Source organism: Centroberyx affinis, unplaced genomic scaffold (assembly GCF_046629955.1).
Source record: "Centroberyx affinis isolate AG114_WGS23_722 - 3 ecotype Tasmania unplaced genomic scaffold, CSIRO-AGI_Caff_v1 ptg004734l_1, whole genome shotgun sequence".
Classification (NCBI taxonomy): Eukaryota; Metazoa; Chordata; class Actinopteri; order Beryciformes; family Berycidae; genus Centroberyx; species Centroberyx affinis.
The window spans coordinates 421,163-565,341 of record NW_027282291.1 but is presented as its reverse complement, the minus strand read 5'-3'; the positions used below and the strand labels follow the sequence as shown (position 1 = coordinate 565,341).

Below are 144,179 nucleotides of genomic sequence, written 5' to 3'. Positions count from 1 at the left end.
CCCTAAAGTGCCGGGACAGAGGGCGGCCGTGTGTTTCAAGCGGTGCTAATAGGACCGGTGCAATAGAGGACGCTTCCCACTGAGGTATTGGCAGAGAGCTCCCAGCAGGGCGGCCCGTAGCTGCTGACAGGACAGCAGGGGAGAGGACAGACTGGGAGGACAGGAATGGATGTGCTGAAAGAGACAGGAGAGAGAAAGGGGAAAGCGATGAGGTAGTTAGTCCTGAACGTAAGAGGTGTGGAAGAGGGCAACTACAGGAGGAAAGAGTGACAGAGAAGTACGTTTGAAGTTTAAATTTTAAATCTCGCTTCCTTAATGTAATGTATTTCCTGTTGAAACAGGATATTGGGGCGGGACATAACGCAAGGAGGGATCATTTCAAAGTTTGTTCAAAAATCCGGTGATGGTTTTATTGGTTTAAATTTTTTATGTATTTTTATGTACTTTTTAGGTACAAAACTAGGTCACCACTAGATATTTTCTATTTTCCAGGAAGTAAAAGTAATGAAATTTGGATATAGAAATACAACAAAATACATTTTTTGGCATAAATTGTCAAATAGGTGTATGGTATGATTAAGTTAGAATGAGCTAAAAAGGTGAAAGAGTCATTTTTAGTAGGAAAGTGTCCCATCCAGGGATTCATCTGGGGCCAGTGTGCCCAATGTAAAACATTGTTAGTTTCAGGTAAACATGAGAATCTGCAGTTTGCCAGAGGAGTGAAGCATCACCGAGAGGAGAGACAAGGTAATGAGTTTGATAACGGAGGAAAAGAAAATCTACTTTTCATATCAGGCCGGCTATGGTCTGGTGGCTCCGCTGTGAAGTTCATCCACTTCTTATCTTGTGTCTGTCTAGGTGCCTGTGTGGGTTCACCTTCCTCCATTCACGGACTAGTGCAGTGTCCGTTCAAAATAGGCGTAGGCTATCAGTCGCCAAGTGTGAAGTACATCAGACGAACGGTTCTCGAGATATGCGAAGGACATACAGACAGATTCCTTGCTTTATAGTATGATGATAACAGATAGGCCTATAAGCTAGACCTCATTCTGGAGGAAGCTGAAAAGCTGAGGGAATTTGAAGCACTCGGCTTTAGAGGGGAAAACTTGAGATAATCTGCTTTTTCCTACAGTACACATGTCCAAGCCCTCTCTCTCTCTCTCTCTCTCTCTCTCTCAGTTCTGTGTTATATACAGTATTCATTGTGTCAACCTCTCAGCTAGTGAGTAGGTCCAGTGGAGCTTTTAGAGAAACTCTTTTATACAGAGTGTCCTTTCAGGCTGTGTAACTGATCAAATAGTGATTGGATGCATTTTGTATATCACTGGATGAACAGTCTCTTTCTAGGCAATGTTTGTGTATGTGTGTAGGGTGACTTTGTTTCACAGCATCTCACTTGCCGGTGTATTTCTTTGCTTTTGCCAAATGAGTCATTCTGAGATGAGATGTGTATTCCTGTTATTCCAAACGACCCGTTTCTTTCAATGAGCTTTAGATGTTGCCTTGTTGTTCCATGTCATTTCACAATGCTCCACACAAGTTGATGAGATGTTAGATATTCAGTCAGGTCTGGTGTTTTACAATTCAGTTTCATTTGTTCAATGGCCCACAGTAGACAGTGTTCTGCAAAGGATGGTGTTTTCTTCATTAGATGTGCTCATTTACGCTGCAACATAATTTAATTTAAGGTGTGTGTGTGTGAGTGAGTTCACACAGCCACATGTCTGTCAGAACAGAAAGCAGGTGTGCAGCACAGGGGAATAAATTAGTTATCAGGTTTACTTAGAAATGCATTGAGTGATGCAGTAATGTTCCATGAAATAGTTCAGAGTTTTGCCTTGTGGGAGGATTTGGAGAAGAGGGAAAGTCATGGGCACTTTATCTCTCTCTAGATAATGGAACCATAGATAATATAGCTCTTCTCAGGCCATTCTGGCCATTCACTTAAATAGACCTCACATCATCATCATCAAATTCAGCTTAATGATTTCTAATTAGCATATAATGATAGGATGACCAGCCTCCTCTAGTGGCTCTGAATCTGAATGAGATGTTTTTTTCACTTCCACTCAGGCTGTGAATGTGATGGGGCAGTGAATAATGTTGGCTGTGGTAATGTATTGTTCTATTACATCAATTCATCACCATCTAGTAAATGTCTGATCTATCGTGGATCCACAGATTCGATGATTAAACGCAGGACATTTCGCCAGGGGTTTTCTGGTGGAGGTTACAGCGAGGAGACCAGGGTGTGACTTGTTTAGATCCAACTAAGATCATCAAAAAATGAAGAACACTGGCTTACGTAAATCCACCATAACCACATTCAGTACTTTACTTCCAGAGAGTGATTTGTTTTTTGGATTGTGAAAGTTTTTTTTTGTTTTCATTTTGTCTGCATCCTTATGTGGTGACAAGATTACCCAGAGTTACGGTTTCCTGTAACATGGAGGTGTGTGAGCGACGCAGACAGGCCAAAAGAACATAGCCACTGCAGAGTTAAAGCTCACCGCATGCGCTCAGGAGTACGAACACTATGAAGACGGCAGGAAACTGTTGCAACCGCTTCCTTTACAGGAATGGAGAAGTGTCTTGCCTCACCAAAGAATGCAAAAAGTTTCAGCATTTGCATGAGTATATCTGTGTGTGGGCGTTGTTGCAGTTATGTTGGCTGAAAGCAGCTTGATATCACACGTCCTGTCTATATTATATGTGCCATTTGGTGGATACTTTTATCCAAAGCATCTTGTGGTACCATGTGGGTTTTTTTTTTTACCATGGGTGGTCTCAGTGGGAAATGTACTCGTAACCCTGGTATTGTTAGAGCCATGCTCCGCCGACTGAACTACACTGGTCCAGTGTTTCCTGAGTAGCACTAATTTGATGTGTTGCTACCAACTGGTCGCAAACAAGATGACAATGAATAGAGATACAGAAGATAGAAGATAGGAGAGGAGAGGAGAGGAGAGGAGAGGAGCAGAGAAGAGAAGAGAGGAGAGGACAGGAGAGGAAAGGAGAGGAGAGGAGCAGAGAAGAGAAGAGAAGAGAGGAGAGGAAAGGAGAGGAGAGGAGAGGAGAGGAGAGGAGAGGAGAGGAGAGGAGAGGAGAGGAGAGGAGAGGAGAGGAGAGGAAAGGAGAGGAGAGGAGAGGAGAGGAGAGGAGAGGAGAGGAGAGGAGAGGAGCAGAGAGAAGAGGAGTACAGAGGAGATAAAAAGAGGAGAGGAGAGAAGAGATCAGAGAGGGATGTTAGTGTGAAAGGCAGGTGGTAATTTGCTTTTTGCATCTTCCCCAAATAGGTAGGTCAGCAGGGGTGTGTATTTGGGAGTTGGGGAAAGCAAAATGCAAATGAATGTTCCTGGGCCACACAGACGCAGATGCACACACACACACTCACACACACAGCTGGTAAGAGGCTTACGCTCCAGTGGCATATGACAGCTTTCCCATTAAAACCATTCTCCTCAGCTGTTGTGGGAGAAGAACAAGCCTCACAGAATCCTGGCCACAACCTGAAAACCTAAATAAATATTATCTTCATTTGAATATTTCCCTTGCTTTGCCTCACCTACAACTCTTTTCTATTACGTTTCTGGCAATAATAATGTCTCCGTTCAGCCCACCGTGCCTTTTGTGTTCATTCTGAGAGGTCTCTGCCCTTGATGAATAGAGCTATTAAGGCAAGCCTTGAGGCCTCTGATAGAGGGCAATCCAGCACATGCTACAGTCCCACTGCAACCTTGGTGGAGTCAGCTGTGCACAGGCACACTCACACACGCCCAAACACACACACAGACAGACATAAACACACACACACACACACACACACACACACAACTGGAGCATAGGAAACAAGAGAGAAGGGTGTGAGACAGAGGAGCATGAACCTCTAGAGATGCGTCGTTTAACAAGAAAATATGTTCTCACACACAATTAGGAAAAAGCAAAGCGGCTCCCTGCCACGTACTTTGGGTTGTCAGCCTGCTGATGCTCCAATTCTATTGCTGACAAAAAGACTGCTCAAAACCTGCCTTTACAAAAAAAAGAGAAAGAAGCAGTCAAAGCTGAGCTTAGCTGAAAAAAAAACACCCAACAACAGAGAGAGAGAGAGTTTTCTAGGAGAGGACTCTGGAGAGATGATGAGAGCTTATCTCAGCATGGTCTCTGTCCTGCAGTAGACACAATACCCACCCTGTTCCTCTCTGTTCTAGATGTACAGTATGTAAAACTATGACAGGAGGAAGCAGTCAGCAGTTTGCTCTCTGTCTCTGCACCACAGCTCTCAGCTCTACAGACGCCAGCCTTCTAATTCATCATTTTGACACTTACTGTTGAATTGCTAAATAAAAAAGTTATGGTTCACAACACCTATCAATAGCTGTCCTCTATCAGATTTTTTATTTTTTTTGCAAATGCACATCAATAAGTATATGCCCACCTACGCTAAACACAAGAACTGCAAAGTGTGATGTAAGTTGAGACAAAACAGAGAGAGGGAGGATAAGGATGAATTGAGTCAAGATGTAGGAAATGGGGCCTGGGGCAGCTGCAACAGTGTTCCTACACCCATACCACGCCTCATTCTGTTATATACACATATCTGAGAGTTGAAATCAGCTGCAGTTGAAGTCTCCAACCCTTACAGTAAGTCTCCCACATGCTCATTTGCACAAGTCGAAGTGCAAGATATGCAAATCATTGAATCAAGACCTCACACGCTCGCACACACACAAACACACATATAAACACACATGGAAACAGATCACCAGCGTAACCCAAAGCCTGAGACCAAAAATCATGATCAGTATTGTCATTTTGAATGGCAAAGTTCTTGCTATGAACATGATCACTTTGTGGTGCAGATAAGCAAAAAAACAAAAACAAAAGACATTGTATTCCTGTGGCTCTGGGATGATTATCTTCTGAGTCCTGATTGAGACGTCAGTAATGAGACTGTCATTAAGCGCTATGCCTCTATTACTTTCCATGTTGAGAAGCTTATATTAAGTCCGGGGAGTTGCTGTTGCTGTTCTCATGGTGACAGCTGACTATATTGCATCTGAGAGCAGGCGATACAGTGTGTGCACTTTGAAGAGGCGCGCTGTGCTTTGACTTCGTGTCAATACAGGCTTTTCTCTCCCCACAGTTATTATGGATCTTTCTCGTTCGGCATTTTATAAATCCAGTATCAAAACAGTCATGCTCCAACATGCAGATGCTCAAGGCCAAAGTTATCACAGTTAACAAGATCTAAGCATGAAAAAAATTCTAAACTAATAAAAACAGCAAAGTTGAAAAACCTAAAACTAAACTGAAACTATAATGTATGCCTCTAAAAGGATAATAGAATAAAATCAGCATTATTTATTTTCAGTTTTTGCTCATTGCCATTCTAAGTGCAAAGTGGAGAGAGAACCTCAAAAATTCACTATCATAATACTGATATACTATACCGATCCTAAAGCCATTTTCTGTCACTGTGTATATGTGTATTGAGCAAAATTACAACAGAAACCTAAAACTAAATTGAAATTTATTAGATTTGAAAATGAAAAACAAGGAGTGGAAATCAATAAAACTATAATAACCCTGGAACAAGACACATACACAAACCTAGAAACACACACACACACACAAAATGGCCCATAATCCTCTTGCGTCCCATCAAGATATTAAATCAAATATCTGCTGGCATTTCATATGCTATTTGGTGCATGATATCAATAGAAGATCAGTGACTGCAGTGGATGAACATCAGTTTATATCTCTCAGTGAGAGGAGTGTGTGTGGATTGGTCTTTCAATTACACTGGAGCAAGCAGAACATCTGCAGTCTGTGTGTGTGTGTGTACGTGTGTGTGTTTTTTTATGAAAGTATCAGAATGACAGCCACAGAGCGAGACGGAGAGAGAGAGAGAGAGGGAGGGAGAGAGAGAGAGATATTTGCAAACAGAAACTCTCATGACAACGGAGTATCTTCTTAGACGGTGTGGCACTGAATGAGCCACATGTCTATTTATTGATGATATGCTTGACTGCTTTTCCACTGTGCACAATCCAGGTTAAAACACGCAATACTGACTCTGCTCACTTACAGTACGACAAGAATGAATTTTGGAGCGCAAAAAAGGGAAGAAGGGAGAAGGTCTTGGCAAGGTTTCAGAGCACGGTACATAAATATGAGTGAGTTTACATGCACACAGAGATCCGATGATGAGTTTGCTACTTTGCTTATAAGGCGGTGCTGATGGGAGCGGGGGTACAGGGGGGCAAGGCAGAATAAACAGTTCTACAGTACAGTACTTGGTTTTCCGTCACATCACCAAAGGGAATGAAGCAGGTGAATAGTTGATATGCTGCAAGAGTGGGAGAGAGAACTGAGCAAGCTACGTGGAAGGGATTTATTAAGCATGTGTACAAGTGGAGATATTGAGGGACCGAACCTGCAGCACAGGGTCAGACCTGAGGCCACGCAATCCCATTCTGGCTGTGTACTCTAGTCAAAATAACAAGAAAGAGAATAGGGATGGAAATTTGGCAGATCGGACCACTGGCCGACTCGGATCAGAGGTCCCGAACACAACAATGGGGGGGAATCATTACCAGCGTATGTGATATAGGAGAGGGGGGTCGGGGAGCGGTTCTGTAGGATGGGAGCTGATAGTGGGAGCATCAGGTGGCCAGCCACAAGCGTACATGTCTCTGTGTCTTTTTAAGTTAAAATGTCTTTTTTCTTCTTTGTTTCCTTACAACACACTATAGTATACATACTGTACAATACCCACTGAACTGCCACTGTGTCCCAAGCAGGGATGGAGAGAGTAGAGAGGCGGCGCAGGGTTTTTACACTAACATTCAATACTGAATAAACACAGGGGAAGGGGGGGCTCCCATTCAAACATACACACACACACACACACTCACGCACACACACACACACCCACACACACACACACACACACACACACACACACACAAATGGAAAGACAGACACACAGGAGTTAATGCTTCACAACACAGTCGCATAATGTACAAGGAACTTCATATCTTAAAAAAAATCATACAGGAACCATCTTAAAATGCCTTCTTCAGCTATATTACAAATAAAACATGAGAGTCTTTCATTGCTCCTCCTTGGAAAAAAACACTGAGAGAAATGAAATACCCTAATAAAATGTAACCACACATACAATGGCGGTGGTGGCTTGGTGGCACAGTTCTTCTTATTTATGTGTGAATGTGTTGAAAAGAGGGATATAGAGAGAGAGACAGATGAAGGGGGGAAGACAGAGGGAGATGGAGAGAGAGATAGAGAGAGATAGCGAGAGAGAGAAGTTGCTGTGTGGTCGTGAGGACAGTCGTGAAGTGGCATAGGAAGGAATGAGTGGTCCTTTCAAAAGGAAAAAAACAAAAAGTGCCAAGGTAAAGTGAATTCAAGTAATGTGTGCTCTATACACAGGAGAGGGAGGGAGGGGGAGAGAGTCCGCTGGCCTCAACATGGCCGCTCTATTGGCTCTTCCTGTGCTCAGTCAGGCTGGTCGGTGCGTCTGTGGCCGTTTCTCCGCGGGCGGCTTTGGAGAGGAGCTCCACCCACTTGGCCTGCAGTTCCGCATCTTGGGCGGCGAAGAGCAAAGCTTGCTGGGCGTGGCTGAGCCGGAACGCGTGTTTGACCTCGGCCTTTTCGATCGCCGAAGACGACGACACAGCGGTCACCTCGAACCCTGACAGAGGCACCGCCCGCGCCCCCTTTGAGTCCTAGAAAGACGAGGAAAGAGAAACGTAAAAAAAAAAACGGAACTAGGGAAGTCTAATCAGCAGTTCAGTGTTGGGTCTGCTTCACCAAATTCATGTTATGTTACAATGCATGATGTAATACTCTTGACTAAGCATTCTTTCGAGGAGTTTAATTTTTTTAATGGCTAACTGTATCGGTGGCAGTTCCTCTCATCACATGCAGGAGAGAATATATCCCGCTAGACATGTGTAGTAAACCCTGTCCTCCCCTCTCCCTCCCCCCTCTTCCCCCCTTGCTTTCTGTGTAATCAGGAAATGCTCATCCAACTCCCATTAATCCTAATCTTTGGAATGGCAGCTTTCTGCAGTGGGATTGGGATATTAGTCTTGGAAATGACACGGATAGAGGCTTTAACAGACTGCCTTCCCTCTGTGTGCCATCCACTATGAATGGCTGACACAGAATTACAGTGCAGTCCCTAATGAAAAGCTTTCCAAACATGATTGCTTTGGGAATCTTTTTAAGCAATCATGTCAATCACTATTTATATGCATCTCTGAGTTGCTGCGCAGATTTATTGCAGCGTACAGAGCCAAGATTTCAAGGAACTAAATCCAAACGGTTGCCTCGTCTGGTCGGCGCATACTAAAACCCTGTCAGACGGCTGAGCGGCATCACCGACAGCAGCTATACCTGAGGTCAGATTCAGGACAGGCAAATCCTCCTGGCCCAAATCTACAGAGCACAGACAGTACAGAGACAACCTGGCACACGCAGGATTGGATAGATTTGACGTATACATACTCGTCGATGCACCCAGAGACTATACTGTGCAGACGTGCTATTCACAAAAGGAGGACGCTGACAAGGCATACAGAATGGCCAGACGGGTATAGTAAGTGGATTGACAGATATATACGTAGACGTTGACTCAAACACACAGGCTAAGTGGCCATGTGCAAATAAATCCCCATGTTCATTTATTCATTCATGCAATCCTTATTTAAACCGGGAAAACATACAAGGAGCAAGATATCATTATATAAACTACCAGTCAAAAGTTTGGACATACCTGATCGATTGTACTATGTTTTTCATTATCTTAAGGCCATTTTAATCTAAAGTCTTATGCTTAAATGCTTGGAATTTTTAGACAAATATAAATAGTGAAGTTGCTGCCTATGTATACATTTCTTTCCAAAGCCTTTGCCTTTCCATCAAGGCAAGGGGCGGCTACTTTAAAGACTCTAAAATATATAAGATAGTTTTGATTTGTTTAACACTTTTTAGGTCACTGCATAATTCCATTTGTGTTATTTCACAGTTTTTATGTCAATACTATTATTCTAAAATGTGGAAACAAAAATGTGGTGTGGCCAAACTTTTGTTCTGTAGGTGACGTGTATTGAGGGTAAACAGAAAAAGAAAGGAAGGGTAGATTATGTAAGTGCATGAAAGACATAATCCTAAAAACAGCTGGAAGGGCAGTATATTTTTGTAACGAACAGCAGGATCATTACACAAACACGCGCATAGACACACACACACACCCATCTTTAGAGTGTGCTTGTGTTTAACCCTTACCTGTCCGCTGCTCTGTAAGTAGAGCACCAGTGGCTCAGCCTTGGTGACGGCCACCCACATTTTGGTCCAGCTCTTCCCCTTCTCCTGCAGTTGGAGGTGACCACACAGCAGGCAGTTCTCCCCCGTCAGGGACGTCTGTCTCTAAAGACATTATAACACATACAGTATATACTGTCAGTACAACCACCCATAACCAGACCACATATAATATATCAGTGTACAGCTAAGATAGCAAATGTATACCTATACACTGTAGGAATACCTAGGATACCAATGCTCAGTGATTTGTTTAAGCTACTGACTGCATGAGAACTGACAGCATTAAATCTCCTGTACTGACAACCGACCCCGTCACTAAGAGGCCTCCAACAGCAGTTTGAAGTTGATTTAAATTAGTTTGTTATGCAAATCCAGCCGTATCACTTTTTTGGGGGATTTAAATTTGATGACCAAATGACAGCAGGGATCTTCCACTGTACTCCGTTATGTAACAGCCTTTGACGTGGAGAATGTAGGACACAGTGAGATTTGTGCATGGACAGGTGTTCATGCTCCTGCTGCCCCCTTGTGTGTCAGTCCCCGTTATGGGCTACTGCTCCCCCATGTGGTGACTAATCTTACTGCGGGCAGGTATTTAACTGTGATCCTGTTGAGCCGTAAGAGAGACAGAAAGAATACTGGACCGAATGAAACAGAATCCTCAGAATCATGCGACAGTGTCACCAAAGTACAAATTAAATGAAGACAGTAGACAACATGGCCGTCAGCTTTTCAGTATAACAAGAGTAGACGGCACATCTCCAGCATCCTCGACGGACACAGACACAGACAGCTGAAGCGCCCAGACTGTGGAGTCAGCGGAGACGGCTGGTCCTCCCTAAGCCCCTATCTAAGATCTCATTATCATATTTGTCATCAAATAGGGATTACTTGATCTTTCAATGTGACTGTGTGTGTATTCAGGCACACACGTGTACTGTTCATATGCATGTGTATGGTGTGTGTGTGTGTATGCCATGCAATTACAGAGGACCATACCGTTGAATTTGGACAGTATAGTGACTTTTGGATTCAATACAGATACTGTTCTGGACTTAATCAGATACAATAATGTGCTTCTTCCAGGTTGCTGTGTACTGCAGTCTGTCTGCAGTACAGTGTGGCTGCTTGAACACTGGTTGACATTGACTGCTGGTACACTGGGAGACATGGATCCCATTGGACTGGCATGAATCAAGGCAGAAAACTGAGCTATTATGTGCATGCTTGCTCTGTCTTACTCAGTGTGTGTGTCTGTTCATGTTTTTGTTTTGTGTCAGAGTGTGTGCCACACCTCAGGGGCAGCTTTCCTCTTCTGTTCAGAAACACCTATTAGACTCTCCAGGCTGAGGCTGGCTTCGAAACACTCTGGGCACACTCGACTCGTCTTGTTGTCCAACGTCTTTGAACACTTTGCACAGATGGCCTGCAGAGGGACAGAGAGAAAGACAGACGCCGTTGAAAAACCTCACGGTTGTTCATAGTTAATTGTCCAAAAGAATTTTTCCACTCCTGCCCTGACTTCTCTCCATCCCCTCATTTCTACATCCAACCAGCAGCCCACCCCCCACCCCCAATCCTCCTCCATCTGTGCTCACCGCTCCACAGGACTTGCAGTGGTGTTTGCGCTTAGTGAAGTTGAAGCTTTCGTTACAGCCTTTACACGTCTGCTTCTCTTTCTCCTTTTTCCTGGAACTCTTCTGGAAAAGAAAGACAGGAGTCATGTGTCAAGGGCCTCAGCCTGCTCAATTCCAGCACAACCTAACCGAAAGGGAATGTCTGGGGGCTTGTCTTGCTTGTTTGCCTGGCTGCCTCTCTTCCCTTTCTTCTTTCGATTAACTTATTAACTCTCCACACACACACACACACACACACACACACACACACACATACACACACACACACACACACACACTATCCTCTTCTAAAAACAACTAAAATGGAAATCAGATGGAGGTGTCAATAGCAGTGCAGACTGCCAGATTGCTATTGCAGATGCATTGTGGGAGGAAGTGAGAAATTCATCTCCTGATTGTGCCATGTTTCCACAGACAGACACAGACAGAGCTGGCTGTGCCAGCTACAGATAACCAGAGAGCGTTTCTGTCTTTACAGAGCAGGCTGTTCAATGAGGACAAACTATTCTTCCTTTTTACAGACCAGTGGGGAGTATGGATCCATTGCTTTTGTCACAGCAGCCTCATTACCACAAACACAGCCAGCCAGCTTGAGATCAATGTACCTTTCCTAATGAACAAAGTCAACTACACAGCCTAGTTCCCACTGAATGATCAATGCTATAATACCTGGTGATACCAAATTGTTTGAATCATAACCACAGGCACCAACACCAAAGTAGACTTCAGACAAGACTTGCCCAGAGACTGTTAATATATTTATAATAATCTAAGACACTGTCTACACCAGCTTGCCAGGAGGTGAAAAGGTGTTATACGGCATTTCCATATTATAGTATCAATATTAATGATCGATACAAGCTTTTTCCAACGGTGCCACTTACCCTCTCATGCAGTCTTTCGCCATCTGAGTCGATGGATGTGCTACTCCAGGGACCCTGAGGAGAAGAACCAACACATTGAACACCAGCAGCTTCTACCTGCAGTGTGATATCTCTACCACTGGGTGTCAGTCAGGACCCACTGAATCTGAATCCTCTGGTCTCTCATGTCAGGTTTGGCCGGGGTCCAGCTCCAGCCAGCCCAAAGTGGGTCAGAGGAGATCCATAAGAGTTTTGTATACACTGTGTGTTGGGCTTCCCCTATTAGGTCATGAGAGAGTTCTGGGGAGCTCAAGACTTGCAGGCGCTATGTGTGTGACTGTCAGGGACAGAAAGAAAGAGCTTCTTTATGTGTGTGTTTTGTGTGTATTATACTACCACATCCATAGATGGTGAGTTGTTCGGGCAGACAAAGACCAGACTATGACACACGCTTTTGGTGTACCACTAGCCTCCCATGATTAACATTCATTGCGAGGGATGACCCATTGATTGACTGATCAATGAATTGATGGATTGAGGGACAGGGTGACTGACCGGTGAGTCGGGCTGGTGGTCATCCTCCCGGGAGAAGGAGCTGTTGAAAGCTTTATTGAACGTTTCACTGTTCTGTTTGTGCCTCTCAATAGTGGCCAGGATCACCTGAGAGGGAGAAGAGGTTTAGACAACAGAGGAGGGGGGAGGAAGAGAGGAAGGAGACGGGAAACAAAATAGAAGAGAGATATCAGCATTTGAACAGAATTATTATTTTCATGCTTGTAATGAGACCAAAGACAGAGTAAGTCTAAATCTCAGGCTTTAGAAACACAGGAAATCAGCTGATTAAGTGGCTCTGATTAATAGCTTGAGGTATCAGTGTGTGATCTTACAATGTGAGCTTTTAGGCAGTCTATCGAGTACTTAGCTTGAAAGGTTTAAAGTGAATAAAGTGACAAAGAAAAGAGAAAGGCAGGGAGAAAGCAGCCTTTCCTCTCCCTGTCTGAATGGGGAACAAAGGGAGCGTCTGTGGCATGCTGTCGTCTGGCCTGACCATGCTACAAAGGAATGACAACAGCAATGACATCACAGCTCCAAAAGCATCATGGTCCTCGTGCCACAGCCTCGAGGCCTGTGTCAGAGTTTAGGGACCAGCCCAGCTAGTAGTGCGTAGAAAGCTTTCTTCTCTATGAAATGTTTTGAGGCTACATTCCACTGTCCTTCAGTTTTCTGAATGCTCCCTCTATCCACTTCAGACCATTTGCCAAATAAAACTATTTCAGCCCCTCTCTCTCCCATGCACACTACATACACACTAAAAATACAAACAAAAAACCTCCCAACCCCTTTCTGCGATATGCCCACCCTTCTTCCAGTCTGTGAAGAGTTTTAATCAGCTTTACTCAGCTGTAATGGGCTAAATGAGCAATAATGAGAGGCTTTCTGGGAGAATATAATTCCCAAACACACTGAATGAGAGTGGGGAAGAAAGCCTCTCTAATACCATTCTCTAATAGAGCAGAACAGTGGAGGCACAGAGAGAGAGAGAGAGAGAGAGAGAGGGAGAGGGAGAAGGAGAGAGAGAGAGAGAGAGAGAGAGAGAGAGAGAGAGAGAGAGAGAGAGAGAGAGAGAGAGAGAGAGAGAGTGAGTGAGTGAGTGAGTGACTGAGTGAGTGAGTGAGAGAGAGAGAGAGAGTCTGTGTCTGTGCATACATATGCATGTGCATGTATATATGCAAGCATTTGTGTGATCCTTGCCTGAATCCAATCTTCCTTCTCCTCTGCTGTCCTGTAAAGCAAATAAAAGATCAGATTGTTTTATCTTACCATACAATACACATCCAACACCATCATAACGAATCGGCTGGGACTATTCAAATAATCACACATCTAAGGTAATGTAATTAGAAAAGTAACGACATTTGAATTGTGATGAACCGATTTGCATTTTACACATTTTTATATTCCACCTCACAGAGTGCACAGAGTGTTTGCTGTGAGGCTGATTCAAAAGGTCTCTACCTGGCTTGCAGCTCCAGTGAGCGCTGCTTTCCGATGATGGCGAACGTGTGAGGAAGGTTCTGCTTGACATTTTCCTGCACCTGAAAGTCAAGAACCAGAACAAATTTAATCCGCGCCCACTAGAACAAAAAGCACCCAGGCTAGAAACAGGGTGAAAAGCATATCTGCACCTCCATGCCAGCGATGTCGATCCTCTCTCTGACGCTGAACTTCTGTCCCATCAGTCTGAGTTTAGGCACGCAGTATAGCACCATGTTGTTGAACTAGAGCAGAGATGCCACAGAGAGGCCACAGATGAATATCAGTGCGTGAGGCGCACTGCATTTAGTGAAACGCTAATGTAAAAACATCTTCCAGCATTCTTTCATTTCTATCACTTATAATAGATGGCCCCTTCTTAGCCCTCTCACCAAGTAGAGGTATCGGTCTTGTGCTGTCCCGTTTTTGGCCGACATCTTCTTGATGTGTCCCTCTTTGATGAGCTCGTTGGCTGGGTTTACGATGTCCTCTTCTCCCCCTAGCCTCTCATAAACCTCCAGCAGCTTGTGCATCTTCTCCTGAAAGCATTAAGCGACAGAAACAATGGAGTGAACGCAGCCAAGACAGGAAAAAGCAAACTAAAATACAAGTGAGAAGACAGATGAAGCCACATTAAGCCAAACTCCACCAGAGGGGGTTATTGTGTTATCAGCTAAGATTATCTAACCTGAAAAACTCATTCATGGAGTTGCTGGCAAGGGTAGAAAACAGGTATTATATTTCTTTATTGATTGCTACAAACTTTTACATGCCCTAGAGTTTCAAAATTATCTTTAGGATGTAAGAAATAAGAGCAGAGGGGCCAGACAGAGGAAGGATGAGTGCTAGAGAGACAGCAGTCAGTCGGGCTTCCGCAGGCTGTGAAACCCGAGGCAGGAAACAGCAACATCCTGTCTGTACTAATTCAACAGGTTCCCTCCCTCAGAATAACACTTGTAACACTGCTGACTGACAGTGCGGCATCAACAATTCTGAGCAACAGATGGTCGGTTGTTATAATATTGATCAATGAGACAGTAAAACATTGTTAGAAAGAGTTGAAGTGAGAGAGAGAGGGGGCAGTAAAGAGTGAAACGGGCACAGAGTGTGGTGTTGAGCTAATTCTCACCATTTTCCTGATTGCTGCATTCGAGTGATTAGCTGCAGTAGAGATTAGCTCCAGTGCCTCTGTAATACAAACACACACACGCATATGCATAAACAACAAAACACACACACACACACACACACACACACACACACAGGGGTTAGCATGTTAGCATTAAATCCAGTGTTAACAGAAGATCAGATGTTTCAATTAAGCTGGCCTGCAGATTCTCAGACTCAGACTTCGCAGCACTGCACATTACCATACACCACACACACACACACACACACACACACACACACACACACACAATGACCAGACATCCCTCTGTCTCTCTCTATACACTCTCTCTCTCTTTCTGTAATATGTGTATATGCACACTGGGAAGGAGGTTTAAGTGTCACGGCCGTCACATCAGTCATGTCAAGATAATTTTACATGATCAAACACTGCAGACGCACACTCGTAACATTAAACACACTCTGTGCATTAACCCAGCTTTCAGGCAGTAGAGAGCCTAACACTAATGTGTCTGTGCACCTGAGTCAGCCATCTTAATCATGGCCTACATAAACAGAAGAGACACACAGCCGGGGGGAAATGAGGCCAAATCACTGTGATAAACTGCTGTTCAACAGGAGTGGGTGAGAGAAGCCCTTCCCTAGAGTCCAGACAACTGAACTGGGTTGGTGAGGTTTATGTTCAGGTTAGGGGACATGGGGTTTGTGGGATGACATCAGGTATGTAAAGTGTTGTTTTTGGCATGCAGAGTAAGGCCCTCACATGTAATATAATCTGTCTCTTCCATACAGTAGATGAAACTCACACAGTGCAGTAAGACCTACACATGCCAATGGGCATCATAGTAGCAACTATAGAACAAAAGGGACTTAAGCTGGCCGATGTTATGTATTAAACATAGCCAGTTATGCTAATGAGGTTATTAATGAACCTAATTACTGCATTAATTAGCACATATTTCTAGGTCAACATACTTCTTCATACGTCTTCACATGTGGGTGCTATTATGAACTCTGTATCTTAAAGCAGTGGTTCTCAACGTGGGGTCCGGGGACCGCAGGGGTCCTTGAGGGGGTTCCAGGGGGTCCGTAGCAAATTGATGAATTGTTAAACTTCACCATTATTTAATTTACAAGAAGTTAACACAATTAGAGAATGTAGAAATGTGACTGTTTTGATCATAGTTTCACTGTTATCTCTCTACCTACAACACAGGTAGTCTTGGAATTCTTCAAAATCATATCCAACAATAAAAATATTCTCAGATTTGGGTCAGAGAGACAAAATCTCATCAAATGGGGGTCCGTGGCCCTAATGTGGACTAAATTAGGCGTCCTTGATATGAAAAAGGTTGAGAATCACTGTCTTAAAGCATTAAGGAGTTACAGTATAGTAGTTTCAAGAACATTTTTTCCTCATTAATATGCAAATTTATGCAGCAAGGTGCCACAAAACCTAATCAGATCATCTACTCTATATAGCGGGGAACCTGTGGTGTGAGTATGAAGTTTATAATCATGTATTATTCATGTTTACAAGAATGCGTCGACACAAAGACAGACAGACACCACCACAAGAGATAGTGTCTCGCATACTATGTGCCACGGTGACAGGACATGATAACTATTACAGGTGACATTTCAAAATAAATTACATATTCTACTGGCACAGGGGAAGCAGAGTCACGGGTGCAAGTGGAGGAACGAGAGTGAAAGAGGGATGTTATCTGGCACAGAAGAAGTAAAACAGGCCGACGGGAAGACGGGAAATGGTAATTAGACAGATTTCTCGGCAGCCCGTGGTTGATTGGGTTGAGAGTTAAGCTAAAACAAACTGTCCTGATTAAGCAGTGTGTTCAGATCTGAGTGGGTAATAGCTCACTCTCTGTGTCTTTCCGGTCGAGCGCGTCATCAGGCAGTTTCTTCAGGTAGTCTTTGAGCAACAGTTCGTAGCGAGGGATCCTCTGGACTGGCTCCAGCATGTGGTGCTGCAACGTCAGGTTCCCACACACATCCTGTTTCTGTTGGGGCAAACACACAGCTTTATAGACAGATTTATAGCAAAAACACAGTTGTCTTCTGTGGAGTAATGTAGTACGTAAATAATTAAGGGCCAAAATACACACACACACACACACACACACCTACCTGTATATTCTGGACCACGCTCTTGAACTGCGAGGAGCGCTGAGCCCAGGTGTTCACCAAGTCCATGGCTCGATCGAAATTCTTCACATATTCTCCATACATCTTCATGAACGGAGCCAGTTTCTGGAGGATGTCTCCAATACGAGGGTTGGAGTCCCTACAGAAACACAACAGACAAATGGATAAGAATTTGGGGCCGGATTCACAAGTCTGTTGGGGGAAAGAAATCTTTGCAAATGCTTTTTTCTGGGACTTTTGTTGATGAAAGTTGATATTCATCAAAATAGTTCTTAAGAACTTCTCAACTTCACACAGGTGTTTCTCAACTTTCTTCTTATTTTCCTTCCTAAGAAAAAACATAGGTATAAATGGGATTCTTGAAGGTGAAAAGTTAAGCCTCTGTATTCATTTGTTTAAACCACATGCATTTGAGACAAGTATTAATAGTTTTACTTACTGTATCTTCCATTTTAGGCGTAACATTGTATTGTTATGCTTAGCGTGTCACTATTTCCATTTAGTGTATTTCTCATGTGTCATGAAAATAGCACATTAGACAGTTACACTTAACAGGCCTTTAGCCAAAAGGCAGTAACCAATGTCTGAGCCTTTTCCTATATTTAATGTTACTTGTTTAAGTAAACCATAAATACAGCCACCCTAAATAATTGTTCCAAATTGTTTTCTAGATGGAAATACTATGGGTTGCAACTAAGGAGGAAAATCCCCCAAGAATGGCTCTCCTTACTCTTCAATCATTCAAACACCCAATCATATTTTACTCAGACAGGTTGGTTATTACAGGTTTGCACTAGCTGATACCAATTATACCGTTAACATTCTTCTTAAAGGTCATGCGAGTGGATTTACATTTTCAAACCAAAGGTTATATTGCTATAGCTAGCAGACAGGGTGCATTAATGTCGTCCTTTTATGTGTGTTTGCATTGCGGTTGCTAGGTTGGTCCTATGAGACTAATCTTAAAAAAATATTGTGGGATTGCACTTCTTAACTCCCTTAAATTTATTCGTAGGTAACGTCTATCTTAAGAGCACTTTTATGAATCTAGCCTCTGGAACATACCAGCATGCTTTTTAAGTGTGTCTGTGTGTGCATGTCTGTGTGTGTGTGTGGCGGTGTGCAACAGTTTTAATATGTGAACCAATAAATTTTAATGAATTCAAGAATGCGGTGCGAGGGCACCATTATGTGACAGGTGATTTCCCCCAACACAGCTCTCTAGAGGAGTCATTATCTGCCAAGGGTGGCTGACGTTGGCACAATAACACACACCAGTGGTAAATTTCCTGCTCACAGTGAAAAAAGACAGATAATGCCCCCATTCTGCAAGTCTGGCAGACACACACAGACACACACACACACACACCCCAAACCTAGCCAGCCAACACAACACCACCAAAAGCCGGACAATAATGCCCCCCACTGCCACCCAGCTGTCCGAGTTTTACAGCCAACGGACTAACTGACCACTACTGAATCGGACCTCTACTGCAACCACGTCACTCTGGTGCTATTTGACCAACGGAAAGCCTTTGGTCCGACACAAAGGTCACTACAATAGAGGCTGTAAGTGGAAGTCGTCATTTGTGTCATCTTGTATGGCATAGATTTGGTGTGTAGTCCAAAATCCCTATGGAACATATGAAAAAGCTTTTTAAAAAAAAAATTAGTTACACTACATTTTGTTCCAGGGGTTAAAATACATCCACTAGCATAACCTCTGTGAGTTTTGATTTTTAAACGTTTAATATTGATTTATGCTAACCAAATGCTAATCATCGGGGAAAGCAGACTACAATATGCACAAAGGAATTCATGAGCGACTTCTTTTACCTTGTTCTGGCTGAGAAGATTTTCATAGTGTTGCATTGAATAGGTATTATAGTTATTGTTCATATATAGTTAAAGTTGCCTTGTTGTTAGCTGTTCTGTTCCAACTATTATGTTTTCCAGTTGTTGCTAGCTACAGGCAACTGCGGTAGTCCCTTTTCCCAAACAATTAGCATTTTGCTGCCAACAATTGACATTAAAAGTAATTGTATGATAAAAATTCACAAAGGTGATGTTAGTAAAATGTATTTTATTTCATGGAACATAGCTATAGCATAGCATTACTAGCATAGCATAGTTAGTAACCCTCTGTGTAGCAAATACTTTATTTTTTTATATTTCCCCATAGGGATTTTGAACTACACACCAAATGGCGGAAATGCTAACTTAACAGCCTACAAAATGACGTCAGACTTTGCCTCTCTGTTGCAGAGTGAATTCCTCACCATTCTCCTGTGATGCGCGTCTTGAGCTCGGGGAGCAGGAACTTGTCATGGAAGCAGTAGATGGAGGAGATGTTGGAGAAGATCCCTGTAATGACATCCTGAGGGATTCCAGCCTCTGTAAGCTTAGTGCAAAATACCTGCAGAGAGCATAGCAGGATCAGTACAGCAAACACTGCAGAACTAATGCAACTGTTTCCAAAAACCCAAACTCTGGCTCCTATACAAAGGATATGCAGGTTTACGCAGAAAGTGAAAGTTTCATATTGTTATCTTTGTATCTTCACCTTTGTCTCTAAAAACATTTCATGACCATGAGACCAAGGCAAACCATTGATACTACATCAGTGTTGATACGAAAATCAAACCCTTTTTTCAATTCCTAAAACTTTTTGCAGGACATGGTCTGATTCGTAATTCTAGTCATATTTTTCAGCTTTGTAATCATCAGTGTGATGTGTTGTAACTCATATGATACATTGCTCCATCATCTCCATAACCTTTCACCTCAACCTTTCAACAGACGGGCATGACTATTTCTATGGAAACACGAGTCGTGTGAGGGCGGTGTGACAAAAACAGGAAGTAGCTGTGAGGTTTTTGTGCCCTCAATAGCGACTAAAACCATAGCTACTCTGTGATAGGGCAGTTGTATATATGCTCTACCACATGTACAGAATAAAGAGGAATACGATTCAACCACAGGTAGTAAGTTCTCATTATAAAGTTTAGTGAACAGAAATACATAATAGGTTAATCTGTTGGAAACACTATAGCCTGAGGACAAAAAAGAGAAAAGAACAAATGGAAATGCAGAAAAAGTAGAGACACTTGGGAGAGCAACAGAGCAGAGTGTGTAGTTAACAGAGCAGAGTACAAGATAAGGTCATGGCTTCTAAACAAGAGTGGGATAGTAGAGGAGTAGGAGCTCAGGGTCTGGAGCATGACCAAGGGGGTATTGCAGGAAGTGGGATTTAGGAGATAAGAAACTGAGCCAGCATGGAAGTGAAGTCTGAATTTCTCTTTCCCAATTCCCGCTCAAGGCTGAGCAGGCTTAGTAGCTCTTGCAGAATATCCACCATGGCTTACCTGCTCCAGCCACCTTTAGTCTGAATTAATTGGAGGCTATACCAACCAATTAAACTGGCTTGAATGGCTCTCACTAAAATTTGATCATATCCTTGTGGCAATATGGATTATATAAAAAAGTAATTTGAAATAAAGTATATAAATGAACAAATACCATTGAATCCTTTCCCATTTTCTTTACTATATACACAAATAAATGAGTTGCATATCTACTGTTAAAGTGTTGCTAATAAAGCATCAATAACCTACTGTGCACAAATAAAAGTTGAATATCAAATTAAAGCTTTATTTGTTGTTTATTAATATTAGTTTAATGATTTTGGTTGAAATGAGAAAAGTTGCACTGCTTTGACTCAAAGCTCAGACATCTAAAGAATCAAAGCTGGGCAACACCATCAGACCCAAACTTCTGAAATACCTTTCTGATTATCAGCCCAGCTAAGAATCAGTTAGATTCTGTCTTTAATCCAGACTTTACACATAACTGTTTAGGGCACAATGTGGGGGCATGAGACTGCAAAGACCCAGGTTCAGGTTTGTGGTGACAAAGCTGTATATACAGTATATTGCATAATATTAAACACACGCACACACACACACACACACACACACACACACAGACAGACAGACAGACAGACAGAGACACAGACACAGACATACTCTCAGTTCCTCACATGATGATGCTTACACTACACTGAGTAATCCAGTCAACAGAGGAAGGGTTGTTGTCCAGTGGATCACAGTGCCAGTATTAATCCAGCTCAGCCCAGATCACAATCATTAAGACTACTGGCACACTTGTGGGACAAAGTTACCTGGTCGAGGAGGTTGAGTCTCTTGACGTAGGCCTCTTCAGTGTGGAGAAGCTCTCTGGCGATGTTCAGCAGCTTCTGAGCCTCTGAGCACTGAGGGAAACCGACAGACAACAAAGATTATGTAGAGACTGAGGCATGAAAACAATAACAATAAACATGGGAAAGAGAAAACTAAGGAAAGCGTGCATTTCCAGTGAGCTGACTTTTCAGGATTTGAGACAAGGTGGTAGGTTTTGCCTTTGTTTCCCAGGGTCTTTTGACATTTTACATATAGTATTAATATTGTCAGCTTGGCCCAAACTCATGAAACATTTTTTATATGTGTCTATACATACAACATCAGGTATTGATTATGTTAAATGTTGTGGAAAACAACAAAGGGCTCCCAAATTGGGCAAAATACTAAGCAAAATAAGGAGGAGGTGGGCAACCACTTGTAATGCAGAAAGAAAGGAAACTTAACATCACAAAAAAGACGAGACAAATTTGCAGCCTGAGGAAGAGTACTGACTCGAAAAGTGTTGCCAAGTGTGCATTAAGCCAGTGATAAGTGTTCCAGCTTTCTAACACAATTCTTTTTTTATTTTTTGTTAAGCTTGAATACATTTTATTACTCTCTCCATTACAAGTAGTTTCCCTCCTCCCATTATACTGATTGTTAAAAAAATAAAAGTAGAGATGCAAGGTTTTGTGAATGAAAACAATGTCAAATCAAAACAAGCACTACACCAAAGACAGGAGCAATGGTTGATTCAGTAGTAGCAAAACATACAGTAACATTAGGTGAACTAAACAGTCTTTCATGTGGATGCCCATTATTTACAGATCAAACTTGGCCAAGCCTATATAATGTTATTGCAGTGCATGTGGCAAAAGCAATAACCGGCAGCCACAGCGGCAGACTAAACTGACATTTGCAGCGTTCTATATCGGTCACTGGCTGAGTATGAAACTGAGGTGAGGGGTTGCAAACTGATGTAGTGAAACTGTAGATGTGCTAGTTATATCTTCATGACAGGTGAAAGTTGAGTCGTCTTTCTTCCAGAACTACAGTAGTATTAACATTAGGGATGCTGTTACTGCAAAGTGCATTCCTTATCTGACAGTGACACTAAACAGACGTCAGGGACAAAGGATATTTGGCCTGTTGCGACAGCGTGGGTTTCACAACAGCTGTCTGGTTCATGCACATACACACACACACACGCTTGCACATACACATATGCATACATACTTACATAGAGAGGAGATGGGAAGGTGAAACTTACTCTATAAAATATGTCTGAATCTAGAAAAAACAACTATGGCTATGCTAATACATGTGGGAAAATGGCACTGAGGTCCGTGTTTTCAACTATCTGTGAAGATGCTACACAAAGTCAGCAAAACTTTTTCAGTGTCTTATCTTCTTGCAATGTGCGTCGCCAAAAAACCCACATCCTCTGTGACAACAACGCTGTCATTATATAGCTATCAACATGTCAACTGGAGTGTCATGCCTCACACCACCACACAGACATATGGACAGACACATACCCCAAAAACAGACACAGACACACGCCCCCGCACACACAAAACAACACACCCTTCCTCTGGGCAGCAGTGTCGGGATCAGGAAACATTGGGAAGCGGAGATACCTTTCCCAAAAGACTATGGGTGTGGGGAGTCAGCAGAGGGTGTGCATTTGTGTATTTGTGTGGGTTTTGGCACAGGGTGTGTTTTACCTCATTATAACAATGCTGAGGGGAAGAAAACGTCTGCTGACAATCATGATGATCATTCTATGCAAATCCACGTGACTGCTGGATAACCAAAACTCTGCCCGGAGTTTCAGTTGTCTCACACAGTCTCTGTCTGTGTTTGTCTCGTATATCTCCACCTTTAAAATCCTCACTCTCTTCTCATTCGGCATTGTTTTGTCTTTCTCTCTCTCATCACTTACAGAATCTTTCTTTCTAGTATATTTTTAGACCTTACCCTGACGCTTTTGCATCAGTAACTGTGGGTCTCTAATAAAAGAGAGGGTGACAGCTCATGTAGGCCAGGAGGAACAGTATGCTCACTGTTTGAGGTAGAAGTGTTGTTTACAATCGATGGTCAAACTCAAGGACAAGAGAAAGCTGAAACTTTAGCTTAGCTGTGGGAAGATTTCTGTCTCTGGGCCCTTTCATCTAGCAGCCATCACAAGCTCTTGTTACAGCTCTGGGCAGGTATTCATTCTTTTATATAACGGCGTAACTGCTTTTAGACACAAGTCAGTCGCTTGTGACCACCAAACTGAGGCTGTAACAGTGTCTGACACTTCATGCAAAGTATTCTTTGAAAATGTTCACCCAGACTGCGATAATAATAGACCCATGCTACTTTTTCCACTACATGAAAGGCAGTCTGACTGTCTGAGATGAATCTTTTGAAAGTTCCAGCCTGTGCTCACTTTACACAGACTTGCAAATTTCTGAAAATTACAACTGAACATGAAAAATAAAAAATTAAAGTGAAGGTTGTGACAAAGGGGGAAGTGGGAGGTGTGTAGAGATCTGAGAGACACTAATGACCACCCCAGAGGTGTGGGGGTTTCATACAGCAGTGTTATGAGAGAATAAGAAACAAGGAAACATCCACAAACTTGAACTTATGGTCATTATGGTTTATGGTTATGACTTGACAAGGCAGTAGCGTGCGAGGTACTCACTCTGTGCGCCTCTGAGTTTGTGTCTGTCTTGTCTGCTCCCTCGATCTCTCCACTGCTCCCCTCATCTAAGTCACTGTCCTCGTCCTGCGTTGAGTCTCGCTTGTTGCCCAGGGTAACGCAGCAGGACACGCTCTCCGTTTCAGTGATGCTGTCATAACGATCCTCCTCATCGATGGCGTCCTCATTAGGGAACACCTCTCCTTCCACGGTGCATGACGGACTGTCGATGCCACTGTCCCGGTTAGGAATCTTCCCGTTCCCGTTCTGCTCCGAGGAGTCCGGATTGTCCTGGAGCTCATGGGAAGAGCCCTCCTCCCGCTCCATGTCGCCAAGGCAACCGACGCTGTGCGTGATGTCGTCCTCCGGACAGTCGTCCAGCGGAGCGTCGTCCGAGCCGTCGATGTGCACCGAGTCCAGACGGGACAGTTCCATCACCTCATCAGTCCGCTCAGAGGTGCCGAGTGCAAGTTTGTCCACAGGGGAAGATTCTCCAGCGACCTTTGCTGCTGTGGAGCCTGTGGGGTCCTGGCCGCAGGAGGGAGTGGTGTCAGACGTGGAATCCATTCTCAGACACAGGTGCAGCTGGGACCTCGGGACCACCCCCAGGATAGGAACCCTGGGAACGATAAAAACACGGTCACACCTAATGCAAGACAGAGAACTGCATGAGAGGCTACTGATTGCTGATGAAATGTGTATTATCAGTCATGGCCAAATAAATAATCGACACACATACTGCACATTGGAAAAAACAATATGCAGAAATGTGATATGAGAAAAAACAAAATGAGGTTTTCGGGGTTTTTTTAGGTTGCATCCTTAAACCACAAAACACAACCAGACCCGCACACTCCCACAATTGAGGGGAAGGGGGATTGACAACCAGCAAGTTGTCAGTGCAGCACAAGCTTGTAAACTGAATAACGTTGTGAATCTTTACTCCAAATCTTCACTCCGAATAATGAGTAAATGAAGCACACCTACACCCAAAGGACCACAATGGAAATAAGCTCTTGGGCTTTATTGTGTTTTATCCTTTTGACAAATATTGTACAAAGATATGATGCCTCCTGGTGAGGCTGTGCATATATTATTTATGTATATATGTCATATATTTTTTATAATGTCAATAAGAAATTTCAATTCAATTCAATTCAGCATGTGCACCTATCATACCTACGCTTATCAAACAGTTACACACACACACACACACAAAAAAGAGCCAGATGTTTGGTGAAATTTCGTCCTGATGCCTTACCTTGAGTTTTCAAACCTCTCGATGAGCAGCCCCACCTTCTGGGCCTCTCTCTGAGGCTGTGTGCCCAGGCCAGGAGGGGTTTGACTGGGCTTTGGTTTAGGCGGAGGAGGGGGCGCTGGCAGTGGCCTGGAGGGTGCCGGGGGGATCCTCTTAGGTTTCTTGTCTTGTCCAAGGGCCAACAGATGCTGAGGTTTAGGGGGCACTGGAGATGCAGGAGCCCAGATGAAGCAAGAGAAAGAGAGCAAGAGGGAGAGATGAGGCCGAAGACATAACAACAGCAACAGTCAAGTAACAGGTATTAGTCCGAGTGAGAAAGCCTCCATTTCTGTGTCCAAGTGTGACGCCTGCCTTTATCCTCAAAAAAACACAAGAAAATCTCCAAAGGTAAAACGATTCAGTCCAGGATTGAAACATATAGTAAAGCGGTGCAGAGCAGAACTAATTCTGAGCTTCAGTTGCCTGCCAACTTCCTTGTTTCAGAACAGGATGCTAAGATGAGTGTGTGCGTAAGCCATTGTGGTTACAAAGTTAGATGAAAAAGAAAAAAAATCACCCAGACACAGAAATGACAGAGCTTTCTCAAAACACACTCGGCACTCATGCATGCCTGCACACTAAGAGGTAAGATTTCACCCAATTCTGTATGATGTTTCTTTAACATAGAAGTCTGAAATCCGGAAGGAGGTAGATATGTTACAGTTGTTAAGTTGAGCACTTCCTCTGTGTTTGTGTGTGTGTGTGTGTGTGTGTGTGTGTGTGTGTGTGTGTGTGTATGTGTGGCATCAGCCCCACTGATGGTTTAAAAAGTAGTTTAGTAGTAGTGGAATAGTTTTCCGTATCAGGTCCCCTCTGAAGTCCTAAGGCTTCAGCCTCCAGGGCCAGATAGACAAAGAAAAAAATGTGTGTGTGTGTGTGTGTGTGTGTGTGTGTGTCTGTCTGTATGTTTGCATTTGAGATGAATCATAAGATTTATAGAGTGTAATTCCTAATCATCATAAGCTTTATGATCTTCCTGAAACCTGCAGGAAACCTGATGCCAGTATCACCACCAGGTAGAGCTGCATGATTAATTGTAGATATTGTACATGTTACCATGATTAATAATTGTGTAATTCGGCAATATTTAAGTGTTTGTTATATTTTCAATTCCTCTGAAAGTCCCTGTGTGGTATATCAAGCGCTTCCACTAGGTATGACCACTCACAACCTTCTGAATAGCAATGTGCAAACATGTGACCAAAACGAAAGTTACGATGGAGAACCTGCAGCTCAGGTGGGAAAGAGAGAGAAACCTTATCAACTGTGGAAAAACGTAGTCATGAGCAAAGTGAAAGAGAATGGATTGGCCCATGTTAGATAGGAAAATCCTGAACATGAAAATGTTGTTTTAGTTCCTTAAAGTGGGTCATCGGTCTGTCATTTGCAGATATTTTGGTTTTAAACTAGATGACGACAAACAAGTACAGATTATGTGCAAAGTTTGCCTGAGGGTTGGAGCTGTGCCTTTTAATTAAATTTTATTATTATTTTATCTATTTTACACATTTGTTTTATTTATTAAGTAAAATACAGTGGCACAGTACATGCTATACATGTCTATATTTATTTATCATTTAAATTTTGTAAATAAGGACCAAGACAGTAAGAGTGAAAACAAGATTTTCTATTTGCTGCTACTTTGAGAAATACTGTGTGAAAGTGAAAATGTATGTTAAGATGTAAACGTGCAATAAAATAATTTTGTTTCCTTAAACTAACACAAATAGTCGTGATTAATAATCGTGATCACAATGTATAGCAAAATAGTCAGGATTATCATTTTTGCCATAATCGCGCAGCCACACTACCAGGTGGTCCAACCCATCACCAACCTCGGCTAGTTATGGGCCACTCAAGTATCAGGGCCAGGTCTGTGGTGTAATGCTCGAATGCTCGTTTCTTAGAAAGTCCCTAAATATAACACATGTTGGTCATATCCAGGATCCCTGAAACGATGCCCAAACATCAGCACTTGGGAGCCACTGGCCTGCTTCACAGCATCAGTCCTTGCTGAGGTGACCTACTGAGCTGGGTGAGTGACAGAGTGAGGCCAGCGAACTGACACTTGCCATGTAATAAGAGAGTGCTTGTCAGAGCAGAATAAATGACAGCATGACAGCGGGGGTTTGATCTTGCTGCACCTTGCAATTATAATCATAGCGCCAATGTCAGCACCGGCGATATCACCGGCGAAGGGGCCAGATTGCATCATGGTATTTTACCTTGAGGTTTCTGTGCAGTCGTCAGTCTGGGTGAGGTGGAGGGCTGGGGCCGGGGTTTGATGGCGGGCCTGTCGTGACATGGTCTGGGGGTCGGACCTTTCTTCACCAGCCTTGGGGAACACAGGTAGTCCACTGATCCACACTGGTACTGCAGAGAGGAGGGAGGGAGGTCTGGAGAGAGGAGAAATAAAGAAAGACAATATCAGGCATTGATCGAGATACAGAGCTAGTTTGCACAATCGGAAACATTTATCGAGTTTTGATGAGCCGGAACGAGTCAAAAGAATCATCTTAACATCACAACCATCGCCCAACCTGATCCCACCTGAGTGGTGCAGTTGGTGAATGACCTTGGCCTCAGTGTGTGTTTCAGGATGCTGCCCTCAGACAGAGAGCAGAGGAACCAGAGAGGGGAACAGAGGCACAGTAGCATCGATCCTGACACCAGGCCAAGATGGCCTCAGGCAGCAGAGAGAGAGGCTTCTGCTGCAGAGAGTGCATATTGGTTTGTGTCATACTCTAGCTTTCTGATAGGCCTGTATCTGATACATTTAATCATCGTTAGACACTGTCTGTTGATGATAAGGGGTGTGTGTGTATGTGTGTGTGTGTGTGTGTGTATGAGAAAATGTGTTTCTGGCTTAATAAGGTGGGAGTTTTGTCGATTTGGCTTCGTTGGTCTGGCCTTCAGTGTCTATGGAAAGTATTGGACTGTATTTAGTCTGAGGTCCATACACACAGCAGCACTGCAGCCCACTTGACAGAACTCCAGACCGATAAAATGTAGGAGAGTAAGGCCCCCTGACTGTTACATTATGAATGTGTCAGTGGCTTTACAGTCAGCTGTGGATAAAAGATACTGGAAATCCAGTCAAGGGAAAAGAAATCCAGTGTTTGCAACAATAACAATGCTGTGTGTATGTGTGTGTGTGTGTGTGTGTGTGTCTGTTTCTGTGTATTCCCGAGTGTTTTATATGTGCATGAGAACCTCTCCGTTTCCGTCCAGGCTGCCATGGCGGCCCGTGTTTAGCATTGCTGTTATCTGATGTGCTTGTCCATTAGAGCAGAGTGATAGTCCTCAGTAGATTATGATAATAGCTGTGTAAACTACAGCCACACAGCTCTGTTCCTGCCGGCTCACGGACTGGATCTATTCACTCCAACCTTATCTCAACTGGATTACAGCCCAAAATTGCACGGAGCCCCCACAGGAGCCCTAGCACATCTAATTTGGTGTTTTTCAGCTGTGCTCCAGGCAGTGGAAGGAGAGAATTCTGTCAGTAATGAGTCCTGTTACGCTGTCTGCCCCATGTGGCACCACCGCAGGCTTTCCCACCATTTCTCCACCATAGAGGGATGATAGCAGGGAAAAGGAAAAGGATGAGACTTGCTAACAATAAACTCTAAAATACTGAGATGAAAAAACTGTGAAATAGTTTGTTTTTTTTCCACAGTGGTTCGCAAATCCTCCAATTCATAAAGGCATTAGAGTTTATGTCATTTTGTGTTCATTTAGACTATTCCTGCATTCAGTCCCCAGCAACAGACATACTGTGAGCATAACCTTCTCCTCCTGTGGTTTCTACTAATACCATCTGTAAATCAGAGATGACTGCAGAGTTGAGTCACAGGAAAAGCTTAGCCTATGAAGAAGTGAAGTGGCACGTCCTCCAGCCAAACGACCGACTAGCGAAGAACTCTCTGACCCAAGACTGGGGTCACTCTTGGGAAAAACAAACAAAAGTCTGTACCAGTGGTGGAAGACAGAGGCATAGGGGCCCGGTACCTATGGAAACTCGGTGTAGCCATGGTTACTCGAGAGCAAAACCTGGCCTACAGATCAAACAGCCTGACAGTAAAGAGGAACTTGACGACACAGCAGAGAGAGAGAGGGGAGCGGCACTCGCTCTTTCCCTCTATTAAAATCGCACAATCTGATGACTTAAGGTTAAACTGGCTACACATAATGCTTCACCACTCCCAGAGCAATACACAGTAAGACACAAACAATACATCTATAAAAAGAAGCTCTTATTCATTATTCGTATCACAGCATTTTCTGAAAATTTCCTGGTCAAAGTCCGTGGGTACAAAGGTTATTCTTAGGCTTGTTTTCGCCAAAATGTTCAGAATAGACAAAGGAATAAATGGCATACCACTATGCTTTATATTTAGCTAGATGTATAGATATAATAGTCTGAGAAAGAGTTGGTTAAGCAACATTACCTTCTCACCGGCTGTTCTGTGTTTCACATATCCAAAGTCCAGGGAACGAATGAATGGAAAAATCCAACACAACACCGTCAATATCAAAACAAATCCTACCCTCCCAGTTTGCCAATGTGTGCGTGTGCTTGTGAGACTGGTCTTTGCGCCAGATCCCTACACACACACACATACACACACACACACACACACACACCCTGGAAAGTTCTTTAAAGCTCAGTCCTGCATAATACCCATACGCACACTCACCTATCTTTCACCAGGTGTGTTCGAATAACTGCCCCTGTCTGTGCACCTGCCAAACCTGATCCACGTTCCTGCCCCCAGGGCCAAGGTGACGTGCGCGTGAGCCTGTGTGTGTGTGTGTGTGTGTGTGTCACTGTGTCTGCAGCCCAGCAATCGCACCACACTCTTACAATTGTAGCACAGTTCCCAGATTATCCCATAATAGCAAAAGAGAAGAGCTTTATCCACAGCAAACAACACAGAAGACTTCAAAAACAACAGAAAGAACAATATGAAAAAACAAGTTTGACATATGAGTCAGTCACCTAATTGATTTGGTCTCAGAGGGATCAGAGAGATGAGATTAATATTGTGTAATTATAAGAGGGCTTTTATGAAAACACACAGGAGAACACTGATCTGGCTTCATTAATTTCCTCTCCTCAGTTCCAATCACAATGAGGGACGGATGAATAGGACAATTACGTGGGAATTATATGTCCGAGGACATTATCACCGGCGCACCCTGAAAGCTGTGGGTTACCATGGCAACCTTTCTCGACTGAAATATTTCAGCTACTCTTAGTAATTACACAGAACCTAAATTGGGTGGCCCAAGTAACCTGTCATCTTACTTGTTCAATCATGGCTGTGATGTCAAACGCTGTTCAGACGGACCAGAGAGCACAGTGAATAATTTGGGCAGTTACCTGAGAGACTGCATTACTGTGTATCCGTCTAAGCACAGTGGGAGACTTTATGTGTGCCTGACTCGCTGAAATATTCAGACACTTTTAGGTATTTGACAGTGAGATATTGGAAACATAAAGGCACTCTCTACCTCTCTCTCTCTCTGTGTTTGTGTGTGTACGAGTGAAAAAGCACGTGGCCCCGCCAAATCTCCGGTGACACCGCGACATCGTCATGAGAGAAACAGCTATGGAATCTCGGTCTTATGTCACTACTTGGCAACAATGTGTATGTGTTTGTGTGTGAGTAGGCTACTCATCCCTCTCGCAGTGAGAGCCTTTCTCTGAACCCCGATTTTTAAGAGATGCCATAAAATCATCAATCATCATCAGTTAATCGAAAAAAAGGTTTCATCATACTCAAACTCAGTAAATTCTAAAAAAAATTATGATGATATGAATCGCGGTTTAAATCACAATTGCAATATTCTGTCAAATAATGGCAATTTGATTTTTTGTCAGTATCGTTCAGCCCTACTAAACAATCATCTGCACTCGCTCTCTTTTCCTTTCCACATCCACCAGCATCCAAACACAACACACACACACACGCACAAAAGCCAACTGTCAGTCACCGTCAGCCCTGAGGCGACCCCTCAGAGTCGTTTATTACCCATCATCCCTTGAGTACAGTCTTTCCGCCCCAGTACTGTCTGGGAGACAGATCACTCAGGCTCCCCCCCAACAACCCCTGGTGAGGCTGCGCTGACAACCGCACTCCCATCATTTCACCCCCCTCCCATCGCCCAACAGCACCCCACCTTCCCCCACCTTGACACAGTGGAATCCCAACGACACTCTTTCTGGGTGCAGCTGCAGCACCTCATCTTCATCCCCGCACCACTATCAAATTTCCCACTGTCTCTTTCCCTGCACTCTCTCCCTCTCACTCTGTCTGTGTCCATGTCTCTCTCTCTCTCTTTCCGCCCCGAACCATATTGATTTGGCTTCTCCTGTCTGTTGCCCTGAAAGACTCGAGTCAGACAGAAGCAGTCTCTCATCTAATGGCTCTTTGATTTATAATGGCCAGCGAGCTGCGGAGCCACTTTGGAGCCGCACAGGCATCAATTGTATCTCAGAGACTCATGATGGCGTCTAAACTGACAGACCTGCCAAAAGGCACGCACACACACAGCAAGGGCATGGCTCACCATGCTTTTTTATGATGAACACGAGGAAAAGTAGGGTGAAGTAGGACGAGAAGGAATCGAGAGAGCAATGGTGGTGGAGAAGAGGGAGAGAGAGGCAGACCGCTACCATTAGTTTACATCTTGTCATCTACACCTACACCTACATCCCTTCATCTCTCTCTTTATGTCTCCTCTCACCTCACCCTCTCTTTCCTCCCCGAGAAGCAGGAGACAGTAATGAGCGCACTGACCTTGATCTGCCTTTCATTTGTCACCCTGACGGTTAAAACCTCCGTAATCACACTGACACGAGAAAGGAGAGCGGGTTCACAAAAAAAAAAAAAATCCAGAGAGAAACACAGATACTGAATAAATAGAGACAGAAGTAAGAACATCTAGGTCTAATACCTAGGGACTTGAAACCACAGTGAAATGAAAAAGCGATATTGTTCAAAACAGCAAATATAGGAGCAGGCTCCATTATCACAGAAAGGACAATAAAATCTTTCCTTTAAAAGTCTGTACCCAAGATAATCTTTATCCCTGCATGTGATATGGTTGAAATATTGGGCTACTGGAGCACATCTTTCCACAGGAGGTTAGTTGTCATGTAGTAGCTCATCATTAAGAGGATCTATCTCCACACACACACACACACAAGCATAGGGCAGAGAGAGAGGAAATATTTAGTCTCTGTACAACAACAGCTGCTCTGGGATCTAGAACAGATCCCCAATCTCTGACAATCAGCAGATTTCTCTCACAGAGTAATAGGGCTCCCACTTTACCACAGGGCTTATCAGCACACACACACACACACACACACACACACACACACACAAACATATATATGCTCACCGACACACATACAGAGGGATCAACAGCTATCCAATCACGTACAGTAGCATCTGGCCCCAGATTACAATTCTACATTCATCCATTTCCCATCACGCTCCATCATCATAACCAGTCAAACTTCGTTCAAAAATGACGAAACCCCCCATACAAGTGGAGCCTCCTGTGGAGAATATTTGTTGTGTTGTCTAGGAATGAGCGGTGGCTGAAGTTTCACTGGTATCATGGCTTCCCAGGGACTGGGGGAGGAGGAGGGGGGGTAAGTCATCTTGTCAGGCCTGTCCTCTCCCCCTAAATCAGGTCACTGGGCACAGCAGGCACACTGACATGTCTCCCACACTAAGTGGGAGGATTTCACCAGCTCCCACAGATTAGGACCATGAGATTTTGGGGGATAAGACAGGACAGAGACTGAGAAGTTGGAAAGAGGATGAGAAGGAAGCAGAGGGTGGAAAAGTGATGAAGAAAGTCATGGCCTACTCTCATGGGAGCACAAAGTGAAATGAGCGAAGGAAAAAAAAAAGAGAATTCAGTTAGAATTCAGTTGAGCAGCTTTGCTAGGAAGTCTGAAGCATGAGTGAGGTGAGTGTGAAAGCACAAACTTACAGCAGCGATGTGCTGCATTAACAGTTGTCAGTACAAATACAGTGGTGTAATCCAGTGATTCTCAACCTTTTTCATACCAAGGACCGCATTAGGGCCACAGACCCCCATTTGATGAGATTTTGTCTCTCGGACCCAAATCTGAGACTATTTTTATTGTTAGATATGATTTTGTCCATAATTCCAAGACTATCTGTATTGTAGGTAGAGAGATAACAGTGAAACTATGATCAAAACAGTCATTCTTCTACATTCTATAACTGTGTTAACTTCTAGTAAATTAAATAATGGTGAAGTTTAACAATTCATCCATTTTCTGGGGACCCCCTGGAACCTCCTCAAGGACCCCTGGTGGTCGCCGGACCCCACGTTGAGAACCACTGGTGTAAGCTATGTGGGACACATGGGCAGTTAAAAATAGGCCCTTCTGGTTTCCATCCGTCTAATGATACACTGTCACTGTCACCAAGTGGAGCAAATGAAACACAAACAAGGCCTGACGAGTTAATATCAGAGTACCATCGACCCTGTGGAGTCCCAGCCTAAAACAAGCGATGCGAGAAAGAGATCTAGTTCTCTGTGCCCTGAGAAATCCAGAGAACAGGGCATTGCCATGGCAACAACGCTGATCTATATAGCTAATATAGTAGGTGGGTCATGGAGATAGACTATAAAGGAGTACTTTTGCTTTCACTAGAAGCACAACTCTGAGGGATGTGCACTTATAAATCATGTCTCCACGCTCAAATGGCCATCCTAGAGTGAATAAATCAGACAGCGTCCCCATCCCATACATGAGCTGCCTTGTCCTCTTCTCCTTCACACCTCCACATGGGAGCACAGGGGCGAGTAACAAACCACACACACGTGCACACTGCACACACATTCATGCATTTACACATATGCATGACTTCAAACACAGCACTCTTTTTGAGAGAGGGGTTAAGTCTATAAAACCCTCCTGAGTCCTTGTGTGCATGGTGGGTGGACAGGAGAGGAGCAGGGGGTCAGGTATGTAACAGCCACTGAACTGAGACCTTTTTCTTACAGTATCACAGAATGATAAAGGGATGATAAATAGATGATTCAAATTTCAGATTCATCATCAACCCAGTGACTGCACACTGGCCTCTCTAATTCACAGCTTCCCCCCACTACTGCTACCGGTACAAGGGGACTTTTATGAGGCACGGTGCAGTGAAGTATGGCTCTGCTTGTCTGGATGCAGTGCAGTACAGTAGCCCAGGGCCTTACTGTAAAGGAGGCAGCTACAGCTTGGCAATTAGGGCAACACACAGACAGGAAAACAAGGGGGTTTACAAACCTGCCTGTGGAAATGACTGCCCAACTGTCCTAGAAACTACTGAAGCCTGCCTAGCAGCCCTCAATGGAGGCTTTCACGGTGAAATGTTAAAACCCAACTGCCCATTTTGCACAACAATCAGTCCAAAGTTGAGGAAGAGAGCCCATCTTTTTCTCCCAGTCCATTTGAAATGAAAGGGCTGCAGCTAACAAACACTAACACACCTCCGGTACCAAGGGAGATTTCTAACTGTTGGTGTTGGAAAAAAGTACTCCAGCTCTTTCCATTCTCACTGGGGAAGGCCTTAACAAACATAAGTCTGCTCCATGAGTCATCAGCACTCACAGCCTGAAATAGCATGTCATTTTCAAAACCATTTCCAATCATTCCCCTGTCCTAAAAACTGCATAAAATAATGGGGATTATTCAGTTTAATCTTCTGGATTCAAGAGTGATCACTCTTTGAACTGACTAAGGGTCTCTGAAGTGTGAATGCATTGATTATTTTATCATATATTGATTGGTCGGATTAACCAATCATTATGATGGACAGGACCAGTGAAATAACTGGCCATGTGGTTGACAGCATGATTGATTAATTGCTGATTGATTGATGACTTACACTTCAAAGGATAATGAGCACTAAAGTCTACATAAGCTAACCACCAACTTCCACATGGACGCACACACACTAACGCATGCATACTCACACACACATGCAAACACAAGCATAAATTGTTCTGTTGCTAAGCCTGGTCACTTATGTGTTCAGTATTCCATCTGAAACAGGGACCGCAAAATGACTTTACTCATGTCAACGTTGTTTACATTACACTCTGACGCTAACATTTTACAGCAGCCTCTAAAGTGTTCCACTGCAACCACAGAATAACATTCAACTGCGACCAAAAACACGGCTGACCAAATCATGCCGTTTCCCAAATAAAACACTACCCCACACTTAGAAACATTTCACAGACAACCAAAAGGCACCTCTCACGGCCGCAGAATTACACCTCTGGATAAAGCCAAAGTCTCCCCCAACAGCACAACAGGAGGAAGTGGCAGATCTAGAGCAAGACCACTGTATCCAGCTGTACATAACACGTGTTTGTGGGATAGGGGGTGTTTTTACTATGAAGGGAAAATGGCATGATTGGAGGGTGGATGGAAGGTATACAGTGTGTGTGTGCATGTGCACCATTTGTTCAACTCAACTTTTTACATCCTAAGTACCTAAGCCTCTATCCCTGTTCTGTCTCCCCCTCCCCACTTGGACCATTGCTCTCCATTATCAGAGCAGAGTGGTGGTACTGGGTGTGGCGGGAGGGTCGTCCCTGTGCCCACCACACCACCCTGCATCTGTTCCAGGCAGGATGGACGTCAGCATGTGGAGGGGAGCGTCCCCCAGGCTGCTGACAGTCTAAGTGTCCCAGCGGGGGACAGCCCTGCCCTGTACGGGTCATGGCGATGCCCGTTCTAGTTCCAGTTCAGTCCAGTCTAGTCCAGAAAGGGGGTAGCTGTACAAGGGGTGGGGGTGGAGACGGGCGGGTTGATGGAAGACAGGGGTGAAGGGGCCGAGGGTGAGGAACAGGGGGTAACTGAGAATCTCCTCCCCTCCTGCTGATCTTCTGTGCTGATACATACTGGACTCTACCCAACATACACACAGCGACAGAAAGGTCACTGTACACTCGACACCGACGCATCTTTTTTGTTTAATTTGACGTCAGAATCATTTTCAAAATGTCACTTGGCTCCAAAAAGGCAGAGTCAGCAATGGGAGCTTTCCAGCAAGGACGATCTGAGGTAAGTCTTCTCCCGTTGGCCTGTCTAAATTTATGGACCAAGTGCTTGATGGTTCATGGTTGCAATTTCTTAGATGAGTCACTCAGCTTGAATGATAACTGAACATATCCCAGATGCCAATGAGGGAGAGTCATCTAAATTAACATTTTGTGTAGGAGGGACACTAAATGGAAACCGAATGGAAACTGGAAATGGAAATCACTGAAACCTTCTCTTCAAGCTGAGGTTTGTGGATGGCAGAATTAGATGAGAGCAAACAGCCAACCCACACCCAGCACACACACACACACACATACACACACACACAAACACACAATCACACACACACACACACACACACACACACACACACACACACACACACACAAAGTGAGAGGCCTGTTATAGAAGCCAGGTGTACAGTAGACAGACTAATAAAGGCTCCTATTTCCTCTCTAATGGCTCCAGTATTTCCCCCTATAGTGCCACACTGCAGTGCTCTGAGCCATGTTAGCATACCCACAGGAGACAGTGGGGCTGCTAGTGCCAGTCTCCTATACACTTAGTCAAATGCAGGAAGCTGGCCTAGCCACTGGGAACCAAAATGCGGAGTCTGACACATTGCTGCAGAGAAATAGTCTGCAGAGCCATCTATACTAAAGAGATTAGATCAAACAGTTTAACATGATTGTACTGTATTTCAGCTGACCCTTTCATCCTACAGCAATTTACAGATAACAGATATCCTTCATTTGGGAATGGAATCTATAGCTATCGCGTTCCATACCTCAAATAACTCATGCGGTACACATGAGACCTGCACAATGAGCCCTCCTGCAACCCTTTTTGTCTGGAAAATATGGCTCCAAGCATAGAGATAATACCATACCATGCATAGCCAGCCTGTCACCCCATAGATTCTGATTGTTTCACACGGGGTTGATCACTGTATATCATTAACAACCTGAAGAGTTGACATGACTACAATAAAACCACAGACCCAGATGGGGCTGTTCTAGCAACCACCTCGTTCATAACGGCTGTCATATCCTCTTTCGCGTAACCGTCGGCCAAATTACAGCCCCAGTCGAATTTCTATTGGAGGGAAAACTGCAGAGAGCTGCCATCACGCCGCTCTCCTCCGAGATCTCCTGGGATCGCCTTACCGATGCCTGCAGCGGGCAGCTCTGCCCACCTGTCATCTGTCACCTGTGTCACCTGCAGCAGCCTGCCTCCGGAGGGGGTCTGCAGGGCAAGGTAAGGGATTATGGAGCAGGGTCCAATTAGGGGGATGCTGCTGTTGCTGCTACTGGGTGTCTATTGGTCCGGGTGTCAAAGATCCACCAGTGGCACATAGGGTATTAGCCTTGGGCAAACCAGAGTGATGTGAGACGAATATTGCTGTATGGGAGGTTAAATGACACGCTATTCATACATTTTCTGGAGCGCTACACAGCCCCAGTCGGCTGGATCTCAGTAAGTGCCTGTACAAAAATGCTGCAAAGTAACCACATTTTTCCTTGTTGCTATTCCTCCCTATTTCTATTCTAACTGCACTATCTATCACGTTGCATGTTTTTATGGCCGAGAAACATCAATCAAGCTTCCTTTACACCGTTTTGTGTAATACAACACTGGAAGATCACTAAGAACAGCATATTGGACTGAAATTCACCATTTATGGTAGTTCTCTAGTTAGTGCAAGCAGCTCCATGTGTGCACAGGTACTGACTTTCCACTTTAAAAGGAGACATTAAAGTGCCCCCCTGATGTGAATACGGCAGGGCAGGATTCTCAAGTCAGACATCCTTAAGGGAAAGTGTATAGCCTATTCAAACCCACTGCTGTCTGTTAGCTCACACACACAAATGCAAATACACACAAACTCATGCACACACACACACATACAAACACACACACACAAAAAAAACACTTCGCCCTGCAGCAGAATTTCATTAAATATCTTGTTACTGGCCTCTGGAAGCCATCCCTCATCCTCTCCAGAGCAGTAGGACGCAGTAAGAGAGAACTACAAAGACACGGTCCCAGCATTAACACTGAAACCTTGTGTCTCCTGCAGGCTTTTGAAGTGAGCAGCGGTTTTAAAATGGGAGATGAGAATTAAGAGTCAAATGGCCTCTCCAGACTAAGAGATGTTAAATATTATGACTGACTCCAAGTTGGGGGGGGAGGGGGGGGGGGAGTGCCGTTTGTGAATGTGTGCGTTTGTGTGTGTTTTTTCCACTCCTCTTCTCTGATGCTGAAGTCTCTTACAAAGACAACAAGCATGCTTCACCGGAGACAAGAGAGCCCCTAACACTTTCCGACTGACTGCTCAGCCCTACTGGAGAAGTAAAGGACACGCACATACAGGCATACGCACGCAAGGACACACAATAATAGTAGACAACGAAACAAAACACTTGTCTTCCTCCTGCCTGAACTGCAGAATGTAAGGGAAAGTTCAGACTGGAACTGTAGTAAGATGGCCGCAAGATGACATTGAACACACATAATACACACTCTCCTGTTAAGAAAGAGGCAGCAGTGAAGGTGCACCACAACAACGCTGATCCATCATTATCTAATCACTTGACATTTCTTTTTCTGCTGATTTCTATAATTACAATGCCAACGCCACAGGAAATGCCATCGCCCGTTCTAAAAAGAGGAAGACCGACCCCAGGTGCCCTGGGTAAAGAGGAAGTGGTGGGTATAATTACCAGGGTGATAGAGTACACTAATCAGCGTGACTGTTTAACCTGGAATCTGGATGTGTGTGTGTGTGTGTGTTGATGTGGTTTAGCTGGTCAGCGTCACCAGAAATTTGTCTCCAGCATATCTGACCAATATGGAACAGTTAGGCTACTCCCTCCTGATTCAACCCAAGGAATGGAGAGCAAACCCACGAGGGAGTCTTTGATGAGTATTTATCGACAAAATAACAAAAACACCAATCAATATATGAATATCATGTACTGAGTAAGGGGTAGGGTCACACTTTGCCTTCAGAACAGCTTCAATCCTCCTTAAAGGTCCTGAACTGTGTGTAGTGGGATATTGGATGGCTCTTCAAGAAGGAAAGCTTCTATTTTTTTGAGGGATGAAGGAGGTGGAAATCTGCTTGGCACTTGGTGCTTCAGAGCTTCCCATAAATGTTCAATGATGTTTAGATGTGGTGACTGGGGAGGCCATGGAAGGCATTCGACTCCCGGTGTTCATGAAACCACTCTTGAATTTGTTTAGCAGTGTGCATGGGGGCATTATCCTCTTCTTGGAACGGGGGAACATCGTGAGGGAACAGGTCCTGTAAAATGTCCTCATATTCCTTGGCCCGCTATATACGACCATGCAGAGCAATCATCAGAACGAATGACTCCCACGAGGCGGCTGCCCTTACCGCTACAGATCCACCATTATATTAAAAAGTTGGCAAGAGACAGTGTGTGTTGAAGGCACCCTTTGGCTTTCTCCAAATGTAAACCTGTCCAGGCGTAGGAAAAAGGGTGAAATACGACTCATCGGGCCATTACTTTTTTCCATTTCACAGGGGTTCTGATTTTGGGCTCTTCACACCAGGTTATGCGTCTTTGTGTGTTGGCCTTGGATACAAGCGGTTTCTGAACGGCAGCCTGATAGCTCATGATATACTGCTTTTGTTGAGACTGTCACAGAGGTGTTGATTTATTTCTGTGATAACTTTGATGCCAAGGTTTTGTGGCATTTAGCAACTATTCAATAAAAGAGACTGGAGGCTTGTAATGCAGATCATCTTTCATTATTGTGTTTAGCAACTATTCTGTTAAGTGTCTGTTGATTCTTGTCGGGGAGCTTCGACTTGCGACCATCGTTCCTCTTAGCTGCTCTTAGCAGCTGTCTGTGTTTGGCATGCTGTATGTTCTCCTGATTTTACAGACTGTTCTTTTTACCACATTAAATAACCAGTTTCTGTGACTGAAGCACCTGCAATTTGTGTATTTGTGTATTTGGCCTCATTGGTACTCCCGATGTTGCTTTGAAAATGTTGAAAACCAAATTGGCATTCAACTTACTATGACTTGCCTGTGGAGCTTCTTTGTAATTGTGGTTTTGTTACTTCAAAGTTAAAGTCCTTTCTCATGTGGTGTTTTCATTATTTTGTCCACCTCCTGTATTTGTGAAATGATCCCACTTCAAGGACAGCAAGACTTGGACATAGTAACAGCAGACACGTGAAAACTCAGAGGTCATACTTTAATTGCACTAAAAAAATCCAACTAATGGACATGTTTATGTTGATATATGAGAAGCCTGTTTCTACACCAGTACTACTGCCATGCCAAGAGGATCAGACAGCTCTGAAGCCAGTGAAGCCTGTGAAGGACTAAGCATACAGTTTCATCGTACAGTATTTATGTCAGCCAGCCCCTGTGGCAGCTTGGCTCAGCACCATCCCATTGATCTGGGTCAAAAGGTCATTGATTAGACTCTCACACAGTCTCTCGGCAGTGCCACAGTGTCTGCCACACACTCAGCTTCAGCTCGGCTCACACAGCTGCTGCCGGTCGCCATGGAAACACTCAGACTCCCTGCTCCTTAAGACAACCCCCTAGTCAGCTAAATTATAGTGTGCCAAAAAGCCCAGAGAGACTGAATACAAACACTGACATACCGGTGGTGAATAACTGACAAAATAAACAAGTAGAGGCACAATCTGTCCACGTTCAGCTTTAAATTATTTTAGTTGTCGTCGTCATACGGTCATGTAATGACATCACCCAGCTAGTGGTGGTCATCGCCGTGTCACTATGATTCAATACGACCTCGACCCTCAGCCACTCCTTCAGTGGTTTTGGATTGACTCGAAGTAGTAAAATTGTCAAAAGAAAATGTTGTATGTACTTGCTGTTTTATTGGAAAGACAACACAGGGGCAATAAACTAATAAAAAATATCAGCAGAGTTCACTGCTCACTCTTCCATTAATCAAAAGACATGAGCAGGAATGTGTAGGACTGATGTAGTGCAAACAAGCAGTTCCCACACATCACTTGTTCAAGAAGCCAGAGGGCTCAGCTCTCTCTCCTAATTACCCACGATAGTATAAACGAAAAGAAAAAAACAAACTAGAGATAGAGTCGGAGAACCATACACATGCGTACGTTCTTCCACTCAGTAATTCCCTGAAATAACACTGCAGGGAAGAATCAAGGCAGCAGAAAATTGCCCCCAATGCATGTTGCTCAATAAAACATGCAGACTGGCATGTATATTTCAGAAGGCAGTGGGAATTAGCCCAGATTCAGCAGACAGATCCAACCCCACACACCCAAACATAACCCAGACAGAGGTTTGGAGAAAAACACAAACATATTACAGGCAGGCAGCACCTGCTAAATACACTCGTACACAAAAACTAAAATAAACACATATAAACCAAAGGCATAACTGCCCTACAAATGTTTATGCAAGGCTCAAGTATGCACATATTTCCACTCATGTCCACATGCTCATTCACACATACACATAAATCCTAGGCTACTGCAGAGAGACGGTTGGGAGCTGAACCGGCAGTAGTAACTCACCAGCTAAGCCCAGTCTGCCATCTGCCTTCGATGTTTTCTCTGTTTCCTCTCTCTGTCTGAAATCTCTGTAGTGTCCGTTGTCTCTTGCCGCGCGACGCAGACATAAACGCGAGAGTCCGGTCTAGTCCAAGAGCCACAAGGAGCCTGTCTGACAAACCTGGATGCTTTAGTAGAGCTCTTCAGGGAGACGGCATGAGTCTGCTACTGCTACTACTCCTGCTCTCTCTGCCGACTCACTCTGACCACCACGCTGCCTCTCTCTCTCTGTCTCTCTCTCTCTCTCTCTCTCTCGCTCTCCTCCTCCTCTTCCCTCTCCTCCTCCTCCTTCTCCTCCTCCTCCCCCCCTCTCTCTACAAACGCACTGTCCCAGCCCCAAAAATGTGCTCCTGTCCTGTGCTCTCCCCGTCCTGATCCCCGCACCATTCAGAGCAGCGGACTGAACAATGCCTCCGCCGCCGCCGCTCTGAAAGGAACCCAGGAGCAGTTCTCAGCCGGCAATAATGCCTCCCAACCGTCGCCATGGAAACTAATGACGGCCCGGGCAGGCAGAGGGAGGGAGGGAGGGAAAGGAAAAGGAGGGGAGATGGAGAGGGAGGGGAGAGTAAGTGAGAGAGAGAGAGAGAGGAGAAGAGTGGAGGAGGGAGAGAATGAGTAGGAAAGAAGTGGTTGAATGAAAGATGGGGGAAGTGTGTGTGTGTGAGTATGAGTGGGTGTGCATGTGTGGTTGTTGGCATGTGTGTATATGTGGGGGTGTGTGTGTTAGCGTGAGGATATGTGTGAATAGGAAGAGGGGGAAGGTTTTGGGATGAATGCTTTAGGTGTTAGTTGGTGACAGGGTGCGACAGAAAGGTGGATTTCAGTTTCAGGAGTGTTCTTTCACTAAAATAATTTGTATTTCTGATGTGTAAATAATGAATGTTGTTGTTGTATCCCCGGGGGAGCCACTTTACCACGAGTCTCTGGGGAGTACATCCGTGTTTCTGTGTGACTTCCCCCCCAGACGCAGGGATCACAAAAGCTGCTAGGATGACGCGCCCAAGCTGCTCCAGCCCTCTTCTTATGCACATACAATTATACCTCTCTCCCCCCCCCCCCTCTCTCTCTCTGTCATACACCCCCCCCCCCCCCCCCCCATTCCTCCCTCCTTCGCTCTCTCAATGGCCGGGGTGACATCGCCCTGAAAGACGGGGTGATATCGCCCGACACCCTCTCCGAACCAACAGATGAATGCCACTGATAACCATGGAAACACTGCTGGAATAATCCCAGTTCCTAAATCATAACAGGGCTCTAAAGCCGGGTGTGAGGAGAGGAGCGGAAGAGAGGGAGAATGGACGGGGGGGATGGGTGACCGTGTTCCATTTAGATTTAGGAAATGTAGGAGCTTTAAAATTGGAGGCTAGTTAAGAGTGGCTGAGAGTGGGTTAAAATGGGGCCTGATTGATCCTCTTGTCCTCATGTTGAAACTGTGACAGAGAGTATTTCCCCCTATATAAAAACCCTCCGCTCCAGCAGCTCCCATTCGAGGCTACATCTTCTCTGAACTGATTGAAATTCTCAACACAGTGAATTATGCATCACGCTGGACGGGGAACAGGTGCTGCTCTCCACGGCAATAAAGCTGGCTGCTCGACCTGACAGACCTGCTGAGGTAAAATAATCTCACACGAGGGAGAGACAAGATAGAGAATTTGCACTGCGGCCAGCCTGAAATAGAATCCAAATAAGGGGAAAAATCAATTTCGAATAAGGATCGAGCCTCGTCTTTGTGGGTTATCTAATGAGCCATGGTGCTCGTGCCCCCTCTTTTACACCGAGGAGAGGAATGTGAACTCTGTGGGTTAGTGAGGAATGCTGAACATCTCGCCGTCCTGCTACCTCCATTTCGCTTATGTAAGACAGAGATCGCAGCTCAAAGTAGAATTTGACTGGAGAGAGACAACTGGGCAACTTTGACTTCAATATACTGTAATATCCTGGAATAAGCCCATAGAGATAGAGGCAGACTGGCTGACAGAGAATAGGGGGTGGGGGAAATGTACCAAGCTGGCACAGTTCTTCTTACTAACATACTGCCCCTCTGTCACCCTTTACCACTCTCTCCACTAATTACAGCAATGATTTCCTTCCATCTGTTCAGAAAGGAACAACTAAGTGTGATTATTCTCCGTCTCTGTCACACACAAAGCCACTGGAATATTGAGGGCTACACTCGTCTAAATCTTCTGCACCCATCCGCTCCACTGACCTAAGGAGGGCATCTGTCTCACATCTGCCTGATGGGATCACCATGCGCACACACAGACAAACAACACACGCAACTACACACAGAATAATCTGGTAACAGCAGACATTAAACTCACATAGAGTAAATACTCACACAGAGAGACTGAAAGCACCACTCGCCGCTTCATTTTTAATGTGAGGAAGGATGCTTTTCCTTTTTCCTGCAATAACTGAGGTCAGCCAAAGTGACAGGGCCAACAAATGTTGGTGTCTGTGTGTGTGTCCGTCTGTCTATGGATACTACTCTCCAGAAATGGTCCCACAGTTCACCACCCCCCCCCCAAGTCTTCCAGACTCCATTCTCTTCCTCCTCTACAAACACAGCGACATACAGAACAGTCACATCCACCACATATGCAAAACACTGCAACAACGCTATTTGAAAGCCTGCCAAAGTTCTGTCAACTGGCCTTCGAAAGACTGTCTGTGTCTGAGTTTGATGTGCACCAGCACGCACACACAGACACACACACACACACAATTTTTCTTTCTCTATCTGGCCTAGTGATACTGCAGGCTCACAGAGGACTTAGCCCAGTTAGAGTCAGAGGGGACCTGATACAGAAATCTACATAGAAAAATAAGTAAATGGATTTTTAAATAGATCAAATCAATCAATTGCCTGACTCCATGGCACACTTGGTTTGGCTGGCTCGACACGCACCCTGCGGATGTGAGCCGGAAGGAGGACACTGGGCTGTTGTCATGGAGACAACTCACATTCCACAGCGTGTTGACCCAACTCCAGGATTTTTCCAAAAAGCCCTTGAACAGAAAGGCAACAGAGGCATGCACGCATAGGGATAAACCCACACACTGGCAGACAAGTTGACACACACCCACCACATACATACACAAAAGCTTTTGCTGGGAGAACGCATAATGTTTCCACTCACACATCTCTGAAGGCTCCGGAGTGCCAGCAAGACACAACATCCAGCCAAACCTCTGCAGGAGACAGAGGTCGAGGAAGGACACAGTTATCGCAACAGGAGGCTTCCACAACGCACAGCTACTGACACACATTCATGTTGACTCACTAAGGCTGTGCGGATCAGCTTCCTCCAAAGGGAATTCCACTCTCAAAGATTCAATACAGAGATCAATTAGAGCTTTCAGGGGGAAATAAGGTTACAGTTTGGTTATGAATGAAGACCGGTGATCTTATGAGTCAGCTTTGATTCGTGCGTCTCTTGTATCCTTGAATGAGAGTCTCTTTAATGGCCAGCCATTCAAATGTGTCTGTCTACTCGAATATTAACACTGACACTCACCTTTACTTAACTCCTCAAACATTCAGCAGCTAAAAATCACAAAGAGTTGTTTTAAATCACTTTAATATGCCCACTTCCATCCTCCCCCTCTTATGAGTCAAAGCCTCTCTTTTAAGAAGTCATTAATATTTCACCCAGAGGAGAATCCTTTAATTCATTATTAATATTAAAACCGATCTGCTGGAGCAGAGAGGTCTTATCTGAATAACAAAGAGGCTGGAGCCTAGCGTAATCCATGTATCCATGTGCCCCCTGACAGAAAAGGCGGTACTAGACCTGCTCTCCCACTCTGTTAATGAGGTGCTGGCTGGGGGTGGGGAGATCTGGAAAACGTATTTCTACGCTGGCCTCATGCTGTCTGAGGGTGCCTGGCCCTGGGGCAAGGTGGAGACAACGGTTGGGAAGGAGAAAGGAGAGAGTGAGAGATACTATGTCTACAAGATAACAGCAAAAAGAAGACAAGGGCAAGAGAAAGAGAGCTAAAAGAAAAGTAGGAAAAAGAAAAGAGAGGAGTGAGCAGTCACATGTTCTGTTTGTTTCCATCAAAGCGGAGTGCTTTAGGCTGTTGCATTGAAGTGAGAAATCCAACCTAAACCAGAATTCACATTGTTGTCGATGACATTATGTTTCCCCTATGAACTTGGACAGTTTGCTCCAGATTTGTAATTACAAAACAAGTCTTTTCCGCTGTTAGAATTAAGAGTGTCAAGACTCTAATCTGTGAGTTATTAAGAAACTCCTTCTGGAGTAGCTCCACTGCGTAATGGGAGAACAATGTAAGGATTTATGGGAAAATAACTTTGCGGACACTATGACTGTAAGTTGACTTGGGGTCAGGTCCAACGGGTCTGGTAATTGTCATAGTGTGAACCATGAAATAAAGATTAACCTAAGTAAAAAGCAGATAAAACCGTATTTGAATGTACAAAATCTATAAGTCTAAAAAAAACATTAAATGAGGTCTCGAATTCATTGTCAACAGAGTCTTAGTTCTTTGTTTTCGAGTATTGGAAGTTGTCCATGTTTGTAGATACTGACTGACGTCCAAAATCATCTGAATAACATATGCGGATTCTGTTTGAGGAAGCCCCCTACCCCCTGAGCATGCCCTTCTCCTCCTTAGAGCAGTCCAATGCTAGGCACAACTAGGCACCATGCATGGGACACACTGCATTTATATGAGACAGATAGCCTAGCTCTTGTCCCACCACTGTTTACAGAAAAACAGCTTTGGTACTATGGGCCCTGCTGGTGTTTATTATGGCATAATAGCTAAGACTTCTTCTTTGGTTTGATTCATTACGTCCTCACAGGGAGCCGCTTTGCTGGTGTGCTCCAACTCAAAGCCAAATGAAACTCAATGGAAAAAATTAGACAGGGAATCTCAAGCTTCTTACTTTATAATCTGTTTTTCACAACCTGCTTTTTTTCTGCATCTAGTAAACCAGTGGGGCAGGTTAGAGAATTGAGCAGCAGTCAGCATTTTGTTAATGTCCTCTATGCGCTCTTGTGCAGCCCATTGACCAAGATGAGCAGGGAATCTAGGAGCCAGTAATGTAACACTAGAAATAGCAGGCAATACAAGGGACATGTTATCCAAATCGGATGAAAGTCTGGGGTCAGAGTATTGTCCTCTGTGTAAAGCCAAGATTGCATTGCACAATGTCAAATGATAAACTACTCGCATTTCCATCCTTTTTGCGGTTTGGTGGACCCATTTTATCTCAACTGAGAAATGGTTTATATCAGCACTCAGATTGACTGGATAAAAAGTGCAGGTAACACTTTATTTTCCAATGTTGATACTCAACTATCAGGTGACAAACGTAGATGTTCAACAAAGTGATACTTGCCTATATGGTGCATCACCACAGACGATGCAATCCTAACCCTGACCCATTTTTAAACCTAAACCCAACCTGGCCCTAATTCTAACGACTTTTTAGTGACACATTATAGTCACTTGATAGGAAGTTGAGTATCAACATTGGACTGTTCAAATGAAGTGTGACCAAAGTGCAATATTCTACGGCGTTGAAAGAGGTGCAATTCTGTTTCAAGTGCTATATTGTTTATCTCTACTGAGGTGTGATATTATTTGTACTGACAGTGCTTTGTTTGGAAGGTGTTTATGTCCTTGAGTATGGTCCTGAAAGGTGTGATGGAGTAAACCATTTCTGTGGTGTTTTGTAACTATTAAAGGTGTGATTGCGTACGTGTATATATGTGTGTATGTGTGTCTGTGTCTGTGTCTGTGTGTGTGTGTGCGTGTGCGTGTGTGCGTGTGTGCGTGTGTGCGTGTGTGCGTGTGTGTGTGTGTGTGTGTGTGTCCACAGTGGGGCTTGGTCATCTGATGAGCTGCGGGCTCATCTCTCCCTACAGCGCCCAGATGGCCTGTGATTATACATGGCTCAGTAGAGATTACTGTGGAGTAGAGAGAGAGAGACAGAGAGAGAGAGAAAGAGAGAGAGAGTAAATAGGAAAAAGAAATAGTTTGAATGAAAGGAAAAAGTTGGAGTAAAATGATAAGAAAAATATGTGGTATGTGTAGAAGAGGGGAGGCAGAGAAGAGAGAGATGTTGCAGTACGGCTAGGTACAGGCACAGACAGCTACTAGGTTTACCCAGTCCAGCACCAACAGCAGGCAACACACACACACACAAATACACACACACATAAATAAATACACACACATCCTCCTCACAACTCCCCTTGCACAGAGACATAAAACCTTTCGACTGCATATAATTTCCAGCGTTTTGTTGAATTTGTAGTGGAGCTTGCAGAACACCTGCAGATCAGTATGGGCTTGGGGTTCATGTGTTGCATCGTGTTTAGGGGGAAAAGGCATGCAGGGAGCAGCAGGTGATGGATGGCGAAGGTCTGTGTGCATGTGTGTGCGTGTGTGTCTGATGGGACTGTCTCTAGCCAGGAATACACACAAGGGCATTTGTCACTGGCAGCTAGGTGACATGATTGATCACGCACTGGCAAGTAAAGCACACCCAATAGAGCTGTGTGAAAAATTATCAACGCTTCACTGAACCAATGCCATTTAACTTACAACGTGTACATTAGGGGATTCCTCTGGAGGGAAAAATCGAAAGAATCGGTTAACATGTTCTGTGGTATCAATATTAATGGTATATTTCAAGTGAATGCCTAGTTCTACCACAAAACAGAACTGATCTCATTTATATAAAAACAACTACATTATGCAGTATTCCAAGTATACTATCAATAGTAATATGTATACTACAGTTACTTCTACTCCATAACTGACAGGGCCTGTTGCAATGACATGCTCTTGATTTGAATAAATTACAACAATGGACAGTGAGAGAGGGAAGTGAGAAAGTAAAACATCCAATGCCTCTGCGTGTGAATCAGTCACATAAACTGAAACCATGAGTAGCATATTTCTGCCATTGGATAAGGCACAGCAATGACGCAATCGTTCATTCAGTGTCATTTAGAAAAGCAGGCCCACGAGCTACTTACTTAATAAGGTGGAGGCTTGTTGTGGTTATGAGTGGTATACCTATGAGTGTATTGCTGGCACGCTGTCCTGGCTGTCAGACAGATTAGAGGAGGAGAAGGATGTTTGTCTAGTCGTTTTGTTTTTGTTTACCACTTACCAGATGGAATCAGACATAGCAGCAAAGTCATGCTCCAGAAGACCAGCATATGTGTACGTGTGCACGCGTGTCTGTGTGTGTGTGTCCTACCTTAATGAGACCCATCGTTCAGCTATGAAGTGCAGAACAGTGATGGATGGCCGTTTAACCACGTACATGCGCTTCATATTTCAAACATATTTTTGGAGGAAATTAATTACAACAATTTACCTTCAGGCATGTAAAGCAGTGGATGGATAGCAAGCTTTTCAGGGAATCAGCTGACACGCATGCACACACACACATACACACACACACACACACACACACACACACACACACACACACACACACACACACACACACACACACACACACACACACACGCACGCACATTCACACACAGCTGCCAAGCTGCCTGAGGCGGTTTGTTGTTTTATTACATTTTGACCTTTCAGGATCGTTGTTAATCTAATGAAGTGCTTGTTAGTGAATTAGGGCCTCAAAAGAAAAAAATGCTGAAAGCCTGAAATAACTGTTAGAGGAAAAGAATCCACAGGGGCCGGAGGAACAGGATCCATCTGTGTGGATGTAGCTCTCATCTCCTCATTAGGCTCAGGGTGTTACGACTGCCCTGTGATGAGAGCTGCGGCTGCAGCAGGGGATGCTGGGACAGGGTGGCGTGGTGTGGTGGTCAGGGAAGCCTGCTGCCGAGCTCAGAGCCCCCGGTTCAAATCCCTGGGTGACACTTCCAAACAAAGGGAGGATCTAGGTGACGAGTCTTAGCGCCAGCTGCCGTCGGGGTGGAAACACTCGACCGTGCTCTAAAACGCAAGTCATCTTATAGTGTTGTTTTTCTCCCGTAGTCATTAAAGTGGTGAGGCAGAGACAGGATCTGACTCCCCTAAAAGGGTGCTATCTTGTTTCACAAAGTCATTACAGAGGCAGAGAGAGAGAGACAGAGCAGGATAGCATGATAAATGGCTGACGGGCAGCGCTGACTATAATAGGAGAAAGGAGAGGAGGCAGCGGAGAGTCGGCCTGCTGTTGCCAGGGTGACCTTCAGTGTGAAGCACCTCCATGACATCCAGAAGGAGAGGGGCTCGGCTGCTGCACTCTGGATCTGCTCAAATCCCAGAGGAGACCAGTCAGCGAGCACAGAGAGCGTTCTCTCTACCTCAGTGATGATGACCCGAGCCGGTTACAAAGTTCACAAAACAGCACTGAACATTCTTCAGTGGCTGTTTTCATATACCCTTCGTTGTAATATCCAGTATGCATTGAGTATCCATTGGGACTTGATAAGAAAAATCACACAAATAGGCCTACACTTCAAAGCTCCAACTGTAACTATTCATTAGTGATTATTTGTTAAAATTCTTACTAAAGATTGGTCAAGCCTCCTATTTCTTACTACAACAATTGCAGGGTGGGATAAGGAAGTTTGGTAGGCTAACATAATAGTGCCATCTAGTGGTACAATAACAGTTGTACACTCTGTGCAGCAGCACCAGTGCAGTATTCTGATTTTTTGTAAAACAGATGGCCAACAAGATCCCTGTCTGTGACATTTGCAAATCATATCTAAATAGCAATAGCAGGAGAAACAGGTTCATAGACAGAATTAAAAAACCTGTCTCTCCTGCATTGTTTCATGTGTGTGCATTAGTGAGTGTGTATTTTATGAGTGAGCGTAAAAAGAGCTGAGGTTTAGAGTGACAGGGTGGCTCTCAAAGCACCTGGGTTTATCCAGGGCAGATACACCTGCAGTCATAACTCATAATGTTAAGCAAAACAGAACCCTTCTGCTGACAGTTATATGTCACTTTATCAAGACACTCAATACCTGGAGCTAACTCAGGGTACAGGTTCAGTTTCAGCAAAAACACAGCAAACAGCAAAACCAGTGAAGCAGTGAAGAATGTTGAACAGCGACCATAAAGTGCATTTCTACAATACAGCCAGACACACCAGAGTCTGCAAAAAATAAAACTTTCATTCTCTGGCAGTGCCTTATAGTATTCTAAATGAAAGCCCTGTTCAAACAGTCAAGCCATTTAAGAGGGAGAGAATCGGTGACAGGCTAAGACTGGTGGTGGGGAAGACAGCGGAGGAGAATAGACCGAGGAAAAGTGTTGAGTTTCCTGCTGACTGACAGGGCCTGAAGCAGTGTGTGTAGCCCACCATGAAGTGTGAAGTGTTTAGCTTTAAAAAAAAATTTGAAAAATGTTAAGCGGGGCATAAAAGTGTTGGGTTTCAGTAGCAAATCTATTGCTCTGTCCACCCCATTCAGTAACAATAATATACAGTGTTAAAGGGAGGGAGGGAGAGAGGGAGAGAGAGAAAGAGAGAGACAAGGGTATAATGACAACAGACAACAGAAGTCAGGGCAGAGCGGAGTGGGGGGGGGGACCCAGGAGAGAGAGAGAGAGCATGGAGAATTCAACACAGACCGCCTTTGTTGGCTCCAATCAGCCAGACTGAGACTACATTTACAACATGGTTTATGGGCTACATCAGGTGAGCGAATGGTGGGGTGTGTGTGATTAGGAGGGAGAGAGAGGGACAGCGAGGGGAGAAGGGGAGAAAAAACCCTAAACTGTGCTGAAAGGTCCAGCACCAGGGCCTTTAGGCCTTGATGTGAAGCTAAGCTGCTAGATCCTATTGTTGCCAGGAAAGCTGTTATCCAGTAGTGTAGGATGTTGTTGTTCACCATCTAAAACTGAAAGGTCACCTCCACGGCATATCAACACAGGTGCTTCCTGGTTCTCTGTAGCACCCCTGGTCTATCTCTCTGTGTCTCCCTCCCTCCCCCCACCTCTCTCTCTCTCTCTCCCCTCCTCTCCTCGCTCGCTCCTCCTCCATTCCAGATCCCCTGCCTCACCCCAGTGTGTGCAGGAAGCCCCGATTCCAGAGAGCCTGCTCTTCTGATGATCAGAGAGGAAAAACACAATGCCTTCAGTGTGCTAGAAAGGAGCTCAACTCGTAAAATGCACACACACACACACACACACACACACACACACACACAAAGGGAGAGAAATAGAATGGAACATGCTTTTACTATTAAGGGTTTTTTTTTCTTTCCATATGACTTTCCCAGGAAAATCCCCCTCATCAGGGTAGGTCCAATCCAGACAGACAGCAGACTGGAGAAGAGACACAGACACAGACAGACACAGACAGAGGACCATGGAGAAACTGACCTCTTCCTTCCCATCCCACCACTGAGACACAGATGGAGATTTTAGGGTGTGAAAGGTTACTGAACCAGGCTCATTTTCAGCCCATAAGAGTCCTGGGCGCCTATTTATCAAATGTCTCAGAGCAGAACTGCTGATTTTAGATTTTTAGGTTTTTTTTCCCTTAGATAAATAATAATGAAAGGACTGACCACAGGGAGTTGGTTGATGATCCTCAATAAGCACTCTAACTCTCAGGAGCTTGTGAAGTACTACTCCACATCTACAGACACAACAGACTAGCATCTGGCTTAAATACAACATGATCTATGTAGACGACTAGTGCGAGATTAATTTAGTCTCTGGGGTAATAGTGAACATTCAGCATGTCAGCCCTTTATTGGGTGACACTGAGTAGGGTAATTCTGTCCATTTCTGGAAGGCCTCAACAGTTGGTACCGTTTAGGAAAACTAGGTCACTTCCGCCTTCTGTGTGTGTATGTGTGCCTGTGTGTCGGTGTGTGTGTGTGTGTGTGTCCCTGCCAGACCCTACTATAAGCCAGGAGACCTCCAGTATAAACATATTGTGCAGGGAGGACTGCTACTCTGAACAGAAACATCCTAATAGCAAACAGTTACTTGACTCACCACTAGCGCTATCTTTGCTGTCACACTCCAGCTCACTCTTATTCCTCTGTAATAAGACACTCTGGGCTCTAGAGTGACAATGGTCGTCCGATGCAGATCCAAGGTCATTCATATTTGATTTGTACCCATATTTAAAATATGAAATTTCATATTCCTGCATTGTTATTGTATACTTTGTGCAGCCTTCGGTCTCTTGGCAGCAAAACACGTGAGACTGCTTTGTTGCAGGTGCCAAAGCAGACTTCTGTTGAAAGATGAGGCACAGTTTACAACACATTTAAATACTAGCTTGTCTGCTGCATCATCGCAATGCATTCAAGCCCAGCTATTATTAGGGCTGCCCAACTATGGCTAAAATGATACTTGCTAGATACTGTGATCACGATTATTAATTATGATTATTAGAATTGATGATCTGAGAAACAAATATTTTATTGAACTTTTTTCGCCCCTTACATCAACTTAGCGGCTACAGTGGACAATTTAGCATAAGTGAGAGGCAAAGTTTCACTTTTGGCAATACGTCAATATTCTTTATCGATTACTAATTATGGACACTGAAATCGCATTATATGATTATAAATGACTAATTGTGCAGCCCTATAGCTAGTACTGCATTCTATCTCTTGAAGACTTACTTTGAAACTGTACATCACTGTTTAAAAGCCCTCCAGAATTAACACACACACACACACACAAACATTCACACCCCGTCCTAAGCAGTGTGCCTTTCAATCACATATGAACCAGTTAAACAGGAGTGTCAATATGACACGATCCTTCCACTCCACCTATGGGAGGAACTACATCAATGCAAACCAGTTTACTGTTTCCACTCCCTCCCATTAAGTTTTAATGCTTTAAATTCTGTGTACATTCATCATCCTAATAATCCTATCTGTGCTCATTAGGGCCAAAGCTGAACACAGCAGCTGGAACTCACATCAGTCAGAAGCTTAAACCACCAAATCTAATAAAGTAATACCTTATCTAGTGCAAAGGTAGAGTTGCAGTCATTTTAACACAAACATGTCCTACTCTAAATGTCACAGCTTGACATGATGTCATGTTAGCATTGGAGCAGAATAACAGTAAAAACAGTAAACAATACATGACACACACATGCGTGCACACACACACGTACACATGCGCACACATGCACACACACATATTTCCAGTCTGTTCAAACAGCAAGATCAGGCAAGGACTTCAGGAAGGGACTCACATTTCTTCCGGCCATGCAGCACAGAGAAAAAAAACACTTCTAAAAATGGCCTGTCACAAAAGGAGTCGATCAGATCAGAGGCCCCTTTCTATTCCAACCACACACACACACACACACACACACACACTGCAGAGCCTGCTTGGCTGATGCCCTTGCAACAGCAGGGCCCACACATGACCACCATTAGGGAAATCAATGTGACACTCAGGCAGGCAGGGAAGGAGCCTGGAGCTTCTATGCCCCTGGAACTGAGTCATGCTGTCTCAGAGAGAGAAAGAGAGAGAGGGAGGGAGAGAGAGAGAGAGAGAGAGAGAGAGGTGGTAAGAGAAAAGGAGGGGAGTTGGAGAGTGATGCTTAAAGGAATACACCGTTTTGGGAGATTGGCCCATTGGCCCCATTTCCTTGTTAAGCACTGACAACATCGACACCAAAATCATACATCTGCCCCCGGTAGACCGTTGGCTCTGGTGCTCCGTGCTTTACATAACTTTGACAACACTTTAACATACACTCTATTTATAGTAGCCAACTAGCATTATCCAAAGTAAGAAGAGTTTTAGTAATAAAAAGTTTTTTTATAGCTGATGTTGCCATGTTTATTTTTGGAACTATTTCAGGTGACTAACCACATTTTCATCCACTGCCCAGTGAGTTTTAGTTGTACACAGTCTCCCATCGCCCACCACATTCACTTTCTATGGAAACTGGGAAAGTAGTCTGCGGTAGTTCAAAACAGTACATTATTTGTAGGTCATATTTTGTGGTATTTTTACCTATCTTTTTTAACTAAACTACCAGACTTTGACACATATCATTGAATTACTCATCATTTAGCTTTAGACCTGCTACAAGTTCATTTTCTCACTTTTGAGATAGTGCTAGTCGCCTACTATCGCTCAACATAGTGCATGCTAAAGTAAACAATCTACCGGGGGCACATGGATGATTTTGGTGTCCATGTTCTCATCACTTAACAGGTAAGTTGATTTGACTGTCCAACTCTCTCACCAATCTCCCAAAAACTTGGTGAGAGAGTCAAATCAAGTCGCTGAAGGTGAGGCAGAGCATCAGCAGGGGCAGATAACAGGGACAACGTGTGAGCTGAAAGTGGGAACGAGGGGAGCGGGGCAGATAATATTCTCCCCCAGTCCTCCACCCCTCCTCCTCCTCCTCCTCTCTTCTCCTGTGCTCTGTGTTTATCTAACACGCAGGGGAGATGTTTACATAGGCTTGGTTAAACACAGACGGGCCCAATCGCTTTTGTTAATAATAAATAACCTAAACAGCCAGCCAGGACAAGGCATGCTGGAATATCTAGCTGCCGCGCTTGGACCACCATCGTCCTGCATCTGACCCTCTAATAGGCTGAGAGGAGACACGTTCACCCGCTTCTGACAGAGACAGAGAGAGTGTGTGTGTGTGTGTGTGTGAGGCACTGGCAGTGTGTGAGTGTAAAGTCGATGTGACAAGGACTCCAATATCAGCCGACGGCCTAAACTAAAACCCAGAAGAAGACCAAGGAGACATTGAGATAGTCAGACAAGATCACGTAATCAAAGAAACAGGAACATAATAGGGGATGGGGGAGGCAGTCGCACCCAGAGGTAAGCTAGCTATTCCACTGCGGGTTATTTGTAATGTGGTTTATTTTAATACATTCTCCGATGATTTGATTCAAGCAGCCTTCATCCCTTTTGACCTTCACATCGAAAGCACAAAAACAAGCACACCAGTGCACAGGCTGGTCGGCTCTGAAGGGCCCCGGGCTGCTTGGGTTCCCATGTGGAGGGAATAGGGTTGAGGGAAGCTAACTTCAGAAAAGGGGGAAAAAAACATTATATTTCATCTGACAGCTGTTCCAGTGAGCAACAGACCGGCCGAGCGGAGGAGAGAGAGAGGTTTGGGAGATGCAGAGAGAGGGAGAGAAAGAGGAGGGACGTGAGTGTGCTGGGGAGGAGGGGCAAAAGGCAGAGAGTGAGAGAGGGAGGGAGAGAGAGAGAGAGAGGGAGATGAGGGGGCAGAGATTGATCTGGGACAGTGTGGGAGAGGGAAAGAGAGAAAGACAGCAAAAAAAAAAAGAGCAAGTCCTTGGGAATGAGAGTGTGTGTGTGTGGGAGAGAAACGATAGGCTGCTGGACTGCCGGAAAAAGAAAGTCAGCCGAGAGGACGGGAGATCGATTCCTCCCCTGAGTCCTACAACAAACACATTCTCTCTCTCTCTCCCTGTCTCTCTCTCTCTGCATAGCTCACCTCTGCTGCAGCCTCTGATATCGTCCCATCAGCACTTCATCTCTCTCTATCACTCTCTCTCTTACCCTCCCCCTTCTTTGTCTGAAAACTGCCACTTATTCTCAATGTCTAAGGCCTATGCAAAGATTTTAAGATTTTCGTTTTTTCTACAGAGTTTAGGTTCTCACAGTAACTCATTGTGGTTAGTTGATGGGAACATTGTTAAGGGCCAATTGCCCCAGATCTGTCATCTAAAGACCATGCTAAATACAAGACATAATACACACACACAGCCCCATATTCTGGACACGGTGGACAATGAACAGTCCTAAAGTAGGCTTTCTTTTTGGTTACGGTGTAATAGAAATGCAAATAAGAGAAGTTCCCATTCATCTCATAATCAAGAATATGGTCTCTCTCTCTCTCTCTCTCTCTCTCTCTCTCTCTCTCTCTCTCTCACACACACACACACACACTGAGTCAGTGTTTCTTACACCACACCAAGTAGTCCTCCTACCGTCCTGCAAGACGGACACAGACAGACACAGACCGACCCACACACACTTTCTGCTCATTTCTAATCTTATCCTCAGTCATCCTCTCTGACCGCATCACACACTCTCCTCCACTCAAACCACATTCCACACAGGGACAAGTCCATCAAGAAAACTGTAGCTCTTATGGCCACACACACACACACACATTGATACAGTGGGGTATGATGAATGACTCCACTAATCATCATCATCATCATTATTAACACCTCATCAGTGGTTACTGTATTGATTTCCAGTCATACAATAGGGGGTGGGGGTGGGGGTGCAGTGACGCCTTAAATTCGTCAGATTGGGGCGATGCTGAGGTCAGAGCTACTTCTTTTGGGGTTTGGCACGGCATTGCTCCTATTCTTGCCATGTCAGCTCAGCTGCCCGATGGATTCCTGCTCCTCTGTGTGTGTTGGGAAGCAGCCTAACGAGCAAAACAACTCTTCTGTACGTTGTTTTGGAGTTGATACGGGCCCGGAGCTGCCCCGTTGACAGCTGGCTAAAGCATTTTGGAATTCAAATCCTGTGCGCAATATTAGCCATAACCTTTTGAAAAGAACTGGCGAAACTGGCCAAGAGTTTTCTATATCAGACAGACACGGAGAGAATTCTAGTTTATCGGAGCTTTTCACTCACCAGTAGCTGAAACCCCCTGCATCTTGCACAAAGTTGTTCTCCAGTCTTTCTCTGCTGAACCCGTCCTTTTTTCGCTGAAATTGGAAACAGTGGCCCGGCGAACGGCGTAATAAACTCGGAGGAGTGTCTCGACTTCACAGCCCCCTTCTCCCTTTCACAAAAAAATCACTGAAGGACACTTCATGGTTCCTTCGCGAACGCAAGAGAATTTACCCGGGTCATGTTTTTTTTGCAAAATGAAGAGCACTGTTAGTCCTCCATGTAGTCCTTTCTCCTCCCTCTCCAGAAACAGAACTCTCCCCTCTGTGCCGCTGGAAAAAAGAAAATGCGCGCTCCCTGTGCGAAGCGCGCGCACACTGCCCCATTCATTGAGCGTGAATGCTAGAATGAAAGCTTATTGGAATAACAAATAACCAATTTAATGCTACCCTGCAAGATACTGCTCAAGTTCAGAAGCTTCTCGCATGGCATGATTTAGCTTACTTTATTATTTTTTTTCTTTCAGATATTTTTATCTAACAATTTCCAGATGAAACAATAGTTTTACCCTGTTTTTGTAACTCACAAGAGCATTGCATTTTAAGCCATGATATGGCCATTTGCATAACAGCATGACTTGGGTAGTCACATTAAGTCATGAAAATGATCAGACCTACTTCAAGAGATAGCTCTCCCTTGAAAACTCCACAGTTGCCTATTAGTGTGGAAAAAGACCTAGAAACACAAATACCAACTGGCATTTCTATGTCACTGCTCATGCCTTCTCCTGCTCTTTTAATTGACTGCAGTTTATTTCTCTTGAGTTTCCAGCCCACTGAATGAACGCTGTCAGCTGCCTCTGTGGATCAACGTACAGAGTGGAATAAGGAACGGATAGAGGAAGAAAGTGAATTTCCAGATGACAGTATAAATTCTCATTTCTATATCTCTTGTATGGCCCATTTCAAAGTTCAAAGTCTGATGGTCTTCTTAGCTTATATAATGACTCTATGTCAGCAGTATTTCTTCACTGGCTGAAGCCACTGGGTTAAGGTCAGATGTGGTGATGTGTCTGGCATTAGTTCCTTCTTCAAAAGGATTGTCCTGTAAGATGCATGTCACTGATGGCTTTCTTTATTCATGTGACCATTTCAAACCAATCTTCAGGAGCATGATGGTGGGACCACTAACCCTGCTCACCCCTCACTGTGTCTTGCCTATCTACCCCCCCCCCCCCCTTCTTTTTGAAACACATGTCAACTCAGCTACGCATCATTAACCCCCTTTGTAGCTGGTTCTGTAGCTGCACGCTTTTCGTCTGCCCTGAATCAGCACACACAACAGAGGGGTCTGTAATGATATGCCCCCCTGTCTGGCTGCTTGCCAGGCAGTAGGCTACTTCACTGACTGATACTCCTCTCTAATAAGCTATATAGCCTATACACTAGCATTCAAAAGTTTGTAAACACCTGATTGAATGTAGGCTACTATGTTTTTCATCATCTTAAAGCCATTTCGATCTGAAGGTTTATGCTTAAATACTTGAAATTTGTTTTTTAGACAAATATAAATAGTGAAGTTCATGCGTATGAATTTCTTTCCAAAGCCTTTGGCAAAGGTTGGCTACTTTAAAGAATCTAAAATATAAGGTAGTTTTGATTTGTTTAACACTTTTTTGGTCACTGCATAATTCCATTTGTGTTATTTCATAGTTTTGATGTTTTTACTATTATTCTAAAATGTGAAAATAGTAAAAATAAAGAAAAATGCGTGTGTCTTTTGACTGGTAGTATATATCACTTCTTCCCACAATTATAGCAGCTCATTGACAGCACTCTGATCACATCATTTCAAACATGGCCTCCATTTTTGCAGACCCAGTCACTTGTAAGCATAGAAAAAATATGTTCCCCTCCCCTCTTGCTTTAGATCTTTCCTCTTGCTGTAGAGAATTATTCTGAACATGTCAGTGCAGAGTCTGAAAGGCCAAGTGTTTTGTGGATGACTGAACTCATGTCTTAAATAGGCCGGGAGCCTTGAGCCCCTGTTAGTGCCTCCGAGTGCACAGAGCTGCCTGACTGCCAGTCTGGGGCATGCTGGCCCGCAGAAAGCAGAGGCATAGAACAGCCCCCTGGGATACATCCTCTCCTCCGCTTCCCTGGGGCTCCTGCACTCACAACCACAGAGCAGAGCGAGACAACAGCATTCACTGAGAAGGAGGAACAAGGAGAGAGAGAGAGAGAGAGAGAGGAGAGGGAAGGGAGAGGGAAGGTAAGAGACAGAGGGAGAACGCTGGGGGAGAGACTGCCAAAAAAAGAAAGGGTTGGACTGGAAGAGAAATAAGAGTGACAGAGGAAGGGCGGCTGAGCTGAAGGATAGGTGTGAAAGTCGACAGAGATACGTGTGAGATGAGATACCTAGTTCTTTTTTTTTTCACACTTTTACCCTCTGTGTGTAAATGTCTCAATCAGATGACTAATCCCACACTGGGTGGGGGCTGCAGGCCTTTTATTTGTGGCAACACAATCACTCTTTTTCAGGTGCAAATGAAAGTGTCAGGCTAATCGAATCAACACTTCTTCGGGTGTTTGACGCAGATGATGCGGTGGCAAACACACAACGCCTGCCATTTTGAGCGCAAACACACCAACAGTTTTGTGGAGATCATTCGGATGGATCCATGACTCACAGCAGGGAGGACACTCACACCCCAGGTCCAGAGTCAAGACTGTGGAATGTTTTAATGTATCATGAGGTTGAGCTCATACTCCACAGGTCATCAATTTGTAAATCCTCCTCCTGTGGTATTACTTCTGGTCCAGTACAGCTGTACAGAACTGTGTGTATATATGTGTGTGTGTGTGTGTTTGAAGCAGACATGGTGCAGTCTGTCTGTGAGCAGTGTTGTGGACTGGTGCTGCTTCTCCAGACCACCTGATGTGCTCTCTGCTCCTTCAGGCTCCACATGGATTCAGACCGTCACATGACAGCGCCAGCTGATTCACATAAAGAAGCCTCTTTGTAAGAGCCTCTGGTTTGGTATCCCTATACAAGGGTGCAAACACACACACACACACACACACACACCTATTTTAAGGCCAGTGCTAGACCTTAAACTAATTAACGCTGCTTACCATGAACAAGGACTCATGCCGCTCAGGTCTTTGTCCCTAACATCTGTGCTACAGGGACCCCAAGTGGTGAAATCCAATAGTGCACCAGGCGGGAGTTGAGACAACTGAGGAACAGCACCGCCTGCTTTTAATCCCCTCATCATCCCAGGTATAATCATAGCACCTGATTTTGAACGGGGGAGGAATTACGTCACGGAATGAAACCCACTGACCCATATTTCCTCTGCCAGCCAAGCCGTGGGTGGACAGGATATAAGAGGAGACTGGCACCAACAAAGACTCTACTGTTGCTACAGTGATGTCATAGACTGTCAATGAATAGACCTCTTCCCTCTGTCCCTCATTAAAACTCTGCCATTCAAATTCAATCAGTGGGGCATATGGCAAATGGTTTCACTGTAGTCTTGCGCTATAACTGATGGCGGTATGCGTGACACTTCTGCTCATTACTTAAACGATTTCAGATTGTGGCACTGTTAACATTATACTGACAGTGATAGTTAATGTAACCCTTTGCTCATCATTGATGTGTTCATTTAGAAGTAAATCCCTTGGAGTTTCATATAGCAGGTTCGGAGTCCTTGTATTTACAGGTACTTGCAGGCAACACACACAGAAACCCACACCAGCATTGATCCAAAATTTAAAGAATGGAATAATCTGTTTGATCTGATATGGATTATGATAAATCACTTTTGTGCCGTGTGCAAAACTGTACAGTATTCAAGATGATAAACACAATGCATTTCATAAGCATCTGAATCTAAGTATGGGTTGTTTCTTGAAATGGAGCACATCAGCACATCTTTTCCAGTTTAAATAACTGCAAAGAAAGATGGGAGTCTTAATTGGGCAGAGAAATGGCCTCCAGAGCTCAAGCAGGAAGTGCCGGGTGTATGAAAGGTCAGAAGCAACTGGCTCCGATCTGAACGTGGGCGTGTCTAGAGAGGGCAGAGAGAGGGGAGGAAAGGAAAAAGAGACGGGAGAAAGACAAGGAGAAGGGAGAGCGAAGTTTTTAAGTGAGACAGCAGAGGAGAGAGGGCGAGAGAGAAGAGAGGAGAGGAGAAGGGAAAGGGGGGAGATGGTGGAAGTGTTTTGTGCATTGTGTGAAATGTGATCATGTCCTGGAGCCTCTCAGACAGCTGGGAAGTTCCCCTGCCCCTGGCTTCCAGCTGGGAACACTCTGAGGAGAGACCAAGGCTGCAGCATCGACTGCATACTTCACTTGTTAACCCTTCATACGCTGAAGCTGTGGAGGAGCTATAAATAACACCAATGGGACACCTTGGAACTTAGGTCACATTTATTGATTTTAGCCAGTATGACTACCTTTACACAGACAGACCGCCTCTCTACTGGAAAACAAACAACACTTTCATAGGATTAGTTCAGCAGTAATACATCAGACTAAACTCTTGTCTTCTGTTCATTTTTCCCCCCCGTTTTTTTTCCCACCCTGACAAAGCTTATACGTTTGTTTTCAATTCTGTGTAAAGGTCCCATGACTGAGGAACATGCATATGACATTTAGCTGTAATCAATATGCCACTAATCATAATGCACATTATTGATAAGGAATACAGTACTGCATGACAATTCAAATAAATACCAACATACAGGTGAAGTCGTTATTTCATATAAAGATATCAAACTCTCATTATGGATCAATACTGAAACACAATATGACAATATAAAGTTTGCACGGCTAATTTATTATCACAATGCTATCGCTTCCAGCAAACAGAAAACTTTGTTTCTTTGTAATGTAAAACAGTATCTGAATTGCACTTTTTCTTTTTAGCTTCTCATCCGTATTTTTTTTTTTCAGTTTAATGCCTCAACAAACAAGCATTGGCTATAATGGCACTATTCAAGCTTGTTGATGCAAATTTTGTTTTCTGTTTCCTGAAATCATAATGCTTAAAGATGATGTAAAAAAAAAAGATCCAAGAATAAAAAAAACAAAAAAACAAACAAAACTCAAAATGGACAAAAAGAAAGTTAAATGCGCTCTCTGCACATTTTTCAACAATACTATTGATATCACATTACCTTCACCAAACAAAGCTAGAGATGTGTTTCCAATAGTACACTGATCTACCCCAATACATTACAGATGATTGGAGCATTTTGTTCAATAATAGGAGGCCAAAGGGATTTCTTTTGGTTCCCAAAGTTTGATAAAAAACAACCTTTTTCTCAATACCCCTGAATTTCCTGTGTGGATCACTGACCTACAGAATTCAATACAATTTCAGTTTTATTGAGCTAATTTCAAAACTATCATCTCATTCATGTGAAAAGGGGTAAATTCCCTTTGCACTTATTGCTGCTCACAGTCATTTTGGACCCAAAGCCCTCACCTAAAAAAGAAACATAAAATACTAGTCTAAGATTCTCCCTTGAAACAATGAAAGGCACTACTGGTCAGAAACAAAGAACTAAACAAACCAAAAAACAAAACCCCGGCACACGCAGAGAGAGCCATGGCCCAAACTACACCTTTCTCAATGACGGCTTGTCTTCTTTCAGATTCTTGATTCTTTTCAACCTAAACGGTGTACCAAGATTTGGCACGATAAACAAAGAGAGAATGAAACAATTCCAATTTGGAATTTAATTGTTGCACTTGCAGAGAATTCTGAGAGCCAGTGATCCCTTTTCAGTGGAACGCCCTCGGTAAGAAGCTAGGAAAACTGTATCATGTCACTCAATTTTTCCCCAAACACAACTTACCTATCTGAGTCAGAGCGTTGTCAAGTTTCACCGCGTTATTTTGAACTATTCCTAGGAATAATAAATACATGAAAAACCCCAGAATTTGATCACCCTGGATTTTTGTATAGAACATGGCAGTAGAACAAACATAAAAGAAAACCGACAGCATAATAAATGATGGAACATAACAATTTCAGAATGATTATTTGATGGATAAAATCTCGAGGATGAAGTCAGATAGTAGGCCTGTGGTTTGTGGTGCCTTTATGAGAGTAAATCGTCTCCGTAATTTCAATCCAGAGACGATTCAGGAGGATGTATAATCCTATTGTTTTATACATATGTAGATACTGAATAACTCACAAACCATAGTACTACCACTCTTTCCTAGGTTAATAATAGTATGTTATAGTCCTATATAATGAAAGTGCACAGGTTAAGAAAACAATAAACTAAAACAAAAAAAGATAAAACCAGACAAAACAGCTTGTTGATTTACATTGAGAAACAACCCCATTTCCCCTGGCTTCTTATTGGAGGGTTACCTTAGCCAATCACAAACTCTGGTCCGAATTTCAATCAGCAGGCGAGTTCATTGTACTTGTGAGATATTGGCTTCCAGCAGCAGCACTTGAAAATGAGAGACCATGTGTCATTCCCATACACGTCACATTTAAGAGTTCAGAAGCAATAAAAAAGGAAGGAAATTTGATTTGACTTGAAATCAGTGTTTTCATTTAGCTTTTTCATTTAAGTTTTTTGCTGTTGTTTTATGTCTTCAAGTCCAAATAGCCTATAGTGCTAACTCTTTTCGGCGAGCTCAATCAGGAGTGAGAATGGACCTTGTGTTGGTACTTCCTCATCCGCGCAGAACTACTGTAATTACTGCAAAATGGAAAAACAAACAAATGATCACAATTAGCATTATTTGTCAATTTAGAGCGACTGTTAACATGGTCAGTAGCAGGTCAAAACAGACACAATAAACGGCGGCTCTAGTTAGTCATAGCAACAGAAAAGTTTGAAGCCATGTTAGGAGTCCGGAGGCAGCCGATGTTATGTCAGGAGCATTTCTGTCATATCGGCAGGTGCTGATGTGAAAGCGCATTCATGACACGTTACCCTTTCACATTAGAGAACCAGCAGGGTGCAGTTAGGAAGCCAATGACTCACAAGTACCATGACCTTTCACCTCTAGGACAGAGCGGAATCCACGCCACAACCACGTCAAAAGGAGATGGGTCTTTCCCGTGTGCCATGCAGGTTAATGGAAATGGGTTATGTTTTTTTGACATGCAGGCTTACAACCAATCAGAAATTAGATGCAATGTATGTAAGAGAACTCAAAGGTGAAGTGGGAGGAGCCTGCAGGCAGAGGTAGGAGGAGCTTTTTTTCTAGGTGGCAAGCTGTGATGACACCAGATTAACCAGACATTGATTTCAAACTAGACGAAGTGAAGCAGGGTTTAATCGGTCTGGGGGAAGAAGGGGGGGGGGGGGGGGGGGGGCGTTCTAATCACAATCACCTTCTGGGGTGTTAGGTCTATCTACTGCTCAGTGATTCCACAGAGCCTATACAAGGGGAAGGGTTAGAGGGTCAACTAATTTGAATCAATGTCCTCTGGTTAAGTAACCAGTCGATCAAACAACCAATCTTCTTTTTTTTCCTCAAAAAAAATCACCAAGGGTTTCTCCCTCAGGAAACCCCTGGACTCATTTCTCCACAGTATCAGAGTCAGCATTGAGCCAGACATGTAGCGTTCTTCGCCAGCATGTCTAGCTTCCTTATCTCTCCTCTCTCAGGAGCTGGTTCACAATAAGAGTAGTTCTCCTTCCTCTAGTCCCAAAACCCTTTTTTCTCTGTCAGCGCAAACTGATAGAAACTGAATATATCGCACTTTTAAGCTAAGTGGATCTCAAACAGAAGAGTGATTGACCTCTAAGGAGGGTTTTTTTTTTCTTTTACCCTAATGTGTACGATAGCCTTGTCTCCATGCTGTGTGCTACAGCTTATGGATGCACACTGAAGCAGGGTTGACCACTGAGGCTGTTCCACTTTCTGAGGAACGAATAAGCTCCCTCTCCATATCTGAGAGGGAGGAATACTGTTGGAGGATCCTGCAAGATCATCACCTGAACATGATCATATCAAGAATATAGAGTTTTATATATGGGTTATTGGTAGTAGAAAAAGCATAATTCAATTCATCTTGCAGGATTTCCTCACATCAACCCTGCTTTTAGCATCATAAAGCTAATGTGTTTATGATCCACAAGCAGTACATGGATTTATCTAACACAAGCCCCACTTATATTTTTTTTTTCCTATCTGCGTAATGCTAGCTTGCAAGGGGTTAAAGCTATTCTGGATACTAAAACAGTACATTGGTTTGTCCTCACACACCAAACAAAAAAAAGAAAAGAAATTAAAGACCCTCCATTTGCAAATATCATTAAAAACAACATACACACTCGAGGGCCCTTCAGGTCAATGCTGAATCTGAGATAAACACACAGGCAAGAATCAGGAAAAACACGTGCGTGAGGACGTTACCTGACAAAAATATTCAGAGGGCAATTTTCCCCACAATCCCTCATTCTAGTTTAAAGGGTGAGTGGCGATGCGGGGGGAGCAAGCTGCTGACAATCTAAAAGAGAGAAGGTCGTCGTGGCGACCGAGCGACAAGACACAGGTTAGAGACATGAGAACAGGGTTTTCAGCCACATAACCACACAGATTATTTGAGAGGTCTGAGCGATCCCCCAAAAATAGAGAAGGGTCAGAGAGAACGGGGGGAGAGAAGGAAAAGATCAGTGTTAGCTCAAGTTCAGACACAAGGACAGGGCTTTACATCAACAGATAGATAAATATATCAAGTGTTTGGGTCGACAGGCACTTTGCCGAGTAATGTCGGTTGGTTTAGTTTGCAGATTTATTATCCAGATGCGGGTGCCTTTTTGATTGGTGCTCTTTTAGGTTCTGCTCCGTTTAAAAAAAAACAAAATCATCTTTGATCAAAACTATATTGTATCTCTGTTCACAGTAATCATTATATCCATTTTAACAGAAGTAGGAACCTGAGGCACCTATGCTGAAGTGCACTTAATTTGGGTGTGGAGATCGATTTGTCTAACTTTCTTTCTCTCGTAATATGGCTCTGAAAGAATCCACTGTAACATAATGGGTCACATGGAATAGCCCTCCTGTATTTCAGCAGACACCAAATAACTCCTCTCTTTATAATGTAGAGCCCTGTAGTACATGAGTTTGTCTTGTACCACACACCTGGCAACAGAAAAAGCATTTCAGCTGCAAAGCCATGCGATTTTACTGACCCTACTATGTTGGTGTACTAGCATCACAGCTTTAAAATTATCCTGAAAATAAACACCTGTGGTCTCAGGTGCTCCTTTTCTGCCCACTTCCAACATAAAACCATCAGCCAACCCACTTGTGAGTTTTGAATTTCTGTTAAGAATACAGCGAATCACACTGTGCTCCCCTGGCGACGGCAGCGGGAGATTGCATATTTTTGTTTCTTTTTGTTCGTGTAAACATTTAAGAGTGACCTGATTGGACAGTGGGCTACTGGGCAGAGGTCAGTCCTGGGGGGCCAGGACAGACAGGCAGGCAGGAGGAGGAAGGGGCCGTTTGAAAGGAGCACCAACGCCAACAGACAAGCCAAAGAGCAGAAGACGTCAAATGTAGTCACATGACCATCAGAACGACGTCCTCTTCACATGTCTCCACCCCCAAACGTGTTATTGTTACCAGGCAACACACTCAGGGGGACAAACAAGCACAAAAGCTGCCACCTTTTACATCATACGTACAGCACCATGACAGCGGAAAGAATAGACACTCCATAATATCCACAAAAACCCCCAACATGATCGGGGGCCCTATAATCCACATGCCGTATATGTCTACTACAGTCCCAAACGTCTAGTGCACACTGTACATACATCTGCATTCCCCTAAGCGTTTACACTAGCAGGCATGAGCAGCCGTGGGCAAATGGAGGTTAGACACACAGCAGGCTGGCCAGGGAGCTAAGCGAGCGAGTGGGGCTCTTTAACACTAAGGCAGGGGAGGCTCGGCCGGTCGGCCCCCTCCCCTCTGTACACAGCAGTCCCTTGCGGACTTCTCGGCCGCCTCAGTCGCAGTAGATCTTGTACTTCTCGCTGCAGAAGACCACGGGGCCTCCCAGGATGCCGTTGGGCATGGCGTTGTTGAGCTCTGGGCGGCCAGAGCCAGAGCAGGTGAGACTCTGACTTACGTGGGGGTTGTGTGCGGCGCCGCTGGCGGCCTTGCTGCGGGCCTTAGCTCGGCCGCTGCCTCCACGGCGGGTCTGCTCGTGGTCGAACTCCAGGTCCTCCAGGCGCTGGGTCAGGGCCAGCTTCTGCTGGATGGCCATCCGCAGCAGAGAGTTCAGGGTCTTCTTCTCATCTTCTGCTGCAGCCAGCTGCCTCTGCATCTCATCCAGCTGGGTGACATACTCGTCACAGCTGCAAGAGAGAAGGAGAAAATTGTAGTGTCAGATGCACGCTATTCTTCACACTTCAACTTTAAATTGGACTTCAGGAATATCAGCTAGATGTTAGTTTACACCATTAATATTTTTCAATGGCCTTCCAGCAGAGGGCAGTGGCAGCCACAATATTGTCAAATGGTCCATCATGAGCAAAAAGCATGTGATGGTGTTCTGTAATGTCTGCATAAAGTCTGTCACTGAATCATTACACATCCTTATACCGCATGTTTGCGATAAAGAAACCAACAGTCATGGAGACTAAGACAGTTGATCTATCTTATAAAGCATTTTCACCATGACCTTTCCCCTAGTTACACAGTGTCTTTTGCCACCACCAGGTGGCGCCACAGCACCAAGCAGCACAGACCTGATGAGACCACCAGAGCTCCTGCATCATCACTTAAGGTTTCAGCCATTTCTGATGCTCTCTATCAGACACAGCCCCACTTGTTTCCAACAGCCTTTTGAGTCAGTTTCAGCAGATCTTATAGAAGACAGAACAATAGTTTGGTCTGCCCACAGCTACCATCACTTATTGGTAATGGTAATTGTAAATGGTACACTCTACATTTCATGACCGAGCAGCAACGCATGACTCACTTTGTACCTGTACTATCCAAACCTGTTATGCAAATATATGCAAAATTTTAATGCCTGAACATACAACCGACCCAAATGTGCAGCTTGTTGGGTTCATAGGGGCACTGCTACTGGGTATGATTAACATTCATGAACAGGAGAGACATTTGAATGTAGCTTACAGGCTCTCCGAATGACAATACGGGGAGTGTATGCTTGGTGGAAGTTAAGAATGGATCACATACACAAAGGATGAAAGCATTAACCTAGGGGTCACCGAGAAGATCCTTTCTGCGTCACCTGAGGACTAGGCTGAGGCAGAGAGGGGTGGAAAATGAAGATGGAGAAAAGAGGAATGCTGCTCATGGCTCCTAGCTGTGGCTGTTCACACCTGTTCTCCATTTTTCTAGCAGAAGTGAAACATACAGTATAACTTTCCCTCCCATCTCCTATATCTGTGTGAAATACCGGCAGATATGAACTCTCTCTATGTGCCCCTTCAATATCACTGGGTGCTGCACTGCGGCATTATCGACCGTCTCGCTCTGCCCTTGCAAGTAGGGGAGTGCGCCTGGCTGGCACGTGCGTGTCTGGGGCTGGACAGGTAGAAAAACTGGGTCATCCACAGGAACGTCGAGGCGGGGGTCCGTATCACCACTCTCCATCTGCTCTAGTTCTGCTCACCTATCATTTTTATCCTTCTCTCCTTTGCCAGCCCTCTTTTTTTTCTTTCCCTTTCCATTACCTCCATCTCTCATTCATCTGTTCTTCAATTGTATTCTCTCTCCTGGCTCCTATCTCCAGCCTTTTTTCTCCCTCTCTTCCTTGCTGTGCATCTGCCTGCAATCACTCACTCTTTCTCTCTCCCCATCTTGCTCATCCCTTCTTTCTTTGTTGCTGACAAAGCAATCTGAGTGACACCCTTCAGTAATGACTGACGCACCTCTGTGAAGGGAGCGGTCGGTTACTTTAGCCAAAAACACCCTATTCTCCAGCTTTGCCCCATCAAAACCATTCAGACATAATGTGACTGGTAGGCTAGCTCACACCACTCCTTCTCTGGCTGTAAACACTCCCTGAACTTGATGGTATTATAATAATATTGACTTTACCTGGAAACGCCCTAACCTGTACTAACAGAGAAGTCCTCAAATGCCCTTAGTCTGCAAAGCCACCGTACTGAAAGAATGCAGAAATCTATTGTATTTCATGCCATTCATCCATTGTATTCCAATGTCTGCGAGCTTTCACTGGCATTTTCCAATCTGATGTTTTTATTTGGTCGGCAGTGATTGGCTGCTTGAGCTGTTGTGGTGCCGCACGTGGTTGTGCACCATGTGAACTCTGCCCTCACCAGACCACCACACAAACATGAACCATACCCTCCCCTCTTGTGTATGCAGTTTGATTCCCAGTGGGACACACACCCAGACAATAGGGATCAGTGCTGCTTCATTAAACCCAGTGTGAGATAGGGGGGCTACCCGGGACGAGGCAGTGCCCCTTAAGACGGTTCAGCCACTCTTGGGGGGGGGGGGGGGGTGAGAGGGCGTGGGTTTTCCCGGGAAAAAAAGACAAGTCTATTCTAGGGAACGGAGGGATACAATGGGGGTCTTTTTGGCCTGCTGAAGGGGTGTGGTGGCACAATGGCTGAGGGGGGCGGCTGCTGGCCTTTTGAGGATGAACAGTTGCCACATTCACAGCATTGAGAAACAGGCGCTCTGCATCTCTCTAATGAGGATTTACAGTAGCCAGAGGTCGGGTTATATGCTTTTACACAGCCATAGACACACACTCCCACCACATGGTATTTATATGGAAGTATAAGGAGAAGCTACATCCAAAGGTGTCACCACATTCATGTAGGCATGGTTCAGAGTGAGCCCCCACCACACACACACACACACACACACACACAATCTCCTCAGCTGTTGTCTTGTTGTCTGGGGTCTCATTGGTCACGGTGGGTAGGATATCATAGAGAGTGGGGAGGAGGTGAGAAGAAAATGAAAGAAAGAATGATAAGAAGTGAATAAGACTAAGAGAAGAACAAAGGCTGACTGAGGGTGTTTGAGCAGAAGATTTGACTCGGGGTACGGTCTGTCTGACTGTTAATCAGGACGGGCTGCCGCTGAGAGCATGTTGAGGCATGTCTGAGGAATGTTAGAGGCAGGGGCTTACTGTTAACATGACACCAGAGACGGCAGCTGGAGAGGCACACACACGCCTACACACACACACACACACACACACACACACACACAGAAAAAGAGACAGAGCCACACACAGACACTTCGAATACGTGCAGCTCTGTGTCTCTCTCATGAAATTCTCAGTGAGAAATGATGAATATCTCAAGTAACGTTAATCCATGAGAGAGGCACAGGCCTACGCATTGACATAATACACACACACACACATATCAGGAATGTGGGATCAAACAAAGGGTCACACAAAAACTTACACATCCATTCAATCTCACTCCATTTCTCGTCCCCTTTTTATAGGGACCACACACTTGTATCTGAGAGTTTACCTCAGTTTGTCTCAGAAATCCAGAAATCCACCTTTACAGACTTTGTCAGAGTGGCGATTACCATGAGAAAGACTGTCAAATTAGGCTCCTGTAGAGGGCTTTAACTGAAAGCCTGCCCCTTTCCTCTCATTCTTTTCCTGACGACTAGAGAACTGGGTGTTTGGCTGTGAGGAAGGACGGAAGGGGGAGATGGGGGATAGAAGGGGGGAGGGGGAGTGTGGGAAACCTCGGTCAGGCGAGTCCCTCGGCCTCTCAAAGAGTCCCTGACCCAGCCCCGCTCCATATAGGACTGAATTTACATACCAATACTTGAGTCCCATAAACAGACATAACTAATGCATAGGCTGTATTCCACCAGAAGGGGTGTGAGCCTCAAGAGCATCATCAGGGGAGGCTCTCTGTGTGTGAGTAGGAAAATACATGCACTGACGCAGAAGTTTCCATCACCTTACATGGTAGAAACTGGGGTAGATGGTAAGTGCTGCTTTCCTGTGGCCCTCAGAGCAGGACAGGCTGTAGTGTGTTATCGACATCCCAGCCTCTCCAGCAAAGGAGGGCACTGGAGAGAGAGACTGGACAGCACTGCCGTTTCACTGTAAATCTAATCTCACACCCTCACTGCAATGCTGTAATGATAACAAACGATACGAATCATGGGCCCCAGGGGGAAAGGAGGGGAAGTCCCTAAAATGACAGAGTGCTGCTCTGCACAGTGTCTGTTATATTTAGTAAAAGCAAGAGCTGGTTTTCTATTATGTCCCCAGTCCGATCAGTTTAGCATTACACCCACATCCTCTAGCCATCTGGCTCTGCACTGCGCCAAATTGTCATGACAACACAAACTCTCATATTTGCCGACGGAGGAGTTTTCCTCCTGTTACTAATTGATTAGCTACTGCAGGTATATGGAGTTACTTCAGCGAATGCACTTCGGGCACAGGTATTGAATTACTGTATGGGTAAGACGAGGGCTGCTGAGTTGCCTACACATTCCCTGCAGCCTCTGTAACCCTCGCTCTATAATACCATCCCTCCCTGCCCTCCTCCTCCTCTCCTCCCTCCCTTTCCTCTGCACAGCTTGAGCTTTGCTGTGGATTGCAGAGGAGTCTTAAAGGCAGAAAGAAAGACTGCCTCAGCACAGCCATCTGGGCCAGAGATGATATGCTGGAGAAGCGGGTATTGACATCTTAAAAAAAACCCACAACAAACCACAAACATGGAGAGCAAACTCATCTCAAACATTCAATGTTATACATTCACACTGGAATCACTAAAATCACATGTACAAGCACACACAAGTGCACAAACACACACTTTCTCACCTTTCTCACACACATGCATGCACAAACACGCACACACACAAACAAGCAGTGTGTGACCACTGCCACTATGTGCAGAGGGGCGAATGTGTAATCCAGAGCAGGCTGAGGTAGGGATTACCCACAGAACCTTTGGCCCGCTTCTTATTGGAATCAGGAAGCTTAGCGAGTGTATCGGTAGGATGTGCAGCCCCCCATCTGATGCACACACACATACACATAAATACAGGAGGAGTCACTAGTCAAAAACGCTGCTTAAGCAGCATATTTACATGATACCCAGATTATAAACCTTCTCCACTCCACGGTCAGGACCAACACTAGTAGTATCCCTTCCTGGCCCAGATTCATAAAGACAAACAATATCCTTAAACCTGTCATATTAAAATAATGCCACAGACACAAAGCTACCATATGGTAGATATGGATTACATTATGGTAAACATATCTTTAGCTTACCTAGTTGTTTTTGTGTGTGGTCTAGGTATGCTGCATGTAGTTTTAAGAATAGCTTAACATGGCAGAAGTAGCTGATTGCATGATGGCATCAGGCCTGCAGTGTTATTGTTGTCTATTTAAGTTCATGTACAGTAACACAGCATGCCAGCACGCTTTGGGACGCATGCCAAACCATGTTGGCAAACAATAAACATTACTTGTGTGCTCTGGCAGTTTCCCCTGGATAAACTTAGTGGGCAAACAGTTTTTTGAGGTCTGAATAGCATGTCTTTGTTGGTAGAGTGATAAATGCTGATGTGTCTCTTGGAGGGCAGGATGGGTGGAACAATGTATTATGGTGATGTCCACCGAGCCGTCGATGGCATGTTCTTACCGTGTGGCAAACATGGCTCGGAGTGAGGAAAAGGTAGCGGCGTCTTCCTTCAGGGCTTTGAGCTCATTCCTCAGCTTCATCATGGTCTCAGTCACCATGGCCTTCTCGTTCTCATACTTACTCTTCAGATTGGCCAGCGCCACTTCAGCTGTCTGTGGGTGGATGATAGGAACAAAAGGGTTAGACCAGTAGGAGGGGGTTGGGGGGTGTATTTCCTATCACAAGACTAGGCCAAGTAGGCCTCTCCTAATATGAGCCATATGACCCATTTCTCTCTGGCAAATGTATGTTGTTAAGGTTGCCCAGTGATTTGTAGTAAACCCTCCCAAACCTTTTGGTTGCTATTGTTAGTTAACCATGTGTGTGGTTTATGAGGGGCTTTCATGTCTCAGTCTCCACGGTGCTCTGATGGCCAGGCACAGAGTAACCACACACATCTTTTAAAGGGCTAACAGAGCAACTGGACACACACTCTGCCTCTGGGTTATGGTTCTTTGTGCCTTGGAGGGATTTCATCCCACCCTAACTACACAGATACACTTGGCAGCTGACGCCACAGGGCTGCTGTCTAGTGTTTGTTATGGATCTTGGCTGCAGTATTTGCTGCAACAGCTGAATAGACCTGAAATAGCTGACTCCCTCTACTTCTGTTTCTATCTTTCAAGGAAAAGTGACAAATGTTTGGGAGTAACATCAAGTTGGTTAAATAGAGTGTATGAAAGACAGACAGATGGACCAACCTGCTTGTTGGCCTTGAGGACAGTCCTCAGAGTAGCGATCTGTTCCCTCTTGGTGCTGAGCAGGGATTTTAGTTTGAGGATCTCCTCCATGCAGGCCTCCTTGTCCTTGTCAGCCACGGTGCCCAGCTCCAGAGAGGCCACCCTCTGGCGTGAGAGCTCCGTGGTGCGGTCCACCGCCAGCTGCAGGTGCTTGATCTGGTCTCTGATGATGGCCACCAGGTTGTAGATGTTCATGGGCTCGCGGCGGGCGTCGGACACGGGAGAGGGCAGGGAGGAGACGGGTGACGGGGCTCCGTCGCTTAGGTCGGTCTTGCTGGGTTCGGGGAACAGGCCCTTGGTGAGAAGGATGGGAGAGCGGCGGCCACGGCCCTCTGGGCTGCTCCGGCCGCCCTTGCCCTCCTTGTAGAAGTCGAGCATGACGCGGTTGGGCGTCTCGTTGTTGCACATGCAGACGTGGTTGTAGAGGGTGGCCAGTTCTTCACTGAAGGTGACCAGCTCATCTTGCGCCACACTCAGACTGCCCTGGGACTCACCTGCCACATCGCTCACCTGAACACACACACAGAAAGAACCACATCAGTTAGCCTCTTTTTTGACTTGTCAAGAGACAAATGGGGAAAATGACAAAGTTTAAAAATTATATATTAGATGCAAAATACCCAATAAACCATTTTAGATGAAATAGGTCAATATCAACTCCTCACCTTGCGCAGCTCCTTCTCTAGCCTAGCCTTCTCTTCTCTCTCTGCATGACTGGTCTTCTCCAGAACTGCCAGCTTCCCTCCCAGCGTTGTGACATCGTTCTCCAGACGGGTGCGCTCATCGTCGTAGCGAGACTGACAGGCCTGGTACTCTGCCTTCAGGGTCTTCAGCTCCTCCTTCAGCTCACCTGCCTCAGACACTGCAACCTAGAAAAGCAAGGATTAACAGTTGAGGATATATCAAGGCTGAGTATACACCAAGACCTAATATTGACCATTAATTACTGTATGTTTATTTAATTTTAATTAATCAAGAGTCTTGCTCAAGGACAATTCAGTGTCTATCTACAGCTGAAGGAAGGAATTTAGTTATCTCACCTTGTACTTGCACTCCAGGATCTCAGGTCCGTTGATGTCCACCTCATAGTAGTCTCCGTCTTCGTGGCTATCACGCTCTTTCTCGTTGTCCAGGGCAGACTGCCGCTCCTTGCTGGCCTGGAGCTTGCGGATGGCGTTGAGGTTCTCGGTGAGGCGGTTGACCTTCTCCTGGTGCTCGGACAGAGCGCCGTTAGCCTGCTCCAGCTGCTTCTGGGAGTCCTGCAGGGTGGACAGCAGGTTCACCTTCTCACGCTCCATCTGAGTAGAGCGGGTGAGAGAGAACAAGAAATGAGACACGAGGACGTTATATGTTAGGGATAAAAATATTCAGTGATTGGCTTATTGCATGCATGTCATTTTACATATGTATTTCCTGGCGTGGGATTCAGGTAACTTGAGGATGTGAATGATTCCTACTTTTCAACTCTACAGATGGGATCAAATCACTGGATTATCTGTCATGTGGTAATCCTACCCACTATCAGGCTTGTGTTGCCAAAGTATGTGAGCCTCATTGCCCGCCAGGCCCAGCATCAGAGTCAGGGTGACCTTGAAAAGTGTCTGGACTCAGTGCCAGCTCAGTGCTGGCAGAGACCCTGGGCGGGTCTTCTTACACACACACACACACACACAGACACACACACACACACAGACACACACAGACACACAGACACACACACACACACACACACACACACACAGTTGTGCTGACTTAAGCACCCAGCTATTTCAAGCGCTGAGCTGTAAATAATATAAAAGTATCATGGTTGGGCTCATCTGCATAAATTATTTGTTAGTGCAGAATATATCTTGAAGACAAGATTCAAAAGTGACAGATGGTTTAATTAAGGTGAGTCATGACATGCTCAAGAGCAGGCTACTTTAACATTCCAGCATACCACGATCACAAGTGTTGAAATACAGGTAAGGATGTATGTAGGATGAAATTGTACTATGCTATGAAGCATTTCCCATGCCTCCAGTGCGCTCTACTAAAATTCTCATTCTGATAATTGACAGAAATGCTTGCACATGTCAGACTTAAGGAATGTCCAAATTTTAAGTAAGTCATTGCTGAGACTGACGCCTTCACATATTTATAACTGGGAATCCTCGATCATGAACTAATGCAGAGCGACATAACCTAAATGTAAGAGGGCCTGTGGGTAGTTTTAAAGGCCAGCCGTCACACATCACTATGCATCCTATTCCCACAGCATCCTTTTTGGATCTGGTGGCAGATTGCTGGTATAGATTGACTATGAGTGAAGAGTAGGGTGACACTTCAGCAGCGGATGTCTGGGATTGATCAGCGAGTCCCTAATCAATAGAATAAGATGAGGTAAGGAGGGCAACCGAGTGTGGCTGAGTAAGTGAAGGAGGCTTTTGTTTCCTCTGTCCTGATTGCTCTCTGGAATCTGTGGAATGACCTGGCAGGGGGATTGAGAGACCTACTTGACATGCTGGTGGGTTATAACAAACACTGGGCCTCACCACAGTGAGCCAGATTCACCACAAAAGGCTTGTTCCAGGTCAGGGCGAGTATCAGAACAGTGCTCATACCAGGGCAGCACTAAGGTAACCACAAGTTCACACATTAATCTGACAACAATGTTTATATTTGATGAAGGGAGAGGCAAAAATCCTTAATCCCTTAGTCCCCAAAACAATCACTATCCGCAGGTACCCGATCCATACTGGTAACCGTGGTGACCAACCAGGCGTGGCCTTGGCCTCATGGGGCGATGAACTAGCAGATGGCAGGTCCACCGGTGCCACCACCCGCTGCCTCGCAGCCGAACGGACTAGCGGAGCCAAGGTGGGGAGTGTGTCTCCCTGGATTAACTTTGCTCTAAGGGGATTTGCAGCAGCCTGGCCCGGGATCTAGCCGACACACTCCACTGACTCACTCACTCCTTCCAACACACCTTCCAAATCAAGGACATAGTTCCACTGCCTTGAGTTATTCTGTGGCTATCTAGTTTGGTTTGTCTCATAAAGCATATGTAAAGATAAGGAAATATTTAAACACAACTATGATAAAATGACTTGAAATTATGTTAAAAAGAACAAAGAAAACAATCAATAAGCACACTGTTCCCATGTATGAAAATCAAGAGGAATTGTCAAGGTGCTTTATTGCCGTTGGCTCTGTGACTGTCCTGCTATTGATTCTCTGTTGACTTGTCAGGGCCAATGAATCGTGCATCAGAATGAGATGGATTCAGCCTTTATAAACAGCTCCACTATTGAGCAAATACCCTGTCCACCTGCTGAATGACTGATGTATACTATTATCGGATCAACGATGCGTGAACTGAAATCCAAACACTGCTGCAACGAGTCATTTACACGTGATCTGCTATTGGTTTTTCCATTGTTAGAGACATCTGTTTACTTCTTCTGGAATCAATTTGTCTATTCCTATTTGTCTGTGGAATGAATACTTGTAAAATCTCAGAGGCCAGTGATATCCTTCACTGTACAAACAATGTCCACATACAGATACTGGGTGAATTTTCTGTGGTTGGTTAAACACCAACCTGCATCAGCTGCTGTTTGAGCTTCTGGATCTCCGAGATGTTCAGCTCGCTCAGCAGGTCGTCCACGAGGCTGGGCCCCGGACGGAACAGCTCATCCTTCTTGGGGGCGGAGACGCGGTTGTCCTCGGCGATGGCGTTGGCCAGCTTGCTGAAGCCACTCTCGTACCCGTGGAGAGCCTCGTCGTTGTTGGGCTCAGTGGCGGCATCGTCGCTGAACTTGAGACCGTCCAGAGAGATGCTGAGCGGGCTGAGGGAAAAAGAGGGGAGGGAACATGAGAGTAGTGTGTTATCTAGTGTTCTTTACAGCGTTATGTTGAGGCCTGTTGATACTGATATTATGTGTGTGTTGTTTACCTGTGGTACAGGGAATCTCCAATGCTCATGTAGTGGGACAGCTCCTTCCTCAGGGAGGCTTTCAGCTCGCGCTCGGTCTTGATGGTCTCCAGGGCCTCTCCTAGCTGACGCTCAGCAATCTCCTTCAGGCGGATGGCATCCTCCAGCTGGCTGTTAAGGAACTGGGTGTCCTCCTCTAGTCGACGGATCTCATGCTTCAGACCCTCAAACTCCACCTGGACGGGGGAGGGGAGGGAACCAGTTACACATTAGAATGAGTTGTGGATGGACAGAGAAATATATGCATCTAAAAATTCAGCTTCAAAGAAAATTAGATGTGCTGCTGGTTCATGAGTGCCAAACCAGAGGGGTGTGGCTACATTAGAGAGAACGTAATTATTCAAGATCATTTTAATCTACAATTTGTCGATTTCATTTCCCTTTCTAATTAGTTTAAGCTTAATTAGATTTGGGAATCCTTCTTTGTTAGTCAACTAAAAGATAGGAGCCACTTTTGTTTGTTTGTTGAATATAAAAAACGTACTAGATGGCAAGAGCATATGGAGAGTATTAACAGCTCACACATAAAAGCCAACATCAAATGGAAATATCCTACTTGGAAATTCAGCTCTGTTTTATGTTTGCAGATGTGCAGCAGGGGGGTTTATTTTATTCTAGCTACTCATTTGAATTGAATCAGGCAGTGTGCTTTGTACTATAAAGAGTTTGAATCTCTGGTCTGAAGAATGATAGCTGTTAGGGAAGACTGTCAAAAACTTCCACAATTAAACTCGTTTTTAATGAGACAGCGGAACTGTTTCCAGGCACTGGGAAAAAACAAAGGCTAACGCTAATCTCTTTATTATATCAGAGCATGGTTTTTATCGTAATTAAATCTAAACATTACAGTGCTAATGCTTCTTTGGGCAGTCTAATCAACAATGGAAGACATACTGAGATCTGGTGTGTGGGAGGTGGAGGGCCTGCAGGGCTACTGTAAGATGGTGTAAGGTGTGTGTGTGTGTGTGTGTGTATGTGTGTGCATTAATGAAAGTACTTGGACAAGGTGCCCGCAGCTACTGGGATAATTAAGTCTAACTGAGAACACTGAGCTAAATGTACAGTAGCTGATTATGCTGCAGTGGGCATGATGATGGAGAGCAGGGAAGAGCAAGGAATGGATGATCTGCTTTTGTTCTCCCTAACCCTAACATTCTCCCCATTTCCATGAGTCAACCTTCGCACATGTACACGTGCATCATGGCTCCATCCTCACCTGGCTCTGCTTGAGCACGGACACCTGTTTCTGCAGCGAGATGTTCTCCTCCTCCAGCTCGGTGTAGTCCTGCAGCAGACGGGCCTCCCGGAACTTGTACTCCTTGATGTCGTCACGCAGCCGACTCCTCTGCAGCTCCACCACCTGGCTGTTCTACAGGGCCAAACCAGGGAGACACAAGGAGAAGAGGAGAGAGGAAGAGCAAAGCTGTAAGAGACCGGCATTTCAATCTTGTTTGAGTCGGTGTGGGAGAGACGGCGATTGATTGGATATTGTTGCTTTAGTGTAAGTGTTTGTGTCAGGCTGGCTCTTTAACATAGTAAATCTGGCTCGATAAGGATGTGTTCCCATCTGGCCAAGCCTGTCGCGTGTGTGCCTACGTGTGTGTGTGTCTGTGAAAGAGAGAGAGGCGCCAGGTGTCTCTATGGGCAGTGGGCCACAAGTGTGCTTGCCTGCCAGCTCTGATGGCACCATAGAGACTGAAGCACACTTATCTCCCACATGGTGAGGTTCATGGTGAGGTGACGTTCAGTGGCTGGGAAACACTGTAACACTTTAATTTGCCACATTGAGTTACATTAAGCTTAATTCTCAGTACAAGATGATACAAGGTTTAATCAACCCAAGAGAGGAAATGAAGGAGTTCAGAAGTTGTGTGTTTGAGTGTCTGGAGTGGTTCTGTTTTGAAGTATAAAATAAATCTTTCTTAAAACTGACCACTTTCAGGCTTTACCTGGGAGCGAATTTGTAATAACATGTTGATCGCATGTTCATGAGGCAACACACTAATACAGTGCAGCTACTGGCAATGCATAATAGCAATTATGTTAACATCATGTTCACCTAACACACTTATTAGGGACCAGAGCAGGTGCCGGTAATACAAGTGCAGCTGGCTCTCTCTCACTGTGCAGGAAAGATCATTAATTATATAAAGGTGAGAGGTGAAAAACATGCCCTTCCCCCTCTGCTAGACACAGACACAAACTGAGAGCCAGAAGGATCCGATCAGCCATACTGAGCCACCAGCTTGTGTCCTTACTAACTCCTCCATTGCCCTCTTTCACCTTCCTTCTCTGCATTTCTACTCCTATTGCCTCATCCCGAAACATAAGAGCCCCACAGGAGAGTAGGGTGGGGGACATCTTAGCCAGCGGCTCACAGCGAAGCACTAGATAAAAGCTCAGAAGTAAGGAGATACTCACTGAAGGAGGGTGGGCCTCACCCTTTTGATCTGATGATGAACATACATGTGTGTTTGTGCAAGTAATGTGAGAAAGAGGGGAGAAAGCATATGAAAGGATCTGTGTATCCAACAGTGTCTGAATTAACTTTGTGTTAACTTATGTTCAAGTGTTAGCTGTGTTCTCTTTGTATGTGATTGTAGGTGTTAGTGTGTGTGTGTGTGTGTGTGTGTGTGTGTGTGTGTGTACGCATGCTTGCATGCAGTGTAGAGTGTCACATCGTCTACATCCTTTTTGGTGGCAGAGAAGAGGTGACAAAGGAGCTTCACACCCACCACACCCACACACACACACGCACACACAGCTAGTGTTATTATCTCTCCGAACAGGTGCGAAATGTGCATGTGTATGTGTGTGACACAGTATGAAGAAGAAAGGCTGTCTGTCTCAGTGTGTATGTCTACAGTATGGCGAGTGTGTGTGTGTGTGTGTGTGTGTGTGTGTGTGTGACGTGCTTCTTTCTCTCAAGAGACTTGGCAGAGCTAACCTAATACCAGAGGGACAATTAGCCTCCCAATCCCTTGCCAGGTGGTCTCTTCCTCTCACGCTGTCACCATGCGGCCACACCACAATCCCTGCTATCGGATCATATCCTGGTAGGCTTTCACTTGGTAGACTTTCTCATATCAGCATCGTCTTGAGACTGTAATATGCTTCTGCAACATCACTAGATAGAGTAGATAATAACCAGGTGGTGGCAGAGTAGCCTGGCGGTTAGAGACACCGTCCTGCAACCAGAAGGTCAGAGGTTTGATCCCTACAACTGCCAACATTTCCATCACTGTTGATGTGTCATAGATCAATACAGTGAACCGCTGCCTGCTGCGGGGGTGTCGCTCCTGGTTGCCCTTTTGCCCCCATTGGTGAAATGAGCACATGTATGTGTATGTATGTATGTGAAGAGGCAAATTCCTAATAATTTAGTAATTGACATACTCTAAAATACTACATAAAGACAAATGCTTACAATTTCAGATTCACCATCCCACTAATGCAACTCAAGAGACTTTCCCACAAAAAAAAAAACCCAATTTGTTTTTGTTACTCTCTCTGTAATTGGACTTTACTAGCTTATCTGGCTTATTTAGAAAGGAATGCATTGGCAAATAGTGTGTTGCTAAATCCCTGATGACGAGGAGTACATGCTCCTCGTTAGCTCTGTGTAATAATTAATCAGTATGTGCAGAGCTGGGTTGAGGCTCACGTTTGAAGGTGCATTAATATTCATCTGGGTATGCGCATGCCTAATGAGCATGGGTGTTTGCTGCCTGAGTGAAAGCCCTGATGTTGGTGCATTACTGAATAATGCATGCGCTTACCATATAGATCAGTTCTACCACTAAGCCTCTATACAGTGGCCCTGATTCCCCAGACAGTACTGAATTAAACCAAAAATGAAAAAACAGCTAGAAACAGTCAAATACTGAATAGATTCGGACACTGTAGCCATCTGCGTGTTGCTGAATACTAAACAGCACATCTGCACATGTGTAATTTATATAGAACTTGAACATAATCATCAGTAATCTCTTGTTTTTAACTCAACAATAGTGTGCCAGCTGGTAGGATAGATCTCTTCCAGGTCAGGGTTAGGTGTCTCAGCTGGAGGGTCAGTGCTGTTTGGTCCTGATGAATACAGGCCACCACTGAACCTGATTAAGAACCTCCTCCAAACTGATTACAATGCATACCAGGGCTTTGACCTTTCACCTTGCTTTCCAAAAGAGCCCTCTCTCTACCACACTGAGGCCCTCAGAGACTGGGGGGGTGGGGAAAATGTCTTGATGCCTGACAGAAGTTGATTTGTGTAAACTCACCAGGGCTTAATGTGGCTGCTGTGTGTGTGCCTGCTGTAAAGTGTGAACAACATTTACTCCGGCGAGGGACACAGGCCTCTCCTGGGAATGTTTGTGACAGTGTGTGTGTGTGTGTGTGTGTGTGTGTGTGTGTATAAGAGAGGCTAGATGGCTGCTGGGGAGGTATTGAGAGGGTGGGGGGTTGGTCGTTTTAAAGGTCGTCTGACGTGCCACCATTAGAGACCTTGTCAGTGGGAAGTATTTCATTAGCATAGAGCTATATGTAGTTAGTGAGGACCCCCTGCCTGCTGTCACCACAGGTGACGTCTGACGTCTAACCCAGCTGCTTCAACACACACACACACACACACACACACATAAACCCCTCACCTCAACACAAAGTGGGTGGCAGTACAAACACCAGGTTTTACCAGGAATGTGTAGCATAGGCTTGATTTTGTGCGTATTTGTGAGCATAGTGATGACCCGTGTGTATGTCTGTGCATATACATTAGAAAGCACTTCTTAAAAAAGCTTTTTTGTGCTCTAATCCACCCTCTGTAGGGCATACAGCGCTGCTATAGGGGGCATGGAAGCACTAGCGGAGTAGATTTCAGAGGGTCAGAGCTTCTTCCAGTCTCAGCGCTGAATGGCATACTGTATGAACTCTCACTCTCAACTCTAAAGCTTTCTTTTCACCAGTAAACTGCTTTTGACAGCATAGAGGGGTTTAGCCAGCTTAAATCTCACCAAAGAGTTATTTCTCAATGTGTTTGAGCCGCTATAACTACCACTCCTATGGGAAACAGCCCTATCACTTAGCAAGTCACAGTGGCAAAGGTTCAGGCTTAACACAACTGTAGATTAGGTGTGTTTTAATACTTTGGTAAAGTCTCTGGTCTGTTCTTAATAACTCCAGAGAATCCGGCTTGCATTTCAGTAAAATCCACATTTGCTGCTCTCTTTTCCTCCACTGATTTTTTCCCCTAGAAAGTGCTGCCCAGACTCCCAGATGGCACAAAGACTATTACTGATATGACAGCACAGACAGGCTCAGTATTTCTCTTTTATCCTCTCTCTCAGCCTTTTTCTCCAACACACTCTCTCCGCTGACCTCCATTTTGCCCTCCATCCTGCTCACTTTCTCCCAGATGGCAGGAGACTGCATTACTGATATGATAGAGCAGACAGGCTCTCTTCTACCTTCTCTCCCTTCCTTTTTCTCTCTCTCGCTCATACCACTGACCTCCATTTTGCCATTTCACCCACCCTACTGCTCGCATTTTCTATCACTCTCTCCTCTTCTCTACACCCCCCTCCTCCAGCCCCCGGAGTGTGTCCGTTTGCTTTTAGACACCATGTATCAGTCATGGTTGAATTCACCCCTCAGGTCGAGCATTAGGCCCATCAAAACTATCTAGGAAACGACAGAGGCAGCCTTGCTCATAGATCTCTACTGACATCGTGCTACAAAGAGAGCTGTTGGTCTTCAATGAGCCGAAGAGGGAAAAAAATATATATATATCATGTGGACAGTAAGGCTTTGCAGTATGTCAAGGTCACGCCAGCTCATGTTAAATCTGATGCCACCAAGCCAAGCCTGATGCAGGATTACCTTCAGAAGAGACCAGGAGGGAATCACAGAGGCAGTACAGCTCAACCCCCCACCCACCACAGAGCAAAGGAATAATGAAGCTCGGGGGCCTCTCACTACTGTCAGAGTGGAGAATGTGGGTGAAAATGGATCTGCTTTTATCCTCCTCTTTGCTGCGGGCGATTGTCATTCTATACAACCTACCCAGACACCATTAGGGAGGGGGGAAATCACAGTCAAGGTCACACTTAGAGGTTTTCAATGAGACAATTAAAAAGTGAAAAATCTTTTCTTGTGTGTGTGCAGGTCATGCTGCTTTGCCTAGTGTGGGAGTGTTTGTGCAGAAGCCCATGGGGTCATAGTGTGCCTGCATGCACTTAACTGTGAATTAGTGATTTTGAGATCATTTGGATGAGAGAGAGTGGAGAAATGTGCACGTGAGCAATGTTTGCGTGCATTAGCTGGAGTGAATGTGTGCATGCATGTGTGTCTGTGTGTGTCAGAGCATGGGTGTATGCTTTCCAGCTGCTGCTGATTTATTGGGCTCCATCGATCCAGCATGGAAAAGCTCTTTGGTGCTGTGGAGCAGGGGCTTAAATCAAGAATGACACACTTCCAGAGCTTCCTTAAAGCCGATACCAAAAGACAAACATCATTAGGGATCAATGGCAAATCTTTTAAATGTATTTAAGAGATGCACCCTCTTAAAGGCTAAAAGGTGACTGGTTACTGTAGATGTAGTGGGGGAGGCGTCGTTGGGCACGGTGGCCAGATTACCCAGAGAACATCTGGAGTGTTTAGAATAGGATATTTCACACCCAGACCAGGATTGGTATAGCGATGGCTGGTGTAAACACATTCAGGAGTGCAATGTCAGTGGAGACTTAAGCCGTTTGATTCTATGGAGAATCAGCCTCTTGTCCTCACTCTTGCCCCTTTGTGAGTTACTGTATCTAATCCATATTTCTCTCTCTCTTTCTCTCTCCTCCCAATTCAAACATCACATTACCTCTCCTCACGCCTCACCTCTCCCTTTAACTCATTATATTTCTCCCGTTTCACATATTGCCATTCCTCTCTCGACTGTAATTTTTCAACCTTTTCTGTGTCTGTCTTCCCGTCCAGCTCTCTCTCTCCCTCCCTCCAACCATCACAGGACAGGAGGTGATCCGTCTTGGCATTAATGTCAGCGGAAACAATAAGGGAGTCAACAGACGTCCACAACCCAGGGCCCTCTGGGAGCCTTATTACATTAACCTCATGTCAGACGATAATAAGCAGGAACAAAGAGCACCCATCCCCAGGTGCCTCAACCACTCACTAACCCTGGCCTTCAAAAAGCCACAACACTGCCTTAACAACTGATATTCTGCTCACATGTCCCTCATACAGTCTGTCCCACAGTTGACTTGTTTTAGTAATTAAAAACTCTTTTTTTTTATTGTAATAATAATAATGGCCTTCCTCACAATAAGCTTAAACCTCTGCCCTCTTCCAACCTTTTAAACTCATCCCCTCAATGCAGCCACTTTCCCTTTCCCAATCCCTCACGTCTCTGTCACATCTATAATCCGGTCAATTGAAGGGTTATAAACAAGGTAGGGAAATTAAGAGGTCTCTTAACATCTAACAGCTCTATCTACAGTGCCAGTGAGGTGGAAAACCCAATCACATTTAACAGCTGAATGGCTTACTCATTTGGGTGATTGACAAAAGCAGAACACTATAATTTAATGTGTCAGCGAGAGAAAAGTGGTCCAAACGAGTGAATTATTACAGGATGACAGTTGTTCATATGTGGAACAGGGCAGGTTGTGAACACTGCATGGAAAGAGAATTCCGTAAGCATTGCATAGTGATGCTAATGTGGAAGGAGATTACATTTTCTATGAGTGTGAATAGAGAGCAAAGAAAGACACGACTACAGTGATAACATTTTTTTTTTTTTTTGCTTTTCTCATTTTTGGCTGTGCTTGATAAATTGCTAAGAGGCTGGCAATGGGAATTCCCATTCTGTGAAGATGAAGGCAGCCCTCACTATGGGCAGATTCCTCTCATGACATGAGATTGAATTTAATGGAGTCACGCCTATTAGTGTACGCCTCCTTACAATGTTACTGGCTCATTGTGTGGGTTTAATCCTGTAGCCTGCACTGTAGCAGCGAAATACATCTTATCAGTGCCCAGGGCCAACATTCGGCCTAAGACCATGTAAGTCTTTGGCGTCTGAGACTTGATGGGAGGTTTAAATGTGATCTATGTAACCATTGACTCCCATGTTAGAGAGTCGGTGTAACCAATTGGTTGTGAATCTACTGGCTCTTGTTTTCTGTAGAGACAAAATCCAGTTATACATTAAGTGAAGCTCTCAGCTCTACGTACTGGTAGAAATATGAGGCTACATTATCTGGTGATTGATGATGATGGGCTTAAGAGGGTCAATAGAGTATACCAGGGGTCAACAATGAGACACTGTGGAACAAAATCTCACAAGCTTATGAACCTGTCCTGTAGATATATTTAAATTTAATTGACGTAAGAGATCTAATATAGCCCCTAAATCAAGAGACCTAGGGCTTGTTTCAGCCATAAAAGCTCCTGCCCTGCACGTTTTTGCTTTAAACAGAGTAACTGTCTATGTAAGGGCAAAGAAACCTCAGTTGCAACCACACACAAAAGGCTACAGTTACAGCCCAACTGTCTGCAGCATTCCATGGCAAAATTGAATCAGAAAATCACCCTCCTGCCTCAATATGATTAGCTGGGCTGTCCCAGAAAAGCAGCAGCACTGGGCCTGTATTTACTCTCATTAAGCCTCGTCTCTAACGGATTTTCTCCCTCATTCTCTTTCTCTCGCACCATTCTCATCCTCTCCTAGCGCCCCCCCTTCCTCTCCCTGCCTAAGCATTCGGGCTAATTTGAAACCCTGGAGACAAAGGGCTCTTTCAGTGTCGTCAGCCTGGTCACAATGCCAGCCTCAGTGCCCCAGCTCCCGCCATCCACCCACCACACACACACACCCCTCCTAGCACCCACACAAGTACCATTGGAAGGGTGTCATTATCTCCCATACATAGGGCGATTTACACTCCAGCCCCTTTTATCTAGCCAATTAGAGCTGGCTGGAGCCCATGGCGCTGCCCCCGGTTGCTAGCAGTGTGCTCATAATGGGAATGGCACCTGCAGAAAGGCCCTCACACAGGCCACCAGTACAGCACCAGTTACACCGAGGCTGTAGCTCAGATATTCAGTGAACACTGGACCTGTCTAAGAACAATGGCTCAGCATTAGGCTATTCCCTTGTCTCTGGTTTAATAAAAAAACATAAGGTAGGTTGCCCTAGGGTAGAGATTTAAGAGGTATCATGTCTCTGTAAGGGGGAATCCTGTGTTCACAAGTTATTTCTTGAATGACTGCAGGCCGTAAATTTCCATGTGTTTATACAGAAGGAACTCATGCTCTGCACTTCAAAAACTAAGCTATGTTTGGTGCGGCACATCTGACTTCCATAAAGCCCATCTTATACCCACTTAGATGCAGGGCTGAGCAGCTACTGACCTATTTAATAGTTGAATTTGGAGCTTCGTTGTGAGGGACATGCCATTTCAAAGACGTTATTTTCTTTTCCCTAATCTCCGTAAGCGACGCCAGGCTGCTGACATCTGTCTTAAGTGGAGACAGCAGTGATTCCTTTAGCCGTCTGCCGCAGACGTGTTTCCAAACAGACCTGGTATCAAACTCACTCAGAAGTGGAGGCCCCTTTTCCTCTTCCCCCTCCCAAGCACACTAGAATTACCAACTTGACCTGCAAAACAGTGGGCTCAGCTAAATCTGCTGTGCCCAAACACAAGAAGATTTGGAATAATATGGGGTTTAACTAGCACCGAGCCAGAGCATTAGACAGAGAGAAGGGAACGGAGAGAAACAAAAATAAGATGCTGGGCTGAATTTCATACTGAGGAACTGAAGCAGAGAAACTTTGAATATTAGTCCTATCCATGATTCTGTAAACTAAACAAGTGCACCAGCCCTTTCTATGTGCTTGGGTGGAGGGTGATTGGAGTGAGTGAAACTACACTGACTTGAAAGACCACATGGAATTGCTGTGGTCACAGTGTTGTTGTTGTAAGAGAACTGACTTACTACAGTTATAAAATCACCAAGTTACTTCCTGGTCTGTGAATGTACTGTGCAGCAACCTAGAGCACCTAATAAATCAAGTTATTTCTAGTATCAGTGTTCTGTTCCTTCCCTTCTAATACAGTCAAACTTTCCTTCCCCCCACTGAGTAGTTTGTGCTTCAAAACCTCTTATTATTCTACCCTTTACTTGGCCTGTCAAGGGAGCATGGACCTTTGCATCAAAAAAGCCCATCAAACGGTGAGAGGCCCCCTCTCTCCTCCTCTCAATCTCTGTTCATCTCTCTCCTCTCCACTTTATGTCTCTCTGTCTTTGTGTCAAACAGGCTTCCTCAAAGCTCCCTACCTCCTCTCAGGGGGATTTCACCCCACAGCCCCCTCTTGTTAATTCAACCTCCTCATCGCCAGCCCCATCACACACATGCACAAACGTGTGCGCACAAATACATACAAGGCCATAGACACAGACACACAAAATGCACAACCCACACACTGCACTGCACTGTACTCTAACTCTCTTCTAATGAGGTCAATTGGCCTTGAATGAGAATGGCAGAGTAGTGAAAAGGTCCGACATTGTCTAAAGTGGGACACAGACAATAAAGGTTTCTGTTATGATAGGTGGGGAAGTCTGAGAGAGAAAATAAATATGTCTGCTGGAGTGTGTGAGGGGTAGTGTGTTGATTTAGGCAAATTCTTCGGTGATGCTAGAGCTAAAAGCTTTTGGGTAAACAAGAATTTCCCAGGCTTTTATCTCGCTCTACGTGGATAGGTGGCACAACTGGACCGCCCAGGCTGATGAGGACTGCTGATCTGATGTGAAAAGGTGGCCAACAGGCTGCCAAGGCTGCCAGCACCATTCTCATGCAAAGGTGTGGTAGTTTGCAGAATGTTGAGCTGCTGCAGTCAGTGACAAACATGGTTGTTTATTGAATTCAATGTGTAATGAAATTTAAGTTATTATTAACTCATGTAGGATCATGCCTTCTCTTTGAGCAGTTCAAACTTAAACAACAAGAGAGAAGTGGTTCCCATGGCCTCAGTGCCTCTCAGTCTGTAATCATAACTCCACCCTGGAGGCCAGGGGTGGAGGACACCACATCAGGCTGGGAGGCAAGAAGCTCCTTCAATCAGCCGGGTCTCTGCCAGCTCACCACAAGCTCCAAAATCATCAGGGTGTGATTAGGCTTGTCTTGGCATGCCTGCAGCAGATCGGTCCTTTGCTCAGTGATTTTTGCATTTTATTGCAACTGTTGAATATTTGCTAGTTTTATGTTTAAGCATGTCAGTGTCAGTACAGAGAAGTCAGAATTAAATTGGTGAGATTGTAGAATCTATAGACTAGAATGCATAGTGCAGGATGGAACAGAATGTGTGTGAATATGAGAGCAAATCATGTGTTTAACAGAATCACATATCATAACATCTGACCAACCGAAACCTGAAGTTCAAATATATAATCTGGTTGGTCCACCAGATTTCATCCAGAGAGGATAACACTAATTGTATCTTTTGCACATCTCCAGCTGTCCATAGTGACCAGATTAAATAGCAAACTCTTTCAATACCAGGATTTCTTCCTGGTATTGAAATTATATAATAATTATAATTCTGGTTCTGCATCTCCCTCTCTTACCTCTCTCATCTCCTGGGCGATGGTGGACAGGCGTTCGTTCTCAGACTGGGTGTTGGTGAGGATGTTGCGTGTCTGGCGGAGCTCGGTCTGCAGCTCCAGGACCCTCTGCTCGTAGTACGCCTCCTTACAGGCCGACTCCTGGATCAGAGACTCCTCACGGCTCTCCCCATCCGCTGCCACCTTCCTGTGGTTGGAGTAGGCTTGTCCAAAGGCCTGGAGAAACAGGGATGGAGGAAAAGTGCTGTCGGTTAAACGCTATGAGGTAAGTTAAGAAATATGAGTGAATTGCACACAGAAATGTTTCAGTTAGATAGAATTCAAAACCTATTTGTTGGCCAAACTATTTCCAAATCACTTATAATATGTGAATAAGGCAATGACTAGTTAACTGGTTAATGGCAGATAAGGGTGACAGTTGATAAAGTTTACATTTTTAAATATCTGGATTTTATCTGGATTGCAATTGACAAAACTTTGCTTTGAATTTCAGTCATTGTAAAATGAGACTGCTCTTTACTGCAGTGGTTCAGCTGGGGACTCACTGGAGCCAATCAGGCAAAAAGAGAAAGGAGGGCAGAGCCACATTAAAAACCCCTTCCTAAAATAATGCCGTCTACCCAGAGAGATAATCAGTTAGCCTCCATCTGGCCTGCATCATCCCATCTTCCCCTCTCTTCCCCCGCCTCTCCCTCCCCTACCCGCAGGACGCTGGCCTCCACTGCACGTGCTCTGCAGTGACTCCACAGATGGGCAAACTGAACAGGAAAAGTAGAACAAATGGACTCATGTCTGGGTGATCATGAGAAGCCGGTATTCTAATGCTCTTAATGCTGCAGGAAGGTCAGCAGATATTTGATTTTCACAGATTGAGAGAAGGGGATGAAGTTTATGAAGATTAAATAACTATGGGGGATAGGATAAGGCTTCTGCCGTCTGTAGAGGGATAGTCTCTGTGTTGAAAGTGCTGTGAACAGTAATGTATTTTCTCTGTGCACTGTGGGGGCCTGTTTCACTATTAATGGTGCTCCCTTAACTTTGACCTTAATTTGTTAATGGCCCACAAGGCAGAGACAACAAAATGTGAAAGGAGAGAGAGGGAGAGAGAGAGAGAGAGAGAGAGAAGAGAGAGAGAGAGAGAGAGAGAGAGAGAGAGAGAGAGAGAGAATGAGAGAGCTAGAGACAGACAGAGAGATGAGATACAGAGAGATAGACAGACAGAGAGATGAGATACGGGGAGATAGACAGACAGAGAGATGATATAGCCTACAGAGAGAGAGATACAGAGAGAGAGAGAGAGAGTGAGAGAGTGAGAGAGAGAGACAGAGAGAGAGACCTTCACTGCAGCAGAATCTAGGTTAGGCTACCCTCTCCCTTCTCAGAATAATCATCCCCCGATTACAGATTTCGTTTCCAATCCTGTAGCCACCAGTGATCCGATAGAAATTCAGATTCTCATCTTGTCTCACAGCCTGTGTGCAGGCGCTAGTCTGAAATCACCTGAGGCACTGAATCTGACCTTGTTTAGAGCTGTTCTGCACTCTCTCCTATCTCTGACCTGCTACCCCCCCTCACATATACACGTGACTGGATTTTCCCCGTCCGACGATGTATCGCATTAATCCCAGTAATTCCTTTAGAGAAAGGAAAATCTGCAAATTTGTATTAGTGGAACTGACCTACTTGCAGGACTTAGTAAGATAAATGAATATGTGAACGTGCAGAACTAGTTTAATGGGTTAGAGAAATGCATGACATCATGTCTCGTGCATGGTGGATAGTTTAGTCTCTGTTCCAGGAAAGATGATCGCCTCAGGCAGGGAGATAGCATTATTGAGAAGATAAAGACAGTGGAAACAGTAGAAACAACAACGTGCCTGAAATGGTTGCAACTTTGGAACCTCATCAGTGTGGAATCCCTCTATGGGCAAACCACTTTATAAACAGCCATGTTGTTGTGCATACCTGTCAATTCTTATGTACTAAAGAATGTCAAAGCAGACATAAATCATGTGAAAACTCCTTCAACATGTCTCTCTATGGATGGACTGATAATGGCCAACTTTTTTCCCCAGTCAGATCAAATACTGACAGAGCCTATACACTTTTAGTGGAACGCTGACTGACTGTATAAAGTATGGAAATGTACTGAACAAGTACAAATCCTGAAAGAAGAGAAAATATAACTTATCTATGCTGGTAGTCAAACAATCTTATAAGAAACAATCTTACAACCAAAAGGTCACATTCGATCCCAGCAACAGTCACTATGTCTGTCAATCAACAGTCAGTGTAAATCACTCTAGAGAAGAGTGTCTAAATGCCTAAAATGCAAAATGTCCTCATACCCTACGCCCCCAAAATATATCCCCCTCCATCCAAAACTCACCCCATCAATCAGCCTGAGACTGTATTTGATTAAATTTCATGAAGAGACTGGATTAACCCAATCAGAAGTAGGGGAATCCCATCATTATAATCTTGGTGCATGGTGGGTATCAAGGGGAAACCAATCAATCTAATCTAGGAGGCCTGTCCTTCAAACGAGGAGCCCCCCAGCCAAAACCCACTGACCCAAGCCCTTTAATCTCAGTCCCCCAAGCGTGGGTTTAGGCTACTTTTAGGGGAGGGTATAACAGCGGCGCACGCGACCAAGCCTGTAATCCCAGTGAGCTGCCCACCCAATCCATAATTCATCTTCATCTTGCCATATGTTGCAGTTTTTCACACTGCGGATGTCAGCGTGGATTATCAACCTGTTGTCAGGCTAATCAAAGGCAGAAGGCCTTCTATACTGTACACAGTATATCGTGTTGCATGGTCTTTAGTCTGGAGCACACTGTCCAGACTAGATTTCCTTTCAGAAGACAAACTATAATGGTATATGGCACACTATGAAGAAAGTCAGTATAGTTAAAGAGATTTGACTCTCTGTAGAACCCAATGTCTGATTCCAGATGATTGCATACATTATGGGCTGAGGTTAGCCAGACACCCTGCTGGGCTCTGATCCTTATAGGCCCCCATGCAGAGAGCAAAGTCCATAATCACTGCATCAACAGCATCATGTGATTAACTGAGGGGTTAATAAAGCCAAGCAGTCACCTCTGATCTTTCTCTCAGTTTAGGCTACTTCTCTTTTCTCTCAGTCGCTATCATCTCATTACTTCCCCATCTATTGCTCATACCAACACTGAGGATCTGACTACCCCAGTCATATGATTAACACATGAAAATCTTCAAAGGTTGCTGAAGTCATATTGTATATGTAAAAATTATTGTGTGGGTGAATGAATGACATAGATGGAAGGAAGTATCACGTCGCTAAGCCTGTGTTTTTAGTTTTAGGCAGAGCCTGTATCAAAACACTGGTTTCTCTGGTAATAAGGTTTAATTTTACACCCTGGGTATATAGCTCAATCCCCTATCAAAGCTTAGTAAAGACAATATAGGTTTATCTTTCAACAAAGCACATGTTGCTACAACAGAGTGTTCTTTGACAGGCAGTCCTTTGATTCAAAGCATGTTGGAACACGACGTGATCATTGCTGTGTCCTGTAATCTGACAAAAGAGACAGTAGGAGCAGGTTCAAAGTTCACTGATTAGACGGAAGCAACAATCAGGACTCAACGGTCAATCAGACCGTTCTGCTCTGTGATCCCCTGCTCAGGAATAGAGGGGAAACGCTAAATACCAGATTCTGAAGGCTACAGCCTTGGTGATAATGTTCAACAGCTTACATGGTATAGGAGGTCAAAGCAGGGGGCATGTCGGTTAGAGAGTTCACTGTGGTTGTCTCTGCTGAAAATCCTCCCATCCACGCCTACCTTCTGTAATCCAGTGAGGTGAGAGCAGAGGGGAGATGGGCTTTTGGTCTCTGACAGGTAACAAATAGATCAATATCGCCCCTCTCAGAGGCCCTGTGGAACTAAAGTAAACCAAACCTTGAATTCTATTTTCGGTTGCTGTTCTGCTGGGAGTGAACCGTGTTTTTGTACTATGGATTGAGAAGAGTGAGCTGGTGGAGATGTCTCCAGAGATCAGCCTACTGCAGGTCCTTGTGAACACATTCAAGTTATCTCCCTCCACCCCCCCACTCTTGATCTGTGCACATGGCTGTATTCTGAGACAGGCCAGGAGTATTTAAATCAATATTGTGAGTTTTTTTTATTTATTTTTTTAGAAACATTGCCTTAGGACCTAAACCCCATTAGAGACCATTGCAGCTGGATCAATCTCTTATGGATTTGGATCAGATTTGTCTATCTCTTGCCCTGCTATAATGATCTGATTGTTAAACTCTCCTTTTAGCCCCTTGTGGTCTGACAGCCTGGTTCTCCTTCACAACCAGGGAACGAAAGGAGAGGCAGACAGGTAGAAACAGAAAGAAGGTAAGACAGAGAGAAGAGTCAGACAGCTTCTTTGTCAGACAGCTTCTTTGTTGTGGAGCCAGACTGAAACGAGCTGCACCTTCTATTCATGTCATCACACACCAGATAGACTGATGTCTGACTGACACCCTGGAGCTGTCAACTAACTGGTGTCAGTTGAACTGAACTTGTTTTGAAGACAGAAAGGTTATCCTTGGCTTGTTTATAAGTCTCAGGGACCCACTGACCCCTTTATGACCATCCTTATTATCTTCTGTTGGTTATCACACCACTGCTACTTACCACAGAACATGAAAGGTAATGTGCAGAGGGCCGACACACACACAAACACACAAAGCTGGTGATAGATTACAACAAATCTCCTAGAGGAAAGCAAAAATTTTCACCGAATTCTAGACCTATAAAAACTGATGGTGAATTTTTCAGTTAGAGAGAGAAGTGAGAGAAAATAAGAGGGAAAAACAGGGGAGAGAAGTTGAGAAAAATCTCATATAGCGAGAATTTACTTGGCACAACCACAGAAAATAAACTCACAACCGTACAGTGTGGAAAAAAACTTTAAACTCTCAACATAGAATGCAGAACCAAGACAGTATGATGCGATCGCTGATCGAAACGTTGATTTTGAGGCTAAAATGCTGTCATGCTATTCTCACTTGGTGATGCCAGATAGGGCATAACAGGACATGCTTACAGAGCAAAACAACACGCCCACTAAATGCAGCGCTAGAAACGTGATATGAGAGCGCACGTGGCAAGACTTTTGGACCACAGTGGGCAGAAGATGGGCTGAAGTTGAACTGAAAATTCCCATCTCATGCTCTACAGTGGCATTTTTGTCTTATGAGAAAGAGGGCCTGTCATGGATAGTTGAACAATATAGTGTTATGTCTGCTAGGTCAGTTTAGTTATTCATACAGGGAGTCTGACAGAGCGCTACAGTGATCTGTCAGTTGACCCTGCATGCCAAAGCAGTGTTTCAGCAGCACTGAAGGCCGGTCAGTGTTAGCATTGCCATTGTAAAGGACTGCGGAGGAAGAGAGGTGGAGCAGGAGGGAAAAAAAAAAAAGCACTGAATGGGTTTTCCTGCCTCGTGAATCACGACTCACATGGCGCGGCGGTCTGCAATGATAAACAGAAATATCCTCTCTCTCTCCCTCTTTCTGTCTCTCTCTCTCCATCTCCATTCACAGGCCACTGCGCAGGCAGCGGCCGACATGCAGGCTGCTTCGAAGTGTGTGTTGATTCTATATTTAGCTGCCGCCTATCAAATGCTCACAATACACATCTCACTGGGGCTTGAGGTTGAAAGTCATCGGGGAAAGCCAGGTTTTCTGCAAACACACACACTGACCTAGCACTGCAGGCTCGCCCACTATAACATCTGAGGTCATTTATTTTTGTGGGACAAGAGAGCTCACCATGTTATTTCTGCATCAACATGCTAAATAGTATGGTTTCGTGAGGAATGCAGACCGTCTCACGTGTCAGTATCTGTTTATTTGGTTTAGCAACTCATTTACTCTGGGAGCACTGTGACTGATTAGTCCATGGTATGTCAAAGCCAATGACACTTGCGTCAATGAGTAACAGAGAAGCCAATCATCACTTCACACTCTTTACTCTTCATAGGGGGATGTGGCGGGGGTGGAAAAGAGTGAGAATCATTTTCATGCTCCTGACAAATCCACTGAGATGCTGATTCACTCTCCACTGGTTCAAATCCTCCTCCTCTCCCTCTACGGAACAAGACTGACTCCACTTTCTCACCACATCACCAACTCTACATTTGGGCCCATAAAAGCAGGGATTTTCTTCACGCAAATGGGCAAAATCCAGTTATTTTCCTTCAGAGGAGTAATTCTAGACTATGCGGAAGAAATTGTCCAATTTAAAAATTAGATCTACTTTCGAGAGTAAGAGTGAAAAAGAGGGGAGAGAAATGCGAACGAGGGAGGCAGAGACATTAGCCGTTGTCTGGCACAAAGCCACATTGATTCACTGCATAGCACTGTGCCGTTGTGCTATTATTCACACACAGGTCTGGGCAATTTCACACACTCCCTCAACACCCACACACCCACACGCACACACACACACCCCATTTCCAATTTTCCCAGTGTGCCCTGCAGTCAGCCATACTGCAGCACCTGGTACTCCAGCCATGTTGAGGCTTGCTCTCCCTTCTGAGATAAAGAAGCGAGAGCAAAGTGTTCACAGCCTCAGGTCTCCTCGGGGTTCCAAAAACACCGCATGCAACTCAAAACACATATAAGCAATGCACTGCATGCCGAAGGCGAGGAATACACCACGGCGAATATAAGAAAGGAGAGGTTAGAGAAGCATACCCGCACACAAGATTACGAGAAACACATTTCCTCGAAAAGAAATGATTCCGCCTCAAGTAGACTGACTTGAGAATGCTGTATTCTCAGCATGGGACTGCAAGGGCCTGAACCTCCCAAAAACAACCGCCAAGCTTTGCCAGATTGTGCATCTCCTGAGTGGCAGGGCAGGAGAGAGAGAAAGAGAGAGAGAGAGACAACGCCAGAGGGAATGGAACCACTGGGAGAAGGCAGACACATGCACTCTCGCGCACGTGCACGCACACACTCAAATCTCTGTGCAAGCACGCTGTGCTAATCAGACTCAGGAGGCCCTTTACACGCCTGACTGAAAAAGTCATCCTCAACCATAAGAAACATCAGAATAGCCTAATTGGGCTACAGGATCTCAGTGATACATAATCTCAACACTGATTCTCTCTGCTAACATCAGGCTGTAATGATTAAGCGCTGGTTAGTGCTTTCATCAGATCTGGCTGGAGACTACCATCAACTAGATTTCATATTTTATTCAGACTCCACACAGGCCACTAATCTTGATAGTCAGCATTAGGGATTCTGTGTGAAGTCAGTCTTTGGTCATATTAGACCTCATGTTCAAACCCATACTGCTGTTCTATATTCACCATGCGTCGACAATGACAAAATACATTTGCTTTATGAAGGTGAAACACCTGCAATGGGAGGACGACAGAGCCCTCCACTGCCATTACGGTGTCTGTTTCAGCCTGAAGGCTCTGCGCTGTAGGCATTCATGGCCTGCCTCCTGTGTTATTATGGGGTAAAACAGTCATTATGGCCCTGGCAGTGCAGTAAAGTAACAGCATCTGCATGCACATTGTTTTTACAGCCTACAATGTTATCCATGGGTGTATAAGATGGAATGGTTACTGTAATGACAGAGGGCCATTTTCATTCCACTGACAAGTGAAATGCAAGCTAAGCCTAAAAACAAACCAAGTTCCACTTTTTTTTTTTTTAAAGATTTATTTTTGGCATTTTATGCTTTATTAGGCAGTTACAGTGAGAGAGAGACAGGAAGGTATGGGAGAGAGAGTGAGGGGAGGACATGCAGCATGGTGAGCCACCAGGGCGCCCCACCACTTTTAATATTTACAGAAATAGCAGATCTCTGTGGGGTTAAGTGTTTCCTGAAATTTGTCTTGAATTAATTTTTTTTACTGAAGGGAGATCTTCTATACCAAGTTAAAAAAAACTGCAGGTTTTTAAACCATACTTTTGTTTTTTAGTATGGTAGTAGTCAATTAAATAATAAGGAAGCATCTGTTTATGGTGGTTGTTTATCCCTTGTATTGTTCAGCTGCTAAATCTGCCACTGAATGGAGGAAAAAGCCAGCGTCTCTGGGGAGAGCGCAGACTCAATAGGTTTGATACACTGCACCACCATATCGCCGTCTGGCTCTGGAGTCGGGGCTCTTTATCATCACTCATATCACAGCAACGCTCCATACCAGCTTTGGGCATACAGGACCTCAGTCATTTGCAATGCAAAGAAAGCCTTATCTGCTGCCTGCCCGCAGTCAGCCTGTCGGTCCGCTTTTCTCCCTAACACTCAGCGTCTGGATGAAATCTCCCAGGTCCACGCGCCGGCACCCCAGGGGAACAGCCGTCGTTATGGTTACCATGCCAATTACAGTGACAGAGCGAGATGCGGTCAGTAGAGCAGGGCAGGAGGGTGCCACTGACACAGATGGCTGTTTCAGAGCTCAGCCCTAACACAGCTTGCTCTCCTCCCTCTTTCTCTGGCAATAGTCCTCATCCATGCCCTGTGCCTCCATGGTCCGACTCTAGATTTGCTCGCTCAAAGAGCATGTGCCGGTCTTTGGTTGCTTTGAAGCATTTTTTGTTTTTCATGGTAAACAGCAGTGAACTGAATGGAGTCTCCATTGTGTATTTCAGGCCTTTTCTCTAAAGACGTTGTTCCCTGTGGAACGTTTACAGATGACTTCCACAGCTGAACACCCTCTTCTCACTGCTAACACCAATGACAGAGGAAGGGAGCAGCTGGGGATGCAGCTGGGGCCAACACACACGCACACACAGAAGATTGTGATTACATTTCCTGACCAAGTGCAAGGTCAGGGTTTGAAGGAGGAAGGGGGAGGATCATCCACAGACCCCGAATCTATTTGTTTGTGTATTTGGTCAGGGTTAGTGGAAGGGTTTTTCATATCAAAGCCTTGGAAAGCATATCAGCCAGCTGCCATTTAACCTTATCAATGATCATTCAATAGATGAACACTGTATATGAGACCTTAATGCATTCCCCTTCATCATCCTAGACTCATACCTCAGTGCCCAGACATGTCTAATCAATCAGGAGATGGACAGGATGGGGGAGGGATTGCAGAGACCTTCGATTTGCCTCCTTCTTGAGGTTCTCATCCTCAGTAGTCTCATTTGTTGCCTCTTGAATGGAACTATTCTTCATTCCTAATCTACTTCTGTCTCCTTTTCCCCAGTAGTCATAAAACTAGGCTAACTATATGACCCACTCTCCTCCATGGTGCTGTCCCCAACTCCCCTTTCCCATCTTTCCCCTCACCCTCCCAAACCCAGGCGCTGGTCTCTGGGGCAAGCCCCCCCCCTCGCCCCTGGCCAGACAGAGACTAATGACCTCCCTTCCCGTTTGCAGTGATTAAATTCTGTATGTGTGTGCATGTGTGTGTGTGTATGTGAGAGTTGTCCCTACCAGTGGGGTTAAATCATAGGTCAGGGTGGCACAGGCCTTCCATATGAGGCCCTGTCAGTTGTAAAGAATGAATTGGGGACTATGTAGCCTCAGCACCACAGTCTGCATAATAGATCACATTTGTCTAGAAATAACAGTAGGTTACGTATCTGAATACAATGGAAAAATGACTGCCTTAGGTTTGCATCAAACAATAAGCCCTTTCATTCTGCATTCAAATAATGCTGAGCCACTCAACAATACTTCAGCCTATCTCTAACAACAGGCATTCAAATACAAATAATAAAAAAAGATGACAGATAAGCGAAAACATAATGCCCTAAAGCGAATGCAACACAACTGCCGGAAAACAGCCTACCACTCTTGCATGAGCTTACATATAAAGCCATGACATGTACAAAAAAATAATTGCCGGCTGTTCTCCATTTAAAGTCCCAGCACTTTAAACTCATTAGGGCAGCTGATGGAGGAACCTCTATTCTTCTACCATCTAAAAGAGAGTGGGCTGGTTCCCACAGGAAACCCTGGCATTGCCCAATGCCCCTCCCATCCACACTCTCTCCCTTTCTCCGTCTCCCAGCCCCAGTTCTCAAGGACCCCTGAGAGACTGGCATGCATTCAATTGCAACCCCTCCTCTCCTTCCTCTCCAACCCCAAAGTGCGCTGTTGTTATCGCTGTATAGCCTACCCCCTGCCCGACTGTGAAACTCTGTCTTCTTCTCTCCCCTCCCTCTTACTTTGTTCCACTCCCATCCCTCCCTTTCGCCCCCCCCCCCCGAGCCTGAGGGTTTCAGACCGAGTGCTGCGTCTCTCCTGTCCAACACCCAGCTCCTCCATGAGTGTAGGATACAACACACTGTGACAGGGGGACCCAGACCCAGTAGCCTAGTTAAACTACGAGCCTGGGGGAGGGGGAGGGGTGGAGGAGAGGAGGATGGCGGTGAGGGGAGGGGGCACAGACGGTGGGGGGGTATCAGTGTGTAGACATATCGCTGTTCTCTGATTGCGCAGTAGCGTTAATGTTAAGAGCATCCCCAGGGTGAAGGGCCAACCCTTTGGAAATGGGTTTGCTAATATTCTGATAGGCGGGTGAGGAGGCGCTCTCCTGAATCAGCCCTCTAGTGAAATTAATTTAGATGAGATGAGAGGGGCTACTCTGCCAGTCAGGAGATAATCGAGACGAGTGGGCCTGGTGGAATTACAGAGGGAGCGGAGAGGGGTGTGCCAAAATGCAGTCATGTAAACAGAGTATGTTATCTGTCTATATCTCATCCCCCTTCCTTTCATCTACTACAACAAACCACAAAACGCCCCCAGCGCGGATCACAGAAACAAGTTCCACACACGAAACTGTACCCTCAACACAATGCTCCATTATATTCAACGTAATGCAAACAGTAAAATATAAAATATGGGCCACAGCTACCAAGACAGAACTAAGTACCCACAGATAACTTTTATGGGCAAATGCTTTCAAATGAAGAGATACATGGTTGTCAGCAAGGAAGGAAGTATTAATACAATGAATGAAAACAATTTTATTAATCATGAGGATTGAACACCTTCTGGCAATATAGCTGAGCTTTTCTTCCCCTGTCTGAGCCCCTCAGCAGGACCGATATGGGTGGGGCATGTCACACCCTTGATGTTTGTCTGTTGTCTGTGTGTGAGTGTGTGTGTGTGTGTGTGTGTGTGTGTGTGTGTGTGTGTAGGGGTGGGGTTGGGGCACTCACCATCTGTCCACTTATAGCCACCACAAACAACTTTATTCCCCCTCTCTATATATGCTAATGAGCGTGGGGTGATGTACCCCCTTCTCCATTCTTTTGTTTCGTTTGGGCATGCTCCCTTCCACTCTAGGGATTAAAATACCCATAGGGGCAAACCCCAATATGCCCTCAGGATATCAGAAGAGGAGCTCAGGAAAGTAAAGGATCCTTCCATATGGAGTACCTGTGCACGTCTGTTTTAATAGATACACCAACATTTGCGTGTCTATGATTGCTTGCCTGTGTGTGTTAAGATTAGATGAGATTATAGAATGCTGATAGAGGAAACTTGCCAATCCACCTCTGCCCGATTTAACACGCAAAAGGAGGGTGGAGTACTTTTAGCACGCTGCTGTTCCAAAAGCAGCTGCAATGTTAGTTAAGTTTGCTGATGACGAAGCAAACAAGGAGGAGACGGAATAAATAACGGATGGACAGCTTTTGAGACAAATACAGAATACAGAAGAACACTAAAGACTGATCTATACCGAGATGACTCCAGATGGCTATTGATTGCCACTTCCTGTCTCTGTTGCCATGGTTACAGCCAGAACAGTAACAGGAAATGCAGCATACTTAGTGTGGACATTAACAACACACCGGGGAAGGCAAGCACATTCCTCCCATAAAAAAAAAATAAAGAAAAAATCTGTATTCTTAAGACTTCACAAGAAACAGGGGTAAAGAGTGACTTGTGACTGATGAACCCCATGTGGTCATTTCCTCTGATCCCCTCAAACATATCCGGCCTCATGCAGACTCATATTTCATATGCTTCCCGTCTGTTATAAATATCCCCGGCTCTTCAGAGGTAAACAGGATGCAGGCTCGGGGGGGTTCTGACTCCAATTCAATAGAGGGAAGATGGAAGAGTTGAGGGAGCAGAGAGGAGAGAGCAGAGGGTGGAGTCACGCTAAGGGTGCAGAGCCCTTATAGTTCTGTCACACCCTGTTTTATCATCAGTCATAAACAAGTATTTAGTATTGAGTGGTAAGGGCATTGAAGTCTTTGGTGAGGGTGTCTCACTGTGGTGCAGCTCAGGTTGCTCAGAGCCTGAGGCAGAACAGATAAGGTGGGTTTGTGAGGAATGTGATATTGCCCACAGACTTGATCCACAGTCTCTATTAAAGGAACAATGCAGGTGGGAGTCAAAACAAATACATTTACAAACCCACTCTCTATACGCATGCATGTGAACACACACACCTAGCTGATTCATCAGATCATATAAGGTCTCAGCAACTTGATACAGTTTCCTATGACGTTCCTGTCCACTGGTAAAGTTGACCCAAAATGAACTGAAGTGAATTGAGTTGAACTGAAAGGCGGTTCATAGACCTAGTCCCAACTTGCTCAGTAGGAGAATGGAGCACCCCATCTCAGGAAATATATAACATGGTATCATGGGTTACCTGAAGTGTATCCAGCAAGATAGTCTTACTGTTGTGCAGCAAGTAGCCAGCTTACCTAACACATAGGCTGGTCTTTATTTTTCAGCAAGTAGCCAAGACAATGGAAACAATGGCCATTAAGAGAACACTATAAATAGTATTAAATAAGTGGGATGAAAAAATGATGTAAAAATACAAAAAAGTAGACTATTTGGTGAAGACAAAATGGCTGGTTTAATCAGCTGAAGAAACAACAGAATGATGGAGGAGAGGAGAGATAAGTAGCCATTGTGTTTCTCTCTGTCTCTCACACCACTGACACACACACACACACACACACACACACACACACACACACACACATATCTAGCTTAATCACGTGCATACACACTGGGTTCTTTGTTGGGAGATTTATAGTAGTTTATAGTGGGTGCTGCGTGTAGGAGAAGGGAGGGTGATGATCAGACACTAGGAGGCCATTGCCTGATTGCACCATATTGTATTGTAGGAGGAACACAGCCTTTGCTATGACCTCATCCTCTACTTTTAGCCTGGACTCCTGCCTGATCTGTCCCTAGTCTTCACTAACAAGATTACACTGGTAGGATCATGACCCTGCTGGGCTACCAGCCCCAGTCTACTGCTTCTCTCCATACACTTTTGACTTAAATGTTTAAACACCAGCACTAGTTTGAATTTAAAACACAGAGTATTAAGAAAAGTTAGGATTTGACTATGTATAGCCTAACAGTAGGGAAATCAAGTAAATATTGAAGTTAACTTAATTTCATGTCTTAAATTCCACTGTTCAGTTTTAAGGGATAGAGAAGATGGCCTACAGCCTTTAAGGTGAGGCGATTCAGCACAGGCTGGGCAGTGTGGAGCCAAGTAGACTTATGGTCCAATGTCTTGGCACACCCAACACTTAACTGCACCAGGAAATAAACAACAACAATAATTTTGCTATCAGGAAAAAACTAAACTCTACTAATCTCAGCTACCAAGCTATACTGTAGCTACAGCCAAGTCCTCTTACTAACAAATACTACTCTGGGTTCTTCTCTCTGAAGGCAGAACTGAAAATTAGCTTTATCATATAAATCTGCCTTCATTGTTAATAACACAGCCAATTTACTAGCAGTGTAATCTGAGGGCCAAACTGCACTAGCGAGGGCAAGTGGGAAGGTAGGGGATCATGGGTATGAAACAGCTACATGCCGGCAGGGTACTTAACTCTGAGGGACTGATAAGGAATGGGATCATGATAAATGAATGCTGCCTCACTGAAATAACATCACATGACACTGAACTTGACCATGATCAAACTAAGCAAGGCAGCAGCACCGGAGGGATCTGAGAGTAGTTAAGGGAAGTGTGACATGATGCAGGTCGGCTCTAGGCAGTGTGATCTATCAGCAGAGCATGGGATGCCTCTTACTTATCCATGACATCATCCTGTGTCGTCCATACTTAGCTAGGAGGCAGCAGCTCTAAGCTACAGAAGGTGTCCTGCACATGCACACACAACAGGATTATACAGTATTCCTATGAACAGTCGCAATGCTATGCTCTTCAATCAGTAGGCTACCACTGCTTCTGGGAAGCTGGGAGGGAGAAACCTGATGTGAGCTCCATAAAGGACCCACACAGTCATGTAATTAGCTGAAAAATAGCCACATACCAAACCTTAAGAGAACTGAATGCAGCTGCTCCCACTCCTACACCGCGCAGTGCTAATGCAGTACTTCACAAACACTTGAGTGTTTCATTTAAACACACTGCACAAACACTCCACTGTAACACATGAAACCAAAAACACTCCAAATAACCCAAACCATTCATTCAACCTGAGACCTGAAACACTCACAATAAATAACCAAAGCCACCCACTAATAATCCCGACCAAACAAGGTCTCTAGCCCTCTACTTGAACTGTGGACGGGTGGCAGTGGTGTTTATTAGAGTTAAGGACAAAAGCCCTTTAAAATCATTACGGATTAGCAGCGGCCGTTTTACCTAAAACTGGAATGAATCTTCCATTACTTTGCAGTGCCATATGGTTGTCTTGTCCCTGTATTAGTGACACACAGAAGGCAACATTAGTCTATGTAAGTGGTTCCTTAGGATGGACCAGCCAGTTTTGGAGGCTCAAAGAGAGTTTGCACTGGAAATTTCCCTTAGAAATTATCCTGTGAATGGTCTTAATAATGATTTGCACATCCGTACTGATCCTAAGACTCATACAGTAGAGTGCCAGGTGTGACTGTGCTCATACAACAGACTGCCAGGCTTGAGAATCAGTGTAGTAGGCTAGCGGGCCAGGATAGGGAGGACAGGGCAGGTTCCCTAGGGCACCTGACAGCGACAGGGCAGCATTACCCCTAAATGGGCCCAACTGTCACTGGCTATCGAGGCCGCTGAGCGTGGCTGCGCCTGGCAAGACTCCCAGACCTCCGTAAGCCCTCGGCGTAGCGGCTGGGATTCATCCTCTTAGGCCCAGAGGGAAGGGGATTTGGGACTTTATTTAGTGCCATTTAGAAAAGATTACCCCTTAATTGCAGTGTGGCCATTCGGCAAGAGACATTATAGATAAAAGGGCCAGACAGAATACCCAAAACAATGCGGAAAGGTTTAGTGTATCCCAGGTTACAGATAGTTTACAGAAGCAAACCCATACAACTGAACAAAGTTTGCAAAGCCCAGTAACATAAGACAGACAATGATCTTAGACAGACAATGATCTTGTGGACAGAGCTATTAGCCTAATAGGTTGTGATATTCTATAAGAATGACTGAGGTGAGCGAGGAAACAGAGAAAACTGAATATACGAGTGTGAAATGAGCAGCTGGTGATTAAAAGAGCCCTGGTAAAAGACAGAGGAGCTCTACTATTGTGGGAATCCAATGACATGAGTCTGAGTTTATTTATGACTCGTTATGCTTTCCCTTATAAGGGCCCAGATGGGTATGAGTCCTCTTATTTTCTACTGATATCCAATCAGCATCCAAGGCATTTAACACCACAACCACAGAGAATGGTTTAAAGTCACACCAAATATCTTTGTTTGAGGACATTGTGATTTGTGCTTTAGTGATTTGCCATTTCAAAAGGGACAAAAGTGACCAATCTTTTCAAATGCAGTCACAATGGGATGCCTCTCAATCTCTCCTTTGTCGTACTCTGTGTTCTGTGAGCGTTTAACCCTACCTTCGTCTGTGACATCCAAGACCCGTTAACCCCACCGGGCTCAGACACACAAAGGCCAGCGAGCCGAGCACAGAGAAGCCAGGTTTTACTGAGCTTAACAATATTTTAGGGTTTTGATTGTCCGGGAGAATTCCACACCGCAGTACACAGCTGCTGCTACATTGATAGGGGGTGGGGTGGGGGGGGGGGACTGGGTCTGTGTGTGACTGAATGACTTTACTGTGGTCTCTGACACTCACCACAATGCAACAAGGACCCAAAGAGCACCAGGCCTTTGTTAAAGTAGCATTGCCTCGGTGTGTGTGTGTAGGTCTGAAAAAAGGAAAGAGAAATCTAGAAATACATGAAAAGCGAGGGTTCAGGGATGCTCTGTGGCTCTGGTGTCAGTGGAGAGATTATGACGTCTTTGTGGCCATGCTGTTCTACCTCATGACATTCACACAGGCCTAAGAGAGGCAAGCACAGGCACCACAGCCTCTCCAGTTCTCCATACACACACACACACACACACTGACTACATGCAGGAAATGGTAGGCCGCCGGGCACATGATGTCATCTGTGAGTGGCTTAATTTAAGAATATCAACAACAGATTTGGGAACACCACCATCCACTCTTAAACACTGTCAGAGTGCAGTATAATGTCATTAACTACTGTGACTATAATTGTACTCTGGAACCTGTATGATAACTGGGTGAAAGTCCACACAGCTTTATCATAGCTAGCACTGTTTGAGAAGTGAGCAGCTTATTCATTACTATGGCGAACGAATCAGCTGACATTAGATATCATAAAGGCCTAATAAAAGATCTTTGAGGACACAATTGGTTACACAACTTCTCTGTTTCACCTGTCAGCAAGACACTAGCAATGTCATCACCATGCAATGCATTACAGCACAAGTGGACCCACAATATTATGGGTGTTATGGTCCAGGATGTAGCACAGAGGCCAAGACTCACATTCACTGTATTGTGCCATCAGATGGACGGTCCAATCTGGTGTCTGTCAAGCCAGTGTGCCACATACTGCTTGACTGTGGGCTATGAGAGATTGGTCATTGTCACCCAATACAGTGAACTCCATGCTCTACTTCTCCATTGCTGGGGTGAGAGAGGGAGAGGTGGGACTCTAGGGGAAGGGAGCAAATCAGCATATACATAGCAGTGTGTCCCTGCTGACAGAGGTCAGTACAAAGACAAACACCTCATCTTGTGGTTGGAGTGCTTTGGAATGCAGGAGGATATGGAGGGGGGGGGGGCGACGACTCTGTTCCAGAAGTAGGAGTATGTCAAAGTGATAAAAAAAATACATAGGCTACATTATACATACAAATATATTAGTTGCTCAGAGAACAGATAGGCACATCCTATGAATATCATTAACCTATGTATAGCTGCTTCCAGGCATTTGCCATGTGTATTCAGTACCATTCTCTGTTAGCTAGCTGGTAAGCCCTAATCTCTCGGCAGTCACCCACCAACACACTCAGAAGGCAGCACCTGCTGAGGAAGCAGCTACCGGCTGTTCAAATTTAGGCAGAGAGCTGTGCCGTTACTAAGCAACAGTAGTGTGCAGAATTCCTCCATCTTCCTGCTTCCTGCGCACGGGTGTGTGTGTGTGTGTGTGTGTGTGTGTGTGTGTGAGTTTACATGTGTGAGCGTGAACACCAGTGCCCTGTGTTGACCCAAGGTTAGACTAGGATTGGCTAAAAGGGCAGCTGGAGTTTGCCCACTGTCATGATGATTTCTGATGGACCATTTCCCTCAAGGTTGGATACAAAAGAGTAGCATCTGGGCTTTTAAATCACTACCAATACAAACACTTATGAGCTATTTTCTTGTCTGTGTGTGTGTGTGTGTGTGTGTGTGTGTGTGTGTATACATGGGCACAGCCTGCAAGTGAGAGGTTTAGGTGTGACGATCCAGTGTTGAGCTACTCCGTAAATCTCCCAGACAATCTATTCCAGTCTGTCTACATCCTCTTGAGAGACAAAGGACAACATACATTGCTGCCATCAATGTAAATAGTAGCCATGTACCAAAGACAACATGGCATTTATACCTGACCAGAGAGATGACCATCTGACAGCTTTTACTACAGTTGCAGACAAAGCCGCACTGGACAGTTTAACTCGCCTACTTAAAAAGGTCGAACAGAAGAGAGCAACAAAAGATGGCTGTGAAGCAATGCTGATTAATGTAACTACAGTGATGTCTTGAGTTGGGAGTTTGCGTTTCCAGTGGAAACTGACGACAGAGATAAGCTTTAATTTTAGCCACTGGTTTGACAGTAGCCTATCTTGTGATTGACCTGGCTACCTACTGTTCACCTACAGACAATAAGGAGGAAGTCAGAAGGATGTCATGTGTGTGTTTGTTTTTCTCTTGAGATAGCATCACGGGTGGTGTGTGTGTTTGCGTGTGTGTTGGGCTGGGGTTTGAGTTGGGTAGAGGGAGAAAGAGACACAGCCCCAGTCTTTTTAGGGTTACCATCTGACAATTGATCTACAACCAGCATAACCGAACCCCTGGGTATAAGAAAGAACCTCTGTCACAGCTTTCGGTGGACAATTGAGTTTATTGCCCAGACAGATGGATGTTTGTCTCCCATTATGAGACGGAAAGACTCATCTGGCAGGATCCAGGAACCCAATCAGACACACAGTGAGAACTTCATTTCTTTTTTTTCTCTAAGAATTCAGTAGCTGTATTTTGAGGAACCAACAAAAATCATCTCCACAAATGTGCCCGCTTCTTTTTATTCCCTTCTCATTTGCTGCCATGGTTACTCTACCAGACCGTTTCCAAGCCTGTTTCCTCTATTCAGGGCTTTTTGCTGTCATTCTTCTAGGCCTCCTTGCCAAAGAAATGCATGGGAAAACAGAGCAGGAGTTGCTGAGACAGCCCCAAGACCTCCTCCTCTGTACAACAACAACTACTGGAGAGAGAGGGGTGAGGCAGAGCAATAGAAAAACAACCAGAGAGACGAAAAGGGACAAGCGGGGTGCTGAAAACCTCTCTCTCTCTCTCTCTCATTTCTTTATTGCCTCTGTTTCTGTCTCTGAAAAACAAAAAACCCAAGGGAGCGATGAACAGCTTTCTGGCACGGCAAGGAGGGATTTAGCATGAAGTCAGCCCTCTCAGCTATTGGTTCTCTGGCCTTGTGGGAGGAAACAGGGGAAGAACCCTAAAAATCTCTGAGATGGATTCGACAGGGGAGGAAGTGAGCAACCATGCTCAAGCAAGTCTGCGCTGAAGAGGACATCCCCCTTTTTTTCCATGAAGAACTGTTCGTCAGCTACAGCCGCTGGCGGGACTGACTGCCTAACGTCCTCCTAACGTCATCTTCTTTTCAAACTAAATCACAAGGCACTGACAAACCCTAGAGGAAAAACTCTGACCAGAGTGTGAGAGAGCGGTGGGGACTGAGTCAAGCCACTGCTCAGAAAAAACAGACACATCCTTTATCCGTCTCTCTAGTCACCGTCAACATTCTTCCCATTCCTCAAGGGTCGTAACTCGTTTAGTTTCCTCTGCGAGTTGCTCATCCCTCACTTTTTCAAGCGGGAAGTTTCAAAATTCAAACCAATTCCCGCCCCCTTTTTTTTTATCTAGACTAGTAATTCTTGTTCTTAGAGGATAGGACCTGTGAGCTGAGAGACTCATTTGACTTAATTTGAATTAACATAAATGTGGCTGAATATCTGTCGGTTTTGAAAGAAAGTGATCCTAACACATAAGCATCTAATCATCACTTAATTCTGTAATAATTTCAGTATTTCTAAATACAGTTGAAGAGTAGGGAAAAAAACAAAAAACCAAGAGAATACAATGAATAGCCTAATCATTCATATGAAATTGAATGGGTGAAACAGAAACAGCCTATTTTAATACATTCCCATATCAAACATGCACAGCAAAATACTGCATATGGAAGGTATTGCCTGTAATCTTGCTCCAAATCGTACAGTATAATGAATAACCCAACATGAAGACATGATAGAGGTGGGGGAGGGAAGCATGCAAGCAAGGCCTAGACTAGCTGACAGTCAGAGAGAGATGTCTTGAAGAATAGGCCTGCCTGCTGCATAAATAAATAAATATGGCACTGCAATGGGGAATCCCGGAGTGGTGGGGTTTGAAGTAACCTATAAGGCCAGCATCATTTCCTTATCCTGCAGCTTTGACCTTGTAGGATGTGGGGCTCTTATGGAGCAGGTAGCTATTTAATGGTTGATTAATGTTGAATTGACCCTCCCACCCCCCCTTATAGTAATCCTATAATAAATTTTAAAAGGAGTCTAATATCACAGAAAAGCAAGCCCTTGTATGAATATTCTAGTGATGCCACAGGAGCATACAAATAACATTTTTTTTTAAAAACGACAAGGTCACTGTAAACCACACACAGAGTCTCTAAAGAAATATTATAGTTGTTATATTGTTATTGTTATTATAGGGTTGATGAATAAATTCACATTGAAAGTAACTGGTTACAGATTATGTCTATATTAGGCTATTAATATTATTGCTTCTAGACATGTTCTGTGATTTGTCATGCAGCCAGCCTACCTCTTTGAGCTGGTCGAGCTCCTGTCGGACGGTCTCATACTCGATCTCCAGGTCGTCGTACTGCTGTTTGAGCTGCTGCTTCTCCTCCAGCACCGCCAGCCCGTACTCCGCCGCCTGGATCTTCTCGTTCGTGGTCTCGCTCAGCTCCCGGGAAAGACGCTCGATCTCGGCCCGCAGCCACTCCGGCGCGGCCTCCAGCAACAGCATTGCGTCGGAGTAGCGCTGCTCCTCCACGGACATGGTCGGTACCGGCTGGAGGTGACGATCAACCAACGTACGCCAGCTGATCTACGACAAGGGGATGCGGGGTGTCTTCAAGCGGTGTAACCTTGAAGAAGAAGGGGGTGCTCAGATTCTTCTGTATTTAAACTGCATGATTGTTACTCTTGCGTTTCTCGTTGCCGGTCTTGTTTCTTCGGTCATGTAGATGACTCTGTTTGAATTTCTCCGACGGGAGAGGTTGATGTTATCTCTTAAAATTGCTCCATCACTGCGATCCTGCGTTTCCTTCGCCTCTCCCCCGGCTTGTCGGAGCGGCAGGAGAGGAGCAGTCAGACCAACGTCAAGCCAGTCAGAATGAATGTGAGACTTCCGAATGTTACTTTCAAAATAAAAGCCTTATTGACGAACACAGGCTGCAGCCGGTCTGTGGTTGCAGCGTTATTTCTGTTTAATTACTCATTTATTTGGGTATTAAAAAGGTAAAAACTGAAAAGAAACAATATATTTTACAGGGATTATGTAATGAATGAAAATACAATAATATTTTCCCAAGATGTCCGAAATGTTGTTTTATTTTGAAGGCCACAGCGATTCTTCCTGTATTTTTCTGGCTGCGTCTAGCCGGCTGAAACGCAATTGGTTTGCTGTCACAGTTCCCCCGAGCTGCGACAGCTCCAATAGAGCGGCAGTGCTTGCCGGGAAATGTAGTATTTGTAGTAGACAAACCCTACACAAGAGGCCTGCAGACGCCGTGAATTGAACTCGTTTCCCGTTAGGCTTTGTATGTTTGCCTATGTGGAGCACGGAAATCTGTCTCCGACGTTTTGTTTACATAGAAATAGAATGAATAGAGCTGTAGGCAGACAGCACGCTGTGTGGTGTTTGCCATATCTGCTGCCATCTGTCGGAAATGTTAAGGATTTTTTTTATGAAGGAATTATTTTCAGTTCAATACATTTGTACATACACAATACAATATCAGGAAATAATAGACCTATAGTGATTTTTCATGTCAATTGATTCTCCACCATTCAGTAGGCTAAAACTGAGGAAGCCTCTTGGATGAGTGGCGAAACACCTTCAAGACTAAATACAAGTCCAGTTGCTATAAACATTTTTTTATCCAACTGCATACTGTGAGACTTTGCTGAAAATATAGCCACACATCTTCATATCTTTTTGATCAGGTGTTATTATTTAGCCTACATTTACTAAAGGAAAGAGCCAGCTGAAAGAGCCAGCTGTCTGCTCAGGAGGTAGATGTGTCAAGACAACTGTCTCCTGTGAGAATCCACATAGAGAGTTATTAGCAGATAGAAGAACTTCAAGATTTTGCAGTCCACTTTCCCACTTACCCAAGTTGACCTTTTAGACAACATGGTAGTTGTGTGCGGTGCTCTGACTAATTTATTACTGTTGTCCCCAGAAAAGAGAAAAAACATTGTCATAAGTGAAATGTATGGTCAAAGGTAATAACCTCTCACAAATGGTCATAAGACATGGACTACTGAATGATATAGGCTATGTAGCCTAAATAAGTCATTCTTTTATAATACCCTTGAACAACCAAAAGCTTTACAATGTTATGAAATGCAAAACACAATGTGCATCATTTTATTTCTTCAAACTAAAATGTGTAAATCATTTCAATGCTGTATGGCATTAATAAAGTATTTCATATTATATACTGAGTTTCTAATAACATTTCTTCAGCAACAGCAAATGATAAATGTCCAGTGATTGTCCAATACAGCATGCATATTTGTTCCTATAGCTCTCTAGTTTGTCTTCTTTGTCCTGAAACTTATGTTGGTTTGGACTGTCTTTTGTGCTGTAGATTCTTTGTACAGACACAGCAGGAGAATGAGGTCAAGTAGACTCAAGTCATACACTGATGAAAGTGCCATTTCTATGGCCTCCTCCTGATTTGTGCACAGCTGTAATGAAAGCAGTTCTTACACTTCACACAGCCAACTGTTTTTCCGAATTCCGTCTTTTTACAAGAGCTGCATACCACCAGAGTTTTAAGGGTCACGGCAACGTGTGAGCAGAGAAAACACTGCTTAGCTTTTGGTAAAACTTCCTTCAGTAGTCTTTCATATTTTGGGAAACGAGACACGATCATCTCTTGTTTTGTCCTCAGCACAAAATCACAGTATTTCACATCACATGTGGAGTTGCACCTATGGGCAATATCCATTTGAATCTTTGTATCATCCCTGCCTTCCTGGCAAAGGGGATCATACTATAGGCCTACAGGCAAACAACTACACAACCTCTGGAATTCTATGCTTGGTTTAGGCTACACACAAAAAAGAAGCGCAAACAGGCATGCAAACAAGTAACTATTTACATAGGGCACAAACATAACAAGTGCAACATAGGAAGTGCAAACAGACAGTAATTATTGCAAGCAAGTAGGGTGCACACAACAACTAACTATCATAACATAACCATAACAACTTTATCGACCTCCCTGCAGAGGGCATCTCACAGTAAGGCTTCAGGGATATTGTCATGAAACTGCATTTCATGACAATCAACACCTAACATGTAAAATTCAAGTGGATAGCAATTTGCTAAATCACAAATATTATATTGAAATATATTAAATACATTCAAAATCCTAAAAAAAAAAGTAGATATAGTAGTTGATTAAAGTTATGTAAATGAGACCAACCACAGCTGATTTGCATCTCAGTTGGAGACCTACACAACTGCCAACTATATCAATATTACTGTATGACAGTATTGGATTTTGTATTGTTGTTGTATTGTTGTTTGCATTTTGTGTATTTTGTATTTACTGTGTGCTAAAAATTCCTGTCAAAAGCTGAAACCTTTCTGAGGAGATGACATTCTGTTTTTTGATGGAAAGTTTGTGAAAAGTAAAAAAAAAAAAAAGACATAATCTATACAGTTCTTATACTAAGCTATTTATAATACCAAAAGAAGAAAATAACCCTAACCCTATTGAGAAATACTTTGGTAACACTTTATAATAACCATCATTAATAAATGGTAAATTGATAGTTAATTAAACTTTAGTTAATAGTTATTTTACTGTTAACAAACAATGAAATGATCATTAATAATGTTTACTAATTATTAGTAATGCTATAATTTATGTTATTTTATCATTAGTTTGTGTAATATAAAATCATTTGTTTATAAATGATATATTGTATCATAGCTGATAAGAGACGGTAAAAAGGGTAAAAAGCTATGATACAATATATAATTTATAAACAAATGATTTTATATTACACAAACGAATGTTAAAGTAACATAAATTATAGCATTACTAATAATTAGTAAACATTATTAATGATCATTTCATTGTTTGTTAACAGTAAAATAACTATTAACTAAAGTTTAATTAACTATCAATTTACCATTTATTAATGATGGTTATTATAAAGTGTTACCAATGCTTTTAATTAATTGTAAAAAAAAAACCCAAATGTAAATGCTTTGCTCAAGGGCACTTTAGTAGTAATGTTAGCAGATACCACCACTATTCATTCACTTTACCAGACTTTTTCCAGGTGGGCTTCCAATCGACAACCCTCTGGTCGAACGCCAGCTCAGTTTACTGAGAAGAGAAGAAGAAAATAGCAACCCTGCAGTCACAACCCAGCCAAAACCAGCCAAATAATCTGATTTAGAATAATTTTAGTGGCCAATTTGTTGTGAAATTTGTCTTTCTGCATTACCCTTCTGGACACACATGCACATACACACACATAGCATCCTAGACATATGCATTTGTGCAAAGAGGTCAGTGTATCTGTAGCAGTGCAGAGGTTCAGTGCCTTGCCCAGCGGCACAGAGTTAGGACCCGATCACACATGATGCGTTTTAGCCACACAGGGCGGCCTTTTCTAGTTCTAGATTCACTGTGAGTGAAGCGCTTGAGTTGAAAAAAGTTCAACTCGGAGCCGAAAGCCTCCGTATTATATTATATTTGGAGTAAAGGTCAATGCAAATCACTTTTTTAAGATGATGTCTCATTGATCCATCAGAGTGCACTAGGTTGTAAATTAAACATAAAAAGCAATACATATATCAAATAAGAAATAATCAACAAAGTATTGTGTATATAATTAATTTTTTTTTGGTTCTATGATGTTAATCTCCACTGTAGGTGTTATCATCCTCTTTGTTCGATGCCTGTTTAATTCCTCTGGCTGTGGGCTTGAACAGTGATTTCAGCATAGTGGTCTTCCTGTTCAGGGTCAGGCATGAAGGACAGAAATTTCCAGAAAAATCTCCTGACACCCTTCTTCTTTTTTGCCTTCTTGCCATGGGTTTGATCACTGAAGGCCGAAGCATCGTCCTCTTCCTGTTCGATGTACGTCTTTTTTTTCATCTTCTGGCTGGGGGCTGGAACAGTGACATTGCAAGCGAAGTCTGAAGCAAAGTAAACTTCAGCATGGTCATCATCCTGTTTGATGTCAGGTGTGCAGGACAGAGGCCTCTGAAAAATCTTCTGATGCCCTTCTTTTTTTTTTGCCCTTGGCTTTTTCACTTGGCTGTCATCCGACTCAACTGCCTTGTTGTTGGTTTTGCTCAGGCAGTTTGTGGCCAAGTTGTTTGGAGGAATGTCAGGGGTATCAGACACGCTTGATGTCACTTTGGAGACATCTGATGTCTTCTTGGCGTCCACAACCTCACTGACAGTCAGGGAGCACTCAGCCAGCTCACTGGAGGGTTTCACAGTATGAACTACATCACTTAGGGTGAACCAGGTGATTGTAGTCCATAGTGGCATCTGCCGCCTCATCATTTGGAGCCAAGTTTTCTGAGGCCATAACTGACTTCGTCTCCATCAAATCCATGCTGGCCTCGGCTCTCTCAATGGCAACCCTGAGTGTGTTTGCCAACTCAATGAGGGCTGACTTGCACTCATTTTTTGCCATTTGTCCAAGAGGCAAGTTGCCGGAGTCCTTATCCAGAATGTCATCATTATCAGCTGTTGCAGTGGAAGTCAAGGCAGCCTCATGCTCACTTTTTGGAAGTGCAGAGGGGCCTTCCACCTTTGGGGTCAAGTCATCATCAACCGCAACAATGTCAGCCTGCAAAGCAGAAGCTGAACATTCAGTGGTCAGGTCAGCTGGAGCCGGGACACAGCGGGATTTCATGCTGAGCTCCATAACAGTAGCCTCCTGTGCCACAGCTGCAGAGGGAGCAAAGTCACCTCCATCCTGGGCAGAAGGAACCTCCACATTTTCAGCCAGGGCTGTTTGGATGTTCTGGCGACGGGACGGCACCGTGGCACTCATGTTCCTTTGGACAGAGGTTGTGTGGGAGGGCTGGGAGGTACCGGAGGCCTGGGGGGTACCGGAGGCCTGGGGGACACGGGAGGCCCGGGAGGTACAAGATTGCTGGGGGGCATGGGAAGGTATAGCAATGAACAAGCTATTCCAAAGTGCCGACATGGAGTTGGAGGATTTCACGTATTCCAGCATATCCATTATTGTCATATATTCAGTGGACAACATCCAGAGTGCATTCTCAACGTTGAGATGCAGTGTGGCCTCTTTTGGGTTGTCTGACAGTAAGCATCAAGTGCAAGGTGGCGGTCACAATTATGCATCACTGTTGTGTGGGAATGTCAAATTGACTATGAAATAACAATAATAAAAGAAAAACTTCAGCTAAAACAGTGAGTAGTTGGATGAAGCCAAAATCAACCATTTATTTTTTGACAATGCAGTGAGTGATGATCTTCATGTAATCATTAACTTTATACAGGGGGTATACAAAATAACCTAAACACCTTACAATATAATACAGTACAATACAATAGCACTGCAATAAATACCAGCTTTGGGAAGCTCATAATGTTCAGTTTTTGTTGAGACTGTCACAGAGATGTTGATTCAATTCTATGGTCATTTTTGAGGCTGTATAGTTTGTGGTGTTGTTTAGCAAATATCCTTTAAGTATCCTTCAGTCAGTGTTACTGGGATCTAGCCTACTTATGACCATGCATTCTCCTCTTTGCAGTTGCAGTGCAGTTTGCCTATGTTTGGCACATGTCATGATTTCTGAGAACTTAATATGACTCACTTCTGTATCTGCCTTTGTAATTGCGATTTAGTTCGGCTACTTAAGTGTGGTGTTTCTGTTAGCCTATTTTGTCTGGAAAATCACAATTACAAAGGCAGCTACACAAGTGAGTCATATTAAGTTCTCAAAAAAGTCGCAAAAATCATGACCAGAGGCGGACAACATCAGAGAAGAGGAAACGTCAAGTAGAGCCCGAGCAACACTGACTGAAGTAGCCTAAACCACAAACTACAGCCTAAAAAATGAGCATAGTGTTGAATTTCGGAGCCCTAAGGGAACATGGGGGAGAAACATACACTAGAGGGGGGAAAAAATAGTAGGGGGAGAATATTATTGTTTGTCTTATAATTAAGTATTGAATGTAAGAGCGCACCAGCAGAACTCCACCCAGCGCGCGTCATTAGTTGCTGCTACCGTTGTCCATGTCACGTGACCAAGGAAACTGTCACTCTCTTGGCAAAATGGCTGCTACCATGTCGTGGGGATCATGTCTTTGCATTCATGTATTAATATTTGCCTGGTATGTTTTCACGCTATCTGCTAACTGCTCTTTGGTGAATACGGAAAGACACCCGGGTGCAAAAACCTACGGGGGACGATGGAAATATCTGACTTTCCTCAATCTGGTAAGCAGTGTTGTTGGAGGCTGTAGCTAGCCTGTTATGAATTCATTCACATGAACTCATTAATGAAGTTGAATGTGAGAGCTGATTTTTCGTGTATCTCTTTTTTTTTTTTTTTTAACTTTCATTTCGACTGAGTACGCCTGCCGTTTCTCAGCCTTTATGACAGCGACGGGCTTCACATTCACACATTTCCAAGCATTGACACCTGGGAGCTACCAGTACAACCAGTCTTGTCACTGCTGGCCAACACGCAGTAATTGCTGTGTCTCTACAGGTGATGCAGACCGTGTTCTTCGGACTGTGTGTGTTGATTGATATCATCCATCTGATACTTCCAGCTAAAGCTTTGCGTGGTGGTGTCCCATCTCTGCTGGTGAAATTAAGGGACACCTTATTCACTGTTCTAGCTTTCCCCATTGGCTCAGTAAGTAACTTTACCTATTTGTTATACTGGCATTGCATAGATAGTGCATCATCAAACTAACTGCCAACAATAATCTTTTTGCTCCATTTCCCCACAGTTTGTATTTTCCTCTTTCTGGTCAATATACGCTTATGACAGAGAGCTGGTGTACCCAAAGTACCTTGATGACATTATTCCTGTGTGGTTGAACCATGCTCTGGTAAGTGTGCTCCATTAATTTGGACTTTAGACTGAACGATGGCAGTGAAGTTTATTCAATTACAGATAAGCAGTGTATCCACATTACAGATGAAGTCTAATGGCATGAGCTTGTATCACATGCCTGTTTGAAGGGATCACAAGACACATTTCTTGCACGGATGGTTGTTGTATCCCTTGTGACTGGGAGCAGTGGTTTAGTTTGAACAGTGTCTTTCTTTGATTTTTTTCCCCTGCCGGTTAGCTTATTTTATACACTCGGTTGCAAAATGGCTCATGAAATATGCAGTACTAGAACTGCGATTTGTCTTTCACATTTGTATTAAATACAGTTAGCTACAGCTTTACTAGCTGTATCGTATCAGTTAAGCATCTCAACTATCAGATATAGTTACAGGATCAAGTTTCCTTTTGTGTGTTTTACAAACACAGAATTGCATAATACATGGCTGCCTATTGACAGCTTATTATAATATACTGTAATTGGTTTCTGGTTTGTCTTAGTGTGAAGGTACATAGAGATAACACATGTTTACAACAGGGCTGTACCTTGTTTCCTTCCCACTGTGTCCTTTACTATGCCTAAAGAATATCTTATTTTCCCCTGTATTTAACTCTTTTTCCATCTTTCTGTTTACAGCACACTATCATCATACCCTTGCTGTTTGTACAGATGTACATTCAGAATCATAAATACGGCAGCAGGGTGAAAGGCATCCTAGGCTTGGCTCTTTTCTCTGTACTTTATTTGTCATGGTAAGACTGCTGGGATATGCCTGTCATCAAAGTCAGGGGCAGCCTCAGCTCACATTATATACATGTCATTGTATCATTGTGTACTGTAGAGGTTTAGACAAAACAGTTGCTCACTTACCGGATTTGATTATTCTCTCTTGTTTCCAGGATCCTCTGGGTGCACCATGTTGCTGGTATTTGGGTGTACCCCATCATGGCCAAACTGAGCCCTATGGGCCTTGTGTTGTTTTTTGGAGGTGCTGCCCTTACCATGGCTCCTCTCTATCTGCTAGGGGAGAAGGTCAACCGCAACATCTGGGGCAGTGCAGGTGAGATGAAAACACAGGAGATGATCAGCATGTTCACCAGTGTTTCCTAAAGGCTGTATGAATTGTGGCTGTGTGTTAGCACTATATTTTACCTCTGAAGACCTCTCTGGACAGCGTTACTGTTCACTGGTGGAGGTCTGCTGCTTGGTAATTATAACCTCAGGACTTCTCCAGCTTCTGGCTGAAATTACCTACTGTATTTTGAGTTAACTCTGACGTATCTAATGCTGTATGGACCAATTTGCACACCAGGCATCTCTATTGCAAGGGCCATAAAACCAGTGGTGGGGTAGAGTAGCATCAGTCTTTTCAATGATAAGACAAATGAAGAGAGTTTTGCCTGTTTTGCTGTACTGTGGTTGACCTGGATTACCATGGTCACCAAATAAATTATTTTACTGTCTGGGTGACTGACCTCCTATGGTAATAGCAATGGTGTTTGAATAGGGCTTTACTATTACATCATTCTTGACTTTGGTGCTTGGGTAAGAAATGTTTATCATTGGGTGGGTCTGTCCATTGGTTATTCATTTACAAGATTCTTTACGCTGGCCCCTTTTTTTTCTTTGTCTCTGAAAGGGCCTCAGAAGAAAAAGAAGAAGTAAGAGCGTGTCGGCGTGTAAGCTGAGGGACGCAGAGGGACCAGGACAGGCCTGTATCATGCAAGGTTTGGACAAAGGAGCCGAGCACTGACTACCTCCTCAAGGACACAGGGGTGGAGGTTCTCTCAGGCAACACCACTGGGCAAACAACCTCGATGGTCGGAGACAGTGTAAAACCATCATCTTTAAAATGCATCATTGTAGGACAAAAACTATACTGTAATACATCCAGGTGTCAAGTCAGCCCATTCCGTTCTCACTAGAGTTTTGCTGTGTTCTTGTTCTCAGTGGAGCAGACTTGCACTGACATGGTAGCATATATTGCATCCAACACTCATGATTTCTCTCTCTATTATTCCAGTACTTTTATCACAATGCTGTTTTAGTCAGTACTGTAAATTAACTGTATGTGAAAGGGACCGTTCCTGTTGTGCACTTGCTAATTTATCTTTTGAATTGATGCTTTTAGATAACTGAGATTTATTATGTAACTTTGAAGACAATTATTGGAGAAATGAAATAAACTGATTTTATTGATTATTTGTTGCTCAGTGTCTTGAGCTGATTGCTGCTGTTACAGCTTGTATCCAGGTGAGGGAGCTATTAAGCTTTCTGGCTCTTTGGAGGCTAGAACAATAGAAGATAGAGATGTGAGAGTAAATGTATACAAAGTCATAAGATGTTGCATAATGAAAAGGTTACTGCCCCACAGAGTACTATTTTTTTCACTGGTCATGTCAGGGGAAATTTGTATATAGAGTTTATAATATAGTTATATTTATTTAAAAGTCATTAACGGAGCACATTTTGATACAACTCAAAGTACAATCAAATGAAAGAAATCATGAATCTAAACTGCATCAGTATAAGCTAAAATCATTACACTGATAGAGACAATGTCCATATTTTAGGAAAAAAAAAATCAAAGCTATTGCAATTGATGATTTTCACAGGACAGGGTTACATTTGTTTACTCTTTTGTAGTAAGATATAGATTGTCTTGCTTAAAGAATCACCGTAATTTGAACCACACTAAACACTAAAGCCTTGAACCACAAGGTGAATCCAGAAAGGCTTTATGTTACTGTAGACTATAATATGGACAGAATTTTGTAATTGTTTTGTGATAATATCATGCAAAATTGACTTGTTTATAGTACCTTGCTTTATGAAACCTAGCATGACAGAAGGATATCAAGGATGTAGCTGGCTCTGGAAGTTCTCCAAATGCCAGTCCAGTGATCTACATCATAAACTGATTTATCCTCAGTAACCTGATCTTAACCAGCTTTAGCAGGGTGCAAGTAAGCCAATCAGATTTTATCCACTTTCTATGTCACTAAGGTCCCCCCTCTTTGTAAGAGCAGGTTAGGAGAACTTGAGTGTCTTGATTCAAGAGAAGCTTTAGGCTTCTCATGACAGAAATCCAAAAGCTATATCAATTTATGTTACTTACAACAAAAAAGCATATAAATGCATATGATTAATCAACTGCCCCGTCCTGATGTCAAGAAACTTTTATGACCCAATGTTGGATAGCAGTGTCTCTGGTGTAAACGTAGATCGACTGATGACAACAGATGCATATGAACAAATAGTACAATATACTGTAGATTATTGCAGATCATAACAGTCTCCAGCACAAGGTAATGAAGTATTGAACTATGATGACATGGTCATGGTGTGCTGTTTGTTGAGGGGTGGGTGGTCTATTCTATACCTATCCTTGCAGTAATAAGATTAGTAGTCTAATCCAGAAGGAGTCAGGAATAGCCCTTCTACACTCCCCCCTGAGCCACACAGTGTGTGTGAGATGAGGAGGAACCTGTGGGGAGAAATTTTTCGACAGGACAGTGATTTAAACTATAACATCTCCATTAGTTTTTGAAGACCTCTTAAGGTTTATTTATTCCCATGGCTGATCTGAGATCTTGGTGAGTGTACAGGATGATGTGGATACTTGTGTCGCCCCACCCCGCTAAACAGATAATCTGAGGTGAATCAAATCAAGCAAGGCCACAGGAGTGACTTTCCACAGGGCTGGAGAGGGAAAGACAACGTCAGAGCTGCGGAGGTTGATGTCAGAAATGTTGGCATTTGGAGAAGGGGAACATTTGTGTTCTGACATGGCGGTTACAAGCTCCTCATCTCGCTCATTACAGGTAAACCAGTGTAACTTTTCATAGCTGGATTGTTTGCCTTGGTTTCCTTGTTAGCTAATTCTAGGTTGATTATTTTGTACATTACTCTTGAATAGTGATCTTGAATAGTAATCATGAGTTGTATTGTACTGTGATGAGATACTGAGGCACAACTTCCGGCTAAGGATAACAGATACTTAAACTGATCCCTCAAAATGGATTATGTCTGCTTTGACTGAATATGATTTCTGGTGTTGATCTTTGGTTGGTTAAGCTTAGCAAATTAAAGTGTTTTTTTTTTTTTGAGATAACAAATGTCCCACTTGTATTTTTCACCTCCAAAGCAGATTTTTTTTCTGTCCAAATTGTTTGTTATACTTTAGGGTTGGGGTTGGGGTTAGGCATGAAACAGTGAGTGCTAGGATTAGAGGTTAGGGAATGAACAATACAATAGACACAAGTATAACAACACAGGTATGTGTGCCCAGGCTCTGCTATGACTGTGGATGTCAGCCTGAGTGATTGTTCATATGGCACTCCACACCAAGACAAGAAGTGGGGCTCTGATGGATTACAGTAAGTAAAGATGGTAAAGATGGACTTAAGTGTGAAAATGTTATAAAAAAATTTTCAGTCTTTTATTTCAACAAATGCCATACTGAGTTTGAATGGTGTCTGAACAGTGGCTATTTTTACTGTAATTCCCTGATGTCAGACGCACAGTGCCAGACAAGGATTAGACACCTCTAAGTGAGTACTCACCACTGATGACCTTAATTATTTACGTTTTCGAGGCCATCCTGCACTGTGTGGAGGCTTTGGGATTGTTAGAATCGCTACAGTTTATGTAAATCATGCTGAAGATTTGAAAACTATCATCACAATATTTTCGCTGAGTATTCTTCGTCTGTTTACTCTAAAACACTTATAAAAAGCTAATTTCATTGCTTCAAATGTCCCTTGTAAATGTAATTTTAGGAGAAGTAGCTGATGGGCATTTTTTGTTTGATGTGTAGTGTGTAATATCGCCTTTTTTCCTCTCCTCTTCTCTCCTCTGTTAATTCCAGTCAGAGCCCCCAGGGCAAAGTACACAATTGTAGGAGAAGCTATACGGTACGTCATCCCTGGACCTATGCAATGCTCAATGGGCTGTGGAGGTGAAGCTTGCAAGTATGACAACCCAAGTTACTGGAGTGATGACAAGCAGGCCATAAAAGGCCTCTACTCCTCCTGGTAAGCATTTTACTTTTTTTTTTAGCATTTACTCTGATATAACATCAAAACATAACACGTCTCACACATTTTACTCCAACTCTGTTTATATATTTTCTCTAAGGTTAAGTTAGTTGGACTTGAAAAGGATATGTGAATAATTATATACCATATAATCTACCGATAATGTTTCTATCATTTCAGGGTTACTGATCACCTTCTTGCTATGTCCAGGCCCTCAACAGAAATCATTGAGAAATATAACATTATTGATCAATTCAAAAGGTACAACTAACTTTGATTCAAGGTTTTTTGGGAGCTTACTGAACATTGAAGTACAATATCTGTGGAGACCAGTATAATAAAATGTGCATGTCTCTAACTGTGTGTGTGTGTGTGTGTGTGTGTGTGTGTGTGTGTGTGTGTGAAGGAGTGGTATAAAAACAGTGATCAACCTGCAGAAGCCTGGTGAACATGCCAGCTGTGGAAACCCTCTGGAGCCAGAGAGCGGCTTCTCCTACCGCCCAGAGGTCTTCATGGAAAATGACAGTAAGCGCTTTAAATAACTCAGAGTGAACCTTGCAAACTAGTGTCCTACAAGTCTAACTCAACACATCTGGCTGTTTCAGTTTATTTCTACAATTTTGGCTGGGACGACTACGGAGTGGCCAACCTCACAACCATGCTGGACATGGTGAAGGTGATGGCCTTCGCACTGCAGGAGGGAAAGATAGCAGTCCACTGTCATGCTGGTCTAGGAAGAACAGGTACAGATTAGAAAATAGGTTCTTGTATTCAGTGTTTTGGCTATTCATGAAATTCTGACAGACTGAAGGATTCTGGCTTTCTCCCCTACAGGTGTACTGTTAGCATGTTTCTTGGCCTATGCCACCAGGATGTCAGCTGACCAGTCTATTTTATATGTGCGCGCTAAGCGTCCTAATTCCATCCAGACCCGGGGCCAGCTGCAGTGTGTCAGACAGTTTGTCCAATTCCTTGTCCCTCTGAGAAGTGTATTTTCCTGCGCTGTGCCCCGGACCAATCCAGTCACCCTGTCCCAGTACCTGACCCGCCAGAGACACATGCTGCACGGCTATGAGAGGCGTGAGCTGACGCACCTACCCAAGATCATCCAGCTGGTATGTAGGCTGCTGTTGGACATTGCAGAGAACCGGCAGGTGATCGAGGAAGACATTCTGGAGGCCCCTGACATCCACGACATAGAGATGACCCTCAGCATGGTTGAGAAGCTGGACCCGGAGTTATTTGGAAGCCCCCGCTTACCAGGCCCTCCCACCTTACCCAGACATTTCAACGAGCCGCCCATCTTCTACCATCGCAAAAGCCTGAGCTATAGTGAGTCCGACTTGAGACGACTGGGGTCACAACTCAACCTCCTGACACAATCTCTCTGCTCTCTGTCACAGAGCAACGTTCACATGACCTGTTCCCCCTCCGAGTCCTCCCTCCCTGCAGCCCACTGTCACGGTTGGAACAGCAGCCAGTCTGTCATCTCACACAACTCGGCAGGCTCACTCTGGGACCACAGGAATCTGACAAACCAAAACGATGGATCCCTTGTCCTGAGGAAAGTGAAGCGGAAAGCCATCCAACGCAGTGAGTCCATGGGAAATGATGAATCTCCCAAAAGGGTTAGCATGCTGTCCAGGTGGAAGGCAGAGCAGAGGGAAGAGCTGGCTATGAACGGTAAGAAGTGGCACGGTGGAAGAGATGAGGAGTCAGAGAAGTCGGACGTGCCCTTTATCACCTTGCAGTCAGAGTTGTCCCTGGATGCCAGGAGACTGCTGGTGGCGCAGGCCCTGGCTGTGGACCTTTTTCAAGATGGGGAAGAAGGGCACAAGCACGCAGTCTTAGCCTGGCAGGTAACTCATCCACACACCTCTATGTGCCGCATTCTGTATGGATCTGCCTATGAGCTACAAATATTGATTTTTTTATCATGTAAATCTAAAGAGGTGTTCAGGTTAATTCAACAAGAATGTGCCTGAATAAACAGTGTCAGTCACACATGGGCAGGGAGTGTAAAGTGACTGCCTGGTATGTGTTTAGGCAGAGCTGAACCAAGGCGGGGCGTGGGAGAGGCTGTGTATGGAGCGGGATCCCTTCATCTTGACTGGGCTGATGTGGGCGTGGCTGGAGCAGCTTAAAGAACCAGTCATCTCCATCCAGGCTGCCAAGGCCATGAACCCAGACAACAATGACGCTCAGACTGTCCTCGACACTCTGGACCAGGTCAGAAGTTACACTGTACTGTGTTATTCAGGTTTCAAACAGCGGCAATGCCACACTGAATTATCAGAGTAAGGCAACTTCCAACTTTCTGAACCTTACCCTCCTTATCATCTCTTCCAAGGCCACCAAAGAAACACTAACGTGCATACTAGATTGTATGGCTCATATGCTGACACTACCGGATGAGGTAGAGAATGCTTTCCTGGCTCGTACTATCAAGGCTTTCACTTGGGTAAGAAAAACAACACTTATTCATTGCGATTCATTTCAATGTTTAAATGAAAAGAACAAACTATTTTTTCAACTAAAACGTCCCGTTTGCCTTTCAACAGCTGGAAAAGAACTCAGAGGAGGGGAGAAAAGCGTGTGAGACCATGACCACAGTCCTCAGGTGTGTCCTTCTGGATATGAGATGGACAGCAATCAAAGACATTGAGACTCTAGTGACCCTCTTCCCTTCAATGTAGCTACTACCAGACCTGTGTATGTGTTTTTGTGCCTTCATGAGTATTTTATATGGAAGAACTAATTCTGTCAACGTAGGCTCAATACACAAGTTTATGGTACATAAATGATCACAATTCATAAAACTGTTTTACCTCAGTAGTGAGTAAAGGTAATATATTGAAGAACAGGTCAGGATATATTTTACAGTATGTACATTATGCCTTAAGACTGGTTATATCTATCAACATTGAAATACCTCAGCTCCAAGAAGTTCAGTTATAATAGATTGCCCTTCTACCTGTACAGATTTTAATTTTTTAACAAAATATGTTATCATCCCACAACACACACAGTATCAATGCCTTCCCCATAACATAGAGCTCTTCATCTGTACTGCCTGATACTCTTTTGTAAACATAGACTTACTGAAGCACATCATACAGCAAGCATATCTGTTGTAACAATTCATAATAAAAGGCAAATGCTAGTCCTTCCAGTGGATAGTGCAAACTGCTTTCGTACCAGCGCCTCTGTGTGGGGCAGTGATGCTCAGGAGGTGAAAGAGTAAGCCTTCAGGACGTCTTTCCCATCGTTCCCTTCTACTGAGGCCACAATGCTGGAGTAGTCACAGGCAACGTGAGTGAACCCTCTGGAACACATGGCACAAGCAGTAGGGACAGGTTTAAGAAAAGACCGCCAAGGGAATAAGAAGATGGTGATATTTATGTCATAGCATGTCATATCAAGTACAAATGAAATATCTGTGTTTGGCTTCAGGCTACTTACTAAATAAAATGCATCACTGATTACTCTTGACGTCAACCTGACTGCTGCTGATACACCATATAGGTGCATATGAATGGCCCAGCGTACCTGGACATTGTGTGAGAGCCTCCCAGTAAGTGGTAGCGGCTCTCCAGGGTCAGTCCTTGGTCTTTGTCGTTTCTCCATGTCAGCACTCGTAAGGAGAGGTCTCGAGACGCCGTCACCACACGAAAACTATCCTATGAATGTAATTGCACAAAAGAACACAAATTGGACATTTTCACACACAAACATACACATTTCGCACAGAGGGTACATTGCATATTGCCACATTGGATATTTCTTGCACTCCCCATGAGAAAAGAGCGTACCACACATATGGAGGAGATGGAGGCAGTGTGGTCTTCGAAGCTGGCGAGTAGGGCTCCTTTCAGAGAATAGACCCAGAGCCCTCGGTCAGCCGCCACCACCAGAGTGTTGCTGTCCTTGGCCTCCAGAAGGATGTATGAGGCTCTGCTGTTGAGTGTCAGGCTGAAGGACTCCACCTGCTGGACTAGAATGAAAAAAGGTTCAAACTTATACTGGGACAAACTCACTATTAAAAGGTAAAATCCACCCTTGTATATTCTTACACTGCAAGATATCAATTTATGATGTTCAGTGTATTCAAGTTATTTTGTGATGTAATGTAATATAATTATTTGGTTTACCCATTTCCCTTGACCTGTTTCTACTACAAAAATATTCTCTCAAACCATTGTGGCTGCACTGGAATGTGGATGTCACATCACATCATCTACATTTGGCCAGTTATCTGCAGGAATCAGAAAAATACACCACCAAACACAAAATGTTCCCATATATGAAACGTACATCACCAATAGCTGTTGTTTAATAGAATCAGTGTTTTAGGGTGGATTTTTCCTTTAATGGTTCACCAACTGAATATATTTTCCAATGGCTGATGAGGGCATCAGTACCAAAACTAAAGATTATCACTAGTAGATCAGTAAATCCTTACCCTGGATCTCTGTCTTGTACTTGGTTTTTTTAATGCTGACATCTAACACAGTGAGGGCTTTGTTGTGTGAGCGGCCCTTGTGATGGATGATGGCCAGTCTGGCAGGCTGGGTGGGTATGAAGACAGCAACCTGGCACCCGCTGACTGGCAGACACTGGCATAGAGGCTCTTCGTCCTCAGAGGGAGAGGTCAAACTCTCAGTGCATATCACCTGCCAGAAAATCATAGAATAGTAACATTCATACAATAGTATAACTGTTTCTTGACGCTCTTATCAATGAACACCTTTTACCCCATCGTGCCATTGGCACAGATGCGTAGTAAAAGAAAACATCAGAGAGCCTACGTGACCAGGAAACACAAACATAACGTCAGGCCTTCAAAGACAGCAAGAAATACCTTTGGACTTAAATCATCATTGTCCTTGGTTCCAGCCAGAATCCATTTCTTGTCAGGTGAAACTAGCAGTATGTTGACTTTAAAACTGTCACACACCACTAGACTGGACTTTCTAGTCAAAGCTGAACCAGCTAGTGTACACACAGATCCCTGACTGGTTCCTACCTGGAAGAAAATTGAATGAGATAGTGTTATTTTGCTAGAAAAAACTCTGGCTGTGTATTATTTTCAGTTATACAAACTGAGCAGAAATAGGAGAGAATCCATTGGTTACTCACAGAGAGGAAGCAGCTGTTGTTAATATTGTACTGTAGTAATGTGCAGTGTGGAGAAGCAGCAGAGTAGGAGGCAGCCTCCTGCCCAGTCTGACCCTGCCAGGTCTTGACGAGGCCTGTGGAGTCCGCTGTAATCACTACTCCATGCTCTCCGTCACTGACGATCGCTGTCAAAGGACTCTGCACAGGACTGCACCACAGCTCTGCACCCTGAGCAAAAGACAAAAAAAACATGTTTGATTGGAATGAAAAACTGCATACACATGGCTCTCGATGGCACAAGGTTGAAGAACATTGATTCAGAATATTTATGACATAGGTGTATATGCAGTATGGCGCCCCCCGCTGAAACACTGTCAATTCACTATTGTTTCGTTTATATAGTGATTTTTAAGATTGAAGGTAGTTATCTACTTGTAAATGTATTGTCTAAGCTTTTGTTACAAGGGCTGACAATATGTGACACGTAAACATAAGTTTTACATGTATTCTGTGGCAGTGAAGGGTTTGTTTACATTTGTTTTGCCTGTAAACACTGTATGAAAGTCCTATGTTAAATTTATATTGGATTAAAAAAGTTCCAAAAAGCCTGTTCACCATCTACACCATACATAGATATACCCAAGCTGAAACAACTGTGGATTGTATCTTTAATCCAACTGCGTGCCTCCAGACAGATTATTATTATGCAGGTATTACAACATTGGTACTACTGCTAATAACAGGGATTATGAAATGCAGGATGATACACTGAAGGTGTTGTACTGACATTTTGGATGTTCCATGCGCGGACGGTACCATCAGTAGAGGCACTGCAGACCACGGCTTTGCAGTTGCAGAGGTCAGGGAGCTGGGGCAAATTCCCCTTCAGGTACACCAACCCCACCACCCTGCCTGGAGGACAATACACATGTCAGATACAAAAAAGATGATAGTCATATGGCAGCGGCAGTCAGGAAAAGGAGATCCCATAGAGAGAAAGAGGGGGAGAGAGAGAGATGGATGTGTGTGTGTGTGTGTGTGTGTGTGTGAGAGAGAGAGAGAGAGAGAGAGAGACACACACACACACACACACAGACAGAGACAGTTGCACACAGAACCAAAGTAGAAGAGACAGAGACAAAGGACAAGAGAAAAGAAATTGAGATTCAAACTGACAGGATGCCTTTCGGGTGATATTCTTGTTTTGTTTCTGTGATGCTTTCTCAGTGATCTCTGAGAGTGGAGAGAGAGAGAGAGAGAGAGAGAGAGAGAGAGAGAGAGAGAGAGAGAGAGAGAGAGAGAGAGAGAGCGAGCATATACCTGTGTGGCCTCTCAGGCTTTTGCAGGTGTAATCACCACCGGACCGGCCTTTCGTCATCTTCATGTCTAAGTGGGAGCGCTGCAGGTAGTATATCTTCCATGCCTGTCTCACATGCTCACTGCCAACCGCAGCCAGATTACAGAAACCCCAGCGCTGAAGACACATCCTCCTGCAGGGAACACACATTGGAGTTCACTTACAGTATGTGTTGATTTGATCCCCTGAACACAACATTCATGATCTACTTGATTCTGTTTAAATAGGTGTAGCCTACCCTCCTCCTGACATTCATTTGGAAAGCACAGATAAATGCTATAAGCTTACCTCCATAACCAAGGAGTCTCTGCAGCTTCATGCCAGTCCTGAAAACATAAACATATCATGCACACAGACATACACACACCTGTCAGACACTACTGATAATCATTCCGATGGTAAGTCACTGAGTTAACTACAAAACGTGAGAAAAGTTACATTGTTATTGCCTAAGCACATTACTTCCGCAAGTTGGCCACTCCTTACCTTACAGACACTTGAGACACTGATTAAATCTTCCTCGTTAAAGAACGTAAAAATCTGGATAAGGCAATCGCCAGTCAGGTATGCATGATGAGAGTCCATGTTCTAATAGAAAGTAATACCCTGTCACCAAAGAGGACTGCGCCAGAGCCACAGCAATACAATGGGGAACTTTTCCTTTCAACTACGGAAAGAATATAGGGACAAGGGGACTGTGTTGTCTGGTACTGGCCGGCTTGCCCCTCACTGCGCCACCAGATGGCGCCATAATAAAAGGTAGGCGGCTCAGAAAGGCAGAAAGGTCTTCAGAGCAGAGGCGCACTAAACACAACGCGCACCGGTCGCCTTACTAAATTGAGAAGAAGTGGATGAGCTGTATTTTTTTAATACAACACATGACAGGTTATGAATAAATTTTATAGGTTACACCATAATTGTACGAAGTTTTACTGAGACTCCAAAGGTGTCCATGGCACCTGTTTACCTAATATGGACTGGATAGAGTGAAATGAATCAACCATAGTCTAAACCTTTATGAGGCTATCACTCTTATTCATCTTTTGTAATCAGTGCAAGTTACTCGTCTTGATTTTGATCCGCAACCTTTTGTTTGTCTTGATGCTTCTTTCTTGGCCTGGTCTCCCCTGGAAAAGAGATTCATAATCTCAATGGGACAAACCTGGTTAGATAAATGTTCAATTAGAAAAAGAAAAAATCTTATAGTCACGTTTCATGGACTCCAGACCCAACTCAATAGCCAAATAAACAGCCATCCCAATCAATCAAGGTGAATTCACAGAAGAGGAGTGTGTTGAGATTCAGCCCTGGCGGGATTCCTCAGCAGGGCCCCATGTCTCCTGTGAACACGCCCCAGATAGATGAGCCAGATATATAGCCAAGACCTGCGGGTAGCAGAGGAACTGTGAGAAAGAGATAATCGCACTTGCTCACCCCAAGGGTTACCTGTGACACCCTCGCAATGACAAGAGGGCCCAGCGAAAGGGGGCCGCGTACAGGGAGTTTGGATGATATCCTAGCAGGCAATCTGTAGAAGTTTCTGAGCGTGTGTGTTTTTTGATGATATTCGTCATTTGGAGTTCCTCTGGAGTTACCTGGGCTGTGATCGATCGGAGAATAAGCGAACCGAGTTACTCATCACTTCATAGAAATCGTTGCATGAAACTGAGAGCGGGGCCGCAATGAGTCGGAGAACACGACGCTGGATTTTAAGAGTTTTACTTTGCCTAGGAATTGTTTATTTGAAAATTGGGTGAGCTGCGTTTATTTGATTTCACGTTAGGCTGTTGTAGGTTATTCTCAAACACAAGCGATACGTTTAAATCTACAGAAATTCACGACCGACTCCAGGGCTTTCATTTGTTTTTAGTGCTCCAAAAACACCTAGTGTGCACCATGGGCTAAGAAGCATCAAATTCACCTGGTAAATGATAAATAAAACCTTTAGTCGAAAACTTATGTTTAACAGTTCATATGTGAGTTGGACTCACATATGGCTGTGTTTATCACTTTTGTTAGGCTACCAAATTTTCCTCACAATACCTTCAGGGTTCAGTCAAGCATGCAGGTATATGCATTAAAACTATCGCTAATATTTAATGTAAAAGTTTAGCCCATTAAATTCTTCTAATAGTGCACCTTAGCCCAGACATAGCGTCTAAACGGGCGAAAAGAAGGATCTGTGATTTTTTTTATGGGTGCACCTTAGCGAAAAATAACTATAATAATCCTATAATAGCCTACATTTAGGGGAATAATGCAAAATAACCCAGTAAAGCTATAATATTCCCATAAGTCCCTATTGGAATAATTTGCTAATGACGATGAATCAGACTGTTTCTTTATTAGAGCCACCACTTTCTCGTCCAAATGTTGTAGGCTAAATGTCTGCGATTCAACAAATGTTAGGAAAACTATTTGGGTAAAAAAAATAAAAATAAAATAGACTCATACAGTAACTAAAATGTTCCTGGATAAAGTGACGGGCTGTCGGCTACTTTCTCTCAGTCATATCCATCTTTCATTCACAGTGGCTTCTCGTCGGTGGTGGCCCTAGGTGCGAGTATAATCTGTAATAAGATCCCCGGTTTGGCTCCCAGACAGCGGATTATCTGCCAGAGTCGCCCCGATGCCATTATCGTCATCGGAGAGGGAGCCCAAATGGGCATCAACGAGTGTCAGTTTCAGTTCAAAAACGGGCGCTGGAACTGCTCTGCGCTTGGAGAGAGGACAGTCTTCGGAAAAGAGTTGAAAGTGGGTATGTTGCCTGTCAGTTAAAGTTTGATTACAAATTGAAAGTTGTTTTGTTGTTGTTGTTGTTTTGTCAGTGAAAAACACCTTAAATTGAGCAGCTCAGATCTGACCAATATGGGATGACGCGTCCAGTCGCGCGCATCGTGTGTCAAGTGCGCACGGTTACTATCAGGCGCAATTTGTTTTTATTTTTCTTCCCAAAAATGGTTCCTGACTCTAAAAAACCCAGTGCCAGACTAAGGCTATTGCAAGATATTAATATATTTTGTTCGCCTATTAAGAAATAATCTATGTCACCTGTGACCTGCGTAGCCCTATTTGTTAAGTAGTAACCTTGACATGCATCTTTATCCATTATGTCTTACAAGATATATTCAAATAGTCGACAGCCTCTGACACGAAATTGCATCAGACAAATATCATCAGCCAATATTTTGATGATCACCTGTCCTGTATTATTGCATCCTCACTGTAAGGAGGATCCCATAAGGAGCTAGTGTCGTTTACACAAGGCCTAGTTTTGCTCCGGACATTCAACCGAGCAGGGCTTTCTGAGCATGTATAAAAGGCATCTGAAGCCAGCACTGTAACAAAGCTCTTGTGAATGTTGGCAGCTTTTCTTTTCAGCCCGGCAGAGTCTCCGGAGACACATATTCACTGGTCTTTATCCTGTCTAGCGTTGGGTGCTGTGGCTCTCACTGTAAGGACGTGGATCTTACCACGGGTATAAGTTACAGTGACGAAAAGTAAAGAGCAAAGGAAGATTTGAAAGTATTTAGCTTCTGCACTCATGGGGATAAATTAGAGAAACAAATAAGTTCAAATCAATGCTGTTTGTTGCCGAGACAATAGTCTGTTCTAAAGAATGGAGGAACTTCAGTGGATGCTAGTCTGAGTGTTGTGAAGTTCATGTGTTGGCTACTGTGAACTCACTGGTCAGATACATTAAAGTCTGTTGGATATCAAGGATACTCAAACTAGAAAGATATGTAGTATATTCATATTTTGTCTAATTATACTCCTGTGGATACTGCCAATGTAAGAAGTTTAATTGCCACTGCGCTGATATTGTAAGACCCTTTAGATAAAAACATATATTTTGTGCTATTTAATTTTAGAGCTTTTTAAAACTTCCCCCCAACCAGAACTGTTGTAGTAAAACAATATAGTCAAATATCCTTTTACACAATGGTCAGTAGCTTGGACCAGCTGTTTGGGGCCATCTTGCCTGCTTCTGTTGGAAAGAAGGGATTATCTCTTCATGGTGTTGAAATGAAAACAGTGCTGTTTCACAATCTGTTCCTTTATGAATGAGTGGTTTTAGCCCATGAAGTGTCTTGGTCTATGGTTCCAGGAGAAGAGTCCAAATCTATGGCTTGGACAACCATACCAAATAGATTGGTTTCACTGATCAGATTAGCGCTAGAAGCCGAATGGTTGTAAATGAATGGTATTGTTGATGCGTAGCTTGAGTGGGGTTGTGCAGCTTGCAATTGTTCTTAAAGTGAAGAGAGAATGACCAATGAACTGACATAGTGCTTAGGTGAATGTGAGGTTCATCAGTATTCAGCACTTCACCATTTTAGGCTGTAATGATGTTTACACTCATACTTTAAGATCTGAGCTGTAAACTGAGAGACACCTAAAGAGGTACTGAGAGTACTGAGAGGTGCATGACGCCGTAGAGATGAAAGAGAAACGTGGCAGAATAGTCATGTGACATTCCTAAATCAACTATTAAATTATAGTCTGGTTGAGTTTTCAGAGTCTGTTCTGCTTTTAATATCTTCCACCACCACTTATGACGAGGTTATGAAGAATTCATACCATCTCTTGTTTCTAACCCATGCACTCAGAACTCCAGGGGAAAAATTAACAACGGTGCAGTCAGAACTGACTGACTGCACCGACACACCTTCTTTTTTGGCTTGGAGCCCATTGACTCTATAAAAACGTCCACATAATTGATGCCTCAATATGACTTTTTTCAATGGCAAGGGCATACATCCAAGATGTTTATCAAAAACATGGCAGCTTCACATAGTGAACCTGGTGGCAGGAGGAAGCACCAAGGAGGGTATCATGTTTGCTTTGAACAAATAGTGACAAGGAGTTTATTAGGACATAGATATGATGGATATTATCACCAGCTGCTTCCTGTTTACATGGTAGTCTGTTACAGATCTAAAATTTCAGACATACCACTTGATAAACCTCATAGCATCTTTATGCATGTGCATTGCATTTTAAACTGCTTTCAAGTTATTGTAGAAGAAAATGGTTTACCTTGATTTGCATTATGACAAGAGTGAGACAGTTCTAACTAATCCCATACATAGTGTGAAAATTAAGTTTTAAATAAAATACAAAAAAAAAAAAAAAATCCTCATTGTGTTTTCACTTTCCTTTTTTTATACTTGGGCACTTTTTTCGGGATCTCCCTATGAGTAACTTTTAGTTATTTGCCGATAATTCAAAACACTCCAGTCTGTGTAAATGATTTGTTAGCTGGACTTGGGAGAGATAACGTCAGAATGAAGATTCTGATGTTACTCCCCTATGAGTTTACACAGAATGTGCCAGTTTCTGATTGGATCAATAGCTCTTCCTTCCCGACAACCCTCTTATTCATACTGCTTTATTGACCATACGGCTAGGAGCCATTTTGGTTCACAGGCAGCACAGTTTCCAGGTCAGCTTTGAAAACACTGCAGCCCTTGAGTGATATGTCAGTAAGACTGATGTAAGCACACATACTGTTAATGGTTAATCCGTTTTCTATTTAAAAATCCTGTTGCCTACTTATTGTATTCCCCGTAGACCGAAGGAAATCATGACATTTTGTATTTCCCTGTTTTTGTCCTATTTAAATCTGTGCATGCTGTGGAATATCAGATGTTGAAATATCTCCTTAATGTACTTACCCCCTCTTTTTCTTCCCTAGGCAGTAAAGAGGCTGCGTTCACCTATGCCATCATTGCAGCAGGGGTGGCCCATGCCATTACTGCAGCCTGTACACAGGGAAACCTGAGTGACTGTAGCTGTGACAAGGAGAAGCAAGGCTTCTACAGTAAAGGCCAAGGCTGGAAGTGGGGGGGCTGCTCAGCCGACATCAGCTACGGCCTGGGCTTCTCCAAAGTGTTTGTAGACGCCCGGGAGGTCAAACAGAATGCCAGGACTCTCATGAACCTCCATAATAATGAGGTGGGACGCAAGGTAGGTGATCAGCATTAACGTCATGTCTCTTCACTGATTCTCTGCAGTGACCTTATGGGATATGTTGTAAAGATGCATCCTCACGTCTGAATCTTTCAAGGCACAGAAGTCAAGAGTAAATGTGAGGGTGAGCTGTTGGTTAATTATATGGATTAACAAGTTTAAGATTGGTCTCAGTAACTGTGGCAGTTGTGATTTAATAGTCTCCACCATGCTGTAGTGTGGGTGAATCCTGCCAAGGATCTGGGCATTGGGGCCAAGATTAAACAGGCAGTGGAATAAAGGGTTGCTTTTAGGAGAAGAGCTGTTTAAGTGGCAGGGTTTGATTACAACCCAGATCTCTGCACTGAAAACAGATTGACACTGTACAAAAAGGCATTAGCCCAGTCCCCCATGCTTTGCACTGTTGGAATGGTATACAGTTACCATTACCATGATCCCTCTCACTATTTTTCTAATATCATAAACCCACATCAGGTGTGATGTGCTTGCACATGTGCCATGGAGATGTTTGCTGTTTTGTTACTAGTTTTGATCATCACTGAGCCACTGTGTTTCCATTTCTGTATACCAGAGATTTTACCATAACTAGTGCCAGTCAAAGATAATCCTTCAACGCAGCAGAGAGGTTTCGTGGTCTGTTCACATGCTCAGTTTATGGTTTTTGTGCATCCATGGCTGCAGAACATTACAGAGAGACTCCAGCAAGTCTAGAGGTTAGAGATTGAGTGGAATAATGTGCCAAACAGCGAGGGCGAGGTTGGAGTTAGTGAAGAGGAAAGAAGCACCTCTGCCCAAGTCAACCCCCCCCCCACCTCTCTCTCTCTCTCTCTGTTTGCCACATTAGCCTGATTCACACAACCAACACGTCCCCATGCCGGTTGAAAAGCCTTTTCTCACACATTGTACTGAGCAGATCACTGCTTCCTTTCTGCGTGCATTTTTGGAGTCTGAATTCAGATTGGCTTATCTGGACAGCTAAATTGCCTCCCATTGAAGAGACTACACTCATGGATTCAAACAATCAGTAGTTTTCCTTCTTTCCCTTCTCCCTGGTAATAAATGGGCTCTCTGTTTTGATAGTTATCCCCCTCCTTTATTTATGCTAATCAAAAGCAGTGACACTGAGCAGGTCGAAGACGTGCAGACAAAGGCTGTCACAAGTGTTGGTCACAGGACAACTGATGGATTAGTGGAAGCCAAGGGTTTTATGAAGTGGCTTGCTCAGGGAAAAGTTGTTTTTTTGTTCTTGTTCACACGTCTGTATTAGGGTTTTATTTATTGATTTTGGAACTACCAAGAGCTGTTAGATGCTTTAGTAGACTATACCACAAAACCAAACACTTAACATGTAAGCATAAGGAAATTGGAATTGACCTTATTGCATACGTTTCAGTCAATGGCACTTCTCATTGTCATCAGTTCAGGATTTAGCAGTAATGCCAGTCACTCAGCACCTTGTACAGTCACTCTTGACATTTGTGTGTTGTGTGTGGTGACTACACACACAGAGCCTGAAATCTGATACATTATTTTGGCTTCTGTGTATATGGTATCACACAGCTATGCGGTGGGGCTGTGCTCAATCCCCAACCTTAGTGTATTTGTCATTCACATTACTATTTAGTTGCACAGATTTCTCACTTGCCCTGAAGTGAGACGTTTGAATTGAGACTGAATTGAGACAGTCAGCTGGAAAAGTATAATTTGAAATACATTAATTGATGAAACAGTGAAATTGCAATTATAGTAAGCTGCACCATAAATTGTTCCAATAATTTCGTGTGGCTGTAGCTAACCTTAGCATTTATTATACAGAAATATTAATAGAGTGGTACTATCACCTATCACTGGAGAGTCTATCTACAAACTAAGTTGTTTTTGTGTGTCTAGGTCCTGGAGAAGAACATGCGACTGGAATGCAAGTGTCATGGTGTCTCGGGCTCCTGCACCACCAAAACCTGCTGGACTACACTTCCCAAGTTCCGCGAGCTCGGCTACATTCTCAAGGAGAAGTATGCCCATGCGGTGCACGTGGAACCGGTCAAAGCCAGCCGCAACAAGCGCCCTAAATTCCTCAAGATCAAGAAGCCCTACTCTTACCGGAAGCCCATGGATACAGACCTCGTGTACATAGACAAGTCTCCTAACTACTGCGAGGCGGACCCAGTGACGGGGAGCGTGGGGACGCAGGGCAGGGTGTGTAACAAGACTATGATGCAGCAGATCAGTGGCTGTGACTTGATGTGCTGTGGCCGGGGATACAACACACACCAGTACTCCCGCGTGTGGCAGTGCAACTGCAAGTTCCTGTGGTGCTGCTATGTCAAGTGCAACACCTGCAGTGAGAGGACAGAGGTGTACACCTGCAAATGAGAGTATTTATTGGATGGTGTGTGTATGCAAGTACGCAAGTGTGTGTGTGTGTGTGTGCGTGTGTGTCTGTGTGTCCCTGTCTGTGGGCATCTGAGTTTTATGTATGTATGTTTTCATGGACAATGTGGAACTGTTAAACTTTACAAGAAGGCTGTTTTTGCAGTCTAGCCATACATAATGAGGAACTACTGTACATACAGTAAGTTGAAGATGGGGCGTCACGACTTCTTTTGCACACAAAGCTCCTCACCCCTCTTCATGGATTTTTGTGTTTGCTGGGGTGCGATGATGAATCGGTGTGACAAAACATCGCAAAGGGAAAAACTGTGCCCTGGCATGTGGGATTGGATGGCTACGGTGTGAGCAAAATGAGGCAAAATGTCAAGACTTTAAGCTATGGACATGTACTGACATTTTGACAGTTTAGGAAATGGACATTGCCAATGCAAATTAATCAATGCTGGATGTGATTGCTGGTTCCAGTGCAGACTGCTGTAGTTCTCTGTTCCTAGCTCACTCCCTATGCACAGATGAAATGACACAGCCAGCCATTGGGAATATTTAACATACTGTATTTAGAGAATGAAAAATAATTAATATTAATTTATTCTATAAAAACTACTGATTTTGTCCATTATGGATCAACAATAACTAGATGATGGGAGGTTTTAGTTTATTAATGCTATCAAAAATAGTCCACAGTAAATACACTGGAATTGAATCAGCCTGGAATAATATGTTGTGTTGTAGAATAATGTTGTTCCAGATGAAAGTGGTGTAGACTACTCACATTGACCTTCTGACCTTCTCATGAGTTTGTCTTCCCTCTGTTTGCTGCTAGTCTAGAGAATCCCACTTTTTGAGGTAGAAGGCTGTACGCTCTGCTGACTGTCTTCAATGGCAATGCTCACTTCAGGCTGATTTAGCTTAACAGGACTTATTCACTGATCAAAAACACAGGCACATTTTCCACTTTTGGTAAATATTGGTTAATAGAGTATATTTTGTAAAAGGCTATTTTTATATGAATGTCTTATTTATATCTCTTGCATATTAAATGCCAAGTTCTCCCCCTTCACCCCTGTTTTTAAATCCTTGTGAAAAAGCTGATATGTAAGTTGGCCCCTGCTGTCACTGCCATAGTTGTATATTGTAAGTGATAGAAACTGTTTATATATGGCTGTGTTCAAACTGCTGTGTTTACTGCGTTTCATGACTACTATTGATGGAATACAGGAACAGAATAACACTAACAAGCCACGACTCTGAGAGTTTGATTTCCACCTTCGCTTACTCACACAGCGATCTCATTCTGACCCTGAAACGAGTACAAATGTGACTGTCACATCATATTGGAGTAGCTTATATAGTATGCAAAATGTTGCTTTTAGTTTTACAATAGTTTTGCAATGATCAAAAATGCCTAAATGGATGTAATGTGCTGGAGAACAGCCTGAAGTTACTGTATGAACATTATGGAGAATTGACTAATGAGGATATTGACCCTAAAGATTTCCTGGCCATAAATCAGTGTAGCTTTGGAGATGTTGAACATTTATTACCTTTATGACATTTATTATCTTAATTACTCATTGCACAGACATTAATTAACCATAGATGTTTTTTTTTTTTGCTTTCAACTAAACATAAAAGCACATTGTAATTAATCATAGCTTTATGGTGGTTTGCACTGTAATCACACTCATAAAGTATCATAAAATGGAGATAAAAGTGCTCAAATATCATATGGCCATCATGGAGATAAATCAGTTCACAATGGGCTTATCCTACAAGCACAATGTGTGCAATGCACAGCCGCGGAAAGAGAGACGTTCTTTGAGGGGGGAAAGTTATTCAAGCTTAATTGAGGGCCCATCTCGCAGACTGGGAAGCAGTTGAATGTGTCAGAGGAGAAAAGTGTTTGTGCTCTAATGGTAGGGTACCAGTGTAATTGATGAGACTGGTTGGGCAGACTGTCACGGTGATGACTTGCTCAGTCGGGAGGAGTGGGAGCTGTCAGGTGATAGATGACTCGCACATCTGCTTCATTCACTCCTGGGCCACTAGTTGCTACAACAACTCCACTGCAGCAGAGAAAATGCAGAGCAGTCTCCAAGAGAGGCAGGGCGACGTGTCAGGGAAATGTTAACGATGCTAAAGCCCACAATCGTTATAGATTCCACTCCCATCGGCCTGGAAGTGGAGTGGGGAGACGGGCCCAAGGTGTTGATGGAAAACCTGCTCCCAATAACCTCTTGGAATCAACCAGTGTACCCTGTAAAGTTTTCACCTGTGCTGTATTTTATAACATTTCCACATGGGCATTTTCCCAGTAAAAGACTTTTCTTTTTTTCTCTCCTCATTGAAACAGTTGAGACATATGAGAAGTCAGGTCTAACTTACAGTAGATTAGCAGTATTATGTGTCATTGACAGAGATGATCTGCTAAGAATAAAGAGAAAAGGGGTGTGAAGGGGATAATAACAGAGGCTTCTCTTTGTCTGACAGCAGCTTTCAGCTTTCATAATATTGATACAAAGGACTCGCATACGAATAGGCAGCTGCCCAAAAAGCCCTGGTTAAACTTAAACTAGGGTTGTGTGGAGGATGCACATCACATTATCTCATGCCTTTACAAAGTACTTGAATGGGAGTTCTACCACTTACATCTCAGAGGCTCTAAAATGGGTCACCGACTCACTTTCACTTAGTCATGCCATAAATTAACGTTTAACTGACTGGGCAAAATCTCAAGTTTGTGTAGATCCTCTGAATGAGGTGCTCTAAGGTTACGACTAAAAATCCCACTAATGCTGATTAATAGTTTCACTCCATCAAAGCTTTGATGCTATAATTTACTGTATAATATGCTTTGTCAAACAAACACTGTAGTTTAGCTGCTGTTGCAGATAATCCACCTGCAGTGTTTGCCAGTCAGGTGCAAAACACCACCACACAGAGGCCACAGTCACCTCATCCCCATTGAGTCACAAGCACAAAATACCACCTTCTTTGATATCGCTGCCTAAGTCAGACACCCTGCAGGATTACTGAAATGCTAATTATACTCTTAGCTGTGTTTCTCCATAAACAGGACTAGGTCCATGCCAAGATGTTCAGGGGTGTAATATCCATGTTGCTCTGAAGTGGGGTTGCTTTACCCTTTGGAGTTTTGTTTATAAACACACACACACACACACATGCACACACGCACATACACACACACACATCACCTGCGGTAGTTGGAAATTGGTGGTAGGTGCAGATTTATGGTTGGTAGTCTGGCTCACTCCCTGTGTTATTGCTGGAAGCTTGCCATGGCTTCCCTATCTGCTCCCATGACCTGGTGCATTAGGGCAGCCCAGCAGTGTGCCCCAGCCAGCAATTAGCGTCAAAGTCAGCCATTATACTTTTAAAACATATTTAGGCATGATCCATCCTGTTTTGGGCTTTATCATTACATCAATCTTGGCTATGCCACAGATTGGAGTTTGAACATAAAATTTGAACTTAAAGTGAAATTGACGATGCAGCCATTTGATGGAATCAGTGACATGAACCTTATGAACTTTATGAATAGGAATGAGTTTTTACATCCATGTAAACTAGTGATCAGATCTCTTTATATTCTTGCAGCTGTTCAGTATTGTTTTGGGTCTGCATGACAACAACTCACAGAATTAGAATTAAACATGTACCAACGATAGCATTTTGCCTTTTGGCCTTTAATTTTCCAACAAAAGCCCAGCATACACACACACACATGACTCATAATTTCACAGAGAGAGCTGTTAAGTCATACACTTTACAGTACCTTCATTAAAACAAGGCTCTCTGTGTGTCAGAACTGTACTGTCTCAACAGTTTCAAACATTTCACTCAAACCAGGGGGACACCGTTAAAGACAATAATTTGAAGGGGAGGAGGAGCGAGAAAATGCACTCTCCACTTTTGCTCTCCCCCTCGCTCTCCCTGACCATAAATCTTCTGACACATGATTATGTCAGTCATACTTTTGTTTTTCCTCTGGTTGAGACATGCACAAGCACCTGAGCGCTGCACAGTAAATTGCAGAGCACAAGGTTGTCTTTATGTGATTCCAGAGATACTGTATGGGCCCAGAGCTCATTCATGCACTCTCTTAACAGCATTGCTGTTTGAGGCTCTGCGATGGAAGCCAGAGATAGCCGGCAATATCCACTCCCCACAAGAGAGCTCCTCAACTGTTTGTCTCAAAGCAGCCCTCACAGGGTCTATCTGACTTCCCATGGTCTATCTGATTTCACAGGTAAACACGGTGGCCAGATAGCTTCAAGGTATTGTCAGCGGCATTAAGGCAATCACAGAGAGAACACAGGCTGGATCAACTCTCTGGGCGAGTTTGAAGGAGCCATTCAAGATGATTTGAATGAACACACTGGCCCGCTCAACCAGCCTTTGTGGTTCTGCAGAAAGCTCTTGAAATATGTAATCAGGGAACAGTAATGCATCTGAGAAATGTGGAAATGAGAGCTTTGAGGCCGCCTTTGATGATTGTGCATGAACTGTGGTGTATATTGATGTATCTTCAAACGATCTGAGCACCCCATATGATACTTTTTCTTGTTTTTGGAGTGGTTTGGAACAGGGCTATGGAGGGCCCTCATACCTGCCCCCCACAAGACGTCACCTGAGCCAAGCTTACAGTAATCCTCCGACGTCTCGGGCGTCCTGACACGGGATGTTTTGAACAAAAACACCAAACTCACTATAACCCCAGAAGGCCCAGAGCCTCTTGGGAAATATCACTGATCTTCCTCCAGAAGCATGACAGTCAGCCAGCCAGCTAGCTTCTTAGCCAGTCAGTCAGCCTGACAGCCCTTCCCTGTCTGAAAAAAAGAAAAAACTCCTATTCTTGATTTGATTGTTTCCTCTTGGTTTGACAGGACAACAGGTTCATAATTAACCACAGAGTCTCAGTGGCGCAGTTTCACTCTGTGGTTACCTCCGGATTACGAAACCTATCCCATACAAGCACATTGGCAACACACAGCACATTGAACCAGAGAGGAGGCAATACTGAAATGAAACTGGAAATACAGCCAGATCTTATCTTCTATTAGTCCATCACTCACTGACTGCCAGTCAATGTCAATTTTAAATTTCTCTGATTTTCAAGAATGGAAGCCATACTGCAGGAAAAGGTGCACAAACAAGTCATTGTGAAGTAAACATTCTGTGTGTACTTTACTGATGGTGTCATAGCTTCCAGACTCAAGTCTCTTGGCTGAAAAGTTCAGAGGGAGTTGCAATGAATTCTCTCTAGCATCTTGTAACCTGTCCAGACACGCTAAATGTATCATTGCAGAAAGCCATGAAACAATTTGAGCTGATGCTGCCAGTTTAAATAACTAAACCGTGTGGTCAGAGCTATTATATCATTAATCTTCTCCCTCTCTCCACTCATGCTTTGCCAAGATATGAAAACACCCTCACCTTCACCCAAATGAAGTAAAAAGATACCTGAAAGTACTTCTTTTGATATGTATATCCTACAGTGCTGGTGACAAAGGTGTTTTGAAGTCGATGCCACAAAACTTTTCAATCATGTTATCTGCATTTCACTCCCCTCTGCTGGATTTAAGTGCATATCCGAGAAAAGACTTTGAAATACATAAGAAGATTTTGCTGTAACAACACACAGCAAACTTGCTCAATTAGAATTTGTATATATGGGTCACAGACCGGTCTTTGCATGCGGTTGCTTTGCGTACTCTACTGATGTGCTGATCTGCTTTAATAAGCACTTGAATGAAGTTTTATGTCTCTGGCTCCCTGTAAATAACAGCCAGTGTTGGCTGTAAACAGGGTAAAGGCCTCGGTAGAGATGTCTGACGGGTATCTCAGGTCACTCTGTTCGCAAAACTAAACTTCTTCGCACAAATTTCAGTATTTTCATTCAGCAGCTATTCTCCTGGTGATTACATAGAGCACAATGCAATGCATTCACAATCACTGTTAAGTTGCTAATCCATTTTGAAAAACTGAATTGAAGCGTGTAGGTAATGTGCACTGAATGACCTCCAGAGTTCGAATGGAGGCTGTGACAGTGGTAGATGATTCTACAGTTCAGCTCAGGGTCAAAGGTTTGTCTGTGGGGCAAGGGAACACAGCTGGATGCTCTGCTCCGAGGTCAGCCTCAGTGATGGTAATGAGATAAAGAATAGGACAAAAGGGAAAAGGGATAAAGAGAGCGACGAAGGGGAGAGAATCTTACTTTCACTCGCCCTTAATGATTTTACAGAGGTTTGACCTACAGTATGTTGATTTATGATTATTGTTGTGCTGTTGTCTTCAATACAATACTAAATGCAGCAGATACAAACAGTGTTTTTTGACCGGCCATTCATTAGTCAGTGTCTTCCCTTGGCCTAGTTAAATCCAGTATAAAAGGCTGATGGGCAGTGACTCCTGATACTGTGCCAGACAGTGACAAACATCCCCAAGGGTTTCTGGCAGGAAGTCTTTAGATTCCGTGCTCTTTTGCAGTCAAGGAAGTGACCCTGCCATGCACTGACAGAGATATTAGTCGGACATGCAGAGAGAAAGGCCGCTCGCCGAGGAGCTTAGAATGGGCTCAAGTGGAAGGATGCATCTATTCCTTACAGCTTCCACAAGGGGAAAGAGTGTAACATTAGCACTATGATCTGTTGTCACTGACAATTCATGAAG

The 144,179-nt window shown here is 44.0% G+C and overlaps 6 protein-coding genes across 13 annotated transcripts; 3 read left to right on the top strand and 3 right to left on the bottom strand.

Annotated features, from left to right (window-relative positions):
* Positions 1-5,689: 5,689 nt before the first annotated feature.
* On the bottom strand, positions 5,690-33,383 carry LOC139665910 (FYVE, RhoGEF and PH domain-containing protein 3-like). 2 transcript variants are annotated; one of them, XM_071544955.1, is made up of 19 exons: positions 33,362-33,383; positions 27,575-27,745; positions 25,314-25,515; positions 24,056-24,671; positions 21,363-21,452; positions 19,462-19,598; positions 17,165-17,321; positions 16,899-17,037; positions 15,018-15,076; positions 14,281-14,427; positions 14,041-14,133; positions 13,871-13,950; positions 13,607-13,637; positions 12,410-12,514; positions 11,876-11,929; positions 10,953-11,054; positions 10,649-10,780; positions 9,316-9,456; positions 5,690-7,751 (listed from the first exon to the last, which is right to left on the bottom strand). In XM_071544955.1, the coding sequence occupies exons 1-19, from the start codon at positions 33,381-33,383 to the stop codon at positions 7,503-7,505; spliced, it is 2,727 nt and encodes a 908-aa protein (XP_071401056.1). In that variant the 3' UTR covers positions 5,690-7,502. The 2 variants fall into 2 exon arrangements, with proteins under 2 accessions (XP_071401056.1, XP_071401057.1); XM_071544956.1 differs by lacking the exons at positions 27,575-27,745; positions 33,362-33,383 and having other exon boundaries at positions 10,953-11,051; positions 25,314-25,771.
* Positions 33,384-64,982: 31,599 nt separating this feature from the next.
* On the bottom strand, positions 64,983-110,577 carry LOC139665885 (protein bicaudal D homolog 2). 7 transcript variants are annotated; one of them, XM_071544905.1, is made up of 11 exons: positions 110,060-110,577; positions 89,671-89,883; positions 79,260-79,414; positions 78,016-78,252; positions 77,653-77,899; positions 75,110-75,367; positions 74,735-74,938; positions 74,031-74,579; positions 73,291-73,442; positions 67,797-67,998; positions 64,983-66,137 (listed from the first exon to the last, which is right to left on the bottom strand). In XM_071544905.1, the coding sequence occupies exons 1-11, from the start codon at positions 110,297-110,299 to the stop codon at positions 66,084-66,086; spliced, it is 2,511 nt and encodes an 836-aa protein (XP_071401006.1). In that variant the 5' UTR covers positions 110,300-110,577; the 3' UTR covers positions 64,983-66,083. The 7 variants fall into 7 exon arrangements, with proteins under 7 accessions (XP_071401006.1, XP_071401007.1, XP_071401002.1 ...); XM_071544906.1 differs by having other exon boundaries at positions 78,016-78,221; positions 79,262-79,414; XM_071544901.1 differs by having other exon boundaries at positions 64,983-67,998; positions 78,007-78,221; positions 79,262-79,414.
* Positions 110,578-116,817: 6,240 nt separating this feature from the next.
* Positions 116,818-119,789, top strand: adtrp1 (androgen dependent TFPI regulating protein 1). The gene is made up of 6 exons (XM_071544957.1): positions 116,818-116,982; positions 117,257-117,406; positions 117,504-117,605; positions 118,245-118,360; positions 118,508-118,668; positions 119,248-119,789. The coding sequence occupies exons 1-6, from the start codon at positions 116,818-116,820 to the stop codon at positions 119,271-119,273; spliced, it is 720 nt and encodes a 239-aa protein (XP_071401058.1). The 3' UTR covers positions 119,274-119,789.
* A 1,013-nt stretch (positions 119,790-120,802) lies between these two features.
* ptpdc1b (protein tyrosine phosphatase domain containing 1b) lies at positions 120,803-125,343 on the top strand. Its single transcript, XM_071544924.1, has 9 exons — positions 120,803-121,987; positions 122,479-122,644; positions 122,828-122,908; positions 123,054-123,172; positions 123,253-123,390; positions 123,482-124,506; positions 124,694-124,876; positions 124,998-125,108; positions 125,209-125,343. The coding sequence occupies exons 1-9, from the start codon at positions 121,942-121,944 to the stop codon at positions 125,341-125,343; spliced, it is 2,004 nt and encodes a 667-aa protein (XP_071401025.1). The 5' UTR covers positions 120,803-121,941.
* On the bottom strand, positions 125,308-129,778 carry fbxw12 (F-box and WD repeat domain containing 12). The gene is made up of 10 exons (XM_071544958.1): positions 129,609-129,778; positions 129,411-129,448; positions 129,086-129,255; positions 128,553-128,677; positions 127,787-127,993; positions 127,509-127,673; positions 127,110-127,320; positions 126,460-126,641; positions 126,197-126,327; positions 125,308-125,972 (listed from the first exon to the last, which is right to left on the bottom strand). Exons 1-10 carry the CDS (start codon positions 129,705-129,707, stop codon positions 125,873-125,875), a joined length of 1,428 nt encoding a protein of 475 aa, XP_071401059.1. The 5' UTR covers positions 129,708-129,778; the 3' UTR covers positions 125,308-125,872.
* A 761-nt stretch (positions 129,779-130,539) lies between these two features.
* On the top strand, positions 130,540-138,708 carry LOC139665914 (protein Wnt-7a). Its single transcript, XM_071544959.1, has 4 exons — positions 130,540-130,875; positions 131,654-131,880; positions 134,821-135,092; positions 136,986-138,708. The coding sequence occupies exons 1-4, from the start codon at positions 130,805-130,807 to the stop codon at positions 137,466-137,468; spliced, it is 1,053 nt and encodes a 350-aa protein (XP_071401060.1). The 5' UTR covers positions 130,540-130,804; the 3' UTR covers positions 137,469-138,708.
* The last annotated feature ends 5,471 nt before the right edge of the window (positions 138,709-144,179 follow it).

Coding starts and splice junctions, on each gene's coding strand:
- ptpdc1b (XM_071544924.1), top strand. CDS start 121,942: ATGGCACTCCACACCAAGACAAGAAGTGGGGCTCTGATGGATTACA. Junction 121,988..122,478: donor TGGGGCTCTGATGGATTACA/GTAAGTAAAGAT, acceptor TGTTAATTCCAG/TCAGAGCCCCCAGGGCAAAG. Junction 123,391..123,481: donor TGCTGGTCTAGGAAGAACAG/GTACAGATTAGA, acceptor TCTCCCCTACAG/GTGTACTGTTAGCATGTTTC.
- adtrp1 (XM_071544957.1), top strand. CDS start 116,818: ATGGCTGCTACCATGTCGTGGGGATCATGTCTTTGCATTCATGTATTA. Junction 117,407..117,503: donor TAGCTTTCCCCATTGGCTCA/GTAAGTAACTTT, acceptor ATTTCCCCACAG/TTTGTATTTTCCTCTTTCTG. Junction 118,669..119,247: donor CAACATCTGGGGCAGTGCAG/GTGAGATGAAAA, acceptor TGTCTCTGAAAG/GGCCTCAGAAGAAAAAGAAG.
- LOC139665914 (XM_071544959.1), top strand. CDS start 130,805: ATGAGTCGGAGAACACGACGCTGGATTTTAAGAGTTTTACTTTGCCTA. Junction 130,876..131,653: donor ATTGTTTATTTGAAAATTGG/GTGAGCTGCGTT, acceptor TTTCATTCACAG/TGGCTTCTCGTCGGTGGTGG. Junction 131,881..134,820: donor CGGAAAAGAGTTGAAAGTGG/GTATGTTGCCTG, acceptor TTTCTTCCCTAG/GCAGTAAAGAGGCTGCGTTC.
- LOC139665910 (XM_071544955.1), bottom strand. CDS start 33,383: ATGCAGCACATCGCTGCTGTAA. Junction 25,516..27,574: donor GACTGCACAGAAACCTCAAG/GTAAAATACCAT, acceptor CTGCATCTCCAG/TGCCCCCTAAACCTCAGCAT. Junction 9,457..10,648: donor AGAGGAAAGCTGCCCCTGAG/GTGTGGCACACA, acceptor TAATGTCTTTAG/AGACAGACGTCCCTGACGGG.
- fbxw12 (XM_071544958.1), bottom strand. CDS start 129,707: ATGGACTCTCATCATGCATACCTGACTGGCGATTGCCTTATCCAGATT. Junction 126,642..127,109: donor GTACAAGACAGAGATCCAGG/GTAAGGATTTAC, acceptor TTTTCATTCTAG/TCCAGCAGGTGGAGTCCTTC. Junction 125,973..126,196: donor GGCTCTCACACAATGTCCAG/GTACGCTGGGCC, acceptor CATGTGTTCCAG/AGGGTTCACTCACGTTGCCT.
- LOC139665885 (XM_071544901.1), bottom strand. CDS start 110,299: ATGTCCGTGGAGGAGCAGCGCTACTCCGACGCAATGCTGTTGCTGGAG. Junction 74,939..75,109: donor TCCTGGAGTGCAAGTACAAG/GTGAGATAACTA, acceptor TTGCTTTTCTAG/GTTGCAGTGTCTGAGGCAGG. Junction 67,999..73,290: donor CGAGCCATGTTTGCCACACG/GTAAGAACATGC, acceptor TCTCTCTTGCAG/CTGTGACGAGTATGTCACCC.